Source organism: Myodes glareolus, chromosome 9, assembly GCF_982192425.1.
Source record: "Myodes glareolus chromosome 9, mMyoGla1.1, whole genome shotgun sequence".
NCBI classification, from domain to species: domain Eukaryota; kingdom Metazoa; phylum Chordata; class Mammalia; order Rodentia; family Cricetidae; genus Myodes; species Myodes glareolus.
In genome coordinates, this window is record NC_142034.1 from 12477917 (window position 1) to 12622095 (window position 144179).

Below are 144179 nucleotides of genomic sequence, written 5' to 3' on the forward strand. Positions count from 1 at the left end.
CTATTGCTAGTCTTAAAATTTTCTGTTTCACACACAGAATTCTCTCAATTGAAATTTTGTTTCATATTTAAACATCGTATCAGTTTTAATTTTTTATAAAATTATCATATAAAGTATTTGTTCATATTCTTTTCCTCTACCATAATTCATTTAATTTCATTTACTTATCCAATTTCATATTATTTCTCTTTTTAAAAAAACTCAAAATCCCTAAGATACAGGGGTTGTTCATGAGATCTCTTTTATTTCTCTTTCCTAGGGAGATCCACACATCCCTGTCCACCTTCCCCCCCCCAAAAAAAAACGAGTTAATTTATTGCTATGGTTGTTTAGCAGACTCATATAGCCTAAGGTTCTTGGCCTCATTAAGAGTGTCAGGTATGGCTTTCATCTCATGTAGCAGCCCTTAAATCCAGTTTTAAAAAGTGGTTGATTATTCCCTTATCATTTATGCCACTATTACTAGGTCAGGACAGCTCGAAAGCAGGATGCTCTTGTAACCCACAGGGTTTTAGCTGAGTGTGATATTGATCACTTTTCTACTCTTGACCATGTCTAGACCCTTCCATTAGATGCTTTCCTAAAGTATAAACGCACACAAATGGAACTTAAATGTAGTTACCACATAATTGGGGAGAGAATGCCCAACTAGGCATCATAAACTAGCAAATATAATCCCTAGAACCAGGAATGGGTTACATTGTTTTGAACTATTGGCCGATGTGGCCCTATAGATGCCCCCTCAATTAACACATTCTTGACTACTGCCAGTACTATGGATTACCTTCCACAATGTGATAAGACCCCTTTGCTGAAGAGACCACGTAGTTATAGCATCAAGCATGAAGGAAGCAAGCTGGTGCTTAGCTAGAAGGTTTGCTCCTACTAGCAAGAATCCCTTCAGCTTTCACCAGCTCTGTGCATGTTCCTTCTTCAAGGTATAACTATTATCATGTTTCTTCTGCAACCCTTCTCTGGACCACATTAAAACAAAAACAAACAGCCCTTTGTTTGTTACTTGATTTCTCCCATATTTTGCATTTCCCTCTTCACTGTTTCTTTAAGATTCATCCTTAAACAAAGGTAAAGCATGGTCCTCTCACCTATTGCAGCACTGGGGAAGGGGAGATGGGAAGATCGGTGTGGGTTTAAGGCTGAGTTAGTTAGGAAGACCCTACACTTAACAACAGCAGAAAACATACAAAGAGCCTTCTCTTGACCCAAAACTACTATTTTTTAGGTGACATACAGATCTTTCATAACCACACTGCTAGAAAAACAATAGATATTTTTCTTTTGTTTCTCTATTTAATGTTCTTCACTATACACTTAAACTCATATCACTTATTATGAGCAAATTTCATATGGAGGCTATGTGGTAAATATAACACAGATGTTCTCTTTTTCATTTATTTTCTTAAAATTTATTTTTTAAAAACTATCTTGGTGTAGGAGGGTCTTCTTTCTATGTGTTGCTTTCATTGGTCAAATAAAGAAACTGCCTAGGCCTACATGCCAAATCCATTTCCTACTTCCTCCCCTCCTCCTGCTCCCTCCACCTTCCTCCCCTAACCCCCCCATCCCACCACTACCCACTTCTCAGAGAATTCAAGGCTTTCCATAGGGAGTCAACAAAGTCTAGCACATTGCTTTGAGGCAGGACCCTCCCCTCCCCTGTATCTAGTCTGAGCAAGGTATTCCTCCAGAGAGAATGGGTTCTAAAAAGCTAGAACAAGCTGTAGGGATAAATCCTGGTTTCACTGCTAGTGGCCCCACAATATGCCCCAGTCATACAACTGTCACCCACAATCAGAGGACCTAGTTTAGTCCTATGCTGGTTCCCTCACTGTCAGGCTGGAGTTGATGAGCTTCCATTAGCTCAGGTAAACTGCTTCAGTGGGTATTCACATCATGGGTTTTTTTTTCATTTTTTTACTTTTTATTATTATTATTATTTATTTGTTTGTTTGTTTATAAAAATTTCCTCACATCATGGTTTTGACCTCATTGCTTGTATTCTTTCTATTCCCTCTCTCTGACTGAACTTTGGGAGTTCAGTCCAGTACTCCACTATGGATCTCTGTATTTGCTTCCATCAGTTACTAGATAGTAGGTTCTATGGTGACAATTAAGGCAGTCATCAATCTGACTATGGGGCAAGACCTGTTTGGGTACCCTCTCCTCTGTTGCTTAGCTGGGGTCATTCTTGTGGATTCCTGGGAATTTCTCTAGTGCCAGGTTTCTTGCTAGTCCCACAATGGCTCCCTCAATCAAGATATCTCTTTGTTCTCTGTCTCTTTCCTTCCCCCATCTCATCCATCCCATTCTCTCTAGTTCTTCCTCCTCCTTTTCTCCCCTCCTCTTCTTCTTCCACCTTCCCTTCTTTCCCCCACCCCCACTTTCCCAGTTCTCAGGAGATCTTTTTTCTCTCTTAAAAAACAATATAAGGCATTATATGTGCTGGGAACAGAACCCAGGTCCTCTGTAAGAGTGGCCAGTACCCTTAACCCATCTATCTCTTCAGCTCCCTTTATGGATTCTTTAACATCATCTGGATCTTTACACTCTGTGGGAAGAAATTAGTGTACCCAATCTATAAAGAAATGAGTTGTATACAGTGTCCATTGTAGGTCATAAGAGCACTTGGCTGTGGTATGCAACCATCAGAAGATTCATAAAGAGGCATTGTAGTTGCAAAGTGATCAATGCTGGACTCCAAAGGTCTCATTCTTTGTCATTAGGAGAGAACCTGTGAAAAGTAGGAGTGAAGTCTACTAAAGAAAATAAATAAATAAGTTGAACTTGGTACAGTCACAACCCGCTGTGGCTGGAGTTGTAGATGAGTCAGAACCAGATAACAGAAAAGCTTGTGTGCTTTCAGTGCAAGCAGGCCATCATCGAGGCATTCCTGAGAGGAAAGCAACAAAAAGTATGGCCTTGTCTGTAGGCTTCAGGATTGTTTATTTGGTGTGTAAGAGGATTGTATTCTGATTTCTAATGGGCAAACAGGCAAAAGATAGAGACGTGTAATGTGTCTCCATTATCTAATAAATTTCCAGGAAAAGATTAGAAGTGAAGCAATATTTGACAAAAGGATTTATTTGAATATTTCCCAGCACTTCAAAACCAAACTTCAAGACCTTTGTAAATGACTACCAAGTTTCATACAAGACAAAACAAAATGAACTTGTTGTGATATTTCATACAGTTGTGGTGAAAGAGAATTTTTAAAAAAATTTCCAAGTAAGAAAGACAAAATACCCTGCAAGAGGGCAAGGAGCTGAGCTTGAGTCCTCTTCAAAACCAACAAGCATTCTTAAATTTGGAGCCATCTCTCCAGCACTTATACGAACATTCTTATCATCAGTACTATAGAAAATAAGAAAAATCACATTATTTTTAATGTAGAGAAGACACTAATTATAATCAAAACTCAACAATAGAATTTAAGAGCAACATTTGATGTGACTTTCCCTTTTTTATCTTATTCCTTAAATCCCTAAGATATTTCTTACATTGTTTTTTACATTGTATGTATATGTCTGTGCACCATCTATGTGCATGTCTGTGCACCATCTATGTGCATGTCTGTGCACCATGTATGTGCCCATTTCCTGGGGTCAGAAGAGGACATTGGTTCCCCTGGCACTGGAGTTACAGATGGTTGTGAGTCACCATGTGGGTGTTGGGAATCAAATTCAGGTCCTGGGGAAGAGCAACTAATGTTCTTAACTGATAAGCCACTACTATAGTCCCAGATCCCAAAGATTAAATTTTAAAATTATTTCTATTTGGATATTATTGTGTCTGCTTTGGATCTCATAAATGAGGAGACTCAGGCTTTTAGGGAAAATTCTTTGCTCGGCACTGTAAAATAAATAGTGTACACGTGAAGGTTCAGGTTCAAATACGTTTAACCTGTAGGGAACTGGAAGGGTGAAGAAAAAAGTGAATGCAGACAGAAGTTGAATTTTTATATCACTAGATATAAATTTTTATATCACTAGAGTAGCTGAAGTTCAAATATGCTTGTTAACACTTAAAGACAATCAGTAGATCAAAGTTAATACCCAGCATTCCCTAGACAAGATATGATATAAAGGTATCCACAGGAAGGAGTAGAGAAACACAATCTGAGTGGAAATGGGGAACTGGAAAGCACAAGGGATAGTTTAAGACATGCTTAAAATAACATGAGTGGGGGAAACCGGTCCACCATTTTAAAGGCTTGTATTTCTTTGATAAAAGTGGAATTTAAAAAATCAAATTAAATAAAAGGGAAAATCCGATTAAGTTGCTTAAAAAGGAAATCTTCCATATAAAATAATGGTGCTTGATCAAAATATACCTGAGAAATAAAAGTTGAAATAGAGTGACAGATTGGATCGTTAAAAGAATATTCCACTGGAAAAGTCCATGAAACGGAATCAGGCTTAATTTGCTTAATATATGTCTATGAATATTTCCTTGTTTTCATTTTATGTGTGTGGGTGCTTTGCCTACATCACTGCTTCTCAACCTGTGGGTCACAACCCCTGGGGGTCAAATGGCCGTTTCGCAGGAATTACCTAAGGCCATGTGTATATCGGATGTTTACATTATGATTCATAACAGCAGAAAATTACAGTTATGAAGTATCAACGAAAATAATTTCTGGTTGATGACCACAACATGGGGAATTGTATTGCAGGAGGGGGTCCCAAAGTTAGTAAGGTTGAGAACCATTGGCCTAAATACATCTTTACTTCACATGCATGCAATGTCCCCAGAGACCAGAAGAGGGCATCAGATCTCTCTGGAACTGCCCTGTGAGTGCTGGGAACCAAACTGGTCCTCTGAAAGGGCAGGAAGTGATAGCTATCTCTCCAGTCCGTCACATATTGTGTTTTCTTTTTTTTTTTTTTTTTTTTTTTTTAAGGTTTGTGTATAGCTTATTCAGTGGGTTATGGAAGGAAAGGGAAGGGGGAGAGAGGGGGAGAGAGAAAACGGTGGGTGTGGGGAGAGGAGAGGAGGCTGCAGCCACCTCTTCCGAAGAGAGAACGGGATCACATATTCTGTTTTGAAGAAACTATATATATTTAAGGATGATATCAGACAAAACCTGCATGTATGTTGTTCAACTGGGTCTGAGGAAAGAGGGAATATATTCATTTCTAAGAAATACTACATTTTCTAAAAGACAAGATCTCCTGAGTAAATTGGGAGCATGGGGACCATGGGAAAGGGTTTAAGGGGAGGGAAGAGGAAGGAAGGGGAGAGGAGAAAAATATAAAGTTCAATAAAAACAACAAAAAATGAACTAGGGAAAGATTCTGGTCCCACTTCCAGGGATCCTCCAAACGGACTAAGCCACACAACTTTCACCCACGTGCAGAGGGCTTAGTTAGGTTCCATACAGCTCCCCAACTGTCAATCTAGAGTGTGTGAGCTCCCACTATCTTGGGTCCGCTTTCCCTGTGGGTTTCCCTGTCATGATCTTGGCCCCACCCATGGGAGACCCTATTCTTTCTGAGAAGGGATGAGGGGTGGGGTGGGGGGAGGTAGAGGGGAGCAGGAGGACGGTAAGGGGGGAGAACTGTGTTTGGCATGTAAAATGAATTTGAAAAAAAAAGTAAAATAAAAGAAAATAGAAAAAACTAAGAGTGCAAAAAAGAAATAAGACATTTTCTAAATTATATTCTCTGTGTACAAAATGTTGGCGGTGTTATTAAATGTGCTAGTGCGTGTCTGCGGAAGGCATCCGACGTACAGAAACAATCAGAAGGCTTGTTGTTCTCACCGATGATGAGTTCACTCTGGTTGTGCAGACTTTGCTGAGCAATTTCTGGATCTAACCTAACTAGCAAACAAGTAAATAAGCTTAAATAAATATTGAAGGAATGTTTCGTATCTGTGTGATGCTTTGTCTTCTGTGCATACAAGAAGTTCGTGATAATGTAGCCATTGCCTGCTGCAAACGTTTGACAGCACGGGACAAGGACATACTGAAAACCAGTGACTGTCTTCAGAGAAACTTGCTTCTTGGGACTGGATGTTAATGCATCAATCTCTTCCTCCCTCCTTGCCCCTCCCCCCATAAGCGCTGGCACGCAGGGAGCGGGGGTACATTGCATATGTGTCCGCACTCAGATAATTCAGATAAAGGCCAGAAGACTACCTTGGCTATCATCCTTAGAAACATTGCCCACTTCCAGACAGGCTAGCCAGCAAGCCCCATGAATACTCTTCTCTCCCCCATCCCCACCCCAGCACTGTACATTGATCCCAAGCTAACACCCCTGACATTTCTTACATGAGCTCTGGAAATCAAACTCAGTTCTTTATGCTTGCAAGGCAAACGCTTTACTAAGTGAACTTTCTCCGCAGCCTGAGAACACATCTCTCTACTCTGCTCTTCTGCCGTAAATGATGATGAAAATAGGATGGACACCATGCTACAGAAATCTAGGTGAAAGTGCAGATTTACCTTGTAACCCTGGAAACATTGCTATGCTGTCGTGTGCAGATCCAGCTTTAAAAAAAAAAAAAAATCAATGAAGGGCTTTGAGAAGTGATCTTATCCAATGTGTATGTTTATTCCTGTAATTTAGGAAATTCCTTTCTGCTCTGCTTTGAGCTGGCCTTTTTGTGATTTTGTTTAAAGTATGCTGCTGCTGAGAGTCAAGTCTCCTATTGGGGTCTAATCTGAAAGAAAGAAAAATGCTTTTTAGAAAGCCCAGCTTCTTCCTGGTTTGATAGTTGCTAACGTTCCGATATGGCCAGCCAACCATCTGCAACCACAAATTCCCTGCTGAGGAGCTGGCGGGAGGCAGAGGAAGAAAAAGCAGCTCAGGAGTCGCTATGTGAGCAGAGCTTTGGCAGTCAGGCTGAACTTCGTCAAGAATTCTCTTCAGAAACCAGAGTAAAACAGAACCGTTCCTGATAAGCAAAATTCAAAGCAAGATGTGGCAGTGATCCGAACAAAGAGATGTGAATTCTCCTCCAGGACAAAGATCTGCGGATGAACTCCTTGAAGATTCCTGCCTTAGCTTCCCCCAGTAAGTTAGCCTCTAAACGGTGGTTATTAGCACTTATGTAATGGGACAAGAAAAGGCATCAAAGTCAGGCCAAACATTTCGGTGGAAGTTACTAGTAAGTCATTTTGATTTTTTCAAACCTTTGAGTATTTCATACTGTATGGCTAAACAGCAGTTGGAAAACTAAGAATTTTCCATCTTTCTCCATGACTAAAGCATTGTTATAAATAGTCCATACACTGGACCAGGCAAGCGGGGAAGTGGAAAGGAATGTAACTTGTTTGCCTCCTGCTGTTTTCGAAGCTACTTGAACTGCTTATTCCCTTGTCGTGTGCAGCGCTTTTCAGTTTTATGGCCAGAGGCATGTAAACATCGGGGTGCAAGATTTTGTGAGCTTTGAGCTGTTTTTAACTGACTTGAGAGTTTTAATCAAGAAAACTTAGGAAATACTCTATTGGCCCTGTTTATCATACTAAATATGTAAACTGATTTGACTGGTGCGCTGCTTGTTGTCCCTGAGGAGCAGGAATACTGCCCAACTGGGAAATTACTAGTTTTTAACAACCAATGTAGTATTTTTAAACTACTCAATTTACTATTCAAAACAATTTAAGCTAATTTAATATTTTCTTCTTCTAGAGCAAATAGCGTTTCGCATGGGCATGTACAATGGAATAATTAATTCTTAACAGCCAGGAACAAATAACTTAATGCATGATGGTTAGATTATACAATTGTTCTTATTTATGAGTGTTTTCCTTCATATACATTAACTATCTAAGAAGAATTGGCACTTGAATAAAATATCTTTATGCTTTGGATACCAAGACTTGCTACAGCATTGGTTTCTAATTGAAAATGTGATTTAGTGTTAATTGGAGTTTCCAATTGTCATAGCCTATTGATGACATCATTACTTGGAATATTTGTAACTGGAAAATCCAAACACTGTAAGCAATGTGAAATTATCTAAAATGTCCATTTGTGTCCCTTGAACTTAGCTACTGTTGACCTGTGTTTTTTTTTCAGTGGTTTTGTAAGAGTTTTTCAGATATCAGTTGCAAAAGGGAAATAAAGAGCTGAGTTAATCATTGTCTTGAGTTCATGACATACAAAACGCCTGTCTTTTCTTTTTGTTTATTTCCTTTGACTCAAATGTTCCATTTCATACTTGACCTCCATCCCTATTTCCCACTGCCTAAGATAAATCTTCTAAAATTGTATTTGATAATGATCTTTTAGCTCCAGGATCTACTTAGAGATATGTATTGCTCATGCTGTAAATTCATATAAATTATATTGCTATATAAGTCAACCTTCTCTTTGTTTTAAAAAAGATTTAGTTGATACCATATTATTTAAGATTTCTTATGTTGAGCTGTGGGTACCAACCCATTGCTTCTGATTGCTACAGAGTTCTGTTTGAATAGTATGTGTGAACGTGTGTTCAGTAACATCCTGTCACGGTGATCTATATCTGGAAGAATCTGAGTACAGGTCCCTGGTGAACCCATACCTCGGCGTACAGACCCAGGAACAGAACTGACTGGTAGTGAGGTTCTGCTGAATAGTAACTAGTAATTAGTAGTAACTACTGGTAATTAGTAATAACTAACTAACTGACAGGGTAACAGGAGATCTCCACCAGCCTATATAAAGCTTGGACAGTTTCATGGGGCAGCACGTGACTTTGTTATTAGTCTCTGAAAAGTCATTCCATCGAAGAAAAGACGCCTTTATTTTTTCTTGGTAGATTTTGTCGATTTTGCCACCTCCTCTTTTCCTTCCTTTCCTCTGTCTATATTTGGTGCCCTTCTTCTGTAGGCATATAATCGGAAACAGCTGATCAAATGTTTCCTTTTAGTTTGATTGCACAATGCTTTCTGTTTCAGACTTCCACATTTGCCTCCTTTACATCCTTTAGAAAAATAAACAAGTCGAAATGAGGAAGAGACACTTGAGAGTGGGTCAGCAAACGTGGGCTCTTCTCTGCAAGAACTGGCTGAGGAAGTGCAGGCTGAGAAGAGAAACAGCGATGGTATGGCTCAGAATCTATGTGCTCTCATATTTGGAAAAGCAAACAGTATTTTCTCAGTGATAGCCACACGGTAATTAGTCAATGATTTCTTTTATATAACCCAGATGTAATTAACAGGCTAGAATTTTTCAAGTCCTGGGCTTTACTACTATTTTTTTTCAAATAAAAAGTTTAAATATGTAATATTAAATACCTTACTAGAGATATTTTTAAAAGAAGTCATATTCAGAAATGCCCTATAAAATGAAGTTACACCTTTATACAACAGAAATAATAACATCTGTTTTAATTTGGGTCTCATGAGGGCACAGATATTGAAGTTCAGGCTATCATCAAAGAAGCAAACTTCAATCTGTAATTGCTTCAGAGTGCAACCTGAAGTTTAAAAGAAATGAAAAAAGCCTTTCACAAAGAACTCCCATTGGCGCTCTCCCCATTCCCTACATCTCCACACCCAAATCAATTCTCAGAGCTATCTGTGACATCTACAGGACAAGAATAGAGATGGCTCAGTGGTTAAGAGCACTGACTATTCTTCCAGAGGTCCTGAGTTCAATTCCCAGCAACCACATGGTGACTCACAACCATCTGTAATGAGATCTGGTGCCCTCTTCGGGCCTGCAAGCATGTATATATACACTGTATATGCAATAAATAAATATTTTTTAAAAAAGAATAATTCACTTACTGAGGTTTATACCAGGACATATTCTCAAACACAGAAGGAAGCAAGCTTAATGTTTAGACGTTAACATGGATAAACATCTCATGAAAAGGTCGTTTTAAGGAAAGGATTTTAGATTAACTATATACAGAACCGCAGGAGCATGAAACACGGCGGATACTTTAGAAGTGTTAATTGTGCGTTACCATGACTATGTGAGAGAATGATGACAAATGCAAGACAAAAGACTGTGATCTTTTCTAAATAATAGCAAAGACGGGCTACAGTGCTGTAGATGGTGTGTTTAGCAAAGCGAGCACACAGTTGTGTACAATAATACACTGCTGAGTTTTCTCCAATTTGAAAAGATTCAATCCTTGTGATTTTGTTAAAAAAGTGACGTGCTAGTGATAAGTAATGAGCTTTGTTTACCCACTCTGCCATGCGCGCATGTATTGAAATATGTTGTACATGTAAACGAATATAACTTCTATCATTTAAAAATAAAACACGTGCATAATTTAAAATATCATAAAAATTTAATGGATTTTTAAAAGATGACTGTATTTTGCTGGGGGAAAAGATACTCACCACAAAGAAATTATAAAACTAGAAAGATACCTATCTTGTGCTTCTCCGCAAACACACTGTAGCTACAAGGCGCAGTGAAAGCAACAGAAGCAAAATGATATTTGGGCCTTTATTTTTATTACACTAGTACTCTTTTTGTACTCTTTTAACAGTGATAGATATTTTCTGTAGAATTCATGATAAACACAAATTAAAGTCACTCATTAAAAGAGTTAGCAAATTAATGTCCTATTCTATGAACCATGTGTGTATTCATCCAAGAAACATTTGATGAATGTTTGGATTGTCAATGAATAAAATATTCAAGAGCTTCAAGGATAAAGCAAAGGTCATATGAATATTAATATAAAAGCTAAGAACCTACTTTAAATAATTGCTACACTTCCAAACGTTCGCTCTTTTAGATTCTATGCGTACATACATGTACATACATACACATAGCTAAAATTGTGTATGATGGATGTGGTATACCATGAGAGAAGAACAAATAAATAAACTATTTTTTATAATTGACAGTTTCATGCATTTATATACTGATTTTTAGTTGCTTTTAATCATCACCTCTTTCACTAGAATCCTTCATCTCCCAGGTGCCCATTCTGCTTTCATGTTTCTCTGTGTGACAGTGTGTGAGCCACTGAGTTTAATTAGAGTTCCCTCTTTGAGTCAAACTAGGACGGCAGAATGAATTCTTTGCACTGGTCTTCACGCATGTCCTGTTATGTTTACAGTTCTAGAATGCAGTGACCATGATAAAAAAAAAACATTAAAATTCTTTTGGTGAGCATTATTTTACTGCCTCTCCCGTATGAAGACAGCTGAAAAACAAGATAACGCCTTGCTTCTGTTGAGGGAAGTACTTACCTAATTCCGTGCCACCCTCCATTCAAATACCAATGAGTGGTCCATTCTTGCGGTCACGTGGCCTCTGACGAGACTAATTAGAGGTGACAAGCGTCTGGCCTTGCATTGTTGATTGAGAAAACACTTTCAGTTATAATTGGAACTTCTGTCACAACCCTGTCTTGGTGAACAATGCTCATGTCACAAAATGTGCAGATGAAAGAGCAAATTAGGAGCTGGAGAGCTGGCTCAGCGGTTCAGAGCACCGGCTGCTCGGGCAGAGGACCTGGGTTTGGTTCCCAGCACCCAAAACCCAGTGACTCACAGTCATCTCCAGTTCCGAGGGATCTGATGCCCTTTTTTGCCCACTGGACATAAATTAAATGGATCTTTGGAGAACAAAAGTGAAATCAGTTACTTTAAAATGGAATAGAACAAATGGAACAGCAGCATTATAACAGGATGACATTGCTTCAGTTGTTCGTCATAGAAAGCCTGATGTTCTTTTCTTCTCTTCTTACTATGTAGGAATGGTTTTTCTCATTTCTTCTACTATTTCTTACATATCAATTGTCCTCCAATTTACACCAAGTTCATGATGCTCCTCAAATTCCTGAACTGGATCTAGGACGTGTTGATGATTTTAATGATTCTAATTACATTATTGCATTTGCTCCTGAGTCTACAACTGTCTACGAGATAATGACCAAAGTGGCGTCAGCTCCCTTCATGAAAGGTATGTTCTGGGGCAGTTCATAAAACCATTTCTTTACTTTTATTATTATACTCAAATTTATTTTAGGATTTTCTTGAAAAAAGTGTATTAAATGCTGGCATTTCTAAAGTTGATTAACAACATGGATGGGTATTATTTTCTGATATCAAGGAGGATATCTTACTCCAGTAATATCTTTGAGCAACTGTGCTTCAAAGGGAATTAATACTGTTTATAAAGTATATCAAAATGAGATGAGTTCTGTGTTATTTAGATGTATGGTGTAGACAGAGGTTTCTGTTCCACCCAGTCCTGCAGCCGTCCAGTCTCAAAGAAACACACAGAGGTTTTATATTAATTATAAACTGTTTGGCCTGTTAGCTCAGGCTTATTATACTAGGTTTTACATCTTAAATTAACCCATAATTCTTGCCTATGTTTAGCCATGTGGCTTGATACCATTTATCAGTGAGGCATTCTTATCTTGCCTCCTCTGTGTCTGGTTGGTGACTGCATCTCTCTGCCTTTCCTCTTCCCAGAATTCCCTTAGTCTGGTTGCCCCACCTGGACTTCCTGCCGGGCTACTGGCCAATCAGGATTTCATTAAACCAATATGAGTGACAAATCTTTACAGTGTACAGAGCATCCCATAGCTGTACCCCCCTTTTCAAAACAGAACCCTGAATCTATTCTTCTTTGATTAGCTTTTTTTCCTGGTCATTATCCATGACAGCTTGTAATCAACATGCTAAACAAAGACAAACATCCATGTTTCATTTTTTAGGACTGTGTGTATAGTTTTCAAGGCTACTTCCTGCTGATAGGTGGTACTGATAATCTTATGGGGATTCAAAGAAAATTTGGGATTATAGTCAAGACCTGACTGGAGTATTCTGTGAGGCTGGATTATCTCAGGCAGCAGCTCTGAAGCTGTTCTGGATGTAGAACTCAGAGGAAACTACCACAGAGGTGCTCTGAAATGTTGGATCATCTAGGTCATTTGTTCCCATTGGAGATTTTTCAGGGGTTTTTCTGGATCAAACCTTATTTTTCTTAACCCAGAAGGAATCCACAGCCTCCCATTTCCTGTAAACAAAAGCAAAATCTCTTCTCCAAAGTAATGCATGTTTTGACTTAAATTCTTAAATCAAGGCATTTTCAAAATACAGGTTGGATTAATCCAGCAGCATTTATAATCAAATGTCTTTTAGCAACTGTTGCTCCTTCCTCAGCAGTCAGAAAATTCAAAGACAACACAATAACATATAGTATCCAGAGTCTCTCTGTATTTTCCGTCTTTATGTGGGCTTTTAACTCTATTTTTTATTTCTATTTTTTTGTTTTTTTTTTATGACAGGGTTTCTCTCTGTATCTTTGGTTGTCCTGGAACTCACTCTGTAGACCAGACTGGCCTTGAACTCATAGAGATCCGCCTGCCTCTGCTTCCCAAGTATTGAGATTAAAGGCATGTGCCACCATTCCCAACTACTCTATTTTTTTTTTGTAATTTTATTAAATTATAAAAAGTTTCCATTTACGCCCCTCCTCCCAACGCCCTCCCACTCCCCCCTCCCTCTCCTCCTCCCTCTTTGTCCCCAAGGGAAGTCAGGGTCTCCTGCCCTGTGGGAAGTCCAAGTTCCTCCCCCCTCACTCCAGGTCCAGGAAGGTGAGCATCTAAACAGACTGGATCCCAAAAATCCAGTATATACAGAGGAAACCAGTCCCAGTGTCATTGTCAATGGCTTCTCGGAAAGACTGCAGGCCAGCCACATTCAGAAAAACCAGCCACATTCAGAGAATCTGGTTGGATCACATGCTCGTTCAGTCACGGTCCATCTGGCCTTGGTAAACTCTCATTAGATCCGACCCCTTGTATCAGTGGGTGATAGTATCCCTCGCAGTCCGTCGTCATTTTCTTCCTCCTTTTGCTCCTCGTTTGGATCTTGGGGGGCTCAGTTCGGTGCTCCAACGCGGGCCTCCATCTGTTTCGTCATCCAACGCCAGATGAGGGATCTATGGTGATAAGCAAAATATTCATCAGTATGGTCACGGGCCAAGGCCGGTTCAGGCACCCCCTCCTCTGTCCAGAGAACAATCTGGGGATCTCTCCTTGGACCTGGGATCCCATATATAATCAAGTTTCCTGTAAACTCTAATATGACTCCCTTAGTTGAAATATATTCTTCCCTGATCCCACATTCATCCTTCCTCCCTTCCCCCCATCCCGGTCAACCGAGCTTTCTCCATTTCTCCCCTACTCCCTTCTCTCTAACCCTCTCCCCTTCCAACAACCCTCCCCCCCCCCCCATGCACCCAAGATTACCTGGGACTCTTGACTATTTCCTACCTCCTGGCGGATAGGTAAATAATCTTCATCAGGTTCGTCTTCTTATTTAGCTTCTCTAGGATCACGAATAATAGGCTCAAAGACCTTTAATTATGGTTAGAATCCACTTATGAGTGAATACATACCGTGTTCCTCTTTTTGGGTCTGGCTTACCTCACTCAGTAAAGCGTTTTCTATGTCCATCCATTTGCATGCAAAATTCAAGATGTCATTATTTTTTACCGCTGAGTAAAACTCTAATGTGTATATGTTCCACACCTTTTTTAACCATTCTTCTATTGAGGGGCACCTAGGCTGTTTCCAGGTTCTGGCTATTACAAATAGTGCTGCTATGAACATAGTTGAACAAACGCTTTTGTAGTATGTTTGGGCATCTCTAGGGTATATTCCCAAGAGAGGAATTGCTGGGTCCTGAGGGAGGTTGACTCCCAGTTTCCTGAGAAACCGCCACACTGATTTCCAAAGTGGCTGCACAAGTTTGCATTCCCACCAACAATGGATGAGTGTTCCCCTCATTCCACATCCCCTCCAGCATAGGCTATCATTGGTGTTTTTAACTTTAGCTATTCTGACAGGTGTAAGATGGTATCTCAAAGTGGTTTTGATTTGCATTTCCCTGATCGCTAAGGAGGTTGAGCATGACCTTAAGTGTCTTCTGGCCATTCGAAGTTCATCTGTTGTGAATTCTCTGTTCAGGTCAGTACCCCATTTTTTAATTGGGTTAATTAGAGTTTTAGTGTCTAGTTTCTTGAGTTCTTTGTATATTCTGGAGATCAGACCTTTGTCTGATGAGGGGCTGGCGAAGATCTTCTCCCAGTCAGAAGGCAGCCTTTTTGTCTTACTGACAGTGTCCTTTGCTTTACAGAAGCTTCTCAGTATCAGGAGATCCCATTTATTCATTGTTTCTCTTATTGTCTGTGCTGCTGGGGTCCTACTTAGGAAGAGGGCTCCTGTGCCTATATCTTGTAGACTACTTCCCACTTTCTCTTCTATCAGGTTCAAAGTGGACGGATTAATGTTGATGTCTTTAATCCATTTGGACTTGATTTTTGTGCATGGTGATAGATATGGATCTACTTTCATTTTTTTACAGGATGACATCCAGTTATGCCAGCACCATTTGTTAAAGATGCTTTCCTTCTTCCATTGTATACCTTTAGCTCCCTTGTCAAAAATTAGGTGCTCATAGGTTTGTGGGTTAATATCTGGGTCTTCTATTCGATTCCAAAGGTCGATTTCTCTGTTCTTATGCCAATACCAAGCTGTTTTCAATACTGTAGCTCTATAATAGAGTTTGAAGTCAGGGATGGTAATGCCTCCTGAAGTTCCTTTATTGTATAAGATTGTTTTGGCTATCCTGGGTTTTTTGTTTTGCCATATAAACTTGATTATTGTTCTCTCAAGGTCTGTGAAGAAGTTTGATGGGATTTTGATGGGGATTGCATTGAATCTATAGATTGCTTTTGGTAGAATTGCCATTTTTACTATGTTGATTCTCCCAATCCAAGAGCAGGGGAGGTCTTTCCATTTTCTGGTATCCTCCTCAATTTCTTTCTTCAAAGACTTAAAGTTTTTGTCAAATAGGTCTTTCACTTCCTTGGTTAGAGTAACCCCAAGATATTTTATGCTATTTGTGGCTATCATGAAAGGTGATGTTTCTCTGATTTCCCTCTCTGCTTCTTTATCCTTTGTGTATAGGAAGGCCACTGATTTTTTGGAGTTGATCTTGTATCCTGCCACGTTACTAAAGGTGTTTATCAGCTGTAGGAGTTCTTTGGTAGAGTTTTTGGGGTCACTTATGTAAACTATCATATCGTCAGCAAATAACGAAAGTTTGACTTCATCCTTTCCAATACGAATCCCCTTGATCTGCTTATGTTGTCTTATTGCTATTGCTAGAACTTCAAGCACTATATTGAAGAGGTATGGAGAGAGTGGACAGCCTTGTCGCGTTCCTGATTTTAGTGGAAAGGCTTTGAGTTTCTCTCCATTCAGTTTGATGTTAGCTGTCGGCTTGCTGTATATTGCTTTTATTATATTTAGGTATGATCCTTGTATCCCCAGTCTCTCCAACACCTTTATCATAAATGGGTGTTGAATTTTGTCAAATGCTTTTTCAGCATCTAGTGAGATGATCATATGGTTTTTTTCTTTCAGTTTATTTATATGATGGATTACATTGATAGATTTCTGTATGTTGAACCAGCCCTGCATCTCTGGAATGAAGCCGACTTGATCATAATGGATAATTTTTCTAATGTGCTCTTGGATACGGTTTGCCAGTATTTTATTGAGAATTTTCGCGTCAATGTTCATGAGTGAGATTGGCCTGTAATTCTCTTTCTTGGTTGTGTCTTTGTGTGGTTTTGGTATTAGGGTAACTGTAGCTTCATAAAAGGAGTTAGGCAATGACTCTTCTGTTTCTATATTGTGGAATACGTTAAGGAGTATAGGTATTAGCTCTTCCTGGAAGTTCTGGTAGAATTCTGCATTGAAACCATCTGGTCCTGGGCTTTTTTTGGTAGGGAGATTTTTGATAACAGCTTCTAATTCTTCGCGACTAACAGGTCTATTTAGATTGTTCACCTGTTCTTGGTTCAACTTTGGTATATGGTACTTATCTAAAAAAATGTCCATTTCTTTTACATTTTCCAACTTTGTGGCATATAAACTTTCGTAGTAAGATCTAATGATTCTCTGAATTTCCTCTGTGTCTGTGGTTATGTCCCCCTTTTCATTTCTGATCCTATTAATTTGCATGTTCTCTCTCTGCCGTTTGGTTAGTTTGGATAGGGGTTTGTCAATCTTGTTGATTTTCTCCAAGAACCAGCTTTTTGATTCATTGATTCTTTGGATTGTTTTCTCTGTTTCTATTTTGTTGATTTCAGCCCTCAGTTTGATTATTTCCAGTCTTCTACTCCTCCTAGGTGAATCAGCTTCTTTTTTTTCTAGATCTTTCAAGTGTGCTGTTAGGTCTCCAATGTGTGCTTTCTCCGTTTTCTTTATTTGGGCGCCTATTGCTATGAACTTTCCTCTTAGCACTGCTTTCATAGTGTCCCATAGGTTTGAGTATGTTGTGTCTTTGTTTTCATTAAATTCAAGGAAGTCTTTAATTTCTTTCTTAATTTCGTCCTTGACCCAGGGGTGATTTAGTAGTTGACTGTTCAACTTCCATGAGTTTGTTGACTTCCTGGGGTTAGCATTGTTGTTGAATTCCAATTTTAATCCATGGTGATCTGACAAGACACAGGTGGTTACTAATATTTTTTTGTATCTGTGGAAGTTTGCTTTGTTACCGAGTATGTGGTCAATCTTCGAGAAGGTTCCATGAACTGCAGAGAAGAAGGTATATTCTTTCCTATTTGGGTGGAGTGTTCTATAGATGTCTGTTAAGTCCATTTGATTCAATACCTCCAATAAATCTCTTAATTCTCTGTTAGGTTTCTGTCTGATTGACCTGTCCATTGGTGAGAGAGGAGTGTTGAAGTCTCCTACTATTAGTGTGTGTGGTTTGATGACTGCCTTGAGTTCTAGAAGAGTTTCTTTTACATAAGTGGGTGCCTTTATATTAGGGGCATAGATATTCAGGATTGAGACTTCTTCCTGATGAGTTGTTCCTGTTATGAGTATGAAATGTCCATCTCCATCTCTTCTGATTGATTTTAGTTTGAAGTCGATTTTGTTAGATATTAGAATGGCCACACCCGCTTATTTCTTAGGTCCATTTGCTTGGAAAACCTTTTCCCAACCCTTTACTCTGAGTAGGTGTCTGTCTTTGTGGTTGAGGTGTGTTTCTTGTAAACAGCAGAATGTTGGATCCTGTTTTCGTATCCAATCTCTAAGTCTGTGCCTCTTTATAGGTGAATTGAGTCCATTGATATTAAGAGATATTAATGACCAGTGGTTGTTGACTCGAGTCATTTTTTTTTTTTTGGGTAGTAGAGTGTATGTGTTTTCCTTCTTTGGGTTGTGCTAGTGAAGGGTCGCTAGATGTCTGAGTTATTGTAGGCAGTGTTGGCAATGTTGGATTCCTTGGGATGTAATTTTCCTTCTAATATTCTCTGTAAGGCTGGATTAGTAGTTACGTATTGTTTAAATTTGTTTTTATCCTGGAATATTTTGTTTTCTCCGTTGATAGTGAATGAAAGCTTGGCTGGGTATATTAATCTGGGCTTGCATCCATGGTCCCTTAGTTTCTGCAGTACCTCTATCCAGGACCTTCTGGCTTTCATGGTTTCTATAGAGAAGTCTGGTGTAAGTCTGATAGGTTTACCTTTATAGGTTACTTGACCTTTTTCCTTTGCAGCTCTTAATATCCTTTCTTTAATCTGAATGCTTTGTGTTTTGATTATTATATGGCGAGGGGATGTTTTTTTCTGATCCAGTCTATTCGGTGTTCTGTATGCTTCTTGCACCTTCATAGGAATATCACTCTTTAGGATGGGAAAGTTTTCTTCTATAATTTTGTTGAATATATTTTCTGGACCTTTGGTCTGCAATTCTTCTCCTTCTTCTACTCCTATTATTCTTAGATTTGGTTTTTTTATTATGTCCCATATTTCCTGAATGTTTTGTGATGAGAATTTGTTGGATTTGCTGTTTTCTTTGGTCAGGGCATTTATTTTCTCTATGGTGTCTTCATAATCTGAGATTCGTTCTTCTATCTCTTGTATTCTATTGGTTATGCTTGTTCCTGAAGTCTCTGTTTGTTTACCTAGATTTTCCATATCCAGCCGGTCCTCGGTTTGTGTTTTCTTCACTGCCTCCATTTCAGTTTTCAATTCTTGAACTGATTCCATTACCTGTTTGATTGTTTTTTCTTGGTTTCCCAGGGTATCATTTATGAATTTACTTATTTCTTCAAACTTTTTGTTATATTTGTCTTCCATTTCTTTACTCATTTCTTCCATCTTTTTGGTAAATTTCTCTTCTATTTCTTTAAGTGAGTTATTCATACCCTGTTTAAGAGACTCTATTGCTTTTATAATGACACTGTTTTCCACTTCTTCCAGTATAGGGTGTTCAAGTCCTTCTGTCATAAGATCGCTGGGATCTGGTGTTTTCGTGTTGTTTTTCAGATTGTTGGAGGAATTCTTGCCTTGGCGCCTGCCCATCTCTTCCTTCAGATGCTCTCCAATGGCTCTTCCCTCCGCTGGGTCTTTTGCTACTGGATCAATGCCCCTTGCTATCCAGGAATCACTTTGCCTGCAGCCTTAGGTTGCTGCAGGCAGGCAATTAGAACAAAGGGTTTTCCGTCCTGTTGCACTCACCGCCTGTACGTCCAGCGGTGCCCACCCCGGCTGAGATGGAGGAATTTAAGCCCCGAAAAAAGGAGAGGGGAGGGTATGGGTTCCAGGCAGAAAGCTGGGATGGCGTTGCAGGAGAGAGGGATTAGCTGGGGAAGCTGCCCCTTTGGAGTAGTCAGGGAGATAAGGGTGGCGGGAGTATTGTGTGTTCCCTAACCGGCCTTGTGTGGCGGTCAGGAACAATACACTTACCCCTCCACAGGATCCGAGCCCCTCGCTGGTCAGAGGTGCCCCTGCCTGCAGTCTTGGCTTGCTGCAGGCCGGCTTTTGGAACAAAGGGACTCCAGTCCCTTTGCACTCACCGCCTAACCTGGCCCGCGGTGTCCACCCCGGCTGAGATGGAGGAATTTAAGCCCCGAAAAAAGGAGAGGGGAGGGTATGGGTTCCAGGCAGAAAGCTGGGATGGCGTTGCAGGAGAGAGGGAATAGCTGGGGAAGCTGCCCCTTTGGAGTAGTCAGGGAGATAAGGGTGGCGGGAGTATTGTGTGTTCCCTAACCGGCCTTGTGTGGCGGTCAGGAACAATACACTTACCCCTCCACAGGATCCGAGCCCCTCGCTGGTCCTCTATTTTTTTTTTTTTAGGACTTTCTCTATCTTTTTTTTTTCTTTTCTCTCCAAAGCCCACATATATTTTTTAAAAACACTGGTAAACTGGAGTTTTTTTTTTCATTCTGAATGTGTCTTCACTGTATATCTCTATTTTTTTCTGATCACATGAGTCTTTAATCTGCTAAATGATTTGACTAGGATTAAAGCCACGGCTTTGGCAGCTAGATACACCCTACTCCTTGGCTTCCTGAGAGTCTAGCTTCATGGTGGAGGTACTGGCAGGAGCCATGTTTATTACTATAACTCTGCGGAGTTTCTAGGTTCATGTCACCACCAAGTAGTATGCTGCCAGCTGCTCAAAAACACAAATTAAGTGTTTGGTGGCAGAGCCTCTTAAAAGAGCTGTGAAGTTTGGCTGCTAATCCTGAGTCAGGAAGCCTGTAGTAAAGGAGCCGTGCCTCTGCTTGCTGCCACCAAATGAAACCTCCCGGAGTAAAGACAGTTATCAAAAAGTTGCTCTTGACTATGTTCTTGTTTGTCTAGAATCCTTTTTTTTTTTTTTTAAAAAAAAAAAAAAACTTTCTCAGACTTTATGTGGAAATTCTTGCCAAACATTTGGGCGTCATTTGAAAATGGAAGTTCCTGTCCCACCCAGTCCCACAGCCATTCAGCCCCCCCAAAACACACAGAGTTTATATTATATTAATTATATATATTATTTAATAGAATTATATTATATTAATTATAAACTATTTGACCTATTAGCTCAGGTTTATTATTAACTACCTCTTACAACTTAGACTAACCCATAATTTTTATCAATGTTTAGGCACATGGCTTGGTACCTTTTCTCAATTTTCAGCATTTTCATTTTGCTTCCTCTCTGTCTGGCTAGTGATGGACTCTTCTGCCTTTCTTCTTCCCAGAATTCTCTTAAACTGGTTGCGCGGCCTATACTTCCAGCCTGGCTACCGGCCAGTCAGTATTTCACTAAACTAATGTGAGTGACAAATTTTTACAGTGTACAAAAGCCTTATCCCACAACAGTATGGTTTTGCAAGATTCTGGGGTACTTCCAAATATGCTAAACTAGAGGGAGAAAGTGAGTAGCAGTGTCAGAATCGCTAGGCAGTGTTGACAGCAAAAGCAGGTGATGGAGTGTGCTCTGTATTTCAGGAAATAATTGATGGAAGGAGAAACACTTGAAGCCTCCAGACTAGCATGGCATCTTTTCTTGGGGTTGGTACAATAGCAAAGAAGCCACGGATACCGGGAAACTCTGAGGACTCCCACTTTGAGCTCATGCATGCATAGGACAGCAACTACAACGGTTTTTAGTAATCGTACTGGTAGGAGAGTATGAAAATGCAGTTTTGAGGTTTTAGATAGGTGAAGTAGGAGAAACCCCAGAGAGCAGTCTCATTCTCTCATCCTGTGACTTTAAAACCAGCACGTCCCAGTATGACAGAAAGGAGAGACAACAGTCTAGGCTAGAAATTTTGTGGGGTTAGAGTCCGTGTCTTTCCAGATAGTTAAGAGACCACCAGAACTAACAGTTAGGTCAAAAGGACCCGACAGCCAACTTGGCATAAATTGGTCTTCTACTCATGTGATGATCCAGATCTCAACAAATAGATACTTTAGGTCCATATTTTCAGGATAAAGTGGAAAAATATTTATTAGTAGATGGTAAAAGTGAGCTCTCATAATGAAATTTTGTAACTTGAGAGGAAATAGGAGCATGAACCCTATGTGACCTATGCTATTATGCACAAGCAAAGAGACTATAGAAACTATTATTTTATTAATGTTTTCTGCTGGTAAACAAAAAAATAGAAGTAGGACATCACAGTTTTGAAACTCCCACTGAATGAGTGGAACTAGTTATTTAACCTTGATGGCAGCTAATAGTCCCCAAAAGAGACCCTCAGAAATTATGAGCTTCTAATCCAACATCACACTGCTTCCAGTAGACAGGCAAAAAGGATCATACCTGAGTCTGATTAAGCCTTTAATGCAGCTATTGAACTTAAAGAAATCTGCTGCATAACAAGGAACATGTTGAATTGCATCGAAGAATATGTGCACAGCAAAATCAAGTAAATGGTCACTTAAGTAAACGGTATTTGGTTTGGATTTAACAGCTGCATATCACCTTGTCATTTTGATTACATGGCATCATTGCCAAATGGAAATGGCATATTCCATTATCAGAGAGTTCTCTGTGTGTGTACATTAAAATGGATGTATTAGTATTGCTATTATTTAAAAATTCATCATGGTTCAATCTTTCTTTTTTTTAATTAATTACATTTTTCATTTATTTTACATCCTGACCCATCCCAACCGCAGTTTCCCCTCCCTCCTCTCCTTTCCATCCTTCCTTCCTGCTTCCCCTCTGCACCCCTCTTCCCCCACCCATCCACTCTTCCTCTGTTTCTGTTTATAAAGGAGCAGGCCTCCTATGGGTGTCAACAAAGCAAGGCATGTCAAGTTGAAATAGGACTAAGCTTCTCTCTTTGCATTAAGTCTGGGTGGGGAAACTCAGTATGGTTCCCAAAAGTCATCTTGGGCATTAGGGACAGGTCCTGATGCCACTGGTAGGAGCCCCACAAATAGAGCAAGCTACACTACTGTCGCTCGGTCCCATATGGGTTGCCTAGCTGTCGGGCCAGAGTCTGTGAGCTCCTATGAGCCCAGGTTAGCTGTTCCTGTAGGGTTCCTTACTCATCATGGCTTAAATTATTGGTTACATTCTTTGAAAAGGCATGAAATATTTTTAATAAATGTGTCTCCCAGGGGCTTGGTAGATGATAGTTCAGTGGTAAAAAGCACTTGTAGCTCCTGTAGAGAACCCGGCTTTGATTCCCAGCCACGCCAGGTGGCTCACAACCATCCATAACTCCAGTTCTAGGGACTTTGAAGCCTTCTGATTTCCTCTGGTATCAGGCATGCATATGGTACACATACACACATGCAGGCAAAACATTCATATACAAGACAAATAAATTTATATAAAAAAGAGTATTTGCCACAGAATGTTTTCAGTTTGGTCAGAATATTAGAAATATCCCACTTCATTCTAAGTGTGAGTGTATTAGGGAAGAATTAACTCAAACATAAAATGGCCTCAATGCTCTTGAGTCTGGTATACTGCCATTGAACTACATAGGAATCTTACTAAACTATTTTGTTTCTTCACATGGCAGGAAGAAGAATTGTGGCATGTCCTGATGAAAAATGTATGAGCGAACTAGATTTAAATTACTCCACAGATGCAGTGAGAGTCATCTTTAAGGATACGTTCTCATATCATTTGAAATTTTCGTGGGATCACAGGATCCCACAAGTAAAAGAACACAGAGACCATTCAGGTAACTTTGCCATTGGAAAAAATATATTAATGTAGATGTTGCTATTATGTCATGAGACCCAAGGGACAAATACAGAAGAAGTGAGATGAACACCACAACCCCCTATGATAATTTCCAATTGATTGGTCATTTTAAATGAAACCTATGTTTTAAAAAATATTTTTATTGATATATACTCCTTACATATAGTGATGGATTTATATTCAATCAAGCCTGTTGTGTACTTTGACCATTTTACCTGACCCTCTCCCTGATCTCCTCTTCCCCCTCCTATTATTCCTGTTTGGTCTTGCTTCTACAATCCTGTCGTTCATGTATATGTATATATGGTTTTATGTATTTGTATGAAGGATAGGTTTTCTAAATGAGAGGGAATGTCATAATTTGCCCTGAGTTTGACTCATTTTAATATGATGACCTCCTATTTTATTCATTTTGCTGCAAACTACATCAATTCATTTTCTTTATGGCTGATTAGAACTTCATTGTAAGTAGGTATATTCACTCATCTGTTGACAGATGTCTAGACAGGCTCTATACCTGACTAGGAGGAATACTGCTACATTAGACATAGGTGCTCAAGCATCTCTATGGTATGTAGACCCAGAGTCCTGGCCTGAACTCCAGCTTGGTAGCTTTTTAAATATAATCACAGATCCACTTTTAGTATTTTTAGGAGCCTCCATGCTTATTTGAAAATTATACTTTTAAGTTCTTTATTACACTATGAATTTAAAGCCTCCCTGTGAGCCCACGACCAGCCTGAACTACAGAATGAGATCCTGTTTCAAGAAAACCCAAAAGTTACACATGTTATTATTTCTGTTCTTTGATTTATTAAGAACTTCAAAAAATTGGCTTAAGTTATTCCCACCTATTTAAAAATAGCTCAGTGCTTTCTGTGATAGTGAGTGTACTCCTTGTTTTTCTGGCACAAACAACAGAAGGACCAAACATTTTAAAGTTGAAACAACTATAAAATAGCAGGAAAAATAATAAAGAGCTTATCTTAAAGAACGTCGACAAAGCAGTCTTGGTGTGTCCTTTTTGGTCATGTTCTACAACCCGAACCAATATGCCTTACCACATACTGTCCTATTAAAGATTTTAAACACATTTTGGAGAATTACAGATTTTTATTTACCCTATAACTAGTACTGCCTGGTGGCATAACAGTGGTTGTGTCTTCTTTTCTTGAAGCTCCTTGTGAAACAATGAATGACAAAATAACTTGTAGAAATTCAATCTTCTGGGAGAAAGGCTTTGTAGCCTTCCAAGCTGCCATTAATGCTGGCATCATAGAGGTGAGTACTAAGCTAATGGAAACTAGGTGCGTTGTACACTGAATTTTGATGGGTGGCGATATGGATTGTCTTATTTTGCAATTTATTTGCTTTTAGCCACTAAGCATAGTATGACAGGCAGCTTCTTTATCCAGACTGTAGTGTCAAGGTACTGGTGACTTGAAAATATACACAGTATGGATACTTTTAAGCAGAGATCCTGGTAATACAGAGGTAAAAATATAAGGTCATTAGGAGGGCTTTAGGGTCTGTTGTGGGATAGTAAATCGTGTGCTGCATACACAATAAAAGAGGAGATACTCTGATCAGAAGCCCCAGAGAAGATCTAGCTTGAACTGTTATTCCAGTTGGTTTTAAAAAACAATAGTAAATTTTTTTCACTGAAAGACTTAAAGTAGAATCTTGGAAACTCCACCAACTACAAGCTAATCCCTTCTTACAGACTGAAGAAAAGAGCCCAAGGCTACAATTAAATTACTGATAATAATTTGTTCATTGGTGTCTTTCTTTAGATTACAACAAATCACTCAGTGATGGAAGAGCTGATGTCAGTTATTGGCTCACACATGAAGATACCACCTTTTATTTCCCAAGGAGGAGTTGCAACTGATTTTTTAATTTTCTTCTGTGTTATATCCTTTTCTTCATTTATATACTATTTATCCATCAACATTACCCAAGAAAGGCAATACATTACAACACTGATGGCAATGATGGGACTTCGGGAGTCTGCTTTCTGGTAAATCACTTGTCTGTAATACACCAATCAGCATATTAACTATGGGGACTCCCTAGGTTTGTTTATGTCATACTTAGTCTTTTGTCTTGATACTTTACTAAGCTAGGGCACATGGACGCTTGAAATACATGGACTTACATGCCCAGTAACTGGAATTTTCTGTTTGTCTTTGACTTAAAGAAAGCCTAAGGGACTCCCATCTTCAGTACACTGATAACACATGGAGTGACTCTCAGTTACTGGCTTCTGTGTTTATGTGAACTGACATATATAAGAAGTCATGAGTCTTTTAGGGAAAATGAAATATGTTAAATGAAATATGTATTTCAGATATTATGTTAAATGAAATATGTATTTCAGATATTATGTTATGTGAAATATGTATTTCAGATACTATGTTGAAAGTGATGATGATTTGACCCCACTTTACATGGGCCATGGGAGAGAAAGCTACTATGTCCTGAGCTTCCCTTAGCAGAGACAAAGCAAGCAGTTAGGGCAGTGACCGCCCCGTGGGAAGCCAGAGACTGTCTTCATCTCAGCACTAAGTAGTTACCGCCTTGGATGTGTGACTTAAACTTTGTAAACTTCAGTTTTCTTTTCTGTGAAGCGCCAATCATAGTTCTACTTCTTGATGGCAGCAGGACAATGTAGTTACATTGTAAGTATATACAATGTACTTAGTATACACAATGTACTTAGAGTGCTTTCCACGGAAGCTAAGAGACATTAAATGCTCCATGTTAGATAGCAACTGTGGAAGTGTAGATTACAGTGCATCATGAGAGAACAAGAGATGTAATTTAGGACACTGAGGGTCCAATAGTTAGTGACAAATAAGATTAGCCAAGCAATCCGTTAGAGCTAGGCAGAGAGGTAGAAATGAATGCAGAGTCAGAAAGCAGTGATTTGAATGTCAAATTTGCCTTTCACGAACTGACCAGTATTTTCAGTATTAAAGATGGTATGGAGATTAAGCACAGTGTCCAAAGAGAAACTCTGCTGAGTAGGAAGACTACACATTTTGCTGGCTGACTTGTGCCAAATTTGTTATATTTTCCTAAGATATTGTTCACTATACTAAGGGTGGAAATAAAGAAGATAGAGGCTCGAGAGATAGGTCAAGGGTTAAGAGCACAGGCACTCTTGAGGGTTTGCTTCTCAGTTTGCTTCCCGGAATCCCAGACTGGTAGCATACAACTGTCTGTAACTGCAGGTCAGGGGACCCTACAACTGCCTATAACTGCAGATCAGGGGACCCCACAACTGCCTGTAACTGCAGGTCAGGGGACCCCACAACTGCCTGTAACTACAAGTCAGGGGACCTTACAACTCTCTGTAACTACAGGTCCAGAGGAGCTTGCAACTGTCTGTAACTACAGGTCCAGGGGAGCTTGCAGCTGATGTTTCTGGTCTCCATAGGCAAACACACATATGCACATTCTCTCCCCCCACACCCACCCACAGAGATGTACATATAAGTAATGCAAAATAAAACATATCTTTCAAAAAGGGATGGCAGGTTTGATACAATGCATTTTTTGTCCCTTTGTATACTAAAATTATGCCCATGATATTGAAGAGAATTTGTTCACCATAGTTTAAAAGGTGTTGAAATTTATGAAGAGCCAGTGGAAGATAATATATTTTAAAAAATCCTAGTGAGGAGAAATTTAAAAATATCAGGGCTTTTCTTCCTCCTTGAAGGAAAGATTTATATTTTATTTAAATGAAATTAAGAATGTAATCCATCATATAAACTGAAGGGAAAAAAACATATAATCATTTCATTAGATGCTGAAAAAGCATTTGACAAAATCCAACACCCCTTCATGATAAAGGTCTTGGAGAGATCAGGGATACAAGGAACATACCTAAATATAATGAAAGCAATATACAGCAAGCTGACAGTGAGCACCAAATTAAATGGAGAGAAATTAAGACGTCTATAGAAGGCAGGTGGATGAATAGTTTCAGGTAATTGTAGCATACTGAGAAAAGGGCATTGTTAAAATTGGTCAGGAGAAACAATGCTTCCAGAACTTGATGGGACTGTCTACTATAAATAAAAGGAAACTAGCTGTGCATTGTGGGCCTATCACCATGTGATAACCACAAAATACCCGACTAATTTAATTCTCAATCTTTCCCTAGAGAGGAAATTGAAATGTAAGGAAACTAAACAATTGCTTCTTAACATATTAAGTTGTAATGTAATAGAGAAAATTTGATGCCAAATCTGTGACATTACTGGACCCTATGTCCTTGGGCCTCCTCGGTCCTTGGCATCAAAACTAAATACGCCTCTTCATATCCACCTACCCGGCTGTATTCTCCATAGAGATGCTCTGTGTGGTTTTGCACTGGATCATCTATATCAGCAGCTGACCAAGTACTTTTACGCAAGTTGTGAGGTACAAGTGGCTTGTCTGGAAAGGAAGGAAAAAAGAACAGTGGTCACTTTTTAGGGGACATAAAAATCTATTGGAAACCCAAATGTCTATAAATATATTCTCGTTGGGATATAGCCGCATATTGGGCAGAGACTGCGTGTAATTGCTCTTGGTCTGTGAAGGCAGCAATGATGGCAATAAAGGCTACTTGGCTTGCAAAGCCTAAAATGTGGGCAGTGTGTCTCTAATGCCTACATTGTGTCCCTGACTTCCTTATGAAAGAAGGCAAACAGAACTGACAAGACAGCGCAGATTCTTCCTTAAACCCTCCCTAGAATCCTCATACTTGAGGATGATGAGTATCTTACTGTCCAGTTCATGTCCTTCTGTTTGCACCCAGCTGCTGTTTTAGTTTCATTCTGTTGCTGTGATAAGCCAAAAGCTACCCAAAGGAGGAAAGGATTTACTTGGATTATACTTCTCTGGTCAGAGACCATCGCTGAGGGAAGGCACAGTAAAAACTCAGAGGCAGGAACCGTGGAAGAATGCTACCTTGCGGGCTTGCTCTCTAATTTCTGCTTAGCTGACTTTTTTATACAGGACCAGTGCCTGAGGAATGTTACCACCCACAGAGGACTGGGCCCTTCTGCATCATTCAGTGAGCCCATGCTTCACAGACATGCCCTCAGACCAAGCTGGCCTAGGCAATTCTGCAGCTGAGACTTCTCCCTTGCCAGATGACTCTAGGTTCTACCAAACTGACAATGTTTACTAGGGCAGCGATTTGCTGTATACATTTACTTGTTTATTATTTACTTTATAGAATATGAGCTTTAAGATGAGGATGTTTTATGAATTGTTAGGAATTACCCTTTTGGAAGAAACTCTTGATAAATCACACACGTTTAAGCTAAGTGAATGAGGATTGTGACCAAGTCATACCATTTGCACTAATCCTGTGTTTCTTGGCCAGGCTTTCCTGGGGTTTGATGTATGCTGGCTTTATCCTTGTCGTGGCGACTTTGATGTCTCTTATTGTGAAATCTGCCCAAATTGTCGTCTTAACTGGTTTCATGGTGGTGTTCCTTCTTTTTCTCCTTTATGGGCTGTCTTTGGTAAGTTGGTGAATTCTCTCCCCGACCCCACTTTCTCCTTCTCTCCCTTCAATCACGCACCACTGATTGTTTCTTATCTTTTCTGTTCTGTGCAGTATTTGCACAAGGCACTTTCCATATAGAATCCAATTGAAAATTGATGAGATATACTTCCCAAATACAGTGCTGGTCAGCTCTCAGTCCCTATAACAAATGCCGGAGACATTCAGCTAACAAGAAGAGTTTGGGTTATTTTTCTCTATAATTTTGGAGCTCTTTGTCCAGGATTGGTTAACCCGGTTACTTTGGCCTGTCTCTGGCCAGCATTACCATGTTCATGGTAGATCAAAGTTGCTCACGTGACAGCCAGTATGTCAAAAAGAAGAAGAGATGGGGGTTTTCATAACCTCTTTAAAGATAAGCATCCAGTGACAGGAGAACTGCCCACATACCCCACTTCTTAAAGATTCTACTACCTCTCGATTGTGCCTCTGACTGGAGGCTTTAACATGAGTGCCTTTGGACAACCCTTATCCAAATAGGAAATTCCTTTGAGTGTGCTAGCGATGGCCCTCAGACCACCACACCAGTTCACTTTTGTTTCTCTTCTCAGATAACTTTAGCTTTCCTCATGAGTGTGTTGTTAAAGAAACCTTTTCTCACTGGTTTGGTCGTCTTCCTCCTCACCATCTTTTGGGGAAGTCTGGGATTCACAGCGCTGTACAAACACCTTCCCGCCTTTATGGAATGGACCTTGTGTTTGCTTAGCCCCTTTGCCTTTACTGCCGGAATGGCCCAGGTAAGAATGAAGAACATTTGTTTTTATCTGTTTCTATGTGTGCATGTGCCCATGCACAGGCATGCTGTGACATCGGAGGTCAGAGGACAGTGTGACAGATGTCAGTTCTCTCCTTCCACCACATGGGTTGTGGGAACCAAACTCAGGCACTTTTACCAGCTGAACTGTCCTTGCTGTCCCACATATTATTTATGTACACAATATTCTAGACACATTCCTTCTGTGAGTTATGCAATATACACCAAACACTAAAGTATTCTCCCCATCTTTATAGAGATTGAAGTTCAAGGGATAGGAGACATTTTTAGTTTTCTCTCTCATATTTTTTAATTTTTTTTGTAATTTTTAACAATATAATCACATTATTTTCCCCTTTCCCTTTCCTCCACCCACCCCGTTTCATGCCCCTCCTCTCCATCTGCATTGCTCCCCTTAAAATTTGTGGTCTCTTTTCTTTATCCTTGTTTTACACACACACACACACACACACACACACACACACACGCATACACACACACACATACACATACACACACACACACACACACACACATACACCACATGCACACAGACACAAATGCATAGACCTACAAAGAAAAACTGAATCATTTTAGTGTTACTTACATGTATGTGATTTCAGGGTTGACTACTTGATATTAGATAACTAATTAAGGGGCTCATCCTTTGGGATAACTCACTCTTCATCTGTCCTCATCCTTAGCTGCCCTGTGAGAATCCCCTCTTTCACATTAGTATATCTATTGGTGTTGCCCTCTTTCAGGTCATGTTTAGGCATATTGTTGAAGTATATTGAGTGCAGTTTCTCTGTCATTTATAGTAGATACACCTCACAGCAATTTTTCTATTCTTCTGGTTCTTAAAATCTTCCGTGTCTCTCTTCTGTCCCCTGAGACTTAGGTTCCAATTGTGTTGTAAGCGTATCCATTTCAGCAAAGAGCCCTACAATCCTGTTCTTCTCCACATTTTGACCAGTCGTAGTTTTCTATAATGCTCTCCATCTGTTGCAAAGAAAAGCTCCTTTGATGAGAAGCGAGAGCTGCCCTGAACTGTGGGTACAAGGATAGATATTTAAAATGCAGTTAGCATCTGTGTTGATTCAGTAAAGTGACAGCAGTAGGTTTTCCTCTAAGGTCAATGACCTCACCAGCCCTGGGTAGCTGGCTGGGTTTCCTGTACTAGGCACAAATTCCCTCTTGTTGAGTAAGGCTTCAGTCCAATTGCAGAGCTGTTGGCTAACATCAAGATATGGGTACCATGATTGCAACTTTAGTTACCAGACTGGCCATTGGTGTGATTAGTAGGCATCATAGCTGGGTATGACTCTTCGCTGCTTCTTTCCCTTGGCAGCTTGCATACTGCCATCCAATACAATGAGAACTAGTCTTGGGGAGGAGGCTTTCCAGTCAGAGCTGGGTCAAATCCTCCGAGTCTTGTGTATGAAGTGCATGGTGCCTTTAGTAATAAGGACTTACCTCCAACCCCTGACAGACAGCGACAATAGCCTGTGTTGTTTGGGGAGTCTATTGGACTCCCATAAATAGCAACTTGAAAGGGGTTTCTCATGATTGGTACTGAAATAATCGTTAGTTTATAGCTCTAAATGTAGAATGACATTTGATGATTGATGTGGCTCAGCTTAGACTTCTAACCTAATATTTGTCTGATTTAAGCTTGAGAAACATGAGCCTTAACAGTATCACAAATATTTGAAAATTAAAACTCATTGGACATTTCCACATGAAATTAAATCTCCTCCCCAAAAGTTAATTTGCTTGAAATCATTGTATGGTTTTGAAATTCATCTTTTCTCTGCCCAACTACTAATAAACTTTCATTTCTCCATTTTTACACTATGGAGTTCCCCACTCAAGAACACCTTCCCCCTCTTTATACCTTTTAATCCTGATGAATGTTTGCATTAGATATGTCTCAAATACCACCTTCCTGGTCCTTTCATCTCCTCTGAGCAGATTTTATCATCATCTCCAATTTGTAGTTAGATGGTGGCTGCTACGAATGGCAATAGACCTGAGCTATATAGAGACATAAGGTGTGTCTCATTGATCTTTCCCTTGATATCTAGCAAATTAAGACAATAAATATCTTTAAAATTTTATTAATCCTTTAAAAATTTGATGTATCTCTTTTTCAGCTCATTCATTTGGACTACGACGTGAATTCTGTTAATTTGGACTCTCCAAACAATTCGTACCTAATCATAGCCAACCTCTTTATGCTGATTTTGGATGCCTTTCTCTATTTGATACTGGCATTGTATTTTGACAAAATTTTACTCAGTAAGTAGTAAAATTATTGTAATTTTATACATTTCTATTACTTGCATTTAGTAAAAGTAACTGTCTATGAGAGTGGTTCTCAACTCTCCTAATACTGAGACTCTTTAATACAGGTCCTCATGTTGTGGTGACCTCCAACCATAATATTATTTTCATTGTTACTTCAGAACTATAACTTTGCTGTCATTGTTAATCATAAAGTAAATATCTGAAATTTTTGCTGGTCTTAATTGACCCCTGTGAGAGGGTAATTTGATTCCCAAAGGGGTTGTGACCCCCAGGTTTAGAACTACTCTTCTACAATATATTGACTATAAATGGTATAGCTTTTTCTTTTCTAATTTTCTGAAATTACAGATAACATTTGAGAATTTCATAATGTATGCAATGAAACAGGATCATGTCCACCCTCTGCCCCCCTTCCAAGTTACCCCATGTCCCTTGAACATGCTTTCTCTCCTTTATCTTTTTAAAATAATCCAATAATTCCATATGTGCATGGGAGTGGCTATCCATTGGAGTATGGAAAATGAATCAGTGACCATATCTCCATAAAAGATGATCCTCCTTTTCCCAGCATCTATGCGTTAACATTATCTCTTCAGCTGGGGATGGGGCCTGGAGCTCCTCTAGCCCCCCTGTGCAGACATTGTTACTAGCTTGATATTGTGTAGGTCTGATGCAGGTAATCACAGCTGCTCTTAGCTCCTGATTGCAATAGCCACATCATGTCTAGAAGACAGCATCTCATAGACCCCTCCCTACCCTTCCACCCCTTCCACACTTACAGTCTTTACACCTCTTCCTCCCCTGTGTTCCCTGAGCCTTGGTGATGGCGGTGTTAATATAGATGTCCCATGTAGGGCTGAACATTCATCCCCTCGCTCTTAGCACTGTGACCGGTCAGTCATTGACTGCTGTCCACTGTAAAAAGAAGCTTTTCTTCTGATGAAGACTGAGAGAAGCTCAGGTCTACGGGTGTGCTGGCAAGTTTTATGTCAGCTTGATATACTGAGGGCTATATTACCCTTGGGCTGACGAATCTTGGGTTATATAATAAAACAGACCGAGGATGCCATGGGAATCACGCCAGTGAGCGCCACTCTTCCACGGCTCTTGTTTCAGTTGCCATCTCCAGGTTTCTGCCTTGCTTCAGTTCTTGCCCCGACTTCCCTCAGTGGTGGATGAATGTGTTCTAAAGTGAAATAAACTCTTTCATCCATCCCCAAGTTACTTTTGTCATGGTATCACAGCAATTCAGACCCTAACTAAGAAAATGGGTATAGGCGTAAGTACTTAGAAGACTTTTTTTTTCACATCAAGCTTTTTGAGTTTTATTTTGTCCTCCAGTTGGAGATTTATTTTAACATGCACGCATTTTAAAACAGTAACAGGGGCTCGAACTGTTCAGAGCAGATATTAGATAAGCACAGGGGTGAAAATTCTTATTTAAAAAAAATGGAACTTGCAGCCGGATATGGAGAAGACAATTGAACAACATGGTCATTTAGCAAACAATACCAAGATCTTCCCTAGGGCCCATGATCTCCAAGTTATGGGTTTTTGACCAGGATTATAGTATCAGACAAGTAATTTACTCCTACCGAGCAAACCTTAAATCTAATCATAAAGCAGTTATTTACCTGCTATCGCTGGACCACTATTGCAGTAGATACATCTTGCTTGATAGTGTTGTAACACACATGGTCCAGGCTGAACCCTGCATCTTTTGGCAGTATGAAAACTTGTCAGAAGCTTACTGAGTAACTGGGCATTAATTTCTCCATGTCCTTTTGCTAAAGTGTGTGATATCTTAGGCAATAGGATCTTACTAGAGTTAAGGTGGGTATCTAAAAAAATATCAATGCCTTTGTTTTGTGGAAATCTCTGGGGATTCTCTGATCAATAACTCATAGGAAGGTGCCTTATGCCTTGTATTCCAATTTTTATTTAATAATTACCCATGTCTTCTAAAATGACATTTCCATGCATGTATGGTAATTTCATTTGAACTTCTGAAATTAGCTTACTAGCTAGTGGATTTCTATAAGGCCCTTTTATAAATTCTTAGTTTTGGTAAGCTCATTCATTACTCCCTTCTCTTCCCATTTGCCCATCCCTTTCAACCTTCAATCCCGTAGCCCTCAGAATCCCCCTCTTTCATTTAGCATGTGTTCTACCATCCTTATACTGATACTATTTTAAGTTGGGTTGTGAGATAACAGACGTCTATGTGACTTTTCTCATCCTCTTCTTTTGGGTTAGCCCCATTTCTCTCCCTCATGTCTCCCGTACTCCCAGTGACCTTCAACCCTGGTATTCCAGTCCCCTTCTCTCGTTTTACCTCAATCTACTCTGCCCCCCCTTTAATATTTCCCCGAACCCTCCCCCTCTCTAGTTTCCTGTCTTCCATTTTGCTACAAGTTAAACTCACAAAAGAAACTATTTAAAGCAAGGCTCTGCATACGAGAAAGCACATAGGGCATTTGTCTTTCTGGAGCTGAGTTACCACACTCAGTTTCATTTTTTCCAGTTCCATCTGTTTACTTGCATATTTATTTTCTCTTAGAGTTCAGTAATATTTCATGTTTATGTGTACCACATTTATCCATTCATTTTCATCTTAATAGAATACTTAAGTTCCTCTTGAAACAAGTCACTCTGGCCTAAAGACTTTTTCTTTTAGTTTATAATGCTGCATTTTTTTTCATATTCCAATGTGGGCTCAGGGTAAGAGCCATAGAGGTTGGTTTGCCATTCTGTGCTGAATGGAATGCAGCCCTCAGAGTGGTGACTGACCCAATACTTACCTGTCCATATAGGTAAGTATGGACATCGACGATCTCCATTATTTTTCCTGAAGTCATCTTACTGGTTTCAACACAGAAGAGCTAATCACATGGTCCTTGAGAATGAAATAGAATCGGATCCTCCACTGAATGACTCGTTTGAACCAGTGCCTCCAGAATTCCAGGGGAAAGAAGCCATCAGGTAACAAATAAATCACAGGGAAGTGCCATGGAGAACAGGCCCCAGAAGAGAGACCTACCAGGGCAAGACACTGATGTACAAAGATCTCCTTCTGAGCCCCTCTGGACCCACATTCTCCGAGTCTACTGTTCCTACAAAAGGATATTCTCATTGTAGATAGCACTGTATTTCACCCCGTTTCTGTCATTTACACTTACTAATATCTTTTGGTCGACAAATAAATACTTCCTCCCCATTCTCATCGTCTTCCTTGTCTAGTCTTCATATTTTGTTCTCATGTTCTCTTGGTGATAAACAGGGTATTATCATCTTCTTTCTCTATAATCTTCTTTGTCTCTTTTCAGGCCTTCTTGGCAGATAGGATGAAAACAAAATATAAGTGATGCATAAAGGGAGGTAGAGACATTCCAGATAGATGAGAAGAGATGATCAGACCATAGGGCACTAATGCCTTACATCCCCTCCCCCAGAAGCCACGAATGAACTGTGGTCAGCACTGACTTCCCAATGGCTAAACATTCCAATCACCCTTATCTTCTTGAATTTTGTCTGTAGCCCGCCTGATGCTTTGCTTTGATATTATAAGAGACTAATGCCTGTAGTCTGCACAGGATCTGGAGCATAATAGGCCTTCAACTCAGAAAGTTTCTGTATGCTTTTCTTTCTTTCTTTAAGACAGGATCTTACTTTGTAAACCAATCTGGCCTGGAACTCACAGTGTATTCCAGGGTGGCTTCAGACTCCTAAACTTCTTCCCTTGGTCCCAAGAGTGTCACCACCCTTCAATTCTACAGACTCTTAAAACCTCATCATTTTCTTCTCCTTTCCTCCTCTTTTGAAACTTCAAACATCTTGAGCTCTGCAGCTCTTGTCTTCTGTAGGCATCAACCTTATATGATAACAAGTATTGTCATCCTTGCTTTATTGCTCAAGACTTGGACTCTGAATTCTGTCTTTGTACCAGAGCTCTGCGTCAATGACACAGGCAGGAGTTCACTCAGGGGGTTTTACTCCAGAGCTCAAGACATTTTGCTCTGACGTGAGTCCCTTCACCCACATCACTGGAGCTCCTCCTACTGACCTCGTCTCCAGCTTTCTTCTCCAGGCATCTGCCTCGATCTGTATGCAGAGCTGTGTGTATTCACATGCTAGCTCCTCCCTCCTCCTCTTATGCTCTGTTGAGGTACAACTGTCAGAGATGCTGCCTCTCATGGGATGCCCAGAATGCTTCTGACTGTGCCTGTGTAAAATCAAGAACCTCCAGGTTTTATCAAGTCTCCCCCAATCTCTGCAATTTTCCCCAAAACAGTTTTTTTTTATTATTTTTTGCAGGATAAAAAATCTTAAGAAGGAATATACAGGAAAGCATGGAAAAGTAGAAGCTCTAAGAGGTAATAAATGAGATTATATTTAATATAGCTGTTTGATTTAGAGACTTGTAAAACTTCAGTAGGGAAGAAGATGAGCTATTACAGACAGCTGGACCAGTTTTAAGGTTGATTTGACTTTGAAGATTAGGACCCACACTCATCTATGCAGTGAGACATCATGAACTGTGGCTCCTGTACCGTGGCTACACATGTACTGAATGTAATCTCTTTGACATCACGCCAGGTCTGGGATTTGACATATATGAAGGCCAGATCACTGCTATTCTTGGCCACAGTGGAGCTGGGAAAACCACACTGATAAATACACTCTGTGGACTGTCACCCCCAACTGCAGGTAAGAGGTCACTTGTCAAAGACAAGCCCGAGGACAAACGGATAAATTGTGCTTTTCACTAGTTAACTTGCTGCACCATGTTACTAAGTCAAAAACATTCGGAATTTCTCTTAAATGTTGCACAGTGGATGCACGTGTTGAATTGCATATTTCCCCATTAGCAGATACTATGCTATGTTTTCATATGTCATTTTAGAAGCTAAGAAAAATTTTTGGAGTTTCTTTATTGCTACATAATTGTACAGATTTGTGAAACTATTTGTGTTCTATACAAGTGACGATAACTATTCAATTATTAATTGGTATTTCTGCTAGATTAGATGCTATTCTGAGCATTGAATCTCTCTCTGTGTGGGTAGTGTATGGATATGTGGGGGTGAGCTTGCTTGGATGAGCACATGTGGAAGCTGATGATGCAACACCTTTCTCAACCACTTCTTCACCTCTTTGTTTTAAATGATTTTCTTAGTTTAAAAATTCTTTTTAAAGTTTCATATGTGTGTACAGTGTATCTGGGTCATATCCATTCCTCACTCCCGCTCTTCAGCACCTCCCAGTCCCATCCCAACTTCATGCTTCATGTCTTTAAAATAATTATAAATCCAAGCAGAGCAGTACTGTCCATATACGCATGTGTGTGTGGTCCTCCTCTGGGGCACAGGCAGCCCACCTTCACACACAAAGTAACTCTGCCTCTCTCAGAAGTCATTAGCTCTTCAGCTTGAGGTGGGGCATTGGGAACCCCTCTCCCATCCATGCTGAAAGTTTGAAGTCTCTTCCTATTGCCTTCAGCTTATTCTTTGAAGTAAAGTTTTACACTTAAGCTTATGCTCTGTGTTTTGGCCAGGCTCGGGGCTTCAGTGAGTTCAAAGGCTCCTCCTTTCCTCGCCCATCTTTCCCCACACTAGGTCTATGGTCCATGCTGCCACACTCACACACACTCAAGTTTTACATGATTTTGAAGATCTAAACCCCAGTTTCCACATGGCATAATAAACACTTTATCCTCTCTGTGTTGCAAACAGACAAAATATGCTTGAACGAATCTTGTGATTTACATAGTTTATACCTTGCCCTGATGGTAACTCCTTATTTTCTCTGCGTAGGTTCCGTCACCATCTATAATCAGACACTTTCAGAAATGGATGACTTTGACGCTGTCGTCAAGCTCACTGGAGTGTGTCCACAGTCCAATATACAATTTGGTTTTCTCTCCGTGAGAGAAAATCTCAGACTTTTTGCTAAAATAAAGGGAATTCTGCCACATGAAGTAGAGCAAGAGGTAAATTAGCATGTCCACTGTTACACAACAATGAATGTGAAACTGATCACCTAGAAAATATTAAATGTGCTTGTGTTGTCTGTACACATTCATCATATAAAGTTAGGCACACGGGATCTTTCTGAAGACAGAAAACTGTTCTAAAAATAAGGGAGTGAGGGTGGTTCATGCCTGTCATCCCAGCATTTGGGAGGCTGAGGCAGGAGTGTTGCTGAAGTTTAAGCCAGCCTGGGTTACAGAGGGGATACTTGGTCTCAACAAAAAATAAGTACAAACATCTTAGACTTTAGACTAAATATTCTTTATTTTGTTAGGTACAGCGAGTTTTGCGGGACTTAGAAATGGAAAATATTCAAGACATTCTTGCTCAGAGTTTAAGTGGTGGACAAAAAAGGAAACTGACTTTTGGGATTGCCATTTTAGGAGACCCTCAGGTAAGGTGATCAAAAACCACTCATGAAATCAGATTGAAGATGCAGAATCTATTATATTCAATAAATTTGATAAATTTAAGAAAACTTTTAAGCACAAATGCCAATACTTTGACACCTCAATGGTTTTTTTTTTTGAATAATCTTGCCCCAAAGGGACAAATGACTCTATGGTATTTTCTACTGTCCAGGTTTTGCTACTGGATGAGCCAACTGCTGGATTGGACCCGCTTTCAAGGCATCGCATATGGAACCTCCTGAAAGAGAGGAAACTAGACAGAGTAATTGTCTTTAGTACCCAGTTCATGGATGAGGCTGATATCCTGGCTGGTAACTATGATTTTGTTTTTCATGTTTCATAGTGAGAAAGAAGGACTTAAAGATGAGTTGCAGACAAACCCCCATAGACACATCTCACTCGTAACGGCCACAGCCAATACAGGAGAATTTTTTTCACCCATTGGAATCTCTGTGTTCCAGGTGAAGGGCTTTGTCCCATGAATGCAGTCTTAACCCATCACAGAGAAGGGAAGGTTGTAAAACATACAGTGCTATCTCAAGCATGCTTTATTCCATGTGGATGGATGTCAGCGGGCTTGAAAGATGTAGATCCTTGATAACTTTCCTAACTATGCAGAGGAGAAGTAAACATTTCAGTTACTAGAGTACCTAGAAAGTTACAGAACGAGTATGTCACTATTCTACTGCAACGTGCTTCTAAAATACTATTGGTTCGTGAATTTTGATTTTCACATTTATGAATACAGAAAAATCATTCTTGGTTAAAATTTATCTTTTGGTTCTTTCCAAATAGACAGGAAGGTGTTTATATCCAATGGGAAACTGAGGTGTGCAGGGTCTTCTCTGTTCCTGAAGAAGAAATGGGGCATTGGCTATCACCTAAGGTACAGATATATGTTGAACACATAGACAGGCAACATTGGTATCTCTTTCATTTTGGATAATCACATTATTATAAATGAATCTTTAAAAAACAGTAAAAATCACATCATCCTGGGGATTCAATAGACTTCACTGTTTCTTTTTTTGATTTCTTTTTTATTTAATTTAATTTTTAAGTTCATTTTACATTCCATCCACAGTTCTCCCCACCCCTTCTCCTGTCTCCTGCCTGTCCCCAAGCCCACTCTCTACCATGCCTCCCAATATTTAAGAGCTTTCTACAGTACCAGCATTATCCATTGTTACAAGTAGAAGAAATAGTTTCCCTCGATACTCATTGGTGTCTGGGCAAGTCTCTGTGCAGGTCTTTGTATTTGTCATGTTTCTGTTTTAGGGAGGATATCTGTTACCTCCTTCTTCATCACATTCAACCATGTATAAACATTACCCATGTATATGTGTGTGTCCATGTGTGGGCATGTGCATATGTGTATGGTTGTTCACACAGACCACATTAGAGCATCAGATACCTGGAGCCAGAGTTATAGGTGCTTGTGAGTTACCAGATGGAGGTGTTCAGAACCAAGCCTATGTCTTGTGTAAGAGCAGTGTGTTCTCTTAACTCCTGAGCTGTCTCTCCAGTTCCTTTATCTGTTCTTAGAGACTGCTTCCAAACATTTTCTCCTTAATGAATATTCTCTGTGCTAGAATCCAGAAAGTACTAATTCAAATTGTTGCTTAATTAATTTCTTTGGTCGTAGTGACTTCATTTGTAAGTCAACAGTAATGATACCTAATTTTTTTGGTTAATGGTAATGGGATGAACACTTGACAGAGCACAAAGTACTTAAGTGAGTTAACACAGTTTCCCTCTCCCTCACTTTTCCTGACAACCTCTTGCTTTGAATTATTGGCCTGCTGCAAGCCATGTTAGGGAAGGGGTGGAATTTCTTCTGCTTGATATACTTGATAATGCTCTGCACAGCACTTTCAAAGCACAGACCAGGTTTGACATTAAATTTAGATTTATGTAATCAGTGACGTGTGATGTTTGCACCACCTAGTTACCTCAGTACATTTCAGTGGACATGAGTTACAATGGTGTTTCTAAAACCCCACATTTCATAAAGAACTGTGTAGACTCTTACCAAAGACTTCAGCTATTACTTGAATAAATTTTACACAAAATGATAAAACTATCTAGCATGTATTGAGAGTTTACTTCATGAAAGACCCAGCACTATCTCATAAATGCTGTTTCATTCTGCCTTTTAAGGTTGATGTAAGAACTGGGTATTATTTTATCTCATCAATAAGAATTCTCATATTCAGAGATAGCGGCCAGCTCACCTGGCCTCTGGGACCTGCATAATATAATGTCAATACCATATTCTTAATGACTACAGATTATCTCCATATTTCTTTAACTGGCTTTAAGTGTCTGCAGAGCTCATGAATAGCTGAAAAAGGAGAATTCATAGCTGGGTTTTCTTAGTAGGTGGAGACCTGATAGGTATTCTCATTTACTTTGCCCCAGTCAGGATTTCATTATCTCTTTCCTTGAAATGAAAGCCCTTGAATTATCTCAAATGAATCTCACCTTCCCTTTTACTTGTTCCTTTGCTATGCTGTACAGATTAAGTTTGGATTATATTAGTATCATTGCATCTAGTTCCTCTCTATAAATTACACAATTTTGTCTTATGAATATTCATTAAGTGACAAACATATGCAACATAAGAAGTTGTTTTTAGAGGTAGTGTTAGATAAAATAACGTTGTATAACTTTTGCTGAATATTAGTTTGCATCTGAATGAAATATGTGATCCAGAGAGTGTAACGTCACTGGTCAAAAAGCACATCCCTGACGCCAGAGTGACCACACAAAGTGAAGAAAGGCTCGTCTTTATCTTGCCCCTGGAAAGGACAAACAAATTTCCAGGTAATCCTTAACAAGTTACATTGCTCTCTGCCCTTCAGATTTCTCACTTGCGTAAAGGAAATAGCAGTCATACCTTTATGGGTCTGTTCTGACAGTTAAATTACCATGTAAAACATTTAAACATGTTGTTAAATATCTATAATGCATAAAGTGACTGTGTCAAAACAAACTTGTGGTTACTGTGGTGTTTCCCCAGTTCTAAGTTAGCAGGACTTGTGACCATCAGATGAAAAGAGTGAATGTTGTCATTTCAAATCAAGACTCATCCTCATATCAGAATATCAGAAATGGCAGCATTCTTCATTTTAAGAATCATTTCTTCTAAGGATCATTCAGTCATCACAACAGACACAATAAGAATACCACACGTAGTTAGGAGGGGATGAAGGGGAGAGCTGGTGGAGTATATGAGCAAAATATGTTGTGTTTGCATATGAGATTCTCAAAGAATAAATGAAATTTTATATACTAAAAAAGGAGGGAATGAACTCATCTTGGAAGCAGGAATGGGACTTAATCTTAGGTGTATATACAATGTGCTTGAGATGCATATCATTGTGGCTACAAACATTCTCCTTCTCCCTGGTCCCCCTGCACAGGTTTCTTCCACCTATCAGGTTCCATTCACTAGTTCACACTGCTGCTTATAAAATAACCACTCTGAGGCTTAACATTAATTACATATTCCTTCACCTGTTTGCTCAGTCTTCTTATTGACTAACTCTTACATATTAAACTAACCCATTTCTGTTGTTTTATATTTTGCCACAAGATGTTACCTCACATCTTGCTTCTTGGGTGGCTACATGACATCCCTCTGACTCTGCCTTCTTTCCTCCTCTATCTCTGCTTGAATTTCCCACCTTGCTATATTCTGCCCTGCCATAGGCCAGAGCAGATTCTTTATTAACCAATGGTAATAAAACATATTTGCAGCATTCAGAGGGGAATACCCCATCTTATCATCCTGAAGACAGAAATCTTTATGAAGGTTGAACAACATGGCTTACATGACTGTCTTTTAAAATGCATTGCAAAGTGCTGAATCATTTAGACCAGTGGTTCTCACCTTCCTAATGCTGTGACCCTTTAATACAGTTCCGCATGTTGTGGTGACCCCAACCATAGCACTATTTCCATTGCTACTTCATAACTATCATTTTGCTACTGATATAAATTGTGATGTAAATATTTAATATACAGAATATCTGATATTCAATCCCCAGGTATTGAGACCCATGGGTTAAGAACCACTGATTTAGAAAATGCTTGAATAGTAGACTTAAGAAAAGAGAGCACTTATCATTTTTAGCAAATATTTAAGATAGCTTCAATTCCCACCATCACTTAAAAGTTCTTAAAATGGCCTGTTAATCCCTCATATGGATCTACCCTGTAACATGAGGGGGAACTGGGCAGGACAGAAAACCCCAACAAACAAGCAGCCGCCGCCATATTACAGAATGGCACCCACGTGGATAACTGCATCCACAAAAAACCTGAAAAGCTTGAAAAGACTATTCTCATAGCAGGTTTAGAAGGGAAATAAAGAAGGAAGGAAATGAGGAAAGGAGAGATAAAAAGGGGGTAGGGGGAAGAGAGAGAGAGAAAGTATACAGGAGCAGAATGTCTTTCAGGGAGAACACAAAGGCACAAATGTACTTTGTCTGCTTTGTCCTGTCTTTAATTTGTACTTTTCACGAGTCCATGGAAATTACTTATCTCTGTAAGTATCAGTGCTTTCACATTCATTACTGTGACGATTGGAAAGAAAATGGCCACCAAAGGGAGTGGCACTACTGGCAGGTGTGGCTTTGTCAGAGTAGGTGTGGCCTGTTGGAGGAAGTGTGTCATTGTGGCTTTGAGGTCTCATATATGCTCAGGCAATGTCCAGTGTCGGAGACCACTTTCTGTTGTCTGCAAGCCAAGATGGAGGAAACTCAGCTACTTCTCTAGCACCATGCCTGCCTGCATGCCACCATGTCACCCCATAATGACAATGGACTAAACATCTGAAAATAGAAGCCACCCCAATTAATTTTTTTCCCTTAATAAGAGTTGCTGTGAGCTTGGTGTCTCTTTACAGCAATAGAAACTCTAACTAAGACAGTTATTATAGTTTCTTAACTAATCTTAACCTAAAATAATAACTTTCTGTTCTCCAGATACTCATCTTTAATCATAGCTTAGAATTACCCCCCACCCCATAAGAAAATTTAAAATAGGATGAAAGGGGTTGGAGAGATGGCTCAGTAGTTAAGAGTGCTTGTTATCTTCCAGGAGTTCCAAGTTCACTTCCCAGCACCCATATCAGGCAGTTCACAACTATCTATAGCTGCAGCTATAGGAGACCTTCTCTGGAATTCATGGTCACACACACACACACACACACACACACACACACACACACACACATCTAAGATACACCTGTGCACCATGTGCACACATGATGTCCCTGGAAGTCAGAAGAGGGCATCAGATCCTCCAGACCTGGGGCTGCAGGTGTCTGTGAGGTGTCATGTGGGTGCTGGGAACAGAATCTGGGGCCTCTGCAAGAGCAGCATGTACTCTTAGCCACTCAATCATCTCTTCAGCCTCTGGAATTAAAAAGTTTTAAACACATCAACTTTTGAAAACCTGAGTAATTTTCTAAGTATGGAAGCATAAGGTTTACGCTATACTTTGATGCTGAAGGAACCACGAAAACTAGTATATTCTATAGTTGTGTTTTATAAATTAAGTGAACATTGATATGTTTATGATAAAAGTCTGCATAGATTATTATCAATATTTTCTCGCTTTGAAAGTATTAACTGCTTCATTTATAATTTATACTGTAATCTACTTTGTGTCTACTTTTAGACCTTTACAGGGATCTTGATAGGTGTTCTAACCAAGGCATTGAGAATTACGGTGTTTCCATGACAACTCTGAATGAGGTGTTCCTGAAATTAGAAGGGAAGTCAATGACTGATGAATCAGGTAAGAGACGGGGAGAAGATGGAGAAAGGAAGGGAGCTTTGTTGGTACTAGCCCCAGGAAAAAGTAGAGAAGAGATACCACACTATGTCTTCATAGAATAGACAATAAATATGAGTTGTCATATTATTTGAATATAAAAGTCTGTGGGGATGGAAAATTAGAAATTATGCTGAAAATGAATTCATTCAATTTTGAGACGTTTTCACTGAGAAGCTCTGACTGCTTGGAGCTTGCTATGTAGATCAAGCTGGCTTTGAACTCACAAGATCTACTTGACTCTGCCTACCAAGTGCTGGGGAGAAAGAAAGGCACTCGTACACTCAGCCATACACTTTTATTTTTCAATATCATGCTAGGCAAGAGCTGTGCTACTGTCTTTTACCCATACTTAGCTTGTATACATTTTATACTTTTCTAGAAGTTTCATTTTTTTCCCCAGGTTTCTAACAAAAAGAAGCAAAGTTTTATCTAGGTTTTTATTTTGTGGCTGTATCAAAACTATCATATCTACCATCTTTGTGTTCTTGAAGGGAGGAGAGGCTTTTGTATGTATTAGCTTTGTTATTTTAGCCAGAAATACCAAGGTGGTAACAAGGGTGTAACAAAGTAACACAAGAGTGTAACAAAGTGTAACAAGACAAGAACACTTTTGCATGGGTTTACTTTCATGGATTTCCCAGAATATGTCTTAGAAAGCTGCATGTACCTTTTATAAAAAAATGCAATATTTTATTGCCTCAAATTATTTTGTTTCTCTCCCATTTCCTCAATATTTGCTTTAATATAGTCATGAATTTGATTGCATATTTGCTCCCAACATTAATGCTGAAACTTCCTGTTGAGCAAATGGTTGTGAGGAAGGTTAAGCAAAGCATAAATAAACTGGCATCTTCCAAATGTTTGATCTTACGTTTCAGATACTGGAACCAGTGGGCGCTTAGATAGCGAAGGGGCGGAAGCCATGGGAAACCTTGCTGAGCTGGAGCAAGCCGTGTCCTCCCTCGATTCATCGGGGGACATGAAGAGCGGCATGGCGCTGTGGAGGCAGCAGCTCTGTGCAGTCGCCAAGGTTCGCTTCCTCAAGCTCAAGAAAGAAAGGAAAAGCCTGATGACCGTGTGAGTCTCCCGTGGGTTGAGAGCACAGTGCAAAAAGTAGATAAAATAAACGCCAGCAATTGCACGTAGTCTTCTAAATGTTTCATCTAAAACACCTGCCCTTGTGGATATGTAATAAAAATAAGTAAAGTTTAGGGTGATTATGTTTGCACGCAGATTTTTGTCCTTACCAAAGACCTCATTCTCTGCTTTCCCCAGACACCAAAATCTCTTAGAATTTTTCATAGTATGAGTAGGGAGATACACAGAGGGAGAGAGGGAGATGATATTCAGATGAATAAATATACAGATAGGTAGGTAGGTAGATAGGTAGGTATGTAGATAGATAGATAGATAGATAGATAGATAGATAGATAGATAGATAGATAGATAGACAGACAGTCAGATAGATGATAGATGGATGGATAGATAGATAGATAAATAGATAGATAGATAAACTGAAATTCATAGGAGAAATCAGCAGCCCGAAAAGTCCATTACTGTTGGCGTTCCTGCCAACAGGTTGGGCACTGAGACTCTGTGCCACTCTTTTAACTTCTCAATGGCATCTAGTACCTGTTGTAAAGGCCAAACCCCTGCAACTTCCACCTAATTGGTAAGTGCTGCCTCCTGGCATCAACCAGCCTCTACTCTCAGGAGCCTTCTTTACTCAAATATCTGCAAGCACTCCTCCACGTAGTCCTGTTGTTTAGTGTTTGCACACACATTAAAATAAATCAGACGTAAGCCATTGTATTATCTTTCTATTGCTGTAATGGAATGCCCAAGATGAGGCACTTATAAAGAGGAAATCTATACTGCTTCCCAGTCAAGTAGGTTCCTATCCAAGATCAGGGTATCCCTGAATTCCCACCGTTCCATTTAAGGCCATACCCCAGTACCCCAAGTTTCATACAGGTTCACCCTATCTCCTGACTCTCGCATACTTCCACTCCCTCTGCAATGCTTCCTGAGTGTTAGAGGGGGTGCTCTCAGTGACTTGTTTGGGGCTACATTCCCATCCTCTGCTTATTTTCTGCATCTTAGGCAGTCATGAGTCTCTCCAGTCACCATTGTTCATTGTAAGAAGGGTCTTCTCTGATTAGGCTGAGAGCTGCCTTTGTCTCCAGGTATAAATGGTTACTTAGAAGGCAGTTTCCTGCTATGCCAGTTTAATTAACCAACAGGAATATGCTTTCCACGTGGACTTTCTATCTCCCCAGACCTGAGTTATTAGACAAGTTGACAGTGCTGGACATTTGTCCCCACTGCTTTTTTCTTCCATTAATTTCAGAACATCAGGTCTCACATGAGATTTTAGTATGCCTATAATCCCAGTACTCAAGAAGTGGAAGTAGGAGGATCAGAAATTCTAGAACATTCTCAGTTACATAACAAATTCAAGGCCCTTCTGAACTACACCAGGATATGTCTAAAACAAATCAAACAGAGTTGGAAGGCCCAAAGAAAATGTCAAAAGCAGGAGTAGGTACTCGGAGAAAGGTCAAAGTTGGGCCATTTCATTTTAGAAAGAAGGAGGAGGAAGCAGCAAGATTTAAATGTGCCCATGTTTTATCACTATCCATTATCTACTAAAACCTAGAGCTCCCCAAAAGTTGCTACAGATTATTAATTCTTGCTATTTAATATTTACTTTCTTTCACATAGGCTACTGCTTTTTGGCATTAGCTTTCTTCCTCAAGTTTTGGAACACCTAATCTATGAGATACAACATGAGAATTACTCATGGGGCCTGTCTCCAAGTATGTATTTCCTTGCACCAGGACAGCCCCCACAGGATCCTCTGACCCACTTACTGGTCATCAATAAAACAGGTAAGTCATAACATCCAAACACAGTTTTTCTTCGTTGGCAGATTACCTGCAAACCATAAAACATAAGGAAAAGAATTGTTTCTGTGTATTAAAAGACATTTGCTGGTGGGAATGCAAGCTGATACAGCCCCTTTGGCTGTCAGTGTGGCGATTTCTCAGAAAATTAAGAAACAACCTTCTCAAGACTCAGTAATACCACTTTTGGGTATATATCCAAAGGATACTCAATCGTGTCACAAGGACATGGGATCAACTATGTTCATGGCAGCCAGAACCTGGAAACAACATAAATGCTCCTCGACTGAAGAATGGATAAGGAAAATGTACATTTACACAATGGAGTACTACACAGCAGAAAAAAAACATCTTGAATTTTGCAGGAAAATGGATGGAGCTAGAAAACATTATTTTGAGTGAGGTAACCCAGACACAGAAAGACAGTTATCACATGTACTCACTCATAAGTGGTCTTTAAACATAAGGCAAAGAAAACCAGCCTACAAACCACAATCCCAGAGAACTTAGACAACAATGAGGACACTAAGAAAGACTTACATAGATCTAAATGTACATAGGAAGTGGAAAAAGATAAGACCTTCTGAGTAAATTGGAAGCATGGGGACCTTGGGGGAGGATTGAAGGGAGAGGGAGAGAGGCAGGGAGGGGAACAGAGAAAAAATATAGAGCTCAATAAAAATCAGTAAAAATTGTATAAGGCCAAACAGAAAAATTAATTAAAAAGTAAAAACCACAATTTAGTTTGTTTGAAAAATAATTTTTTTTTGAAGTTTACTTGACCTCTAAAGCTTTTGCCAAAACAATTAAAGAGGCCTTAGAAAACCAAATCACTTACTGGTCTTTGAGATCTTCCTGTATCATTTTGTAATTTCCTATGTTGCTGGGCGCTGTGAACAAAATGCTCCAAATTCATAAGAAAAACAAAACTCATAGCATCAAAGATCACACTACTGGTTGACTAATTGTGGTTTTGTTTTTCATTGTTAATTTGTGGTGCTGGGCACTGAACCTGGAGTCTCATGCATTCTAGGAAGTGATCTACTACTGAGTTACACTCCTAGACATTAGACAATATCAGAAATATTGATACATTTTAGGCTGTATGTAGAGGATCTTTATTATATACCTCATTTAAATAATGGATTTTTGCACTCAATTCTAACTCAGCCTACTAAGGACATCTGTAAGCAGTAATGACATGCTTTGAGTCATGTTGTTTCATTTTTTTGTTGTTGTTGCTTTCTTTGATACCTGACTCATCTTTGCTTCCTTTGATTTTGCCTTCCTGGTAGGTTCCAGCATCGATAACTTTGTCCATTCACTTAGACAGCAGAGCATAGCAGTAGATATAGACGTCCTGGGAACCAGAAATGGCACAGAAGAGGCACTATACAATGGCGCTATCACTGTGTCGGGTGATGAAAAGGTATGTTAGACTCTGATGGCTGTGTCTCACCAAAGGTGGACTGCGAGGTGCAATTTGAATAACTCAAATGAACTGACTTGATATAAACAGGATAGTTCTTGATTTTCATAGGAGAACCTGAGCAATACTTATTTGCTTGCTATCTCCAATATAGCTACCAAGGGCTTTACCAATAATTTACAAATTATATCGATTAATTTCTGCCTCATTAAGTATTTTAAATTGTATTCTTGATGGAGCTGAGAACAACTGCTCAGCTTAGATTTAGCCTTGGGTCTGCAGTCTGCTGCATCTCCATACTGCTCATTCATTTATATCACTTGCCTAAATCTTGAAGGAGGTTTTAAAACAATTTAATAATTCTTTGAGAATTTCATCCATCCATCTATCCATCCACCCACCTATCTATCTATCTATCTATCTATCTATCTATCTATCTATCTATCTATCTATCTATTTTTCAACCATCCATCAGGTTCAATGTGAACCGCCCAGCTACTCTTGGGTATAGGCCTGCCTTAAAATGTAATTTACTTACTAGACATCACATCCTTAAAGAAAACTGATTTTTCCTATCCCAGAAGCTATCAAATGCCAATAGCTCTTCAACTAGGAGTGGAACTTTGTGCCTACCTCTCTCATACCATTCTGGGATTCCTTCTGGCTTGAGTTTTCACAGACCTTGTGCATGCTGTCACAACAACTGTGAGCTCATGTGTAATCAACCTGTTGTGTTCAGAAAACACCCTTTCCTCATAGTAATCTGTAGGAGGGAGGCCACTTGTTGGTTCCTGGCCTCCCGGCTAGCTTAAACCCCAAATAATCACACAGAAACTATATTAATTAAATCACTGCTTGGCCCATTAGCTATAGCTTTTTATTAGCTCTTATATTAATTTAACCCATTTGTATTAATCTATATTTCACCACATAGCTGTGGTTTACCAAGTAAAATTCCCAGCATTGTCTCCGGTGGCTCCATGGCTTCTCTTCTCCTTCCATGCTATAAGCTAGCCAGTTTCTTTATTCATTAACCAATAAAAGTGACACATAGACAAAATGACCTCCCACACCAGTAATCTTTCACCTCTGCTCTTAAAGTCTTTCTTCCCCCTCTTCCTTGAAGATTCCTCAGCCCTTGGGGGAAGCGTATTTAATAAACATATCTCATGTACGGCCAAGAACTCCTCAGTCTCTCATTTTCTGCGCACTGACCACTTAAGGGTCTCCATTAATTTCCACCTACTGCTAGCAGCATCCCCAATGAAGGAGTAAGAGCTGCACTAATTTATGGGGATAGCGGAAAGTCATTAGGAGTCTGTTTAATACTGTGCTTGTTCATTTAGCACAGTGGTTCTCAACCTTCTGAATGCTGTGGATCTCATGTTGTGGTGACCCTTAACTGTAAAATTATTTTGTTGCCATTCCATAACTGTAATTTTGCTACTGTTATGAATTGTTATGTAAATATCTACTATGAAGGATATCTGGTCAGGCAACCCCCAAAGGGATCATGAACTACAGATTGAGAACCTCTGATTTGGCAGAATAATAATAGTAGGTTCCTTTCTAGGACCTGTTGCCTATCTAGCCACAGGTTCTTATTCCTGATAACAGTACAAGGTCAGCACTCCACCTCATGGAGTGGGCCTTAAATCCAACCAGAGTTGTTGGTAGTCCAGTAACGTTCATGCCACTATTGCTATTTAAAAATCACTTTTATTTAATTTTGTGACATTATGGGCACAAATAGTCAGGTGGCTGATGTTAGGGGGTAGTAGTGTAGAAATCCATATCCTCTAAATATATTGGGAACTTAATAATAAAGGCAGTGGGAATGTTGCTTTTCTGCCCTTGACTTGCTATGTTATCAGTGATTTCGATGATTTTCTAACAGTATGCCACTAAGCTTTACAGCTGCTTTCTGAGAATTAAGAAATATTCCTTATATTTTAGGACCTCAGATTTTCAATAGCATGTAATACCAAAAGACTAAACTGCTTTCCAGTCCTCATGGATATTATTAGCAACGGTCTGCTTGGAATCTTTAATTCTTCAGAACGTATCCAGACAGACAGAAGCACGTTTGTTGAAGTAAGTATATGAAGACTTTGGACGTTTTCAGTTAAATCCTTGTAATGCAAGAAATGACATTGTATCAATTTTTATTAACCCAATGATCTTATATTTTATACATAAATAACAACATATATTCCTGCATGACTCAGTTGTGACTATGAAACAGTACAAACAGTATGGTTTCAGGGCAGTGAGACAGCAAGAAGTGGAGCCCTCTGCAGCCATTGATAGTGGGATATAATTGATAACAGAAGTTTTCAATGTTTGACTATGCATCTTTCTTAAAAAAACAATTGATTCTTGTAGTCTTTAATACACTAATTATCAAAATGTACAGATAAAATGTTACCACGGAAATTTCTACTGAAGTAACTGTGGTAAGTGTGCAACTAGCTGACTTGGTCAAGGTAGTATAAGGACCAGCAATGAGGTATGAATATGTCAGGAATTTGCTCAATAAATTACAGTTATGATCATTATTGCTGTTAATACTATTTTGCTTAGAGATGCATTAAAAGAAGCTTTCAGTATAGAACTTTCACCTTTGACTAGATAAGTGGAAGCATGGGAATAGCTCTTGATTATTTTAGAGGTTTTGTATTATATAAAATTTCAAACACTTTAATAGAGAATTTAATAACATCCCACATTTATAAGCCAACTTCATTATTGTAAATTCATAGCCTTAACAGTATTTGAATTAAAGTTAAAATCATATCATTTTATCTATAAATATTTTATTGTATATATCTGTTAAAGGGAAGAATGTGGTTGATCAGATGGCTCAGTTGGTAAAGGTGCTTGCTGCTGAGTTCTGGTGTTGAGTTCAAGCTCCTGGGACCCACATGGCAGAGGAAGAGATCTGACTCTTGAAAGTTGTTCTCTGCATGCGCGCATGTGTGTGTGTGTGTGTGTGTGTGTGTGTGTGTGTGTGCGCACACACACACACACACAAATTTTTTTAAAAGAATCACTTATGAACAACTACAATATCTTTATCATACATCAAAGTAGCTCCTCAATGATATCAAATACCACACTTATTTGATTTTCTTATTTAAAATATGTTGTTCATGAGTACTTCCATCCTTTAACAGTATCTTGATTGGGGAAAGGGTCATAGCTGGCTCATCCATTTTACCTTGCTGTGTTGAATTTTTTTTGCCTTAGAAAATGATACTATGATCATATTTCATTGTTGTTAAAATCATCTTTTGTTATTAAGACTATGCCTGCTCTTGGACTTCCTTTCTCCCTGTTATTTGCCTTGTGCAATTTTGGTATGATGGTTTTTGTTTCATCTCATTATATTTTATTTTTCCATGCTTGGTTGTTATCTCTTATAAGCCTGTTCTTTCCTAAGGAGAGACAGAGAGGGAGTGGATCTGGGGGATGGGGTGGTGGGAGGAACTGAGAGAAGTAGAAGGAAGGGGTAACTATTATCAGAACATATTGTATGAGAAAAGGATCTATATCTTTTTTAAAACTTTTATTTAAAAGATTTTATTTTCATTTTACATACCAAGCACAGTTCCCCCTCCCCTCTTCACACTCCCCCATCTTCCCATCACCCAACCTCCCATCCACTTCTCAGAAAGGGTAAGGCCTCCCGTAGTGAGTCTACAAAGTCACCCATATCAAGTTGAGGCAGGACCAAGCGCCCCCATCCCATATCTCTACTGAACAAGGTATCCCTCCATAGGGAACCGGGCTCCAAAAAGTCAGTTCATGCACCAGGGATAAATCCTGGTCCCACTACCAGTGGCTCAACAGACTGCCCCAGTCACACAACTGTCACCCACATTCAGAGATCCTAGCTTGGTCCTATGCAGGTTCCCAGCTGTCAGTCCAGAGTCAGTGAGCTCCCACTAGCTCGGGTCGGCTGTCTCTGTGGGTTTTCCCATCATGATCTCAACCCCTTTGCTCATATAATACCCCCTCCCTCTCTTTAACTGAACTCCTGGAGCTTGACCCAGTGCTTAGCTGTGGATCTCAGCATCTGCTCCCTTCAGTTACTGGATGAAGGTTCTATGATGACAATTAGGGTGATCATCAGTCTGATTACAGGGGAAGAAGACCAGATCAGTTCAGGCACCCTCTCCACTATTGCTAGGAGTCTTAGCTGGGGTCATCCTTGTGGATTCCTGGGAATCCACAGCACCAGATTTCTACTAGATCTCATAATGGCTCACTCTACCAAGATATCTCTTTCCTTCCTCTCCCTCCCTGTTCCTCCCCCAGCTCAACCATCCTATTACCTCATGTTCTCCTCCTCCCCACTTCACCCTTTCCCACTCCCCAACCCTCCCAATTTACCCAGGAGATCTTACCTATTTCTGTTTCCCAGGGGCATCCATGCACATCTCTCCTAGGGTCGTGTATTATATGTTGGTTATCCTTTGCTTTACATCTAATATCCACTTATGAGTGAGTACATGCTGTGTTTGTCTTTCTGGGTCTAGAGTACCTGACTCAGGATGTTTTTTTCTGGTTCTATTCATTTGCCTGCAAATTTTAAGCTATCTTTTTTTTATCACTGAGTAGTACTCCATTGTGTAAATGTACCACATTTTCTTTATCAGTTCTTCAGGTGAGGGGCATCTAGGTTGTTTCCAGGTTCTGGCTATTATGAGTAATGCTGCTATGAACATAGCTGAGCAAGTGTGCTTGTGGTATGAATGTGCATCCTTTGGTATATACCCAAGAGTGGTATCACTTGGTCTTGAGGTAGATTGATTCCCAATTTTCTGAGAAACTGCCATACTGATTCATTTCCAAAGTGACTGTACAAGTTTGCACTCTCAGCAGCAGTAGAGGAATGTTCCCCTTACTCCACATCCTTTCGAGAATAAACATCAGTGTTTTTGGTCTTAGCCATTCTGACAGATGTAAGATGGTATCTCAGAGTCATTTTAGTTTGCATTTCCCCAATGGCTAAAGATGTTGAGAAATTCCTTAAATGTCTTTCAGCCATTTGAGTTTCTTATGTTGAAAATTTTCTATTTAGACCTGTACCCCATTTTTAAATTGGATTGTTTGGTATTTTGATGCCCAGTTTCTTGAGTTCTTTATATATTTTGGAGATCAGTCCTCTGTCTGATTTGGGGTTGGTGATGATCTTTTCCCATCCCGTAGGTGGCCATTTTGTCTTTTTTACCATGTCCTTTGCTTATAGAAGCTTTTCAATTTCAGGAGGTCCCATTTATTTATTGTTGCTCTCAGTGTCTGTGCTACTAGTGTTGTGTTCAGGAAGTAGTCTCTTGTGCCCATGTGTTCAAGGCTACTTCCTACTTTCTCTTCTATCAGGTTCAGTGTAACTGGATTTATGTTGAGGTCTTTGATCCACTTGGACTTGAAATATTTTGTGTATGGTCATAGATGATCTCTTGATATTCTTCTACATGTCCGCATCCAGTTATGACAGCATCATTTGTTGAAGATGCTTTCTTTTTTTCATTGTACAATTTTGGTTAAAAAAAAAAGAATCGGGTGTTCATAGGTGTGTGGATTATTGTCAGGGTCTTCAATTTGATTCCATTAATTCATGTGTCTGTTTTGTGCCAATACCAAGCTATTTTTATTACTTCAGCTCTACAGTATATATAACTCGAAGTCAGGGATGGTGATGCCTCTGGAGGTTCCTTTATTGTACAGGATTGTTTTGACTATCCTGTGTTTTTTTTTTCCATATGAAGTTGAGTATTATTCTTCTGAGGTCTGTGAAGAATTTTGATGGGTATTGCATTGAATATGTATATTGTTTTTGTTAGATTGCCATTTTTACTATGTTATTCTACATATTCAAGAACATGGGAGATCTTTCCATTTTCTGGTATCTTCTTCAATTTCTTTTTTCAGAGACTTAAAGTTCTTGTTATATAGGCCTTTCACTTGTTTGGTTAGAGTTGCCCCAAAATAATTATGTTATTTGTGGCTTTTGTAAAGGGTGATGTTTCCCTGATTTCATTTTCAGCTCGTTTATCATTGGTGTATAGGAGGGCTACTGATTTTTTGTTTTTTAGTTCCTCTTGTATCCAGCCATATTACTGAAGGCATTTATCAGCTGTAGGCATTCCCTGATAGAATTTTTGGGGCCACTTAATTTTGAGGTCACAATAAAAGAAAAAAAGGAATAATGTTGCCTTGTTAACTTGTGGTATAAGACATAGGTGAGAGATGATGGCGACTTCATTTCCTTTACAAAAGTGTGACATGTTGGATTAGAAACAGGAGAGTCGCTCAGCCCTAACCACCTGCTTTCTTTTTCCCTCTGAGATGACCATGGGCTTGTTTTTGGTTTGTTTGTTTTGAGTTTTTTTAAGTGTCTTGTTGGGCATGGTGCCACAAGCATTTAATCTCGGCACTCAGAAGGCAAATGCAGAGGTTCACTGATTTGATGTCAGTCAGGCTATACCATGAGACTTTGTCTCAAAAAGTTAATGATATAAATAAGTAGTCTTAACTACAAAAAAAATTGCTAGCTACTAGCTCAGGTGGCCTTAAATTTATACATTGATAAATTTAGAATGTGGTCAGAAATTATGCTAGCTTAGTAAAGTGGTGGTTGTAGGTTCTCCTTCAAGATCCCTGACTTAACTAACCCTGGGGAGTTGGCTAGGTTTCCTGTACCAGGAACAATTTCCCTCTTGTTGATCAGGGCCTTAAGTCCAGTTAGACAGCTGTTTGCTATCAACAAGATAAGAGTGGCACTGTTGCACCCTTAGGGATATGGTGCTATGCTGGCCATTCTTTTAGTTCAAAGGCAGCATAGCTCTGTTGTACTACCCCCCCCACCCCTCTCCTTTGGAAATTCACATGGAACTTTCTGGTACCTTGAAAGCTTGCCCTCTGGGAGGAGGCTTTCAGAGGAATTATTTTCTAATATTCATGTACTTATTACTTTCTATCTGAGAGGCCCACGAAAACATTTAAATTTGATGCTTTAACATTATCTGGAAGCAGAAGAATGACTCTGTAAAAGTGTTGGACTGAACTGCTTCGGCACAAGTTTCTAAGAGTAGGAAAAAAAACTACTCCATCAGTGGTCCAAGAATATGTATTCTTCAATACGTTTTGTGTGCGTGCGTGTGTGTAGAAAGAGATATAATTAAATATACAGATACACATGTAATTGATATGGGGAATGCTGTAATCTCTGAATCAGATCTTTGAGCTTCATGCTACAAACAGGACCTTGGGAAGGACTTTGAGGGGCTATCTCAGTTCCTTTATCCAGATGGTATGGTGAAGACCATGTAAATGAGTCAGAGGCCTGGTGTCTATCTGCTCACCATGTCTGTATCACTTTAGGAGTATATGTTTTATGAGCATGGACTCATGAGCAACGCATTCTTCTGGATACCGTTGGCCGCCAGTCTCACTCCTTACATCGCCATGAGCAGCATCAGTGACTACAAAGTAAGGAGCATGAAAGTCTTCAGATATCTCTCGTGCCCTGGAAAATTTCCTTTGACTCTTATGAACATAGATTGGCATGCAGGTGGTGAATCTAATGTTTGTGTTTGTGCCAATGTACAGTCAATCATTTCAATAATAGGTTGTCAAAATATGAATAAAATATATTTTTCTTAAACAGGAAAATGCCACGAACTAGTAGTAAGGACAACTTTTAAGTATGTATCACTTAGGCTCATTAATAGACACCTACCAACAGACATAGCCACACTCTCACTTGTTATGAAATTATTCAGTTAATTGTCAAGGTCCAATCAGTGCAGTATTTTGACTATTGTTGACCAGTGACATGGAAACCCCTCTTCGTGCCATCAGCATCAGCACCCGGTGCTTGTTACATCACCTTGAACCACATGAGTGCTCAGAAGATGTCTTTTTTGACTGGAGGTGATTTGAGTCTATTCTGATCTTAATGCTTCCATTTTCAGGCTGAATACATTTTGTAAGCTGTTTAATCACACGATTGCCTTAGTTTGTCACTGATGAATTGCATGATAGTTACAGTTGAATTAACGGTGGGTGTAACTGGAGGCTGTGCTTTCATTTCCCCCTATGTTGGGTGCCATTTGTAACTAGAGACTGAGCCACCCAGTCCCAAGAAATCACACAGAAACATATTAATCATAAACTGTTTGGCCTATTAGCTCTAGCTTATTAACTAGGTCTTACAACTTAAATTACTCCATTTTATTATTCTGTATTTTGTCATGAGGCTTGTGCCTTGTTACCACACATCTTTCTTCCCTGGTGGCTGTTCTTGTCCCTTTCTTAAGAGTGGGTTTAATGCTCTAAAAGCAATGATCCAGGCTTAAGGGGAAAGGTCTTGGATAAGTAAGAACAAATTCTGGGAGATAAGGCAGAGTCTGTCTTATCAAATAGCAAAGGATTACCAGGTGGTATAACTGCATCATTCGAGGAAGAGCAGCTGCACAATGCATTCCATTGAAGAGGTGAGCTGTGTGTCTGACTTTCCCGGCTTCTCCAGTGCTTATCTGTGTGTGCAAGGCCTTTCGGCCCTCTACCATAGAGTTTAGTCCAGAATTATCAATGTTCACATATATTACAAACCACCTGATATTTTCACAGAGATGAGAAATAGATATTTCAAATATGAACCAAAAGAAAAAAATTCCTGAGTTGATCTCTCAACTTTAACCTCTTTTTACCTCAGTGTTATTATTATCTACATTTGCTCTGGTGTAAAATTCTGGATTTATCTTTGTTTCTTTCCTTATTCCTTTTACATTCTACCTGTAATTCCTTTATGTTGTGTTTCTATTGGTCAAATGTATCACTTTCTTACTGTCACTGTTTATATCCTAGTCTGTATCATTACTCTTCCTGCCGGGACCACTGCAGTAGCTACCTGTTGGCATCCTTACTTGCAGTGAATCCTTCCACCCAACCAGAAAGAGCATTCAGAAGTTCAAACAGCAGTATCTGGTTAACTTCTCCTTGCAGCTAGGATTGTCTTAATTTTTTGCATTGCCCGTCAGAGCCGTGCACTATTCAGCTTCTGTCCAGTTCTCCTCTTTCTTTCTTTCTGCATATTTCCCTTTGCTCATCACACTTTTCAACATGGCTTTCACACTTACCATTATCAAATATCACTTGATCATTCTCTGAGACCCATTGCCTGCTCCTTTACCCTGTTCTTTTTACAGAAGACTTCTTGTTATTCATATCTCAGCCCCAAAATTATTTCAGACCAAGCCACCCCCCAGTGAGTAAGTCAGAATTGATTACCCATCATTGCCATGTGAACTCATTTAAGAAATATTTAAATGGCACTTAAAATCACAGGGCTTTTCACATTGGTTAACTGTTTTTTTCTCCCTAGGAATGAACACTATTAAAAATAGGATTATTTTTTCCTCTAAATTATACCTAGTCTATCACTTCGTATTTCAATGAACAATGGGTCAGTTTTCATTCTCCTATTCCTTACGAATTATTTTGAGTGTAGGAGTGTTTGTCTGCATGTGTGCTATGTATCACGTGCATCTGGTGCCCACAGAGGTCACTAAATTGTGCCAATTCCCTGGGACTAGAGGTACTGTCCCTGCTCAAAGTAGCCAAGCACAGAATCCAATAGCTGCCAATCCAAGAGCCATGCCCAACAGTTTATCAATTTTTATCCAAAGAAAATTAAACATGGAAAGTGTTGGATAAAGATCTATTAACATCAATATTCTTGATAGTATTAAAAAATGTTCAAGTCCTAGATAAATACCCTTATGGAAATTGAGTCAATCATTTATCTGTCTCATTTTGAAATATTACCACTTCCTCTAGGGTGTGGCTGTGGCAAATGGCAATGTCATTTGCAAAACAAAAGCAATAACTATAAAGGTATATAGTAAAACTAGTTGCCCTAATTATATATTTACAGTTACTCTTGTCTCAGCTTTTTAGAATTTTATAATGATCTTTCTGGGTTTTGTTTTTGTTTTTTGTTTTTTTATCAGAGAAAAGTTCTTTCCCAACTGTGGATCTCAGGCCTATACCCTTCTGCCTACTGGTGTGGACAGGCTCTGGTGGACATTCCCCTGTACTTTTCGATTCTCCTTCTCATGCAAATAATGGAATATGTTTTCAGCCAGGAGGAGATTATATTTATAATTGAAAACCTGTTAATTCAGGTAAGTGGTAAAAATTTAGAAACCCTTACATTTTGGAATAAAGTTTTATTGGAGCATCTTTTCCCACAAATGTTGTCACTAGGACCACAGAGTCCCCTTTGCAGGTTCTGTCTGGGTACCATTGATAAAAGAATTTAAAAATGTACTTAGAAAGGAACTTGAGAACAATTTATTAAGGTTCAAAAGAGACAATCCCAGGACATACAAGCTTGAAATATCATCAACTAACTGCCAAGAAGAGAGGGGCACTGGAACAAAAGTGAGGGAGTTAGACTTTGGTAGAGTACAAACAAGGAGATATGCCTTGGAGAAAAAGTAGAACTCTGTGAAAAGAGAAAGAACAAGATAGGCATTTTCACTGATAGAACGCAAAAAACTGTCCTTTTCCAGGCTGATAGGGGTTTTGGCACAAAATCAGCCCCAAAACAGCTCTCCACACTTTTGGATCAACAGAGTGGGAACTATTGCACATTGTTATCAATATTATTTGACTTAGTCCTGTGGTGAGCTGACAGTGCTCTGGAGTCTGAGGTCTCAGGATCTGAAAACAATAAGAAGAGGCAGTAACTAACAGCACTGGTAATTAATTGGCTTGCCTTTCTATTGTATTAACCTTGGACAAAGAACGACTAACAGACACCATCTTATATGGTCACTGTGCCCTTTAATGTTGGGCCATTTTGAAGCCCCTGCCATGAACCTAGCAGCTGGTTCCAAGCGTCCCTGGGACTACTATTGTCTCCCGAAAGGACAGAAACAGTTTATCTTAAGGTAGTTCTTTGAGAGTTTCATGCATAGCTTGATCGTATGTGTACCCCTGTCCCTCAACTCCTCCCCAGTTCACCTGCCCAACCTTTGTGGATCTCAGATATGTGAGGGAAAAAAACACTTCCACAACTAACCAAAGACACCAAACTTTATTTTAAAGGTACACCCAGGACTGGCCAGCCGTGTGTCTCTCCCTAAGTCAGAATTTTAGAGAGCAGCCCTGGGCTAGCTTTTTGAGGTCCCTTTTTATGGGGGAAGCCGTAAGGTTAAAAGAAAACAGTTACAAGGTGTTCACAGGGGCTGTTAGGAAAAAGACAGTGAAAAACACAAGAACAAAAGTAAGAATATGCATCATGTAAGTAGAGAGTTATTTGATGTGGGGTTCCCCTCTGTATGGTGTGGATACCATTGGTTAATAAAGAAACTGGCTTGGTCTCATAGGGTAGAACAGAGCAAGGTGGGGAAAACATAATTGTATGTTAGGAGAAAGGAGGCGGAGTCAGAGAGAAGCCAAGCAGTCTCCCCCAGCGACAGACACGCTGAAATTTTGCTGATGGGCCACAGCCTCATGGTGAATTAATGCAGTTTTTGTGTGGTTATTTTGGGGCTGAGCAGCCAAAGACAAACAAGCGGGCTTTTACAACAAATTGGTGCCCAATGTGGGGCTCGAACCCATGACCCTGAGATTGAGTCTCAAGCTCTACTGACTTGAGGTTAGTGGCCATGGGGGTAGATAAAGGTATCCTGAAAACACATTTTACAAGGCAAGGGATAGTCATGCATCATGTGGTCACGAGTTCAGTGTAGGTTCAAAGACAAGTTTTGCAAGGTGCATCAGGTTTAGAAAACAGAAACTTATTCCCTCTTACATTTATTTGCTTATTTTAATTGATTTATTTATTTTACATACCAACCACAGTTTCTCCTGACTCCTCTTTTTGTCTCCTCTCTCCCAGTACACCCCTTTTCCCTAGAAACCTATTCTTGTAGGGTATGGGTACTGAGCAGCAATATGGCTCCTGCTTTGACATGAAGCCATCATGGCTACTACTCTGGTTTCAAGTCTTACTTCCTTTAAAAAAAATCTTTCCAGACCAACCCATGCTGCCCAAGTAGTCTGACAAGTATGGTCTTCAACTGGAGATTATACAATTTGCCAGTGGCTACATTCTTAGAAAACACCACCTCTCCATAGCTAATACTTGCCAGTAGCTCCATGGCTTGGAGTGGAATTGTAGGTCTAACCTTTCTCTCCATACTGAGATTTGGTCTGGCTTGAGCCTGCAAGGTCTGGTGCATGAGTTCACAGGGGCAGCTGTCCTGCTGTGTCCAGATGTTTCTTTTGGTCATTTACCACCTCAGGCTCTTACATTCATGTCACCTCCTCCCTCTTCTGCAGTGACCTCTGAGCTGGTGGGGAGAGGTGAGTGGTGTTTAGGACTGTTTATGTAGTGTTATGTGGTGTTTAGTGGTGTTTATGTCTTGTTTAGGACTAAGCGTTCTGCAATCTCTTACACTCTGCACTTTGACCGGTTGTATTGATGTACTACCATCATCATGATAGTTGTATCATGTAGTTACCATCATCATGACCGGTTGTATCCATGTACTACCAATAGAAGGTTCTTCACACTGGTTTATCAAGCCATAGAAGACTAATACTCAAAAATTCATCACAAGCAGTTTATAAATGTTCCATTTGAGCACATTTAAATTAATTAAATTTGTCTACTCTTATATTTTCAAAATTCCTTATGTACCAGGTATTAGCAGTCATCAGTTAGGCCATTCGTTTGAGAGGAAGCAGACATTTAGGTACTCATGTCTCAAATGATGCCTGGAAAGGAAATGGCAGCAGGGGGTCTTTTCATTCCCCCTCTTCCTGCCTAGCCTCCCCCACCATATTATAATTGTTAAACCAAAGAATTTCAAATTGCCTCTGCTGTTATTTTGAAGAGTTGAGGAGTAATTATGAATACTCTCCGAAGTGGTAGTCACCTTTGTAACCTGAATGTTTCTGTTTTCAGACCCTGTGCAGTATTGGATATGCATCATCTCTTGTTTTCTTGACATATATAATTTCATTCATTTTTCGTAATGGTAGAAAAAATAGTGGTGTTTGGTCACTTTTCTTCTTGACTGTAAGTATGCCTGTGATGTTTCCTTCTTGTTTTATTTTTAACTTTCTTGAATAAATCTAGGAACATGTATTTTATTTTAGTTAAAATCTGTTTTGGACTTCATTATTTTCTGTTACGCATATGTGTGCTTTGCCTACTTGTATGTATGTGTAGCACATGTGTGCCTGTCCCTGTGGAGTTCAGAAGAGGACATCAGATCCCTTGGAACTGGAGTTAGAGATGGTTATGAGAGGCCACGTATGCCTGAGAAATGAACCTGGGTCCCCTTGAAGGGCAGCAGGAGCTCTTAAACACTAAGCCTCCCCAGCCTCAAGGACCATATCATTGCACTAAGCAGAATGGCAAATTAATAATTCTTTTTACAAAATCTTAACTGCTCTAAGATAATGATAAATCTATGGAAATTGAACTGTATGTGGGGGTGTATGTCTACAGAGCTTGAGGTATCTGGGAGAAAGAGATTTCTACCTCACAGCCATTCATTTCTTTCCGTTGCTATATTATACCATTGATAGATATATCCATCAATTGATTTATCCATTGCTGATGTCTACCAAATGACTTCCTGTTTGGAGCTATTATTAATAATACTGACAGGAAGTCCGTGTTGTGTATACTTGGCACATTTGTATACATGCATATATGTATTTGGGGATACAAACCTAGCAGTAGAATTCTTAGGCATTTTTATATACTTGCCTTGATATATTTTGTAAATGAGTTGTTTACAGCAACATGAACTCAAGGGATTTATTTCTTATGCAGTTTCTTCAAAACAAAAGCCAAATAAAACTCTTCGGTACACACAATAATTTTACCAGTGTTTATAACATCTTTATAAATAATTGCCCAAATATAAAGCTAACAAAAATATATCAAGATGATAATGATTAAATAAATGAAAGTATATCTATGTGATATAATTTTATTTGGTTCTAACAAGAAGTAAGCTATCAACCCCTGGAAAGACAAGAAATAAATTTAAAGACAACATGAAAATGCTACATATCATGATTTTTTTTTTGCTTTCTTTTTTTTATTAATTTATAAAAGTTTCCACTTCCGCCCCTCCTCCCAACACCCTCCCACTCCCCCCACTCCCTCTCCTCCTCCCTCTCCATCCCTAAGAGCAGTCAGGGTTTCCTGCCCTGTGGGAAGTTCAAGTTCCTCCCCCCTCCCTCCAGGTCTAGGAAGATGAGCATCCAAACAGACTAGGATCCCAAAAAGCCAGTACATGCAGAGGAAACAAGTCCCAGTGCCATTATCAATGGCTTCTCAGGCAGTCCCCGTGCCAGCCACATTCAGAGAATCCGGTTTGATCACGTGCTCATTCAGTCCCAGTCCAGCTGGCCTTGGTGAGCTCTCATTAGATCAGTCCCCTTGTATCAGTGGGTGAACACTCTCCTCATGGTCCTGCTTTTCTTGTTCATGTTCTCTCCCATTCTGCTCCTCATTTGGATCTTGGGGGCTCAGTCCAGTGCTCCAATGTGGGTCTCTGTCTCTATCTCCATCCATCGCCAAAATATTCATCAGTATGGTTATGGGCCAAGGCCAGTTCAGGCACCCTCTCCTCTGCTGTCCAGGGAACAATCTGGGGATCTCTCCTTGGACCTGAGAACCCCTCAAGAATCAAGTCTCTTGTAAACCCTAAAATGGCTCCCTTAGTTGAGATATATACTTCCCTGCTCCCATATCCATCCTTTCTCCCTCCCCCCATCCCAATCCCCCAAGCTTTCCCCAATCCTCCCCTACTCCCCTCTCTCTAACCCTCTCCCCTTCCGTCCCTCCGCCCCCCCCCCGTGCATCCAAGGTTGCCTGGCACTCTTGGCTACTTCCAATATCCAGGAGGATAACTACATGATTTTCTTCAGGTTCATCTTCTTATTTAGCTTCTCTAGGATCACGACTAATCGGCTCAAAGACCTTTAATTATGGCTAGAATCCACTTATGAGTGAGTACATGCCATATTCCTCTTTTTGTGTCTGGGTTACCTCACTCAGTAAAGCATTTTCTATTTCCATTGAATCTATAGATTGCTTTTGGTAGAATTGCCATTTTTACTATGTTGATTCTCCCAATCCAAGAATAGGGGAGATCTTTCCATTTTCTGGTATCCTCTTCAATTTCTTTCTTTAAGACTTAAAGTTCTTGTCAAATAGGTCTTTCACTTCCTTGGTTAGAGTTATCTCAAGATATTTTATGCTATTTGTGGCTATCGTGAAAGGTGAAGTTTCTCTGATTTCCCTCCCTGCTTTTTTATCCTTTGTGTATAGGAGGGCAACTGATTTTTTGGAGTTGATCTTGTACCCTGTCACATTACTAAAGGTGTTTATGAGCTGTAGGAGTTCTTTGGTAGAGTTTTTGGGGTCGCTTATGTACACTATCATATCATCTGCAAATAACGAGAGTTTAACTTCTTCCTTTCCAATTCGAATCCCCTTGATCCCCTTATGTTGTCGTATTGCTATTGCTAGAACTTCAAGCACTATATTGAAGAAGAATGGGGAGAGTGGACAGCCTTTACGTGTTCCTGATTTCAATGGAATGGCTTTGAGTTTCTTTCCATTCAGTTTGATGCTAGCTGTCGGCTTGCTGTAAATAGCTTTTATTATATTTAGGAATGATCCTTGTATCCACAATCTCTTCAATACCTTTATCATAAATGGGTGTTGAATTTTGTCAAATGCTTTTTCAGCATCTAATGAAATAATCATATGGTTTTTTTTTCTTTCAGTTTATTTATATGATGGATTACATTGATAGATTTGCGTATGTTGAACCAACCCTGCATCTCTGGGATGAAGCCTACTTGATCATAATGGATAATTTTTCTAATGTGTTCTTGGATTCGGTTTGCCAGGATTTTGTTGAGAATTTTTGCGTCGATGTTCATGCGTGATATTGGCCTGTAATTCTCTTTCTTGGTTGTATCTTTATGTGGTTTTGGTATCAGGGTAACTGTAGCTTCATAAAAAGAATTTGGCAATGACTCTTCTGTTTCTATATTGTGAAATACATTAAGAAGTATAGGTATTAGCACTCCTTGGAAGTTCTGATAGAATTCTGCATTGAAACCATCTGGTCCTGGGCTTTTTTTTGGTCGGGAGGTTTTTAATAACAGCTTCTAATTCTTCATGACTAACAGGTCTATTTAGATTGTTCACCTGGTCTTGATTTAACTTTGGTAAATGGTACTTATCTAAAAACCAGTACATTTCTTGTACATTTTCCAACTTTGTGGCATATAAGCTTTCGTAGTAGGATCTAATGATTCTCTGAATTTCCTCTGTGTCTGTTGTTATGTCCCCCTTTTCACTTCTGATCTTATTAATTTGAATGTTCTCTCTCTGCCGTTTGATTAGTTTGGCTAGGGGTTTGTCAATCTTATTGATTTTCCCCAAGAACCAACTTTTTGTTTCGTTGATTCTTTGGATTGTTTTCTGTGTTTTGTTGATTTCAGCCCTCAGTTTGATTATTTCCAGTCTTCTACTCCTCCTGGTTGAGTCTGCTTCTTTTTTTTCTAGAGCTTTCAGGTGTGCTGTTAAGTCTCCAATGTGTGCTTTCTCCATTTTCTTTAATTGGGCACTTAGTGCTATGAACTTTCCTCTTAGCACTGTTTCATTGTGTCCCATAGGTTTGAGTATGTTGTGTCTTTATTTTCGTTAAATTCAAGGAAGACTTTAATTTCTTTCTTTATTTCTCCCTTGACCCAGGGGTGATTCAGTAGTTGACTGTTCAACTTCCATGAGTTTGTAGGCTTTCTGGTGTTAGAATTGTTATTGAATTCTAACTTTATTCCATGGTGATCTGACAAGACACAGGTGGTTACTAATATTTTTTTGTATCTGTAGAAGTTTGCTTTGTTACCGAGTATGTGGTCAATTTTCAAGAAGGTTCCATGAGCTGCAGAGAAGAAGGTATATTCTTTCCTATTTGGGTGGAATGTTCTATAGATATCTGTTAAGTCCATTTGATTCATTACCTCTATTAATTCTCTTATTTCTCTGTTTGGTTTCTGTCTGATTGACCTGTCCATTGGTGAGAGAGGTGTATTGAAGTCTCCTACTATTAGTGTGTGTGGTTTGATGACTGCCTCGAGTTCTAAAAGTTTTTCTTTTACATAAGTGGGTGCTTTTATATTGGGGCATAGATATTCAGGATTGAGACTTCCTCCTGATGAATTGTTCCTGTCATGAGTATAAAATGTCTGTCTCCATCTCTTCTGATTGATTTTAGTTTGAAGTCAATTTTGTTGGAAATTAGAATGACCACACCTGCTTGTTTCTTAGGTCCGTTTGCTTGAAAAACCTTTTCCCAACCCTTAACTCTGAGTAGATGTCTGTCTTTGTTGTTGAGGGGTGTTTCTTGTAAACAGCAGAATGTTGGATCCTGTTTTCGTATCCAATCTCTTAGTCTGTGCCTTTTTATAGGTGAATTGAGTCCATTAATATTAAGTGATATTAATGACCAGTGGTTGTTGACTCTGGTTATTATTATTTTTTGTTTGTTTGTTTAATAGAGTTTGTATGTGTCCCTTCTTTGAGTTAAGCTCGTGAAGGGTCGCTAGATGTCTGAGTTATTGTAGGCAGTGTTGGCAATGTTGGATTCCTTAGGTTGCGATTTTCCTTCTATTACTTTCTGTAAGGCTGGGTTTGTGGCTACGAATTGTTTAAATTTGTTCTTATCCTGGAATATTTTGTTTTCTCCATTGATAGTGAATGATAGCTTGGCTGGGTATAATAGTCTGGGTTTGCATCCATGGTCTCTTAGTTTCTGCAGTACCTCTATCCTGGACCTTCTGGCTTTCATGGTTTCCATAGAGAAGTCCGGTGTAAGTCTGATAGGTTTACCTTTATAAGTTACTTGACCTTTTTCCTTTGCAGCTCTTAATAGTCTTTCTTTAATCTGTATGTTTGTGTTTTGATTATTATATGGCGAGGGGATTTTTTTTTATCAAGTCTATTTGGTGTTCTACATGCTTCTTGAATCTTCATAGGAATATCATTCCTTTGGTTGGGAAAGTTTTCTTCTATAATGTTGTTGAATATATTTTCTTGGCCTTTGATCTGCAATTCTTCTCCTTCTTCAATCCCTATTATTCTTAGATTTGGTTTTTTTAATTGTGTCCCAGATTTCTTGAACGTTTTGTGATGAGAATTTGTTGGATTTGCCATTTTCTTTGATCAGAGCGTTTATTTTCTCTATGGTATCTTCAGAATCTGAGATTCATTCTTCTATCTCTTGTATTCTCTTGGTTATGCTTGATTCTGTAGACTCTGTTCGTTGACCTAGATTTTCCATATCCAGTCGGCCCTCGGTTTGTGTTTTCTTCATTGCCTCCATTTCAGTTTTCAATTCTTGAACTGTTTCCATTACCTGTTTGATCGTTTTTTCTTGGTTTCCCAGGGTATCATTTATGGATTTACTCATCTTTAAAACTTTTTGTTATACTTCTCATCCATTTCTCTATTCATTTCTTCAAACTTTGTGTTATACTTCTTATCCAGTTCTTTAAGGGAGTTATTCATATCCTGTTTAAGGAACTCTATTGCTTTCATAATGGCACTTTTTTTCCACTTCTTCTGGATTAAGGTGTTCAAGTCCTTCTATTGTAGGATCGCTTGGATCTGGTGTTTTCATGTTGTTTTTCAGATTGTTGGAGGAGTTCTTGCCTTGGCATCTGCCCATCTCTTCCTTCAAATGCTCTCTATTGGATCTTCTGATACCAGGTCAGGTTCCCTTGTTGGACAGGGGCTTCACTGACAGAAGGCCTACCTTTCCTCAGGCAGGCTATTGAAACACAGGAACTGCCTCCTGCCGGGTTGCACTTACAGCCCAGGCCCAGCTCCCAAGGCAGCTGAGCTGGGGAAATTTTATGGCCCCAGGGGGAAGGGAGGAATAGAGGAAGGTGTACCTGGGTGAAAGCTGGGATAGGAGGCGGGAGAGCTTAGCAGGGTGGAGCCACCCCTGCAGGGTGACCAGGGAGTCAAGGGGGTTGGGGAAAGTCTGAACTTCTCCTTGCTGGGCTTCTGCCACAGGCCAGGAGCAAACTCACCCCTCTGATGGATGTCTGCTAGAGGATCAATGCCCCTTGCTGGCCAGGAATGTCGCTGAGTTGACACAGGGCCTACCTGTCCTCAGGCAGGCTATTGAAACACAGGAACTGCCTCCTGCCAGGTTGTGCCTCTACATATCATGATTTTAATTACATGGTATTCCAGAAAAACTATGAAAATAATAAAAAGTTTAGTTGGTGTCAAGAATTTTGGATGTAGAAAGATGTGTAGGTAAGCCTGGAGAACTTTTATGGAAATGACCTGTTTTGTATAATACAATAATGGTAAATACACGTTATTATAACTTTAACAAGACCTATAGATGGTACAGCAATAATAATAAACTCTCATACAAAATGTCCCTGGAGATTAAATAAAATTTTGAAAAAGAGATAACATATTTAAATCCTTAGACAGGTTAAAAAAAACATAAAGAGTATTGTTCTTTTTGGAAAATGATTTTAAAATTGGGAAAGATAATATTAATGGGTCTGTAGCTTAGAGATAAAGTACTTGCTTTACATGAGTAATGCTGTACTACATGTGTACCTGTGTGTGTATGTGCATGTGTGTGCGTGTGTGTGTGTGCAGATGGGAAGAGACCTATGCATGTATACATGTGCACATGTGTGCATGTCTATGAAAATTCTTGTTATATCTACTTAGACAAAGGATAGTATTCTAGATAAAAAAGACAGTAAAGCCAGCCTACAAGAACTTGTCTTCTTTTTATGGTTTTTCGAGATAGAGTTTCTCTGTGTAGCATTTGCTGTCCTGGAAATCACTCTGTAGATCAGGCTGGCCTCAAATTCACAGAGATCTGCCTGCCTCTGCATCCTGAGCTCTGGGTTTAATTAAACTTGTCTGGCTTGGAAGAAACTTAAAAGAATAATAATAATAATAATAATAATAATGAGGACACGGAGCCAGACATTGAGTATGGTACTAGAAGGAGGAGAAGGTAGTGTTGGATGCATATGATCAGTGTACAGTGTATAAATGTATGGTAGCTTGCAAAGAGTAAAAATATCTAAATATTTCAAAAAGAATAATAATGAACAATAACCAACAATGACTGACTCTAGAATGCAATGTTGATAGAGTATTAGCAACTATCAAAATAAATGTGGAAATCACATATGTTGAGGAAACATCACATGGTTTCTGAAACATGCCCGATAAAAAACAAACATGGATTCAAGAGCACAGATGTGAGATGCCAATGGCAAATCCCATATTAAATGTTAAGATTATGAATTACTCATTTGGTGTTGGCAGTTGGACAGTGATAGCTACAAGAGTTAACTAGAACACCTTGAGTGACTGAGGCATGGCATCATGCACACTCCACTCATGGCTTTTAGAGGAACAGATTGTCACAAACTTTTTGAAAATATTTTAGACAACTGCTGATTTTTAATTGCCCAAGAAGATTTTTATTTGTGGGAGGTGGACATATGGACAAATGGTTAAAAGTGTTGACTTCTCTTCCAGAGGACTTACATGGTGGCTCACAGATGTCTATAACTTTTATCCCAGGGAATCCAACATCCTCTTTTGGCCTCCCCAAGTACTAGGCATTCACATAGTATGCAGACGTACGTGTAGGCAAAAATAAAATCCTGTACACATAAAATAATAATAGGAATGGGAAACTTAATAAAAAGATTTTAATCTCTAACACTGAAAGCATCAATATGGAAAATATTAATATATACCACAATTAATATAATCAAAAAAATCCAATAACAAAATTTTGGTTTTTTTTGTTTTTTTTTCTTTTTTAAAATTTATTTATTTATTTATTAAAAATTTCCACCTCCTCCCCGCCTCAAAATTTGAAGACAAAATTATAAATTCTTACATATTCAATCAAGAAAATATCCAGCTATGAAAATTAATAGCCAGTATCCTTAGACTTAGAAATATATCCAAGATTTATGTAGAAGTAAAAAAAAATGCATAGAAGAGAATAACCAAAAAATGCCATCATCAAAATCTGCTTTTTATACATACTGTTTGAAAAGCAATGCCTGATGTGGGATTTCCCTCTGTATGCTTTGAATACAATTTGGGAATAAAGAAACTGCCTTGGCCTGTTGATAGGGCAGAACTTAGGTAAGCTGGGAAAATTAAACTGAACGCTGGGAGAAAGACGGCAGAGTCAGAGAGAAACCATGCAGCCACCACTGGAAACAGACGTGTTAAAACTTTGCTGGTAGGCCACAAAGTCATGATGATACACAGATTAATGGAGATGGGTTAAATTAAGATGTAAGAGTTAGCCAATAAGAAGCTAGAGCTAATGGGCCAAGCAGTGGTTTGAATAATATAGTTTCTGTGTGATTATTTCGGGACTGAGCAGCCAGGAATCAACAAGCGGCTCCTAACAACAAATGCCTTCCAATAAAATTATGACTTAGCTTGTAACACAAAGGGGAAAGTACATTGGCATTGCTCTATTGCATGAGGCAGAAATCTATAATAGGAACACTGATGAGATGAATTCCTGTTCTCTTTGAAAATAAGCTGTAGTTCATATCACTACACTTCAGTGACACCAGACTGTGCTTTCATTTCAGGTCACCATCTTCTCTTTAGTTGCTACTCAGATAAATGCGTACGGATTTCTAGGGCTCCTATTCGGCACCCTTTTAATTCCACCCTTCACGCTGGTTGGCTCTCTATTCATTTTTTCTGAGGTAAGTCGTCTTCTTCTTCTCCTACCATCTTCAAGTGTAAAGCCAGCGAAGGAAGTCTCGAGGATGAGAAACACAGGGCAAGTCAGCTCCTGGCATGCAGTGTTTGAAGCTGTGATTCCCAGGAAGTGATTTCTATAGAACGTACAAAGGGCACAGCCGCACTCCCTGTTAAGTCCTGCCCTGGTTCATGAAGCCCAAGGCAACTCCAGACTAGAAGCATTTCACAGTCTTCATTCCTAGGAGCCCTATAAGTCAAAAGGAAAGCTCCTCTTCTGTTCACAGTAGGATGTATTATGTGAAAAGGAGCACACAACAGCCAAGTTGCATATATTGATCTGGAGTCTAGCCTATGGGGAGACCGAGATACCTGAGATTTATCAGTTTATGGGTGTTGGTAACAACAGTATAACTTAGTAATATAGCTTACACAGCAGATAGAAGTTCAACTAAAAAGAGAGCCAGCACTTGACCTTGAACTCCAAACTTTAGAGGTTTGGAGAGAGGAAGTGTGAGTAAATCAGTGAGAGTGAATAGGAGCCAGAGAAATGGCTGACTTCAGACCACCACATCCCCTCGCCCACGCAGCTAAGTGGCCGTTTCCAGGGGTGAAATAGGAATGTTTCTATACGTAAAGACCGATTAAGCCACCGACTGCTACTGAACAGTCCAGAAGGATACTGGGAAAAGACAATTCTGTCTAAGGACATGAAGGTCACTGGTGACATTAGCGGTGTCCGTTTTGACGGAAGCATCAGCTTTACCAAATGAGCCTGGTAGAGACTGTTAGGCGAGCAAGCGCTGGCGGCGTCTCTCGGCAAGTATGCCTATGCATTTTCTGTCAAGATAGCAGAAGTGACGAACAGGTGAATCAGGAAGATGGCCAATGTTTTTAATTCATTTTTTTCCTAAGCAATGTCATACTGCGCTGATGTGAAATAGGAAATTTCTCATAGTAATGGAGAGGAACATTATCCAGGGAGTAAACTCTGAAAAGCCGGGTGAAAACCATCAGCATGAGTGTACAAGTGGAGAGGTTGCTGTCGACAGTCATTGCCTGTGTGTGACATGTTTGAGGCAGGATTAGCATTTTGATACCAGAAGAAAATGCATGAATGTGGTGATATTCTGTTTGTGATCTTACAAATAAAGCTCACAGAGAGGGTTAGCTTCAGAAAGGCTTGCCTGTGTCTTCAGGGCCCTGCCTGCACTGTCCACAGTCTTGCTCACTCCCGGTGTGGCACAGAACAATATCCTGCCTCCTGGTCTGGGGACAAGCTCAAGTTCATGGAAACACTGAGGAACAAGAACAAACTACCATAGTCAGAAACAGACTCCACCCAGTACCCAGGTTACATAGATTCATTGTAGAAAGGATGAATTATGAATAGGAGCATTCATGTCAACATGTCTTCTCATTTTGCAGATTTCTTATGACTCTATGGATTACATAGGAGCCTCAGAATCTCAAGTTGTGTTTCTGGCATTGCTCATAGTAAGATGGCATTTCCTTTTTAATGGTTTTGCACTAGGAGACACATTTGTACATTTTCTTACTTTCTCTTTATTTATCCTCTGTCCTTTACGGTGTTCATCTTGATCTCATCCATTTCCCAGTCCCTTCTCACCTACGCTCTGCCTCCCCCAATATAAAACAAAATTTAAGAGAGAAAAAAGGGGGAGATTAGAAATCTTGTTGTGGAAGCTGCAATGTGACACATTAAGTCACGTAGTAAACCCCTTTATTCATGTATCTTTACTTGAAAGTATTCATTGCAAAGAGTCATTGGTCTGCTTGGAGCCCTCTGGTTTCAATGACACTGTTGATGCTGGGTCCTCACGAGGACCCAGCAGCTGCCCAGGCCCAGAACCAGGGTTATGACTTGGTGTGTCCTAACATTCACCCCATTTGCAACCTGCTGAAGCACATGCAGGGGCTTGACCCACAGACCAAACCTTCAGGACCTCCACAACACAGGACAGCATTTGTGTAGAGGGAGCGGCGGGCTGTGTCCCGCCACCTGGCTCCTGGCTAGCTTTATCCGAAATAATTACACGGAAACTGTATTCATTTAAACATTGCTTGGCCAATTATCTGTAGCCTCTTATTGGCTAACTCTTACATATTGATCTAACCCATTTCTAATAATCTGTGTAGCACCACGAGGTGGTGGCTTCCCAGGACGATTCTAACATGTGGCTGTCTTGGAGAGGAGAGTCATGGCATCTGCGTCACTGCCTTCTTCCTCCCAGCATTCTGTTCTGTCTACTCCACCTACCTAAGCTGCTGTCCTATCAAAAGCCAAGGCAGTTTCTTTATTAACCAATGAAAGTAACACATAGACAGTTAACCCTCCTCCATCACATTTGTACATTTTAAATGTTTCTTTGAGTTTCAACAAATTAAAAAATTATGTGGACATTTTGGGCATAAGAAGTGACACACACACCACACATATGCAACATGACCGTGATCATTTGATGACAACTCTGAACAGCATTAGTAGGACTTGTATTCACTCATTACTACTGTGTTGGCATTTTTATATTTATTTATTTTTCTATTTGCTTGGGGGAGAGTGCATGCTATGGCATGCATGTGGAAGTCAGAGAACACCTTGTGGGAGTCATTTTCCCTTCCACCATATGGGTCCTGGGTACTGAACTTAGGTCATCAGCCTTGGCGACAAGCGTCTTTATGAACTGCACTTTCTCCCTGGCCTACTATTATTATGTTCATATTAGTCCTTTTATTGAGTAACAAAAGTGCTAACTTTGGCAGCTTCAGACAATATCAAATAGATTGTGTTCAGGTTTGTGAGAATGTTATCAAACCTCATTTTATAGATGATCAGTCTCATTAAATTAACTCCCATATGAAAGCAATTGGTTTTATTATGATGAAGCTAATTTTGTCTTTCTTTCTCTGTCCCTAGCCTTACTTCCATTTTCTCCTTTTCTTTTTTGTTCTGCGCTGTCTGGAAAGGTACTCCAGGAAGAAATCGCTGAGAATGGACCCTGTGTTCAGGTTGAAAGCATTCAAATAGAATTTTATGTCTCATTTAATTTTCATTCTTTAGACATTTTAACATGCCTAAATTAATTAGTCGAGGTGGGGGAAACAACTGATGATTGTTTTTAAGGGCCTGAGTTATTGGCAAAATTATAATAGCAGGAAAGGTGACATTAGCATACACAAGACCCTGACACTGGAGTCATATACAAGAGGTGGTATCTTTAAAAGAATGGACAAATACAGATAAGCAATTGGATATATGTTGGCAGTCCAAGAGGGAAATACATTGAGCAATAAGTCAATGGTTGAAAGTCAGGATGCAGGCCCTTCCCCATAGACTTGAGGAGAGAGCTGGGACACATTTAAAGGCTTGTGTTGGAGGATAGCAGGAAATAAAAGTGAAGCTGGATATTGGAAGACACTGAAATAGGGAAGTATGGGGAAAGTATTGAAAATAGTTGAATGAGCAACTGACCATGTGAGTGCATTTTGCACACTTAGTTACTATTCTGTTTCTTTGAAGAGACACAATAACTAAGGCAACTCTTATAAAAAGAAAGCACCTGATTGGAGGCTTTACTTAAAGATTTAGAGGTTTAGTACATGATGAACAAGGTGGGAAGCATATGGGTGTGGTGCTGGGGCACTAATTGAGATGCTTACATCCTAATGCACAGGCAGCAGGCAGAGACATAGAGAGGGAGACTGAACTTGGCTTGGGTTTTTGAGACATAAAGCCTACCCTAGTGATACAGCTACTCTAGCCAGACCACGCCTCCTAGTCCTACCAAAACAGTTTCACTACCTGATGACTAAGCATTCAAGTATCTAGGTCTATAAAGGACATTCTCATTCAAACCACTATACACACCTAGCTTTTTCCATAAAATAAAAGTCAAACTCAAATCTACATTTGATTAAAAATTTTTAGAAAAAAAAAGTGACTAGATGACAACATGCTTTAGGGAAACCAACCAATAGTAATTAAGATGACCTGAGGGGTTAAGAATCAGCCAACTCTGTTATAATTGATTAAAGGTCTTGTTTGACAGCAGCAGGAAGGTCTGACTGACACATTCTTAAGAGATAGCACTCCAGGTAACTGAGTGGACATTGGGATGCTGATCAGGCATCCTGGACTGACTGGGCTATGTTCCTAATTTCAAGGGCTCTGGTCCTTTGTTATTAAACTTGAAAGTCATAAAACATACCCCAACTTCATTCTAGAGATCTTTTTCCTCAAGGAAAGATGCCTTCCCATCCCTGACAGTGAAGGTGTGCTGCTTTGCAAATTGAAGGGGGAAATGTCATTAATGATTATGAGAACTATATTTATGTAACTAGCAAGACTGGATAGGAGAAGAATCGTTTGACTCATTGGTAGAAAGAATGAAGGTATTTGAAAGGTACACATTAGCGTATAAAAGGAGTCCAGTCCATCGATTTCAACAACGGATAAGTTTAGCCTGCTGTTTGGGTTTCAGAATTTCCCCAAGAAGCTGTAATGCTTTCCCAAACCCAGAAGAACCCGGAGAAGAGGATGAAGATGTTCAGGCGGAAAGAATGAGAACAGCAGGTGCTGTGACTGCGCTACAGATGAACGAGGTGGTGCTCATAAAAACAACCTTCCTTTCTTCCGCAAACAATTCTGCCAGCTTGGCGAGAAACATTCCAATCTTAATTCTCTTAAAAGTCTGGTGGGGGAGGAGGGCTCTTCTGCTCGTCTGTTTATTACATGATGTCAGAAGGTATGTAGTGCCCATGAGCTATAAAAGCATAGGGAACACACACACACACACACACATACACACACCACAACACAGTAATTTATTAATTTGTTTTTCAGAGTCATAGTTTGATACATATAGTCAAACATTAGAAAACTGAAGACCTTAATGAGTTTCTTTGAAAGAACTGTTTTGTATTTTATGTGTACATGTATTGCCTGAGTGTATATATGGACATCATTTTACATAGCCCACAAATGCTAATAGTCAAATCAGGGCATCAGATTTCCCTAGAACTGGAGTTACAGGCAGTTCTGAGCCACCTTGTATGGGGATCAGAAACCAAACTCAAGAACTCTGCAAGTGCAGCAAGTGCTTTTAACCACTGAGCATCTCTCCAGCCCCAACTTTTATAAGTTTTATAATCCAAGTTAAGCTAGTTGCAAACAATTCAGAAGAGAGTTCTCAAGTTCCAGCATCTGTGTCTGTGTGTGCTTGTGTGTATTTATGTGTGTATGCCTGTTTCTCTGTGTGTCTGTGTGCCTGTTTCTCTGTATGTGTATTTGTATATGTATGTACCTGTTTATGTGTGTGTGTGTTTATGTCTCTGTGTGTGAATGTTTCTGTGCCTGTGTCTGTGTGTTTGTAGGTATTTATGTGTGTGTGTGCCTATTTCTCTCTCTGTGTGTATGTTTGTGTGTGTTAAATCACTTTTTATGCGAGTGGCCCCATTCCAGTTCTCTGCAGAATAGCAAGCACAAATCACACACGGCACTGCAAAGCAAATGTCCACAGAGGAACTTGGCAGAATCCACTTGAAAACAGCAGCTTGTATCAGGAGTGGTTTCACTCATGATTCTATGCAAGGAAAGCCCTGGTGGAAGGGGTGTGAAGAAGTCTCTCGGTCGCAAATGAGACTACTACACTAATGCTCACCTCTCTTTACAGAAGCCGGCCATCATTGCTAGCTGTCTGCGGAAGGAGTATGCAGGCAAAAAGAAAAAATGCTTCTCCAAAACAAAGAAAAAGATCGCCACAAGGAACGTCTCCTTCTGTGTTAAAAAAGGTTGGGAACCACAGTTCTGTCAGTAGAGCTGTTGTGGGCACTGAAGCCTGGGTCTTTCTAAGGGGCAATGAGTGTGAGACTGGAATCCTCTGTTGGTGAGCACTGAAAGGCAGCTGGCTCACCAGGAGTTATTATAACTGTTTTAGTAATAACGGGTTTCCTTTGCAAAGGAAGAGAGTGTTACAGCCTTTCTCTTTAAAACCCACTGCAAGAGGTCAAAGGGATAGTACAGATTTAATTTAGTTATTAAGTATTTCAAATGATTTTTTTTTTAGTATTGAGGATAAATCCAGGGCCTCATGAATGCTATGCAAACATTCTACCAATGAGATACATTCTAAGCCCTGGCATAGGGATAAATTGAAATCTTTCATAATACATAGGATTAACTGAGTCACAGTAGTGCCTATTTCATTCTTAACAAATAGTTTATGATAACTAGGCATAACAATTCATGCCTATAATGCCAGAACTTGGGAGTCTAAAGCAAGAATATTGTATTAAGTTCAAGGCATGTAGAACTCAAGTCTACATGAGTTCCAGGGCCATCGGAACTGCGTAGGAAGAACCTGTCTGGAGAAGGAAAGTAGTGCTTGCTGTGGACGTGGCTGCAACAAGCGCTCTTCGAAATTCCAACTTGGTCTCTTAGCAACCTATCTTCAGCAAGTTATCTGCATTCTTTAAGACTCAGATTTCTCCCCTGTATGATGAAACTAGTAATGACATCGTGTGTGTGTGTGTGTGTGTGTGTGTGAGAGAGAGAGAGAGAGAGAGAGAGAGAGAGAGAGAGAGAGAGCATAATACATTTTGTGTAGTACTTCTCTACACAGAGAGTCCACAAATTGTATTTAGTTTTATTTTGTGAAAGTATTTGCCTGTTCTTGAGTATTCCCGTTTCTTTCAGGTGAAGTTCTGGGGCTCTTAGGACACAATGGAGCTGGTAAAAGTACAACAATTAGTATGATAACCGGAGACACAAAACCATCTGCAGGGCAGGTCAGTAATGCACAAAGAAATATGTTCCATAATGTTGGCTAGAAGGAGCATTTTGCAGTGATTATTCATGTCAATCTAAAAATACATAGTTTGTCCTTAATCAATTATAGTGATATGCATTGAAGATGATTAAGTTCTTTCTACTTGATACAAAAAGTAGTTTTTAAGAAGGGCTAATCTTATCAGTACAGTGCCCTTGAGTAGAGAATATTAATGAAAAATACTTTATATACACCATAAACATACATACACAAACTCATGAATACCTTCATGAAGACATCATTGCTTTGTTATTTATCCCAAGAACTTGGTAAACTGAGCTTTCTTGCCCAGCATTATACTAAAGACCTCTGTTAAAACCCAAGCAAGCCTTGGTAATGTGGTTACAGTCAAGAAGCCCTATATTTAGTAACTATTCTCTGCTTCCTTGATGTAATTAAAGGCTACTTGCCTCTTGTGTAGCCAGAGGCCACGGATGTCTGAGCAAAGAAGACAATCAGCAACACTTTCTGATCATAACTGAGATAAATCTGGCCAGAGGGTGGATGATGTCTCCAGTGGCAGGGGAAATGCTGGCAGTGTCAGAGGCTATTGGAGTCGTACTGACGTTCTCAAAGCACCACCCTCGAGCTGGGTGGGAAATCTCAATCCCTAAGATGACAGCTTTTAGAGACAAGCAACCCAGTTGTCCACAGTCTCAGATCAAACCCTAGATTGTATATAAATTGCACTTTTCTAGGCCAAATGAGATAAATGCTGGACAGAAACCAGAGTCACGGCTTCAGAGGAACATGCTGTTGCCCTGTGATCTGAGGTTAAGAGCAGAGGGAAGGTTAATGAAGGATTGTTGTACATGGTACTGACGCTAGAGCTATTTCATGAACTGGCCTATTATTTCCACTCTTGCCTGATGCAGCTACTGGAGCAGTCCTTTGAAAATGCAAACAAAAGCATGCCACTCTCCTGATTACAAACTCTTACCGTAGTGGTCCATACGCTACCATGGCTGCAGACAGCTTCGCACAGTGTGGACTGTGCCAATACAAACTCTTACTGTAGTGGTCTAATTTCTATCATGGCTGCAGATGGCTTAACATGGTGTGGGTTGCACCAACTGCCTTTCTCTCTCTCTCTGCCTCTTGGATTGGCCCTTGCTCTTCTCACTGTAGGATATGCAGGTTTGAGTTCCCAGTGGATACAGCAATCTCCAGAAGCTTGGCTATCCCCTTCCTATTGCTCTAAATCTCACTTGCTCAAAGAACTTTTGAGTGCCTAATTTATTTATTTATTTACTACTTTATGAATTTCTATATTAGATACATATAATTTCATGAAAGCATTAAGCAGAGGCTGTCATCACCCCACTTATTTATTTTCTGGTTTCTCTCTAGAATGCAAGTTCTTCAAAGCCAAGTTAATTTGTTTTTCTTCTTCTTCTTTTGTACCAGAGAGATAGTAACAGAGAATCAAGGTCAAGGCCTTAGGTTCTAAAAGTCAATCCTAGTTTCAGTCCCCAAGTTTACCTTCTGTGACCCTTGTGCAAACTTCTTAACTCTTGAATGCATTAGGTTCACATATCTAATAGGGATACAGCTAACTCCAGGAACTTTTGAGGATAACATAACTTAAGATCTATTAAATGCTTAGGTTCAGATACATAGGATCACTGAGTACACACTAGCTATCATGCACAGCACAGTGCTAGGCTCATCAGAATAATAAATATCATCATTTTATTGGTTTTATTGGTTCTCAAGTAGTAGATACATTGCTAAAGGATTTTTTTCTGTATTAGTTGCTTCAGGATTGCTCGACTTTAGAACTATTGGCATTGTGGGCTGAATAAATATTGTGTATAGACTATTTACCAGCAACTATGGTTTTTACCCACTAGATGCCAGTAGTACCCTTTCCAGTACAGAAACGAATACAGTTGTGACAAGTAACCCTCTGTGTCTCTAGATAGTATGATATGTACCCTGAGAAGAGGACTTCTCTTCACTGAAAACCTCTGGGGAACAGAACACTTACCATGTATCCATTGCTGTGAACAATGGATCAGTGAAGGAACCCAAGTAATAAGTCACCAACTAAATAATCTTAACTTCGACTGTGGTGGTGGGTTTAGTCATAAAATCTAAACTATGATACTAAGATATAATAGCGTGGAATATTTGCCTTTAAATTACTGAGAGATTCATCACTTCCCCAGAACTAAATGATTACTCAGCTCTTGTTGGAGGAGGTCACTTGTTTGTTCCTGACTGCTCAGTCCCAAAATAATCACACAGAAACTGTATTAATTAAATCACTGCTTGGCCTGTTAGCTGTAGCTTCTTATTGGCTAACTCTTACATCTTAATTTAACCAATCTCCATTAATCTGTGCATCACCACGAGGTTATGGTCTACCAGCAAAGTCTCAGCATGTCTGTCTCTGGCGGTAGCTCCATGGCTTCTTCCTGACTCTGCCTCCTTGCTCCCAGCATTCAGTTTAGTTTCCCTGCCAAGCTAAGTCCTGCCCTATCAGGGGCTCAGGACAGTTTCTTTATCAACCAATGATATTCACAGCATACAGCAGGGAATCCCACTTCAAACTCTAAACATTTCATGATTTTTTTTGTGTGAACTTCACACACGAGTATGTACATCATTCTTGCCCCTTTTACCTCTCCAACTTCTCCCATGTTCCAGCCCTACCTCTCAAACTCATGATCTCTTCTTTAATTATCGTTGCTACATGTACGTCCACAAATATATGTAATTAGATAGATAGATGTATAATATATATGTGCTTATAATATATATTACATATATATAATATATATAAAATAGTGTTGCTCACATGAATATGTATGTGTCCAAACCTGACCACTTATGACCACTTAGGTTTAGACAAAATTTGCAGCATCTCATTCCTGGAGAAAACTGATTTTTCCTGTTGAAGCAGTTGTATTTTTTACTGTTAGGCTCTTAGTACCCAGGTGCATGAAGAAAACATCATTTAGTATCACTTACACACACACACACACACACACACACACACACACAGTTGAACAGAACCTGAGAAAGGTTTTCTTCTGTGTAGGTATTTTTGAAAGGGTGCAGTGAAGGTTCCACCCTCGGCTTCTTGGGGTACTGTCCTCAGGAGAACGTGCTGTGGCCCGTCCTGACAGTGAAGGAGCACCTGGAGGTGTACGCCGCTGTGAAAGGGCTGAAGAAAAAGGATGCCTCGGTCGCTATTACACGGTACGTGGAGAAGCCATTCACTCCCTGCTTAGGAGGGTGGCATATTATTAATATTGTTCACACTAAATTAAAGAGGGGACTTCTAGCTAGGGACCACGTGTTTATGGGAGACTTGGTCACCCCAAACTGGCGTGTGAGCTGGGAATCCAGTTCACTATTGTTACTTTCTCTTACTTTAAGCCTAGAGAGAAAGTTTACCAATTTTTTTTCATATGGAATAGGAAATGCAATATGAATGCATTGAGCAAAATGGGCTATAACATATCAGTATTAACCAGCTTCATGTTACTGTAATGGAATCCATGGGCCTGACTACATTTGAGGAAAAGAGATTTATCCATTTAACTCAGTTTTGGAGGTGAAATTTTGAGATGTCAGCCTCGATCAAGATGCTAGTGGGGCCAAATAGCATTGAGATCAGTACAGGATTGTTTATGAGTGGGAGAGGATACGGTCAGACAGGAAGCCAGAGAGAGATAAAGACTCTATAGCCCTTCTGAAAACAGAGCCCTGTTGTTCTAGGCTTTCCCTCCTCTCTATAGGTTTTAAGGGTCCACGCTGTTTCCTAACATCGCCAGCTAGGAATAAGTGCACAAACCCTTGGTGTGCAAACTATAGCTAAACAGTAGTAGTAGCCCGAGTGATATCAAAGTTGTGACCATTCTGATGACTTTTAAACTTTTTACTATTGTAGTATTGTTTATGTTTGCTTGCTGCATTCCTTCCTGCTCATGCCTAATGAAGAGTGACTCGCTGTTTTTCTCAGACTGGTGAATGCCCTCAAACTGCAGGACCAGTTGAAGGCTCCAGTGAAGACCCTATCAGAGGGAGTGAAGAGAAAGGTAGGTACAGGGAGGGCTCAGTATCCCACTCTGCAACCTGTTGGCTGATGACAGACAGGCTGTCCTACTGCAGCCCCAAAGAACCAGCCTCTGGGCTGCAGGCAGGGCTCAGAGGAAAACTCCACACAGTCGCGAATTTAGGATTTTTTTAATCTGAGGGGTTTCCGAGTAAAGAAGGGCTCAAGTGTACACTTTTTTGTTGATGGCAACACTCCTTAGTTTCTCATGATGGATTCTGCCAGTTTATGTCATATTGAATTCTGTCAGGGTCTCTTAATTTCTGCCCCTTCTCTTTGTTCTACACTGCTTAGAAAGACCCACAAAAATCTTGCAGGCATGACATCTGAAGGTCACATACCATTTCTTAGGTAAATGATAAGAAATGGAGTCCTCTCCATAGTCCTGAGCAATAAATCCATATTAATTATCACGTGGCAAAGAGTAGCACTTTCGTTCAGTTAACTCCTAATTAGTGGCCTGCGAACCGCAGCTACAGGGGGAGGGGGCTTTCTGTCTTCTAATCTATAGAGGTAGCCCTATAAAGCTAAACTACCAAGGAGGCTAAAAGAATTAAGGAAATTGGGTGCTATGTTCTATTCTTCTGAGTGTATAAAATATCTTAAACATTTTGTGGTTAGCGGTCATAAAGGCCAGATTTTCCTGTACTGTAGACTGTTTACAAATGTGTCTTCAGAGAAAGTGTAGCAGCGCCCCAAGCTGCAGGGGTAAAGGGTGAGGGCACCGCAGAGGAGCCCACTCAGAATTCTCTGAGGCACATTGTTGTTAAAAGCATTTTAAAACTTAAGATAGATTTTTCTGTCCTGCATGTAACCCTTGACCATAAAAGAAACAGACTTGTAACTCTTTCTTGGGGCTGTGAAGTTAGTTTCTATTTTGTAACTAGCCCTGGCCAATCAGGGAATCTTATCCGGTGGTGTCTGAACAAAGGCCATAAAACTGAGGCTAGGAATCCCTGAGAAGAGTTAATGACAGTCCCTGGGCCACAGTTAGGTTACTTTGCACTGTTTACCTTGGCTCAACAAATCACACAGCTGGCTACATATCCTTGTAAATAAGCTTGTATTTTTCTGCTAATAGTTTACCTTAAAATCCATTAGCTGGACCCCTGATCTGGTCTGAGGCTATTTTGAAATTTTCTATCAGTTGCTGGTATAGGGCTATCTTGGCAGCTGGGGAAATTGCAGCTGGGTTTTTTTTTTCTTTTTTAAAAATAATTTACTTATTTATATTTTATGTATGTTGGTCTTTTGCCTGCATGTATGTCTGTGTGAGGGTGTCAGGGTCCCTGGAATAGGAGTTATAGACAGTTGTGAACTACCATGTGGGTGCTGGGAACTGAACTCAGGTCCTCTAAAAGAGTAGCTAATGCTCTTAACCCCTATGCCATCTCTCCAACCCCTACAGCTGTTTTCTTAAGCTGTGCTCTAAGACGGTTCTGAATGGAAACTTGTAACACCCGATTTGGGCAGCATCTCTTTGTATATATTTTATTCATCAAAACTGTGTGTAGGCTAGCAATATTAAAATTAAACAGACAACGCAGCTACGGAAGAGCCACCTTCGAGATAATCCACAGATAAAAATGCCCAGAAGATTGAAGTGTGTATTTCTGCGATAGTCACACATTATATCCAGACTGTGGGGAGCCACCGCCACTAGGGAAGGAATGCAATTAGCACATTTAACGTTATAGGCAGAAGCAGCAGATATTCTGGGGTCTGTACATCTCGTAGACTCTGCAAAATGAGCTTCTCTTCACCAGAAATTATTTTTTGGGAGGTTGACACCTTGAGTATCAATTGCTATCTCCTGTAATAAATGATAAAGACTCTCAGCCCTGTCCCTTTTGTTTCAGCTCTGTTTCGTGCTGAGCATCCTGGGGAACCCATCTGTGGTGCTTCTGGATGAGCCATCGACCGGGATGGACCCTGAGGGGCAGCAGCAGATGTGGTGAGATCTCAGGAGCAACACTTATGTGGATTTATGTAGCTTTCCAAAACTGAGTTTCAGCATAGTTTACCTAAAAGCAGAAAGATATTCATCCTTTAGCAGGAAAAGCAACACTAATAGAAAAGGTACACGGTTTCATACTCTGGCCAACGCTTGTAACACAAAAACGAGAGACCTATTCCCTCCATCTAACACGTACTGTAAGAATCTTTTTTATTTCCCTTAGATCTCAGTATGCATAGGACACAGTCCACTCGGTTGATTATTAAACTTCAAATCCTCTGCCATAGCCGCATGACAATGGTCACGGAGATGGAAATAAAAACCCCAAGTCCTCAGTATGTTAATTACTTTGTGAAATTGTTAAAAATCGATCATGTTATGTCCTTGTAGAATATATCATGATCATCACGTTGTCTAGGATGTCCTCACCTCCTCCCCTGCCTTCTCTCATTAATTCTCCTGCTGTTCAGCCCTTTTGAGAGCAACTTTTTCTTCAGTATCAACCTCCGTGTCCAGCCCCAAGCCGTTTCTAAATTATATACCCCAACCAAAAGTGAGGTTATTTATCTGTCAGTCCTACAAAAGATATCTTGGTTTTGGTTCCTCTTGGATGCCCTTCTTGTTTCGCATGTGTGCTAATAGAAACATATTTAGAAGGTTCTGTGATACCTTGAGAATTCTCTTTTATCAGCTGCTTCCCCTGACCTAACTCCAGGCAGGCGATCCGGGCCACCTTTACTAACACAGAGAGGGGTGCCCTCCTGACCACACATTACATGGCAGAGGCGGAGGCTGTGTGTGACCGCGTGGCCATCATGGTGTCTGGGAGGCTGAGGTGAGTACCGGTCAGGCCTGCCTTTGACTCTGGATTGCCTTCTGTGATAAAAAAAAAAAAACAACACTGCCAACTGTGACAAGCTGGAGAATCTGTGTCGGTCTCTACCTGGCCCTGCCCCAGACACCCAGATACTGAATTGCAATGACCAGAGATAGTTCTCTTGCCTTGCTATACCTTAGCCTCCTCCTATCTATCTCCAGGTGTATTGGCTCTATCCAACATCTGAAAAGCAAATTTGGCAAAGATTACCTGCTGGAGATGAAGGTGAAGACCCTCACCCAAGTGGAGTCCCTCAACACGGAGATCATGAAGATTTTCCCCCAGGCTGCTCGGCAGGAAAGGTAATACGTCTGCATTATTTTAATCTTTGTTTTGGGTGGTATTTGCTTTATAGAAAGATGAGAAGTGAAAGTTCTATCTTCTCATTGTTTTTAACTTTAGTCAGTGTGAGTACCTTCATTACTAAGAGAAGCCCTCTGTTCCCAGGGCTGCACAGGAAATAACCAAGACAATAAATTGTTCATTGGAGGCTGGCTCTTGCGAGGGAATTAGTATTCGTGGGGCTTTGAAATAAGCTACGTACTATTGTATGCTGACGCTTATATTATCTCAGTTGCTCTTGGCAGAGGGTGAAACCACCATGTTAAAGGAGGTGCCCTGAGAGAGCCCAGTGGTGGTAGTAGACACCCATCAGAATCCACGGATGGCTTTTCTCAGCATTTGTATCAGCGGTGGTTCTCGAGGCACAAGTAGATGAGGTGAAACCAAATAGCAGTTTCTGCTTAGATACTCTCTTTTTCCTACGATGGAAGGACAATCCTCTTTCCTCCCTTCTTAAGGCATCTTGCTACTGATTTCCTCTCTTGTGTCCCAGTCTTTTCTTCCCCGCAGACTGACTTCTTGCTGAACAAAGAGCCCTGGAACTGCAGCCATCTCCAAGTTATAAGATAGATCTATGCTGGGCAGTAGTGCACATCTTTAATCCCAACCCTTGGGAGGCAGAGGCAGGCGGTTCTCTGTGAGTCTGAGGCCAGCCTGGTGACAAAGTGAGTTCCAGGACAACCAGGGCTACACAGGGAAACCATGTCTTGAAAAACCAAAAAGAAGGAAAAAGACATTCATTTACACAAATAGTTGACAGGATTGTTTATTGTATTCGGACATGCACGCATCAGAGGGTACAACCGTGAATCCCAGTGTCCATCCTCCTTCTCTTCACAGATACTCCTCTCTGATGGTCTATAAGTTGCCTGTTGAGGATGTACGGCCTTTATCACAGGCTTTCTTCAAATTGGAGAGATGTAAGTGAATGTTTAAACCATGAACACTCGTAAATGGAAACTGTTTGTTCGTTTCGGCAGGCCAGAACCAAATAATCACACAGAAACTGTATTAATTATGGCACTATTTGACCTGTTAGCTCAGGCTTCTTACTAACCAACTCTCACATCTTAACCCATTTCTATTAATCTGTGTATCACCACGTAAGTGGCCTACCGGTAAAATTCCAGTGTGTCTCTTTGGCTCCGCCTACGTTCTCTTTATATCTCTATTTGGATTTCCAGCCTGGCTTTCCTCTGCTAAGCCACTGGCCAAAACAGCTCTATTCATCAGCCAGTAAAAGCAACCCATATACAGAAGGACATCCCACATTAAAAAAAAAAACCTTTAAAAATTATAGAATGTTCATGACATATAATTAATAAATTGTAGGACATCTATTTAATCCAGTGATTCTCAACAAGAAATAATTTAGCATGTCCATCTCATAATGCAAAAGGCGTTCAGTCTAACATCAAAAGTCCACATAATTCTTAAAAGTTCCTATACTGTTCAAAAGTCTTTTATCAGACTCAAGGCAAACTCCAATATGTGATCCATGGTAAAATAATAAAAAAGAACACTACATCCATCCATCAAATAATGGCTCAGAGAAGATATTCTTATTTAAAGGAGTAACCAAAGGATAGCAAGCATAGGTTACAGAAAAGCAAGCCCAAAACACACAGGGTAAGTCACATTAACTCTTGCAGCCTCAAGTCAGAATCCAGTGCATGTTTTGCTGTGAGATGACCACCTACAGAATTTTGTATCCCCCTCCTACGTGCCTGCCACTTTTAGCACACACGACCTCCTTCTTGGGCCTGTTCTACTCAATAGCTGAGCATTTCCTTAGTAGACTTCTTCATCTCTGACATCTCCAACGTTCAAGGTCTTTACTGCAACCTTGACTTTACACTTTAAAGCTTCATGATGTCTTGCCCCAGAATCTGACTTCCCTACACAGTGCCTGGTCTCCCAAGCTTTTCTTGGGAACTTTGGTGCAAGATCCAGTTACTCCAAAACTATTTCATTATGAATGCATGCAAAAATTGCACCATGTGCATGATTTCAAGTTCTGCTGTCAGCCTGAGAAATACCCAGATGTCCTTTCGCCAAGGCTGCAGCAGCCTTTGAATGCCTGGATAGCTGAAACCAGGAAGTTCTGTGCTCAGGTACTCTCCCTGCTCAGCCACTTACTTTTCAACTGAGCTTACATTTCTAGACATTGAGGTCTTTTGTGGAAGAAGTCTGACCCTCAAGACAATGTTTCTATTTTTCCGTTATTTTTTTAATTGCACTAATGACTTTAATAGCTGTAACCACTCTCTCTGCATCTACTTTGTCTACAGTCACTTTAAAGGCACCCACAATACACACTTTTTCAAAATGTTTTTCCACTTGTTCCTCTCTCTCTCTCTCTCTCTCATTGTAAAACTGGCTTAAAGCAACAAACAATAGTTATGCTATGCTGTTTTGTCTCATAATTTCCTTCACCCAACTAATCAGTCTATTGAGTAAATATAGCCTCACTCAAATTCTCAGGACACAAACTGTAGCAGACATCATTTCCGGAAGTCATACAAATGACTTCAAGGCTAACTCCCATTGGACGGCTTGTTTGCATCTGAGACCTCATGAGTGCAGTGTTTACCAACTGTGTTTCTACTGGCATCTGGGTCTTCCACCAGAAGGCTCTGCTTGTAGAAATCTAGGACTCTTCTAGCCCTTTCCACAACCCTTTCCACATCCCTCCCATAAGCTAGTTTTAAAGGTTTGAGAACCAAATGGTCATGTTTTGTCACAGAAGTGACCCCACTTCTGGTACAAATTTCTGTATCACCGCAGTGTTCTTGTGACCAAATATCTACCAGAAACAACTTATGGTAGAAGAACTAAATTTGGCACCTGATTTCAGATAGTTTTAGTTCATAGTAGCAAGAAAAGCATGATGGGACATCTCTGTCCATTGGGAGCACATTACTGGGGCTCCTCACATCATTGTGTCAGACCAGAAGCAAAGCAAACAGACCAGAGCAAAGAGAATGTGCAGTCTTTCAAGACTCATCCGTAGTGACGTACACCAGTCAGGTCCTATCTCTTAAAGGCTCCATAGCTTTCAAGTTAGTTTCACAAACTGAGAACTATTTGGGTAGCTTGTGAAGGACATTCAAGATCACACTGATTTATTCCTCTTCTTGTGTTGTGCTTTCAGTCTTGCCAACTGCCTTCTGTTGAGGGCTAACGCTTTCCAGCTCGTGCCTTCTTGATCAACGGTTAGGGCCACTCCAATAGATTGTTCTTTTTTCATCTTACTGTACACTCTTACGCTATGGCTCGTTTTGGCCTGGTTGCTAGGTTTGCATCATTATGATAAGAAGGATTCCATGGAGATCTTATAAACAGGATGTATTTTGAAAGAGATAAGTATCAGCAGAATCGATGTTCCGGGAAGGCTGACTCCCTGGAACACTGTAAAGCTTTTCTTTCCATGCCTTCTGATATTTCTGCTTTCATCAGTTCCTTTTCTAACTTGTATTCCTTTCTTTTTATTTAATTTGCTAGCATTGAGATTCACATTTGGGGATATTTTAAAAACAATCTTTAATGCCAATTTGCTACCTTATTCTGGGAAGATAATGCAAGGTGTCAAATGTCGGCATGTAATTAACATTTCCTCGAGTGTCATTAGATATCATTATGTTTTCAGCTTCAATACATTTATTGAAGGAACTAGACTCAGAATTTTTCACCATGCACACTCCATGATCATCCATATAGATTTATTTTTTCATACCAACAGAACAAATGTGGATAATGAAAGCCCTAGCACAACTCTAGGATCTTATCTCTCTCGGGCCACACTTGCCTTGGGCGCATACTTTTATTGAATCTCTCTTTTTCTGTTCCCTCCTTGTCTTATAAGCTGATATTAGGAGCCCACCCATGGTAGAGTGGAAAGGGAAGAGAAGTAACACAGCAACAAGAATGGCTGACCATGGGCACTGTAGTTATCACTTCTGTATAGGAACACAGTACACCATCTTGAGACTATAAATACGCACAATGGTTATCATTGTCATTAGATCCAAAGAGACAGAATGACGCAGCCTGGGGCAAAGTATGGAAAATTTATCACCTTGAGACCCAGTGCCAGGGAGGGAGTGAAAGAAGAAATACCACGGCCCCTCTTTTTTTTTTCCCTCCTGTTGAAACCCCATTGGGACATGCCACTTAGCGCTAGCGTCTGGGGCAGGAAGAAGGACAGATGGAAGAGGCACATGGGAATTTTCTAGCAGAAAGAAAATCATGTTTTAACTTTATTTCAGATCGGTGTTCTAGAATTTCTTATTCTTCTTTTTCATCTTCTACTGCCTTGGCCAAAACTCTAAAAAAATAGGACAGTATTTCTATCTTTTTATGTGACTACATGATGTATTTAATTTCCAGTAGTTAACTCAAAATAGTTATTATCTTATATTTTCATTATTCGCTTGTTCTTTGGAACAATTTGGTGAAATTCCTTGAGAAAAAAAAAATGAGCTTCTAATGGGCGTTCATCCTTACATAGTGAAAGAGAACTTTGACTTGGAAGAATACAGCCTCTCACAGTCCACTCTGGAGCAGGTGAGTCAATTTTAGTGGTTGCCTATCATCCTAAAAATGTTAATAGCTGAGGAGATGGATCATTGGATAAAGCACTTTCTGAATAAGTGTGGGGACCATAGTTTGAATCCCTAGAATCCACACAAAAACCAAGGGGGCACGGCTGACTCCTGTAATCCTAGCACCAGGGATGCAGAGGTGGAATCCTTAATCAGGGCAAGCTGGCTAGATGGACTAGCTGATCTGAGGCCTCTAGGTTTCAATTGAGTGTTCGTACCTCTGTAAATAAAGTGTGGAGAGCAACTGAGGAAGACACGCGACATCCACTCCAGGCCTTCAGAGATACCTGAACACACACATCCCAACATCCATGTGGACATGAATGCATATATGTCACATACAAGTACAAAATAGAAGAAATAAGCTTAGGAGGAACACACAAATCCTCGCATCGTTTGCAGAGCTAGAAGGTAGGATGGGACGCCTCTCATTTCTTTCTTCATTCACCCTCTTTTCCAGGTCTTCCTGGAGCTCTCCAAGGAGCAGGAGCTGGATGATTTGGATGAGGAACTAGATTCCTCGGTGAAGTGGAAGCTCCTCCCACAGGAAGAGCCTTAGAGTTTAAAATGTTCTGTTTGTCTCCAAGCTCATGTCCTTTTTAAAGGCGGCATTCAAAAGCATCGATGCGTCTTACTTATCTCAGATGTGGTGTTAAGTATTTTTGAAACTCATGTCAGAATTTCCCTGAATAATATTTCTGACAGCGGTGACCAAAGTAAGAACAAGTTAGAACACACAGCCAGGGCCCCCTCAACCAGGTCATGGTTCACACAGTATGGAGTTTTTAAATACATTTATAATAATAATGATGTTTCTGAGACAGCTGCAGAGAATGATTGACTTTCTCCCCTCTACCCCCGAATTTCAAAACATTGACTGTTTTCTTTCCTTATTGATTAGGTAAGATATAGTTTAAACAATATTGATTATAGGGAGAAAGGGATCGTCGACTTCCCAACAGCACGGTATTTGTTTTTCGTGACCCACTTTGACAGTGTGTAGACTTTGGGTTACAGAGAAGGGCTTTGTCCATTGTGACTACAAAAACAGACTTTAAACTTGTGGGAGTAAATCCCTGCAATCATTAAATGACCGAGTGCATATTTACATACACATCTGAACCATTTCTGAAATTTAGACTTTCTTTAATGATGCAAATGTGTATTCTTCGGCCAAAGGACCAACTTTGCACGTCTTTATTTACCAAGTTTGTGTATACTAAAATCTATCTACTGTAACCTCAGGACAGCGGCCATAAACTCTCATTTATGAGATTTTTGCTGTTACTACTTTTATTTTTATCAGTTATCCAAACATTTACAGGCAGTTATGAGAAAAAGTCGACCTTGATTCTAGGGTTGTGTGTTGTGCATGTGAACACGAACTGCCCTCATCTCATGAGAAGTTGCGCCCTAGATCTTGAGCAAAGGCTCCAAGTCTTTAATTCTTAAAAAAAAAAAAAAAGACATTCATGCTGGCCCTACTGAGTTACCTGGCCTTGGAAAGGACAAATTAATTGATACAAGTCAATACCTAAATGCACTTTTCTCGGAGCCAGAAAAACAGCTTAACAGTGAAAGCTAATGACCTTTTAAGCCTGGTGAACAGAGTTTAATCCTGGGGATTGTAGAAGAACCATCCCTCAAGTTGTTTTCTGACTGCCACACACAAATGGCATCAAGCATATGTCTACATACTCAGCGCATACAAAAAAATGAAATAAAAATATAATGAACTTTATTGTGGTGTTTCCATATGTATTTTGTTTTTGTTGATCCTTCTTTATTGCAACCCTCCCTTACCCCTGCACTACTCTCTATAGCTCCCCCCTTACCCCTGCACTACTCTCTCTATAGTTCCCCCCTTACCCCTGCACTACTCTCCATTACTCCCCTCCCTTACCCCTGCATGACTCTCTATAGCTCCCCTCTCTTACCCCTGCATGACTCTCTATGCCTCCTCTCTTTTACCCCTGCACTTTTCCTGATGGTCATATTCCTCACCCATTAGTCCTCCTCTATTTTTTTTAAAGTAATTTTATTAAATTATAAAAGTTTCCATTTCCGCCCCTCTTCCCAACACCCTCCCACTCCCCCCACTCCCTCTCCTCCTCCCTCTTCGTCCCTTAGGGCAGTCAGGGTTTTCTGCCCTGTGGGAAGTTCAAGTTCCTCCCCCCTCCCTCCAGGTCCAGGAAGGTGAGTATTCAAACAGACTGGATCCCCAAAATCCAGTATATGCAGAGGAAACAAGTCCCAGTGTCATAGTCAATGGCTTTTCAGAAGACTTCAGGTCAGCCACATTCAGAGAATCCGGCCAAATTCAGAAAATCTGGTTGGATCACATGCTCGTTCAGTCCCAGTCCAACTGGCCTTGGTGAACTCTCATTAGATCAGTCCCCTTGTATCAGTGGGTGATCGCACCCCTCGCGGTCCTGAGTTTCTTTCATGTTCTTCCTTCTTCTGCCCCTCATTTGGACCATGGGGGGCTCAGTCCGGTGCTCCAATGTGGGTCTCCATCTGTATCGCCATCCATCGTCGGATGAAGGATCTATGGTGATAAGCAAAATCTTCATCAGTATGGTTATAGGCCAAGGCCGGTTCAGGCACCTTCTCCTCTGTCTAGAGAACAGTCTGGGGATCTCTCCTTGGACCTGGGATCCCATTTATAATCAAGTCTCCTGTAAACCCTAAAATGACTCCCTTATTTGAGATATATTCTTCCCTAATCTCATATCCATCCTTCCTCCCTCCCCCCATCCCAGTCCACCTAGCTTTCCCCATTCCTCCACTACTCCCTTCTCTCTAACCCTCTCCCCTTCCAACAACCCTCCCACCCCCCCATGCACCCGAGGTTACCTGGGACTCTTGTCTATTTCCAATCTCCAGGCAGATAGCTACATGATTTTCAACAGGTTCACCTTCTTATTTAGCTTCTCTAGGATCACGAATAATAGGCTCAAAGACCTTTAATTATGGTTAGAAACCACATATGAGTGAATACATACCATATTCCTCTTTTTGGGTCTGGCTTACCTCACTCAGTAAGGCGTTTTCTATTTCCATCCATTTGCATGCAAAATTCAAGATGTCATTGTTTTTTACCGCTGAGTAGAACTCTAATGTGTATATGTTCCACACCTTTATTAACCATTCTTCTATTGAGGGGCACCTAGGTTGTTTCCAGGTTCTGGCTATTACAAATAGTGCTGCTATGAACATAGTTGAACAAATGCTTTTGTGATATGATAGGGCATCTCTTGGGTATTCATTCCTAAGCCTTCTTTTATGTTTCCCTCCTAAATTGTGCTCACTAGTCTCTTTTAGCTTGACACAGATCAAAATTTCTTGGAATAAGGGAACCTCAGTTGCAGAACTGTTGACATGTTTGTGAGGCATATTCTTCACATTTTATTTTTATTTTATGTGTTTTTCAAATGCATGTCTGTCTATGCTTCCCAAGTATTCAGTGCCAATGGAGGCCAGAGGAGGGGATCAGATCACCAAAGACTGGAAATAGATACAGATGTACTAGAGCTTCCACGTGCTGGGAATTGAACCCAAGTCCTCCAGCAGAGCAGCCATATCTCTTAGGATTGAGATATCTCTCCAGCTGTGACATTTTCTTGATTGTCAACTTATGGAAGAGTTTCCAGCCCACTCTAAATGGTACCATCTTTAGGCAAGTGAACCTGGGATGTGTAAGGAAAGTAGCCTAGCAAACCAGAGCAAGCCAGTTAGCAACATTCCTCTATGATCAGTTCCTTCAGTTTCTGACTCTAGGTTCCTGCCTTGAGTCCCCGCCTTGTCTTGAAGATGGACTGTAACCTGTAAGCTAAAATAAAATCTTCCCTCCCCAGATGACTTTATTCATGGTGTTTGTTATACGAAAAAGCAACTAGGACTCCAATTCTAAGACCCTCTTTTCCTATTCTTTGATCCTCCTTTTAATTTAATAATCTATACTCTATGTGTACACACACACACACACACACACACACAAGTCTGAATCTAGGATCTACTTATAAGCATAAATAAGGGGCTTTTGTCCTAGTCTGGGAGACTTCAAATAACATAATACCGGTTCCATCCATTTTCCTGCAAATGTCATGCTTTCATTTTTCTTCACGACTGAATAAAATTTCACCACTTGTATGCACCACATTTTCCTTATGCATTCATCTGTTGTCAGAGCACCAAGCTACTTCTGTTTCTTAGTTATCAGGAATTGTGCAAGAGTAAATACAGATATGCAAATATGGGGAGACTTCTAGTCTTTTAAGCATGACCCCAAGTGTGATCACTTTTCCTGCTAGGGTTAGAATAAGTGTTTCTTGCCATAAATCAAAAACCCAAGCAGAGTCATTATCCTCACATTGCACTGCTCACCTTTACCAGGCCTTCAAGACTCTCTTCATTCACACTATGAGCATCCTTGTAGGGAAACACACTAATGAGAATGTTGTTGGCCTATATCATGGGAACCACCCAAGAAAGGCATCTATCATGTTAGCATCCCGATAGGATTATTATTTCCAGGATAAGAAAGAAGATAGAACAGTTAGAATGTCTCAAGAAGACTTACAGCTAATAGTTCTATGAAAGAAAACAAGATGACAGACCTGAGCCACACAGAATTTCAGAACTATGTTCATTTCAAAGGCATAGAACAGTAATGGCAACATCATCACCGACATTTAGATAACTAAGAATCCAATACTCTATGTTCGTTTCTGTGAACAAATTGTCTTAGAAAATACTCCTAACAATATTGCAATACATTGCTTTTTGCATTTGGCACTGTAAAATGCAGGCTTCCAAAAAAGGCCCACAACTTCCTGAGCAGTTAATGGTTGTTGCGGGAGAAGGCACCATTTTTCTCAGTGGTATAGCTACTGAGAAGTCATGCTTGCTTCAGAAAATAACCTTTCACTACACTTGGGCAAAAATAATTAGTTAAACTCCGTGATCAAACATAAAACAAAGGTATGGAAGCCGGAGGCCCAGTTTTTGGAAAGAAGGCTTTCAGTGAGAGAGTGTGGGTACAGAGATGACGGGGAAATAGGGGCTGTCAATCACTTACATTCATTATATAAATATATGAAACCATTGAAAAATAGAATTAAAAATTCAATAGCTTAAGTAAGTAAATATTAAAACAGCCCACAAAAGACTTCTCTTTCTAATCTCTAGAGACTAAGGCTAGTATGTGATTATTCCATTGTGTCTGTTCATTGCATGGCACCCTTGATACTGATGTCATCTCTGTGGGGACAGAGGGTCTAATCACCTGACTCCAGAGCTCTTTCTGACCAGTGGAAAGAGGAAGCTGCAGGCATTCAGAAGAGGGGAATGATGCTCTCTGTCTTTGAAAACTACAGAGCCAGGAGACACGGAATGTAGATATCCTACCATGGAGTAGTGGAGAGGAACAATAAAACCAAACATCTACAAAATACTCTGTGATCTCAAAATAATTGAAGTTTTAGAATTGCTCATTATAACAATTACTTGGGATTGCATTGACCATAATAGTAATTCAGGCCAAGGAAAGGCTGTGTTAAAAACCTGAAATGTGCGTTTCTCACTCAGGGAACTGACAAACAGTTAAAAACCTTTGAGCTAAGCCAAGTCCTCTGTCAAGCCAACAGTTTAACAATCTTACCATCTTCATACAAAACAAAACAAAACAAAACAACAAAAGAAAACAACAATAAAAAACAAACACCCACACACAAAATAAAAAACAAAACGAAAATCCCAGTAGATTTTCTTCTATAGGAGTTTTGGGTTTTTGCTCTCAGAGCACTTGGTCAATCTACGAAAACAATGACATCAACGTCAAAATGGTTTTAGAACAAATTAGAGAATTAGTCTGAAAATGGATTAGTATGAAATATTGTAGAGCAGATGTCACAACAACAGTTTGTTTAGTGTTCATGGCTCGTTCTATGTTTACAAGGCGGCAGAACTCCCAGTGGTGTGCTGCACAATAAAGTAAATCATGTCTGTGAGGGATAAAAACAAACAAAAAACTTAACAAAGCAGGGCTAGCTCAGTGAAACCTTTGAAGAAGCAAATGTAGCAGACTGCTGGAAGTAAAGGCTCTTCTCAGGCATGACAGCAGCAATTATAGAAGAAAAGGCTGATTCTTTGAGTGTCTTGGCAGAGAAGCTTAAAATCAGAACAAAAACGTAGACATGAATTCTTACTGAACAACAATCCCCCACCGTCAGGAGCTTGTGAGTATATTTCAGTCAGCAATACAAAATGATCTCAGAATTCTGACTAAGTAAAGACTTCAGAAAATCAACTGTATTTATTTGTTTTATAAGTTAAAATCTAACAGGATTCATTGTGTAATCTTAAAGAATATCTGCAGTTACAAGTAATTTTTGTAGGCTTGTATTTGGAAATATTGTGTACTGATGCATGAGTTTTCATTATGTCTAGCTATATAAGTAAAACAGAACTTTCTACATATTAGTTGAGCAGTGGCTTATGCTTCCCTCCTTACTCATAACTCTGTATTAAAGTAAGGTTGGTTTTACCAAGAGAAAAGGCCCTTTTATGGTTGCCTTAATTCAGATTTTTAATCTCCTGTGTACAGCTCAATGTTGTTCTGAGCCATATTTCCCAAGTCTCATTATGAGCACATTTTAGAGGTTGAGGCCACTGATTGATGCTGCTAAGACCATGAACTGATGAAATAGTTAGGATGGATGATGTGACATAGAAAGAAAAAAAAAACAAGATATGATTTCTATGCCGTTCAAAACCTGATTAGATTATCTGATTCAACATTGGAAAGTAAGTTCAGAACTCTGAGATTGTTGCATTTTACCATTTGAAACACAGTATTTTATTCTTTGAAATCTTCCAATTTCTTTTTTTGAGGGGTGTAGACAAGTTACATATTTGGATTCCCTCTGCAACAGGTACTTTTATGGTATTATAACTAGTCAGGTAGGTAGGGCTAACAATTCTTTGCTGTGGGAACTAGCTGGGAGTCAATGAGAAAGACGTGTCCAAGGGCGGTCATGTGAATACACTGCTTAGCAGGTCAAGAAAACCTACAACCACAATCTTCTTCCAGATGCAGTCACGCTGACTGGGAACCCCCAAAACAGGCAAATAAACTGAGCACAATACAGACGTGATTGAGACCTGGAAGAAATAGAAACCATTTTCTTGAAGCAGGGAAACACAGGGATCAACCAAGTCTCTAGGACACTTCAGACACCCCAAAAGTAAATTCATTTTTGCTTCTGTTTTGTTTGTATTATGTAATTCTAAATGAGATTTCATGTCCTCAATGACCAATTTGTAGGGGAAAAATATCTTTGAGAACAGTGACTTTAGTGTTTTTGGATTCCATGGTCTCCAGGAAAAGGAATGGTTAGTTTTAAAGACATTGCCATATTTTGTCATTTTAAGTAAAAATGTTTGAATGTACCAGGGATGTGTTAGTGATTGTGAGGGATGTAAGAAGGTCTTCTGGAAGCATTTATGGTATGAATCTGAACATGGAACTGCTGTGGGGCTGCAGCTAATCACGCATGTGGTTTAATTGCACAATACTTCTCAGGCATTTCCAGTACACTTTCTCTAATCCTGAGACTTGCTTAGAATGACATTTAAAGAAATGCTCATGTATTTCAGCTTGTCCTTCTCAAGCTTACAGCTCTTTAAGATGTAAGATCCTTTTCCTGCACACTGTTATTGGTTGGGTCTGAGGTACTGGATCCTATTGAGTCACGTGTCACTTCATTGCAATGGCATTTCCAATGTCCTGTCCTTTGCTGTCTGCAGGAGTTTGTAGTAAACGGGGTTTTGTTGACTGGTGCAGAGAGTCAGTCAGTGACATTCACTCATGCTGAAACAAAGTCTTCATTTTTATTTGCAAATGGGCTAGCGAGCATCTAGCAATCAGAGACGGAAGGAAAAGCAAGCAAGACGGATGCTTTAATGAGATTTTTTATACTGCACGACTGATTTACAATGAAACTCTAGGCTTGGGAATTAGACTCAGTTCCTCTGGCTACAAAGGGCTGTGCCTGCTTCTTTAGCGGGTTCAAGATTTCCCATCTCCTTAAGAATGTTTAGGTTACCAGGAACCATTCTTGGGACTCCTGGGCACTCTGACCTAAAATATTTTTATTTTTTATTTTGCTCGTTCTACATTCCCTCCTCCACAGGGAGGAGTCCACAGTCCACAGGCTTTCTAATATCTTTTCTCTGTAGTAGGAAGGCTGCTTGTTTGTTCTCAGCCGCCCAGACTCCCAGAATAACCACACAGAAACTGTATTAATTAAATCACTGCTTGGCCTATTACCTCTAGGTTCTTATTGGCTAACTTTTACATATTAATTTAACCCATGTCTTTTGATCTGTGTATTGCCACATGGCAGTGGCTTACTGGCAAAGTTTCAGCATGTCTATGGCAGTGGCTCCATGGCTTCTCCTTGACTCCACCTCCTTTGTCCCAGCATTCAGTTTAGTTTTTCCCTGCCTACCTTTGTTCTGCCCTGATCTGCTATAAGCTCAGAACAGTTTCTTTGTTAGCCAGTGGTATTCACAGCATACAAAGGGGAATCCCACACCATTTCTCCATCCTTTTGTAGCAAGACTTGTCTCTAAGCCTTACTTAATTTCCACATATTGCTTTCTTTTCTGGAAATAGCCCTGTGAGCATGTTGTGGCTACTGTGCCCCCCACCATGGGGTTGTCCTCTGAAAACTTCACCTGGACTTCCATGCAGAGATAGGCAGCTCTCTCTCTGCTCTTGTCTCATGAATGGGATGAGAGCTTCATGCAGGGAAACTTCTATTCTTTATCTATATGGCAATATTCCATCACAACCTTCTGGACCATTTTTAGGCAACATGGTTGTAAAAAAGATTACTTCTACCTGTTACAAGTACCCAAGAGACAATTGACACAGGCTAGCATAGAGCACAGCAATAGAAGCAATGGCCCTGGCATGCCTCCCACAAAACTGATGTGTATCATTTCCCTACTTAACAGTGAGGGGACTGTGGCTTGGGGTATAGTGACCAAGTGGCAACCTGAGTATGCTCATAGGTACCCTTACCACATTTGTCTCATTCCCTCATAACTCCTGTTCCTGCTCTAGATGTATTGGATCTATCCAGCAAATCTAAAGAGCAAATTTGGAAAAGATTACCTGCTAGAGCTGAAGGTGGAGGCGCTCAGCACAGAGATCATATCCCCCAGACTGCGTGGCAGGAAAGGTAAACACAGTTTCTGAGGTGTGTGTGCATGCGCGTGTGTCCATACATGCGTGTGCACTATAGACTAGAAGTCATTGTCCTTTCCTTTCTGTTATCACTGTCTGTACCGACTTGCCAGCAAGTTCTAGGGATCAGCCTGTTTTCCACCCAGCTCTCCTATCTTCAGCCAGCGGTGGGGATTACAGACACTCTCAGTCACATGCAGTTTTCCTGCGTTCTGAGTTCTGAGCTTAGGTCCTCATGCTGACATGGCAAGCACTTTCCTGAGTCATCCCTGGGTCCACAGTTCCTGTCTTTGATCTGGCAAAATATACCCACTCCCCCCTGGAATGTTTGTTTGGCTTGGTAGACATTGTGGGTCATATTTACACTCTAAGAAAACCACAAAGAGATCACTGAATTGTGGGTACTGCTAGAAGTGTACTGTGGAGAGCTGCGTGGAGCCGCACCGCCCTCCTCCCCATCCCGAAAGCGAGTGCTCTCTGCGGTAAACAACTCCATATTTGGAGAAGGCCAGGCTCTTGCAAGTTACTCACCCGATGATTGCAAGATGCCTCGTGTGAGTGGACCTATGGACAGTACCTACGTGGCAATCCAGGGTTGGCAGCCCAGGCCTACTTAAGGGCTAGGAGTGGCTTGCCCCAGGGAGGAAAGCGATTGTAGGAGAGAAGAAGAGAAGCCATTGTAAAAGGTCCTGAATAAAACTGCGTGCAAGAAGAGCTCCGGTGTTGCGTCATCCTTGCAGGTCGAGGTGGCAGCAACAAGTGGTGGCCCATTTGGGGAACTTCGTCCACTTTCTCTCTGTGGAGCCCAGAACTTGCAACAGTCAAGGGGTGCACCGGAAAAGTCCTCAGGTAAGATTGGGGATCCGCGTCAAGAGCCGGTTATTTGCTCTCACCTGTCAAAAGGGAGAGCAGGACAGTAGAGCTGCGACCACAGCGGACGGGTTCAAAGTAAAACTGAAAGGTTAGTCATGGGTGCTTCATCTTCGCATCCAATTTTCTTAGCTCTCAATGAGCTGCTACGCTCCAAGAATTTAAAACTGAAAAGGAGCACCCTTGAACAATTTTTAGGGGAGGTAGATGTGGCTGCTCCTTGGTTTGCAGCCTCAGGACATCTCAACCTACCGTCATGGGATAAGTTAGGTAGGGATCTCGATTTTGCGTTCGAGCAGGGAACATTGAAAGGCGGGGTTAGACGGGTTTGGAAGCTGGTACGAAGCTGCCTGAGTGATCAGAGATGCAGTGCAGTGGTGGAAAATGGCCAGTCGGCATTGGAAGTGCTGCAAGAGGAAAGATCTGAAAAGGCAACAATCTGAAAAACCACATTCAGGCAGAGATCCTGGAAAAGGGAGAGCAAAATTATATCCCAGCCTTTCCGAATTAGATGAATCTGATAGCCCTAGTGTCAGTCAGTCCGAGAGAAGTAGTGAGAGTGAGGATGATCGAGAGGCCATAGAGGCAGCTCAAAAAGCCTTTGAAAGGGTAAAACTGTGCCGTAAAAGGAGAATAAGGAAAGGCTATAAACATAATACTGAAAGGGATCCCACTCCCACAGCTCCTCCTCCCTATGTGGAGGTTAGAGGGGCTGCGGCAGGAGGCCCTCTTACACCCACTGGAGGGAGTTCCTTCAACCCCGCAATATGGAGGGAGGTCAGAACTGAAATGATAACTCAAGGAGGGGCAAGAATGATGGCGGCTTTTCCAGTCTTCCAGGATCAGCAGGGAAATAGGTACCATGAATTACTGGATTTTAAAACGGTCAAAAATTTAGCTGAGTCTGTCCAGACATATGGTATTACAGCCTCTTTTACAGTGGCCCAGGTGGAATCCTTTACAAGATTTGCTATGACACCATCTGATTGGGCAAACGTTCCAAAGGCTTGTTTGTCCCCTGGACAGTATTTAGAATGGAAGGCTTTCCTATTTGAATTTGTGCATGCACAGGCCGCTAGAAGGAGCCTGTGCTGCAGGAAGCTTATGCTGTCCTAGCGGATAACCTAAAGAAAAGGGGATTATCTATAGCCCCTGAAAAGGTACAACATGGTGAAATAGTAAGCTATTTGGGCTCGAAAATAACACATGACCACGTTGTACCACAAAAGGTAGAACTAAGAAAAGATCATTTGCATACATTAAATGATTTTCAAAAATTATTGGGAGATATAAATTGGATCAGGGGCAGTTTGGGCATGGCATATTACGAGTTAAAACCGTTGTATGACATTTTAATTGGCGATGTAGCTCTCGATTCTCCCAGACAATTAACCAGTGAAGCACGACAAATACTCTCTCTTGTAGAGGGAAAATTATCTAAAGCCTTTTTAAAATGGGTGCAAGCTGAAAAAGATACTGCTTTATGCATTTTACCCACTAGTCTACAACCCACGGGTATTCTGTGGCAGGAAGGACCATTACTTTGGATTCATTCCAAGATTTCCCCCGCGAAATCCATAGAATACTATCCTATTGCTGTCACTTTGCTTGCTCAGCAAGGCATTCAAAATTGCCTGCAACATTTTGGAGTTGTACCAGGTGTAATAGTCACCCCTTATGATACTAATCAAGTTAATATTTTATGTGCCACTATTGATGATTGGGCTATTTTACGGTACTCCTATTCTGGGCGCATCGCTTGTCATTTTCCTAAGCATCCACTGTTAACCTTTTTTAAAGAACATCCGGTAGTCTTTCCAAAAATCACTGCCTTACGGCCCATTCCAGGAGCCAGCGTTATATTTACAGATGGATCTAAAACTGGCTGTGGTGCTTACATGGTGGATTCCGCAGAACCTGTTAAATATCAGTTTTCTCCTGGAGCTCCTCAGCATGTGGAGCTAGCAATCATGGTGGAGATGTTTAAATCCTGTCCATTTACATTTAATTTGTTTTCAGATTCATGTTATGTTGTTAATGCCTTAAAATACCTTGAGTGCGCTGGACCTATTAAATCCTCCAGCCCTGTACATAGGCTATTTACACAATTACAGCTGTTACTCTGGCAGCGTAAGAATCCTTTCTTTGTACAGCACATTCGTGCACATACAGGCTTGCCAGGCCCTCTGGCTGCTGGCAATGACAAGGTTGATCAGTGTACCAGACAAGAATGGATGTTTCTTGCCTCTGCCCTGCAGAGGGCTCATGATTTTCATAAAGAATTTCATGTTAACAACAAAACCCTACAACAAAAATTTGCCATTTCCCCTGCTGATGCATGCAAGGTGGTTGTGGATTGTCCACAATGTGTCATACACCATCACCCTCAAACTTTAGGGGTCAATCCGTGTGGATTGCTCCCCCTTACACTTTGGCAGATGGATGTTACCCATATCTCTGCGTTTGGCGAGGTAAAATATGTACATTTCTCTGTGGATACATGCTCTGGCATTATCCATGCCACACCTGTGACTGGGGAAAAGGCCAACCATGTTATTGCCTACTGCCTAGAGGCTTGGGCAGCATGGGGAAAACCTTCCCAACTTAAAACAGATAATGGACCCGCCTATACGAGACAAAAGTTTACATCGTTCTGTCAACGGATGGGTATATAACTCGTACATGGCCTACCCTACAATCCACAAGGACAGGGCATCGTAAAGCATGCCCATCGGTCCATCAAAGAGATGCTTTTAAACAAAAAGGGGGAATAGCACATGCACAATGCCCTAAGAATAGACTTTCCCTAACCCTATTTACCTTAAATTTTTTAAATTTGGATTGCTCCACCCAATCAGCTGTGGACAGGCATTCCAATTGGTCTGGTCCCTCCAAAGGCTTGGTGCATTGGAAGGATGCTCTGACAGGGGTCTGGCATGGCCCTGATCCCATGCTAGCATGGGCACGAGGTTCTGTCTGTGTTTTTCCACAGGATCATTTGAACCCAATTTGGGTACCGGAGCACCTGGTGAGAAAAGTACGAGTGCAGAGGAACGACAAGCAAGATGAAGCCTCCGACTGGGATCCTACTGATGATTGGCAGAGAATTTTACAAAGAACGGTAACCTGAGCCGGCAGCTGAGCGTATACCGCCAGGGAAAGTGGAGCAAGGAGTTTGAGAACCTGACGGACACCTTGACCAACCAGATCATTTCCCTGAATGCCACACGGCTGGAATTACCTACTGCTAATGCTTTTCTTAATATGCTGAAATGGACTTTTAGTTATATTAAGGAGTGAGTGGGAATAGGAGCCCTGACAGGCCTAATGGTGCTTGCCTCCCTGGTATGTCTGTGGTGCATTTGTCGCATGAGAACCTCACAACGTCGCAATGCAGCCCTGATCATACAAGCCTTCGCGGCTATTGACGCAGAACAGTCCCCTCGAGCTTGGTTAACTACTTTAAAAGATAGGTAAGCACAAGATGCGAGGCTTGTGCACTGTACTTGAGAGTAATTACATCTACCTCAAGGGGAGCAAGTCTGATTGCACGTGGGTCGGTGCCTATGTCCCACCTCTGTAAAAAGGGCACCAAGCGGGTCTAGTGTTTTCTGGTGGAGGACACCTGGATAGACAATAGTACATGCTTCATTTTTAACAGAGATCAGACCTCTACTCTCGCCTGCTGCTTTGCAAAACAAAAAGGGGGAGCTTTGGAGAGCTGCGTGGAGCCGCACCTTGAAAATGGCGCTGGCTTCCACCCCCCCCATCCCGAAAGTGAGTGCTCTCTGGGGTAAACAACTCCATATTTGGAGAAGGCCAGCTTCTGGCATTACTCACCCGATGATCGCAAGATGCTTGTGTGTGAAGTGGACCTATGGACAGTGCCTATGTGGCAATCCAGGGTTGGCGGCCCAGGCCTACTTAAGGGCTGGGAGGGGCTTGCCTGGGGAGGAAAGCGATTGTAGGAGAGAAGAAGAGAAGCCATTGTAAAAGGTTCTGAATAAAACTGCGTGCAAGAAGAGCTCCGGTGTCGCGTCATCCTTGCGGGTCGAGGTGGCAGCGACAGTGTACCAGAGAACAGAGGGCTGATTGTGAGTCTGAGGTCACATGTGTGTGACCCTACTATATACCAGGTTCTGTCCTACTTAGTTTCCAACTATCACCCTGACCTTTGAAAGTAGGCACTGTTTTAAGCAAATCAACACTCATGGGTAGGAGTTGGAGTTGTCACTTCCCTACTTAATAGTGACAAGATTCTGGTTTCTGTGTGATGATGGCCTGGCGCCCTAATGTGTTCACAGGTACACCTTCCACATTTGTCTTGTGCCTTTGTGATTTCTACTACTGCTCCAGATACGTTGGATCAATTCAACAACTAAAGAGCAAATGTGGCAAAGACTATCTGCTGGATTAATTACTTAGGTAAAGACCCTGTAATTATAGAAATGCACTAATTGCATTTCATTGGTGCCTTTATTGATAGAAGTAATAGAATCTTCATACAGACTCAAGTGAGATCATAATGACAGAATTGACTGATAACAAAACAAGGTATAACTCTTATTTTTATTACGCGTTGGTAAGAGTCCCAATTCTGTATAAACTATTGCACACAGACATAGTAAATAAATACTGTTGGTGAAATAGAATGCTCTTTAGATAAAAGAAAATCAATCCTTTGAAATCAATCTGTTCTGATTATGTGTTGACAATTGCTTACATGCTTGAGCAACAATTGATGAGCTCTGGGCCCTTCTGAAGAAAACTTGGTTTTATTTCCTGAGGACTTTCACCTGACTTTTGGAATCCTTTTCACATGAGAATTGCACTGAAAGTTGAAGAAGGAGGTGCCTGAAAGTGGGCTCTGTACTAAACAGGCCTGGATTCCTACCCAGTTTGGAAATTCTAGGAAGCTGTGAGGTAGAATAAGGAGCTTGCGTTCCCAGTTGAGAATGGTCGGGAAGGACCAGTTTCCATATGCTGCTTAGACTTGCCCTACACATGTCCTCACAAGGAGTCCAAGACACTGAACCAATTCTCATCCTGTTTTCCCTACCTTCCTTCTTATCAACTGGCCTGCCTCAGTGGGCTCACTCCCAAAAGTTCACTTGTGTCAAATAGTCTTATTACGAAAAGAAGCAGTGAATGCCATACACGTTGACCTTCGTGCTTAGAGACCATCTTAGCCCTCCTTTCTCCTGAGGTACTCTCTCTGATGGTCTATAAACTGCCCAGGGAAGACGTGCAACCTTTATCCCAAGATTTCTTCAAATTAGAGACAGGTAAGAGGATAGTTAGAGATGAGAGTCTGAGAGCAAATAATTCCAGAACTGAGCTCACAGTTGTGAGAAGTTGAGTTAGAGCATTCTGGGATAAATGTGAGTGTTCAAAGTTCATTTCAAAATACAGAAGCAGAAAACTAAGGAGGTGAGGTTGTCCTGTATGGGTGTGGACATGGCAAGGGGTTGGTTTTACTCTTGTTTAGTATTTTTATTTTGTTTCTTTTACTTTACACATAAAGCTCACTATACTTTGAAGCTTACATTATTTTGGATGTAAATCTTTTTTGTTTTAGAGACCATATTAAAAGTGGATAATTTTAAAGTAAATTTTATTTTATTGGCTCAGATCAATAATGATCTATAATTTCCTATATAAGTGTGACTAATCCGGTATCCATTGGTGGGCTTCAGTGTAAATTTGAACACGCTGTATTCATCCCTCCGGCAGAGCTTTCTGTTGTTCACCTTTTGGTTTTCATTGTCTGCTTGCGTTACTTATCCCAGCAGCCCTTTCTGTATAAGGCTCAATGACATCTCTCATGCCTGTTACCTGCCCTACTAAGGAAGAGTCCTCTCCTGTCCACTACATATCTTCTGGTTTCTACTGGCGACATCCAAAGCTGCCTTTCATGTATCTTGTTCCCATTGTTTAAATTTAGCACCTAAACTTTCTGTGACATGTGATCCTTCATCGTATTCCAAGATAAACAATAGTGCTAGGATTCTCCTGGGATTTTTTTTTTGGTGGCCTCTTTCCACTAAAAACCTGTATACCATTTATTATAACTTGAACTGTCCTTCTGTACAGATTGGTTAGGCAGAGAGTCTTCAGTGTTGTGGTAGCTTATTAGATAACCTTTGAGGCTATCTCTGTGTCTTTTCTTTGTTCCAAAGTATCTTCCCCCACAACCTGCTTCTGTGGCAAGTCTACTGAATCAATGATCACATCCGGGGAAGAAAGTCTTCTATAGGCATCATTGTATCCCATGATACAGATCTTGAAAACTGTGAAGTGTGCGCATGAAGCTCTAGCTCCTAAATCTAAGCAAATGTCATACATAGTTTTAGTTCAGTTCTGTGATTTGGTCAGGGGGAAAAAAAAGATGTTTAAATCACTTCATTTAATGGTTCCCTGCAATTTGCTGCTTTTTGCACCTTGTGGTGATTTAGTAAGCGTACAACACTTAACATACTAGAGTCTTGACATGTGGTCATCTTTTGTACAGTTAAACAGAACTTTGACTTGGAGGAGTACAGCCTCTCACAGTCCACTCTAGGGCAGGTGGGTCAATTTCAGAGACTTTGGTTTACAAAGATTAAATGCATGGTCTTTGAATTCAGAGTTATAAGAAGCAATATGATCTTAGCTCTCCCTTCCTTTCTCCCCCCCCCTTTCCCCTTCTCTCCCTAGGTTCTTCCTGGAGCTCTCCAAGGAGCAGGAGCTGGATCCTTTTGAAGAACTTGATCCCTCAGTGAGGTGGAAGCTCCTCCCACAGGAAAAAGCTTAATCCTGAAATTATTATGTAACTGGAGAGTGCTTATTTGTTTCTCCACTTCCCAGACCTAAATAATCACACAGAAGTATATTAATTACAATACTGCTTAGCCTATTAGCTCAGTCTTCTTACTAATTAACTCTTACATCTTAAATTAACCCATTCCTATTATTTTGTGTATCAACACGAGGCTGTAGCTTACCAGAAAGATTCTGCAGGGGCATCTTTCTTCTTTGGTAGCTACATGGCATTTCTCTAATTCTGCCTTCTATCTATCTATCTATCTATCTATCTATCTATCTATCTATCTATCTATCATCTATCTATCTATCTATCTATCTATCTATCTATCTATCTATCCAGATTTCCCACCTGACTTTACTCTGCTAAGCCATTGGCCAAAACAGCTTCTTTATTAACTAATGGTAATAAAACATATTCACAGCATACAGAGGGGCATTCCACATCATTATTAGCTATAGGTGTTTTCTTCTCTGGTAACTTAAAGTAATTTTGTCTTTAATGCTGCATATCCATTGTTGATGAATAAATCATTTGACCATGGAGCTAGACACTGCTGATTAGGTCGTGAGTATGAAGCTCTTATGAACGGGACTAGTGACCACAAAAAGAGCCATTGAGTTACCTCGTTCTTTACAAGTTTTCTTTATATGGCCATCGTTTGAGCACACATGAATTGTTTGCATTAATGAGTTTCACTTTGACATTTCAGGACATGTAATATATTGTGTGTAAAGGACGCCCATCCTCTTTTCTGTCCTTTCCCACTGTCCTTCCCTCAGCCCCCTTCATAGTCCTCTATGTCCTTTCTGCTTTCTGATACCTTGTTTTGTGTCTGCCTACCTGCAGGAGAAAGCATGCACTCCTGCACTTTGTGTCTGCCATACTTTGCTCAACATGATGCACTCCAACTCCATGTATTGTCTTTCAGATAACAGGATTTCCTTCTTCATTGCAGGTCAATGACACTTCATTGTATACAGATATTGTTACTTTATACCTTCATTTGTGGATGGGTCTCTAGGCCGATTCTCTATCTTATATATTGTGAATAGTACCACAATAAACATAAATATGCACACAATTCTTTTTTCATGTTGACTCACTTATTTTAGACATACATGTAAGATTAGAAAAAGTAGATTCTATGATAGGGATATTTTTGGTTTCAGGTAATTTCTCTGTTACTTTTCAGAGTGGCTATGTTATAAATATACACTTCCACCAATGCTGTATAATCATTGCTTTTTCTCTACATTTTCATCAGCAACTTTAAAAAATTTAATAATTACTATTCTAACTAGGATGGAATAGATCCTCATGATAGCTTTGATTTTTATTTCCCGTAAGACAAGAATTGATTTTTTATGTTTATTGCTACTTGTACTTTTTCTCTTGAAAAATGGCTATGCCGATTCTTTGCTTATCTGATTGGATTACTTTTAGTCTGAGTGTACTTTTCAGTCTTTTATATATCAAGAATATTAACCTTACAGCTGATGAAGAGCTGGCAAATCCTTTCTCCCAGTCTGTTTTGATGACTGATTACTTTGTATAAAACCCCGTGCTGGTAGGTTTTTGTCAGCTTGGCACAAATCTAGATGCATCTGGGAACAATACCGTATGGAACTGTGGGACGAGAACAGGCAGAGGCCCTTTTACCTCAGGGGCATTTTGTTCTCTGGATTGTTCTTGGACATGATTCCATGCCTCTTATGACAGACATTCACATTCAGTTTACAAGACATATTTATTCTTGTTGGATGTCAGAACATAGCTATAGAACTCAATCTGGTAAAAGGATATGCTAAGTGCCGTCCTCATTGTGACCTGTATCTGGATATGGCCTTCTGCCTTGATTTCATGCTTTCCCAGATATAAACTACAGTACGTGACAGGTGATTGTGTTTAAATTGGCCTGCCCTGGGAAAGTTCTGGAAAGGGGATGCTCTGTTACTATTTAGTATGTACTTCCTGGTATTTATTTACATGGTTCTCTGATCTTAAACAACCTTCCTTGGATCATTGATTTCTCTGTTACATTCATATATAAAACTACACTGAAACAGTAGTAAGGCTGTCTACAGCATTAGATGATAGTCTACCCCATTCTTTCAGGACCTCAGACCCCAGGTCCCACAGGAACAGAGCTGCATAGGTCATCAGAAAGTCAACACCAACTCTATGGCATTTTCTTGATTAGTGATTAAGGTAGGAGGACCCATCTACCAGGAAATAGTATCATGCCTGGGAAGGTAGTCTTGGGTAGTATAAGAAAAAGAGTTGAGCAAGACATGAGGGGCAAACTAGCCAGCAGCATTCCTCCATGGCTTCTCCTTTAGTTCTTGTCTTCAGGTTCCTGCTCTGACTTCCCCTCAGTGATGGAGTCTGACCTATGACCTAAGAGTTACAAGATGAAATAAACCCTTTCCTACCCACGTTGTTTGTAGTCATGGTGCTTACCACAGTGATAGAAATTCATGCCAGGACCTGAGCTATTGCTGTGACAGAAGAGACCATGTTGTATTGGGGAGAACTGTGGAGTTTAGAACCTTGAGCTAGAAAATCCATTGATTTTTATGGGTTATTATGGGAATGTGAAAGACAGCGCCAAGAGCAGTGAAAGTAACGGATACCTGCCTTGCCAAATTTTAGAGAAAAGTTTAGGATTTCCTTAAAGACTACCAGGACTGATCAGAATCTTTCTCTAGTTTTTTAGCTCTCATTTCTTATTCTTTATATTTAAAATAGGGTGGTTTTTTCATTTTATTTATTTATCCTTTCTGTTGCCACTGAAAACAATTGTTTATAGCATTCCTTCCTAAAATTAATTCTATGAATCAACCTTGTGATTAGAGAACTTGAATTACTTATAGCTAATATAATAATGATTATAATAGTCATTGAAGTGGTTGAAGAGACCTACCGTGCATGTTTTTCACTTCCCATATTCTTACTCTTCCTTGTTTCTCTTTTGGACTAGTTGCATATTTCATTTCATGTATACCATGGGCTTTTAGCTTCATTGCTTTTATTTCTATATTTATATTTTGTGGTAGTCTAGGGCTAAAGTAATATTGTCAGTATTTCCTGTGTGACAAATTCTCTCAGCTGTGTTTGTTTTTCCAAAATATATTTTACTTTGTCTTGAGTTTAGATTTACTGTTGCTTAGTGAGAGGCCTACACTGACTAAATTCTTTGTATATGCTGAAGAGCTTATTCTGTTATCTGTTTGCTATCGTTCCTGATAAGACTGGTCTGGTTTTTATATAACTGCTACAGAAACAGTAATCTAAAACTGGGAGGTAGCTCAGTTAGTATAGTGTTTGACATGCAAGCTTGTGAACATTAACTCTGATGCCCAGAACCTATGTGTAAAAGGAAAGTATACTAATGCATGCTTATAATCTCAGTGTAGGAAGGAGACACAGACAGATCTCTGGGACTTGCTCATCATCCAATTTAGTCTACTTGAGAAACTCCAGGCTAGTGAGAGATCCTGTCTCAAGAAGTGAACAACACACAAGATTGACCTCTGCCCTACACACACACACACACACACACACACACACACACACAAATCAATGATCTAAATCAATCTGCTATATCCTATCCAAAGTCTCGGATACCAGTCAGCTTCTATTTGAAGTTCATGGGTCTGTTGAACATTTGCAAAAGGATGAGATGCAAAGCCAAGTTGCTCAATCCCCTGTAAATCATCTATACAGAGAAAAACAAAGAATAAAAAAAATGAGGTAGCATGATATCAGTGAATAAAATTTACTTCGGCTGTTGCAAAGATTATTAAAATTGGAGAGAGGCCATCTGATTAGGTGAGGCTGTTCCTTGAATTGATCCAAGGGCTCTCCAGGGAGACATCACCAAAAGCAATAATTATCAACATTCAGTGTGTATTGAAAAGGCTTCTTGCTTCAGCACTGTCTAAACAGCAGCTCTTGCTGGAAGATAGGAAGCCTGAGTTGTGATATAACCATAGTATATAGAATTAATGTTGACTACAGAGATCAAACTGTCCTTTAGTTACTGTCTTAGTTAGAGTTTCTATTGTTTTAATGAAACACCATGACTGAAAAGAAAAGGAGGAAAGGGTTTATTCATCTTTACCTCCACATTGCTGTTCATGACTTAAGGAATCCAGGAAAGGAACTCAAACAGGGCAGGAACCTGGAGGCCATGGGGGGGGGTGCTGCTTATTGCCTTTTCCTCCTGGGTTGCTCAACCTCTTTTCTTATAGAACCTAAGACCACTAGCCCAGGGACGGCACCACCCACAATGGGCTGGACTCTTCCCCCATTGATCACTAATTGAGGAAAGGCCTTACAACTGGATCTCATGGAGGTAGTTCTTCAACTGAAGCACCTTCTTCTCTGATGACTCTAACTTGTGTCCAGTTGACACAATACCAGCCAGTACAATTACTTTATAAGAAATCTACCTGAACATATGGGAGGAAAAGTTGTAAATACAATATAATAATTGATCATCAATTAGTGGAACCCACTCCATCATGGTAACTGTAATCAACTTTGTTAGTTGTCTGGGATGCTGATTAGCATCCACCTGATAGACCAATTTATAGCAACTCATAACCACTGTGGTCAAGCGAATAGCCATTTTTGTGTAGATTTTTTTCTAGAGTCTCTATTTTTTCAAGCTATTAACAGATCCTCATTTCAAATCTGGATGCCAATTCTTTCTCTGAGAGTTCTATTTCTCCAACGAAAATCCGAGGGTACATTTTGGCTAGGGGAGCAGAGGCAAGCTAGGAAAGGAATGAGGTGAAAATATACACGCCACTCAAGGCAAGTCTGTACTGCTCTCTTTACTATTCATCTTCAGCCGTGGAAGTCGGTGTCCTGACTCTGTTGAGCCTTGTTACGCAGCTCACCTTGCTCAAGCATCTTGGGTTTCTACAGTGTCCTCAAATTTTCTTGGAAAGTGTCTAGAGGTGTTTGTCTAGATCAGAGATTTTTAATTTGTGGGTCCTGACCCCTTTGGCAAACTCCTATCTCCAAAAATATTTATATTATGATTCATAGCAGTAGCAAAATTATAGTTATGAAGTAGCAGTGAAAATAATTTTATCATTGGGGGTCATCACAGCGTGAAGAACTGTGGTGAAAGGGTCACGGCATCAGGAAGGTTGAGAACCATCCCTCCAGATTGCGTACTGGAAGGCTAACAAGTATACTGTCCTATCTGTTTGATTATCACCACTGATAGAAGATTATGTCCTTTCTTACCTCTAGGTCTATGTTGCTTGATAATAAACCACCTCCCAACACCTTCATGAGTCACCATGGCTTACATGACCTTCTCTGGTAGGCTGACATTCTGGGTCCTCATAATGTAATCCCATTTGTACTTCTCTATCCCCCACCCCTGGCACAAGTTGTTAGGTCCTACATATTCTTTGTTTTATAGCTATTTTTACCCATGATTAGGTCCAGAGTGTCCCTGGCTGTTTTACACTTCAATTTAAACCTAGTTATAGAACCATTGGCCAAAATAGGAAGTAGAAACAACAGTTCCTGGGGGGGAATCAATTGTGTTCCAAGGAAAAGTATTCTGAGTTGTCTTTCATTTGTGGGGAAAATTGTGAAATGAATAGGGTAGGGTGTGTCACTTTGAAAATTCATAATGGTCACAGGATTTGAAGAGTGGACTTATTTGAATAATTCTAATCCCAAAGTCCATATGTGTTAGGGTTTCAGGCTTGCCCAACCAGGACCAGGATGACATAACATATCCATAGTTAACAATCTTAGGAGTTTCTGTAAATTTGATATCAATAGTGCAAGTCTTAGCACTGGCTAATGAATGGCAGTCAAGCATCTTACAAGTTCATCCCTCCAACTATCATGTTGTGGTTTTCTGTTCTATCAGGGTTTTGTAACAAAAGCAAAGAATCTCTGTGGCTTTTACCTCTGGTGACCTGTTGTTTGTCTCGGGGATTCTGCCACATCCAGTGTTTAGCCAGTGTTACCTACTGACTTCATACTTATACCAACTTATTCCTCTGCAAGTTTCAAGACTTTATATTTTTGTACATGTTAGTACATTCTTTCTGTTCTCCAGTACTGTAGGGTGTTGTGGGATATTAGTTGAAGATATGTTACATTTGTTTACAGTATGGAATATTTGTTTAATAATGCAAAGATATGCTGCATTCTTTTATGTTGCATTTGTTTAACTCTTTGAAGCTGTGTTACTTTGCCTGCCTAAAACTCCTGATTGGTCTAATAAATAGCTAAACAGTCAATAACTAGGCAGGAAAGGGACAGATGGAGCTGCCAATCAGAGAGGATAAATAAAAGGAGAAAAAGAGACGAGGGAGGAACAAGAAAAGGAGGAGAGGAGGACACAAAGGGCCGCCACTCAGTCACACTGCTAGGCACAGAATAAGAAATAAAGAAAGAAATATATAGAATAGAGAAAGGTAAAACCCCAGAGACAAAAGATAGATGGGATAATTTAAGAAAAGTTGGCTAGAAACAGGTCAAAATAAGGCCAGACATTTCAAAGTAAGAATAAGTCTCAGTGTATTTATTTTGGAGCTGGGTGACAGGCCCCCAAAGAGAAAACGGTTAAAACAAATCAGCTACAATAGGGTTCTGCAATCAACATACCACTGCATTCTGTAGGTCCCATGCAGTCCTGTCATGACAAAGATTTCAGCCCCGATTTCAAATTCCCATCTCAGCACTTGCTTTCTCTATTCGTTTCTTTTTCTTTGCTATTTTCCTTTTAAACAGTGTCTCTCTACGTAGGTGAGGCTGACCTGAAACTCATGATCCACTTGCTTCTGTCTCAGAAATGTTTGGATTACAGGATCACAGCCTTCTTGGACCATTTCTGATACTAAATATTGGTTTCTATGGTATGAAACACAAAACTGAACTATTGAGACAAGGAGAATTGGTAGTCATCAGCATGTGTTAAAAGGAAGAATGATGGGTAAGAGACAGAGGAAAACTTGTGAGAGTTGCTTCTCTCTTTCCAATAGGTAGGTACTGGGAATTGAACCCAGGTCATCAGTACCTCTACCATCTGAGACATTCCACTAGCCCTATTTAAGATTATTTTAAAGCAATTTAACTATTTTAGACTTCCCCTGCCTGATCCTTCTGTCTATTAGTATGGTTGTTTATTTCCTTACACAACATGACAGATGTCTACAACAGATTTGGCATAGAACAGAAAAGGACAGGAGCCCCTGAAGCCCAGAGGTAGAGAATAGCTTTTATTTTAAAGTTATACATGCGATACATTTGCTTACTATGTGTGATATGTTTCTATATGGATTAAAATTGCACAATAAATCTGTTGTCTTAAAGTTTGTATGTCAAAGTCAGGATGGGCCCTTTTAAGGTTTTTTTCTCTGTGTTTTTAAAAATTAATTTATTCTTTGAAACTTTAATACATGAATACAATGTATTTTGATTATACTCAACCCCTACTCTCCCCCTTCAACTCACCCCAAAAATCTCTTGCAACATACCTCCTTCCCAACTTCATGCCCTCATTTTAATTATATCATCATTATCATCATCATCACATTATTATTATCCCACTGAGCCTAATTATTGACACCTGCATGACCCATGTGCACATGAGCACACCATATGAAGCACCACCAACTTCCCTGTCTTGGGCCACCCACGCCATCCCGAAACCTCCCGCACTAGGTTTGCTTGCTTTCAACTCTCACCAGAGAAACTTATTGCAGTGAGTAGTGCCTAATAAAGAGACTCGTAGCTGTTGAAAGTGCTGAGAACAAGGAAAATAAACAACTGTTAAAACTCAATCCAACATGGGGCATTGTTCTTAACTAGAGATCCGTGGCTCACTCCTCTCTTCGAAATGGTGCAGTGAATAAATGGTGCCTCTGGAGTCCTTGCCTCTCATTTCCTCAGAGTTTCTGTGAATTTTCTGTTCTCCTTAGTAGGGTTGTTTGTTTGGGCTTCAGGATTATTGTTGTTGCTATAATAAAACCAGACAGTTTTACGAGTTGAAGGCTAACCATCAGTGCCAAAATTATTCTAAAATTCAATGGGCTATTTTGAAATGTTTCGGTGTTTGGTATTTTACTATGAAACAGAGCAAGGTATTGAGTTAAAATGTATGTCTTTAACGTATGCAGTTACGATACAATGTTAAACCTTAAAATGAGTATGCTTATGCTCTGAAACTGGCCAACAGACCAACTGAGAAGAATAGAGACTTCTGGATGGATTGGAAGGCCTGTACTGTTTCTGAAGTTGCAGTTATTTGCTTTGATGATGTAATTTGACAGATTGGATTGCAGCTTTACTGACTTTGAGACTGCTCCTCAAGAGCAGTAATAAGAATTCTTTCAGTGTTCCTTTCCCTTTACTCTATGCAAAGAAGAAATTTAGCGGTCTGTGTCTATTCTAGGATCTTTGACTCTTTGAACAACATGAATGGAATCAGGATGTGAAATGTGTAGCTTTTCCTTCCCACAGTCTAACTTTCTAACTCTGAATGCTCATTGTAGACCGCAGAAGTGTTGGGTTCCCGCAGCATAAGCATTCCAGTCTGAACAACTGGGGAGAAAAAAAAATTAGTCACATGTGAGCACACACACACACACACACACACACACACACACGAGTCAGGCATATACAAGCCATGTATATTATTTACTCCATGTATGAGGAAGATTTGTGTCCGTCTTCCTACAGGCCGCAGAACACAGCAGTGGTGGAGCAAGCGACAAGGAAGCATTGGTGATTTACAAATAAAATCAAAGAAGTTGCAGGCAGATTGCAGTGGCCATGTTCTGTGGTGCTATGGCTGATTCTGTATTGAGATCTCTCCCACCCCAACAGCCTGCACAGCCCTCTCAACAGTGGTTTTCTCTGAATTATCTAGACTGAGAACAATCTGTGGGGTCCCTTTGCTGCAAGCGGCAACACTATACAATAATTGTTCAGCCATCTTTTGATGAGCGACTTAAAGGTTTTTAAACCAAAAGACCAGACTTTTTGGAGTTATTGCTTTGTGAATTAACTGGCTGCCCTTTGCTGTAGACTTTTCCCCTGTAGCTGACTTCCTTTCTGTTACATATTTGGGGATTAATTCCCACAGTTCAGAACTGTTTCTCCCTAGCTACATGTGAAAACGGTTTCTCACTTCATTCCCTCCTCTAGGTAAATGCAGAGGTCTGCCTTCCTGCAAGTATCTTATTCAGCAGGCATTCGGTCAGCACTTAGGGTCCAAGAAAGAACATTTCATTTAAGATATTCACAGATATCCAAGGACATAGAATTACTACTTGCCCAAGCTGCTGCTCTGGTTTTACCCCACTTGAAAGATTCTTAACTCCTTGCGCTCACTTTCACCTCAGTTTACTGATGATTTTAACTCAGGAAGCCTACTGCTTGTGTTTTGCTCTCAAGGACAGCAGAAGAGACCCAGGCCAAAGACTCACAATGCCCATGGTCAGAACAGCTGATAACAGCAATCCACAGAACCGATAATTTAGAGGCCTGGGTCTCTCCTTTGTTTCTACCACCTAAAATGTAGCATAGCACCTCCCCCTCTAGAATTCCCTGATGATTTAATTCCTTTCTTAACTAAATTTCTGTAAAAGGAACGAGCGGCGGGCTCCTGGCTAGCTTTACCCAAAATAATTACACGGAAACTGTATTCTTTTAAACACTGCTTAACCCATTATCTGTAGCCTCTTGTTGGCTAACTCTGACATATTGATCTAACCCATTTCTAATAATCTGTATATCACCACGAGGTCGTGGCTTACCGGGAAGATTCTAACCTGGATCTGTCTCGGAGAGGAGAGTCATGGTGGCTGCCCGCCTCTGCTTTCTTTCTCCCACAATTCTGTTCTGTCTACTCCACCCACCTAAGGGCTGGCCTATCAAAAAGGCCAAGGCAGTTTCTTTATTAACCAATGAAAGTAGCACATAGACAGTTAACCCTCCTCCATCAACTTTCTCCATGAGGGAGCTCATGGGATGTGCGCTAGCCACTCCCACATTTGAGTTGGGGTGTGTGTGTGTGTGTGTGTGTGTGTGTGTGTGTGTACCCTTACCTGATTTTTATGGGGCACAGGAATTCCAGTCCTGGAACCTGCTAGGGTTTGAGAACTGCTGGTTTTAAGAATATATGACTGGAAACATTGGTAGTGGGTAGAACAAGAAACAAGAGAAAAAAAAAGGAAGAATAAGAATTGAAAAAGAATAAAGAAACATGGACAGATAGAACCTGTTGTGTGTAGACTTCTTTACCCTCAGATTTTTAGCCCCTATTTCGCATATCTTGGCATCTTTAATTGAATGATGAAAGGAAGTCTCAAAGGCTGGAACTTTAAGGCTCCCGTTACTTCTTAACTCCCCCTCACTGGGCGCTCAAATAAGATACAGGACCACTTTTGGTGTTCTGGCTGTCCTTCTTTCTTTCAACGGATTGTCTCATTTCTTTCCTCCATCCATCAGATTTGCCTCTGAGCCTCATTAAACAGCCCCATGCAGGTTCCTCCTCTCGCAATTCCCCCAAGCCTGCTTTGGCCATTGTGTCTCCCATTAGCCTGATCCATGGTCTTATCCTGAGCTTTGACTCTAGGAAATACAGCTCTGTGTTTATGAACACAACTAGGTCTTCTGGTGAGGACCCGCCCACTCTTTATTACTGTGGATCACCATGTGGTATCCATACCTAACACTTGATTTAGAAGGCAGAACTTAGAACCAAATTTACAGTATTTACAAGGGAGTTACTGACTGTGTCAAAAAGCCTGACCCAATCACAACTCCCTGGCATGTTTTCGAGAAAACGGATGAGCACCAGATTCTAAGGAATCTTCCCTCCAGTGATTCATCTTAGGTATCCTATTTCCTGCCACGGGATAAGCCAGTTAAGAGCATTTACATCCCACAGTTCTGGGAAGAGGTCAGCAGACCGTATTTGCATAGTATTGATTGTTGAAGCTACAGAAGGTGATGTTATCCCCTGGAGCATCTTCTGCAAGACATTTTACACTCCTCTTTAACGATTTACATGTGCAAATTCCCTTACCAGTTACCAACTGATACACACAGGCACACACGAGAGAGAGAGAGAGAGAGAGAGAGAGAGAGAGAGAGAGAGAGAGAGAGAGGAAGAAGAAAAGAAGAAGAAGAGGAGGAGAAGGAGGAGGAGGAGGAGGAGGAGGAGGAGGAGGAGGAGGAGGAGTGGGAGAGAACAGCCTGCACTCTCATATACATGGTCTTTGCTCAGTGTTAAACTGGTTAAAGCTGTGTGATTTGCTGTTTCTGCTGTGGATGGGAAAGCCTGTTCTGCTAATATAGTCTCTACAGGAGCATAATGCTGCTCTCTTCAGCTATTTCAGGGCAAAGTCCATGGGATACTTTTCAGTGTACTGGCTCACACACAGGGCTCACACACAGGACAAAGTATCAAAGGTTCCCGATCCAGATGATGCCAGTCCAAATGCTCTGCAGGCGGAGTTCCTATGCACAGAAATTGCTGTCCACTGGGAAACTAATAAACTGGTACTGGTAGACATACATCTGTTTGTGCTTACTTCAGATTACACGTCGAGTCATGATTCTGTATAATTACCCAATTAGTTGGAATTCATCAGAGAGCTCAAATATGTGGACAGTATTTATAAAACTAAAACATAATAAAAGGCATTCAAGTTACATGAAATAAAATAAAATAGAGTTCCTTGAGAAAATTAAGAGAAACCATTAAAGATGTAAGAAGGCATTTTTTCCTGTGGACAAGACATGAAACTAAGGAAAGGGAGAAAAATTGGCAAGAATATAAAAAGTAGGATGAGAATAGACGGCAGAACAGGGATGTGGTCTTCTTAAGACAGCGTCTGCCTATGCTGTGTGAGTGTCAGCACCGTCCTGAGGACAGCTTCTGTACTACTCCCTATGCCTGAAAACTGTTGATGAGCCTGCTGAGAAACAAACGTGGGGCTGCAGTACTCGCTGACAGTCCTCCCGAATCTATCTTCTGCCTGTCTTTTCTTAATCCTCACTCCCTGCTCAGGTACTGTTGTAACCATGCTGGCAGGTCCCGGCATAGTGTCAGTAGAATTTCTGTAAAAATGAGCAATTACTGATACACGTAATGTGCAATGCTAACTGCAAGCTAGAAACACACAACTATTCAGTAAGTCTCCTGCACAGAATCAGAAAAGTATGGCATATCACTAGGGAATATATCCTGTAACTGGAAAACAGCTCCACATAAAAGGAAACTTAGCAATGTAAAATTTTAACTTTCCTTGATTCAATTAGTAAATTTAGGGTCGTTGCAATTAGTCCTTTCTTCCTTCCTTCCCTTCCTTCCTTCCCTTCCTTCCTTCCTTCCTTCTGAACCTTAAAAAAACAGCCTCTTGTGCCTAAGCTAGACAGAACATGTAAACTGGTTGATGGGATAAAAGAACAAGCCTACTACAGCCTCTTCAAGAGTTTTATTTATATGTTCTTTCCGTCCCCATCCCTATCCCTTTTGTGGTAATTTGAATGTAATTGGCCCCCTACGCTCATAGGGAATGGCACTACTAGAATGTGGAGTGGATATGGCCTTGTTGGAGGAAGTGTGTCACTGTGTGGGTGGGTTTTGAGGTTTACTATGCTCAAGATACTGCCCAGTGATACAGTTCACTTCCTGTTGCCTTCTGATCAAGATACAGGCAGCACCATGTCTGCCTGCATGCCACCATACTCCCCGCCATGAGGATAGTGAACTAAACCTCTGAAAATGAAACCCAACTCAATTAAATGTTTTCCTTTAGAGTTGCCATGATCATGGTGTCCCTTCACCTAACTAAGACACCTTCCCAACATAGCTGATCATAAAAACTATTTTCTAAAATAAGCACGCATCATTGCTAATGGGCTGGTGAGAGTTTAGATATACTGACATTCAGACTCATATTTGGGATATCATCTGCTAAGTATACTAATTTAAACAAATTCCTCTGTTCCCAACATGTTTATCACCATAAATTCTGCCAATTAATGAAGAAGGCATTATCTCTTGTTTTTATTTTCCTATGACTAAATTTGCATACCCAACTTGCCTTTTACATTACCTAGAATGATGTGGTAATTTAGAATGCCTAGGAATGCAGGGCACGATGGTACCTTTCTAAGTATATGTTTAGGAATAGGCTCTACAATCTCATCAAGCTTTAATGGACTGCATTGCTATAATAGAAACCCAGATACTAAACTCGACTCCCTCCCTGTTTATGCAAATCAATATTCAAAGATCAGTAACTTAACCAAAATCATGGGACATTTAAGAGCCCTTCTGGTGTCCTACTGTCTCATGCACTTCTTGTCATCTCTGGCTGCCTCAAGTCCCTGCTAATTATTTGATTTGGAAGACAGCAGGTATAGAAACTCCGGGTACCCCAAACCGTGTTAAAAATAAATCAAATGTGAAATTATACAAATGTGGTATGAAGCAAAAAGGTAACAAAGTAATATATAATCCAACGTCAAATTGTTTGCTATAAACAGAGGTGTTCAGTAAAAACTTTAAGACGGGACTGCAGAGACAGTTCATTTGTTTTCTGAGAGGACCACGGTTCTGTTCCCAGCACCCACTTTGGGTGGCTCATGACTGCCTCTAATTCCAGTTCCAGGGGATCAGACTTTCTCTTCTGCCCTTCATATGCATGAATTCATAGGCACACATGTGTAAAGAAAAATAAAAGAAGTCTTTTTAAATTTTTTTTAAAGAGAAGCCGGGCAGTGGTGGTGTACACCTTTAATCCCAGCACTCAGGAGGCAGAGGCAGGCGGATCTCTGTGAGTTCGAGGCCAGCCAGGTCTACAAAAGCTAGTTCTAGGACAGGCTCCAAAAGCTACAGAGAAACCCTGTCTTTAGATAAACCCCAGGGCAGGAAACCCTGGCTGCCCTTAGGGACGAAGAGGGAGGAGGAGAGGGAGTGGGGGGAGTGGGAGGGTGTTGGGAGGTGGGGCGGAAATGGAAACTTTTATAATTTAATAAAATTACTTTAAAAAAAAAACAAAAACAAAAACAAAAAAAATCTTTTTTTTTTTAAGAGAAAGAGATTCCTTGTGGCCTTAGTCTGTCTAATGACTTCAAGCTGAAAGACATTTAGCCTTGAATTTGAAGAAAACATTGGACGATTATGGGTGGAAGCAGTGCAGAATTACTGGAAAGCAATTGAAAGGTTGTCAAAGACAAATTGTTCTTGCTTCACAATAGGGCACACAGCTAAAAGTGACCTGTTTGAACAAGAGTCTGCAGACATTTCTGCAGTGGTGATGACTCACTGGCCTTCTAGTTACAGTCTGAGGGTTTCCGGGACTCAAAGAAAACTGACCAAGTCAACCTCAAATGGAATGGCATCAACATCAACAACTAGGAAGACAGATCAAATCGAGGGAGGAGTTTAATTGTACTGTGATTTTGAGAAGGCCAAGAGCAGTAACCCACAAGGTGATAGTTCAAACTGTGCAGAGAGCCTGCAAAGAGAGAATAAGGAAGGAGAAACTAGAAAAATTCCTAGTCACTCATTTTCAGACCAGTATCATCCTGAACCAACGGCCATCTTACTCTTCTTTGTTTTTGTTTTGTTTGGTTTGCTTGGGGTTTTCTGTTGGTTTCTTTCTTTCTTTCTTTCTTTCTTGGTTTTTGTTTTTTTTTGGTTTTTTTTATTAAATTATAAAAGTTTCCATTTTCGCCCCTCCTCCCAACACCCTCCCACTCCCCCCACTCCCTCTCCTCCTCCCTCTCCATCCCTAAGAGCAGTCAGGGTTTCCTGCCCTGTGGGAAGTTCAAGTTCCTCCCCCCTCCCTCCAGGTCCAGGGAAGGTGAGAATCCAAACAGACTGGATCACCAAAATCCAGTATATGCAGAGGAAGCAAGTCCCAGTGTCATTGTCAATGGCTTTTCAGAAAGGCTCCGGGCCAGCCACATTCAGAGAATCTGGTTGGATCACGTCCTCGTTCAGTCCCAGTCCAACTGGCCTTGGTGAACTCTCATTATATCAGTCCCCTTGTATCAGTGGGTGCTCGCATCCCTCGTGGTCCTGATTTCTTTTTTCATTTTCTTCATCCTTCTGCTCCTCATTTGGACCGTGGAGGGCTCAGTCCGGTGCTCCAATATGGGTCTCCGTCTGTATCGCCATACAACGTCGGATGAAGGTTTCTTCTGCTCTTGCCTTCTTTGCTCACGTTCTCTTTCCTTCTGCCTCTCGTTTGGACCTAGGGAGCTAGGTCCAGTGTTTCAACATGGGTCTCCGCCTCCATCTCCATCCATCGCCAGATGAGGGTTCTATGGTGATATGCAAAATGTTCACCAGTATGGTTGTGGGCCAAGGTCAGTTCAGGCACCCTCTCCTCTGTCCAGAGAACAATCTGGGGATCTCTCCTTGGACCTGGGATCCCCTTTATAATCAAGTCTCTTGTAAACCCTAAAATGACTCCCTTAGTTGAGGTATATATTTCCCTGATCCCATATCCATCCTTCCTCCCTCCCCCCCATCCCAGTCCCCCAATCTTTCCCCATTCCTCCCCTACTCCCTTCTCTCTAACCCTCTCCCCTTCCAACAGCCCCCCCACCCCCCCATGCACCCGAGGTTACCTGGCACTCTTGTCTATTTCCAATCTCCAGAAGGATAGCTACATGATTTTCATCAGGTTCACCTTCTTATTTAGCTTCTCTAGGATCACGAATAATAGGCTCAAAGACCTTTAATTATGGTTAGAATCCACTTATGAGTGAATACATACCATATTCCTCTTTTTGGGTCTGGCTTACCTCAATCAGTAAAGCGTTTTCTATTTCCATCCATTTGCATGCAAAATTCAAGATGTCATTGTTTTTTACCGCTGAGTAGAACTCTAATGTGTATATGTTCCACACCTTTTTTAACCATTCTTCTATTGAGGGGCACCTAGGTTGTTTCCAGGTTCTGGCTATTACAAATAGTGCTGCTATGAACATAGTTGAACAAATGCTTTTGTAGTATGTTAGGGCATCTCTTGGGTATATTCCAAAGAGTGGAATTGCTGGGTCCTGAGGAAGGTTGACTCCCAGTTTCCTGAGAAACCGCCACACTGATTTCCACAGTGGCTGCACAAGTTTGCATTCCCACCAACAATGGATGAGTGTTCCCCTCATTCCACATCCTCTCCAGCATAGGCTATCATTGGTGTTTTTGAGTTTGGCTATTCTGACAGGTGTAAGATGATATCTCAAAGTTGTTTTGATTTGCATTTTCCTGATTGCTAAGGAGGTTGAGCATGACCTTAAATGCTTTTTAGCCATTCGAAGTTCATCTGTTGTGAATTCTCTGTTCAGTTCAGTACCCCCATTTTTTAATTGGGTTAATTAGAGTTTTAGTGTCTAGTTTCTTGAGTTCTTTGTATATTTTGGAGATCAGACCTTTGTCTGTTGAGGGGTTTGTAAAGATCTTCTCCCAGTCAGAAGGTAGCCCTTTTGTCTTACTGACAGTGTCCTTTGCTTTACAGAAGCTTCTGAGTTTCAGTAGGTCCCATTTATTTATTGTTTCTCTTATTGTCTGTGCTCCTGGGGTTCTGCTTAGGAAGTGGTCTCCTGTGCCTATATCTTGTAGACTACTTCCCACTTTCTCTTCTATCAGGTTCAAAGTGGTCAGATTAATGTTGAGGTCTTTAATCCATTTGGACCTGAGTTTTGTGCATGGTGATAGATATGGATCTATTTTCATTCTTCTACAGGTTGACATCCAGTTATGCCAGCACCATTTGTTAAAGATGCTATCCTTCTTCCATTGTATAGCTTTAGCTCCCTTGTCAAAAATCAGGTGTTCATAAGTTTGTGGGTTAATACCCGGGTCTTCTATTCGATTCCATAGGTCGACTTCTCTGTTCTTATGCCAATACCAAGCTGTTTTCAATACTGTTGCTCTGTAATAGAGTTTGAAGTCAGAGATGGTAATGCCTCCAGAAGTTCCTTTATTGTATAAGATTGTTTTGGATATCCTGGGTTTTTTGTTTTTCCATATAAACCTGATTATTGTTCTCTCAAGGTCTGTGAAGAAGTTTGATGGGATTTTGATGGGAATTGCATTGAATCTATAGATTGCTTTTGGTAGAATTGCCATTTTTACTATGTTGATTCTCCCAATCCAAGAGCAGGGAAGGTCTTTCCATTTTCTGGTATCCTCCTCAATTTCTTTCTTCAAGGACTTAAAGTTCTTGTCAAATAGATTTGCTTTGTTTTGCTTTGGTTTTTTTTTTTTTTTTTTTTTTTGATTTTTCGAGACAGGGTTTCTCTGTAGCTTTGGAGCCTGTCCTGAAACTTGCTCTGTAGTCCAGGCTGGGCTTGAACTCACAGAAATCCACCTGCCTCTGCCTCCCGATTGCTAGGATTAAAGGCGTACCACATCACCACCTGGCCTACCCTTCTTTGCATAGTGGCCATAACCACAGTTTTTGACCATCCAATATCAGATTTTATTGAAGGTTTTTCATAGTGGCATTTTATTTGTATTTTAATAACTAAAGCTTGCCTGAAGATCAGAGAATAAAACAGCCACCCTGGTTAGCCTTACAGACCAGGCAGTGGTAACATACACCTTTAATCCCAGTAGCCATACTAGTTGACATAAATACTGGGCAGTGCATGCCTTTAATCCCAGTCCTAGAGAGAATTATAGAACAGGAGGAGACAGATTTCAGATATAGTCTCATTCTGAGATTCCTGGAGGCAGGATCACCATTTTGGACTGAAGTAGAGGTCAGAGCCAGTGGCTGGCTGTTCTGTTTTTCTCGCTTTCAGATTGAACCCCAATATCCGTCTCTGAGCTTTTATTAATTGTGATTTAGGTTTGTTTGTTTGTTTGTTTTTAAAATACAGGTCACAGATGTTGAGCATTTGACTGCAGCCATCTGGACAATGACTTCCAGTCTGTCATTGATATAAACTTGATATAAACTCTGTGTGTTCCTTTAGGAATGGCCACTTCCTTTGCTTTCTCTGTTGAGGGTTTTGTATAGCAATGATGATTACAGGGAGATTGTTACACAAGTAGACATAGATTTCTGAAATAATCTGCTGTGTATCTGCTTTCTCAAACATGGAAATTTAGAAAGGGGTGCGTTCTGTGGTTCAGAAAGTTCAAGAGCCTGGACTCCAGATCTCTTAAGAAAGCCCAGCAAGGCAGAGTGTTGGCAAAGAAATCAGTGGGAAAAAAAGAGAAAGACAAGGTCTAGGAGGAGAGCAATGACTTCTGGGGGCTAAAATGAATGAAGGAGATGGATCTGCCACCATTTGAATTATAATAAACTTGATGGAACTCTAGAAGGTGAAATATTGAGACAGTGAGATCAAAGGAAGAAAGGGAGTTTGGTAAGCTCCCAGAACCTCTGAGACTAGTGAAGGGGATTCAATTAGCACAAATACACACAACTATCACAAATATCTAAATTCAATTTAAAACTCAGACAGCATTGATGTTTCTCTACCCAAAACCCCATACAAGCTACTTCTACTTCTACCAAGAAGTCAAAGACAATGCTGATGGTTTTCTGTTTCTATCAAATCTTGTGCCCTGCTTTGATTTTCTATTGTTGTAGAATACTGACCAAGCCCAGTTGAACAAGCAAAGGGCTTGTTTCATCTTACAGGTTACAGACTTTAATAGAGGGGTATCAAGACAGGAACCTGGAGGCAGGAACTGAAGCAAAAACCGTAGAGGAATGATGCTTATTGTCTTGCTCATGTCTTGCTCAGCTCGCTCTCCTCCACAGTCCAGGCATTTGTGTTTAAGCCTGGCACCACCCAGAGTGGACTGGGACCCTCCTAAATTAACTCACAATTGAGAAAACACTTCACAGACATAGACACAGGCCGATATGATCTGACCAATTCTTAGTTGAGGTTCACTCTTCCTATGTGACTCTGGGTTCACCAGGTTGACATCTGAAGCTAACTTTCACATTCCTCCTCTTGTCAACTTTCTCAACCAACAAAGCTTTAAACTATAACCTCCCTTTCATATTTGTCCCTAAGATCTCATGCGTGTTAATATCATAGTATAGAATGTAGTATAACTTTTCAAGTCCAATAATCTTTTTTTAAAATTGCAAGTTTTGTTTCAAATTTTTGTTTTTTACTTACTTCTATTATTTTTGAGATTAAAATTACATAATTTCCTCCTTCTCTCCACACCCTCTAATATACTCCTCTTTACTCTCTTTCAAATTCATGGCCTCTTTTTTATTAATTATTGTTTTATGTGTATATATGTATTGCTTGTTTGTGTTTTTCTGTCCTGCTTGGTACCCTCCAGCCGGCAGGCCCCAGAGAAAATCAACCACACAGAGATTTCCATAAGTTATAAAGCTGATTGGCCTTTTAGGTCAGGCTACTTATTAGCTAACTCTTACATCTTGATTAACCCATTTTTCTGATCTATGTTAGCCATGTGGCTCAGTACCTTTTTCAGTGGGGCAGCTCACATCCTGCTGCTTCTGTGATCTGGGCAGGAGTGTGAGAAATCAACTTCCTCCTCCCTAGAATTCTCCTGCTCTCCTTGCATCATTTCCACTTCCTGTCTGGTTTTCCTGCCTACACCTCCTGCCTGGCCAATCAGCGTTTTATTTAAAACATGATTGACAGAATACAGACAATTCTCCTGCACCATTTCCCCCTCTTTTTTTTAAAACAAACAAACAAACGAAAGAAAATATCCATAGTCCATTTTTTGGGAATGTGGGCGTAGTATTCCAGGCTACTTCCTGCTGGTTGGGGGAGCTGATAATCTTATGGGGACCTAAAGAAAATTTAGAGTTGTGATCAAGTCCTGACTGAAGTATCCTGTGAGTCCTGATCATCTCAGGCAGCAGTCTTGAATCTGTTCTGGATGAAGAACTCAGACATCTGGGCCATCTTCTCCTACCGGAGATTGCTCAGGTGGTCTCCCTTGGTCAAAGATGATTTTTCTTAACTCTGAATAAATCCAGAGCCTCTCATTTTCTGTGGAAACAAAAGCAAAATCTCTTCTCCAAAGCAACATACCTTTTGACTTCAATTCTGAAGCCAAGGTATTTACAAAATACCTATTTTGGGTTAATTCTGCACCATTTATAAGCAAATATCTTTTAGTAGTTGTTGCTCCTTCCTCAGCATTTAAACAATTAAAAGAGAGCATAATAGCATACAGTATCAAGATTCTCTGTGTATTTTCCATCTTTATGTGGCTTTATTTTAACCTCTATTTTTTTATTTTTATTTTTAACTTTTGGCTTTTTGAGACAGGTTCTCTGCATATCTTTGTCCTGGAACTCTCTCTGTAGACCAGGCTATCTTTGAACTCCCAGAGATCCGTCTGTCTCTGCCTCCCCAGTGCTGGGATTAAAGGTGTGTTCCACCACACCCAACTACTCTCTTTCTTTCTTTTTTATTTTAAAGCTTTAAACATTTTTTTCAAGCCTTCATATATTTTTAACACACTGTAAACCATTTAGAGGTTTCTTTACTCTTTGAATCTCTCTTTACTGTATATCTCTCTTTTTCTGACCACACCTAAATACATAAATACAACCTGCTCATTCTGTATGTGATTTGTATGTACGTTTTAAGGTCTAACCATTTAGCAGTGGATAGTCAAAATTCTCTTTCATGGGGAGGACTACTTTTCATTGTAGAATATTATTTTAACTAGACAAAGATGTGTTATATTTCTATATACTGCAGAATATTGCTTTAACTATGTAAAGGTGTATAGCTTTCATTATGTTGTATTTGTTTAATTATGAAAAGTTGTTTTACCTTGCCTGCCTAAAGCACCTGATTGGTCTAATAAGGGCTGAACGGCCAGTAGCTGAGCAGAGAAAGGATAGCCAAGGCTTGTAGACAGAGAATAAATAGGAGGCGGCGTCTAGGCACAATAAAGAAAAGAAAACTGGAGAAAAAGGAGGAGAGAATAAGGGACACACCCAGGGCAAGAAGCCAGGCAGATGCCAGCCAACCAGACATGGAAAAGTAGTGAAAGTAAGTCATACAGAAGTAAGAAAGGTAACAAACCTCAAGTAAAAGGTTGATAAAGAGAAACAGGTCAATTTAAGTCAAATGAACTAGCCAAAAAGGAGCCTAAACTAGGCCTAGCATTCAAAACTAATAATAATAATAGCTTACTCATGGTTTTTGGTCTCTAACAGTCTTGGAAAGTCCCAATTCTCTTGCTCTGCCATCTACAATACACACAGCTTGTCTCTAAGACTCAGGCCAGCTCCACTCCACACCTGCTTCTATCCTTGGGGCTCATCCCATGACCCTGGCATCTCCAATATCCTATGGTCTCCTCAGCAACTGAGGTTGAGCTTCCAATAGAGGCTTATCTTGGCCTTTGAAGATGCCAAACATCAGCTTCTCCCCATGACACCTCAATCCTAGGGTCTCCATTGCAACTGAGACAGAACCTTTATCAGTTGCCTCTCTTGGCCTCTCTTCTAACTTGCCACTCAGTGCCAAAGCTCAGCTGCTCTCCACGACCCTTTCATGCCTTTAAAGCAGGAACCATGTAGGAGGCGATTCAGCATTGCAAAGTTCAGGTGCCAGCTTAAGGTACAGCCTTAGCTCCCTCTGCAACATAATTTCTGTGTGTTGACCCTGAGGAAATACTTCTCAGAAGATCGCATCTCAATAATGCTGGTCTCTTACTGATCACTGATCTCTTGCTGATTAGCTGAATTTTCAGTCCCCTCTGGCCAGCATCCTTTATCCCAGCAATCTTTTCAGGTTTAACTTCTGAAGACTGTTCTTTCAAGTATGTCATACAAACAGCCTTGATAGAATCTTTTAGGGAGGGATGCTTGAACTTTCTGCTGAAACTTCACAAGTCAGGCCTTATAATCCTCATTTCTCTCAGCATCTTTATCACCCAACTTCCCACACAATGCCCAGTGGACTCTCAGTACCCAGTGGCTTTTCCATCCCAAAGCTCCACAATCCTTCCCTAAATAACACAACAAGGTTCTATCATAGCAAGACCCTATTCACCAGTTTCTGTCCTGGTTTGTTTTCTGTTGGTGTGAGAAAACACTGACAAAAATAAACTTGGGGATAAAGGGAGTTTATTTCATCTTACAGGTTATAGTCTGTCATCAGCTGAGGTCAAGACCAGAACTCAATGTGTGAGCTTGGAGGCTAGAACTGAAGCAGAGGCCATGGAGAAATGCTGTTGGCTGGCTGGCCTCCCAATCCTTCTTACATAACCCTGGCCTGCCTGCCTAGGAATGGTATTGCCCACAATGGTCTGGGCCCTCCTTCATTACCTAAAATTAAAAAAAAAATGCCTCACAGACTTTGCCAAAGACCAATCTGAGCAAGAAAATTCTTCAGTTGAATTTCCCCTCTTCTCAGGTGTCCCAAGGTCTGTGTCAAACTGACAGCTGGCCCTAACTATGACATCATGACAACTCAGATGTATCCTCCAGAAGTTTCAGGACAAGAAATAGGCAAAGGCTTCATTTATACTGTCCCCTTAATTTTGGCTGAACTAATTGCCAAACTATAGAGCTAATAATCATTTAATAAGTCTCTTGAGAAGGCAGAGATATGCACTCTCAGCCTTAACAATACATCAGCGTAGAATCTGGACTCTTAATGGTAATAGGCTTTCTGCCTCCCAATAATAAGTTTCTCCACTGATGCAATAAGCCAGATCAAGCCAAACTGAAGCAGTATAACAGGTGTATTAAGCAAAGCAACTCCCTGACTGGTTCTCATGTTTCAGAGATTGAAGTCAAAAGAGCTGCACCCCAAACTAAAGCAGGGAGATTTTATAGGCTGTAGGTGAGGAGTGATGATATGTCCACCACAAACTGGGTTGGTACCCACGTATGGTCAAAAGCTGAGCGCTTAGGCAGAAACTTGAGTGGCTGCCAACTCCAGGGGAGGATGTAATAGCCATCAAGACTGCAGAACTGGGCTTTTCATCAGACTCTGAGTGAGTGGGGTTTGGAAAGAAAGAAAGAAATAAAGAAAGAAAGAAAGAAAGAAAGAAAGGAAGAAAGAAAGGAAGGAAAGAAAGAGACGGGAATGGGACTTTCAGATCATGCAGGGGTGATCTGGAGGCTCCAACCAAACAAATGATATTTAAGTTCTATTACCAGCTTTATCTGAGGGCAACCAATTGCATTAATATACTAAAATATCTCAATGGGTGCTGGAGCGCTATCATCCCGCTCTGCTGGGGCTCTGTCTTAGTCATTTTCCATTGCTCTGATAGAACACCATGATGAGGCAACAGAAGGAAGGCTTTGTTTGGGTTACAGTTCCATAGGGTGAGATTTCCACCACCAACAGGCAGGGAGCATGGCAGCAGGCATGGCAGGCATGACACCGGAGCAGCAGCTGAGAACTCACATTTGAACCCACAAAAAGGAAACTGAGAGCACACTTGGAATGGCATGAGTCTTTTGAAACCCCAAACCCCACCCCCAGTGGCACACCTCCTCCAATAAGGCCATATTTCTTGATCCTTCCCAAACAGTTCCACCAAGTAGGAACCACATATTGGAGAACATATGAGCCTATACAGGCCAGTGTCATTGAAACCACCACAGGCCCCAAGCTCTTAAACTGAGAGACCAAATTGCCTTGAATTTGTGGAAGTTTTATTACACATTTTCCATAATATCACTAGTAGGACAAGAGGACTTTTATCATTTAAAGGGACCTAGGTTTTTAAAAGACTGAGAAATTGCAGCCAAAAGCTTGGTTTTTTTTTTTTTGTTTTGTTTTATGTTGCTGCTTTTTCTCAGCTGTTTGTTCTCTTGAAATGTTATGAAATGTTGACAAGGATGAGTACAGAAAGCATGGGAATTACTTAGTAGCTGTGTGTTACCCCATATAAAAACCTCTCTCTTAGATAAAACTGATATAGGAGGGTCTTCTTTCTATGTGTTGCTTTCGTTGGTCAAATAAAGAAACTGCCTTGGCTTTTTGATAGGTGGAGTAGACTGAACAGAATGCTGGGAGAAAGAAAGCAAAGTCAGGCAGATGCCATGGCGGATGGACACTGGGTTAGACTCATACCAGTAAGCCACAGTCAAGTGGCAATACAGATTATTAGAAATGGGTTAAACTAATATGTGAGAGTTAGCCAATAAGAGGCTAGAAATAATGGGCTAGGCCGTGTTTAAATGAATACAGTTTCCATGTAATTATTTCGGGTGCAAGCTAGCCAGGAACCGGGCGGCAGGAACGCAGCCCGCCACTCCTATTTACAACATAAAACATGTGAGTATTTTTTTTAAAAAAAAAAATTACAGAATTATAGCATAACATTCTCGTGTGTGTGCCTGTGTGTTTGTTTCATGTATGTGTCCATGTCTGTGACATAGGTATATCTTCATATAGATATGTGCATTTCTGAATGCACGTTGGTAGCCGAGGTTGAGGTCCAGGGTTCTTCCTTGAGCATTCTTGGCTTAATTTTTGAGATATTTTCTGTCATTTATCCTAGAGCTCATTGATTCAGCTGGGGCTGGCGGCCAGTGAGCTCTGCTCCCCAGCACTGGGGGCTACAGAGGCACACAACCACATCAGGCTTTTTAAATGGTTAATGGGAATCTAAACCCAAATACTTGTGTTCGCAAGGCAGGCTTTTTACTCATTAAACCATATTCCCAACCCCTAACATTCTCATTTTTTCATTTATGCATTCTTGTATTGCAATAAAGGAGCTAAGCTGGCTTATACCAAATATAAACATGACTACATTTGTATAGGGGTAAAAGAACAGAAAAAAAAAACAAAGCAATTATATGTGAGAAACACATAATGAGAAGAAAAACTGATGGATAAAAAATTAGGCACATGGAAAGTTATTATTCCATTTCCATTTCCACAAATGGTTTTGAAAGAGATACTACAATTTCTCAGCATCAGAAGTGGCTACAGCTGTATCTCTAAGGAATTAAGCTCATCTGTTCGGCACATATCACAATCAATGAGCACTTGAAGACGCTGCAGCTGCTGAAGACCCCTGGAACGGAAGACTGCATCTGTGAGGAAGATTCCACAACCCAGAAAGGAAATGAAAAACACTCTTTGTAGATGGATTAGGAAATAACTCTATAACGCTGGCATTGTATCAAGACAAGCATAATTTTTCAGTTAAAAAAAGAATAGGCATGCTTGCCCATGAGACCCTTAAATTCATTTGTCTTGTTTCCCAGAACAATCATGAAGAAGGCTTCTGCTAAAAGCAGAGCCTTCTGGGAGCCTTACCTAGGGAAAGAGCCTTAACACTCAGTTTGGAGCTGGCAGCAAAGCCCCATAGCTCGGCCACTGAAGGTAGGGGACTCAGAGGCCAGTGAGAAAAAGAGGCGGAAATCTAATAGAGTCTAGACATTGAGAGGTCACAGAAAGACAGAGAAACCATAATCTTTTCCCACACAAAACTGTGATTATGTTTGACTCTTAAATGCCCTCCATGGGCTGATATTTTGAGCCCTTGGTCCCCAAAATAGTTTACATAGCTATTTTGAAGTCTGTGTGTCTCGTTTAAGAAGTGTGGGCTACCCAGTGGAAGCATGTTACCAAAGGTGAACGATTAGTTATTCATGGTTCTAGATTGTTTTCTGTCCACATGTGTAGGTAGAGTCTGGTAAAGCCTTTCTCTGCTATCCTGCCATCCCCGCATGATGGACTGACTGAACTCTGCTCCAATCCCATGCGTCAAAATAAACATGTCTTCCCTGGCATTGTTCCTGTCAAATATTACACTCTTAGAACAAACATAGCTCAAAGTCCAGTCTACAAACATGTGAATTCATGGGATGCATCCACCACAGCTGGAAAATACGGACATTGAGGGACCTGAGAGCTGAACCCTTCCTCAGCTTACACATGGGCCAGGCAACAGTTGAAGAAGCATACCTGAAGCATCTGGAATATAATCTCTCTTCATGTTGAAAAAAATGCTGGGGGAACCTGTAAGGAGTCAATCTCAAATTTTACACCTGCTCTGCCTACCCAGAGAGCCACTGTCACTCAATCGTGGTTTCCATGTGATTCAGGGGCACTTGGAGACAAGGGAAAGAAACACATAAACCAGGTTGCAAAGCATCGGGAGCTTAAAGACAGGGTAGTGATGGCCAGGCATCACAACGCAAATGCCCCATGCAGACATGGAATAAGGTAAGACAAGGTTCTCATTCCATGGGGAGCAAACTCTGGCAGTATGCAGAGTGAAAATGTACCCACATTAAAGAGAAAGGCACAGAAGTATTAAACTAAATGGTTCCTCATGGGAGACGGACACAGCAAGAAACAGTGGGTGCCTATGGCCCCTCTGCCTCCCTGACTGGCTTTTAACTAAAACAGTGCTATTCCTAGAAAAAGGACCTGGATCAAACTAATTTACCCAGTTATAGTTGATATCTTTTTCTCTCTTCCAGCTTTTTGATGAGATGAACCAGCACATCCATATAATGACCCATGAATTTTCACATGCATACATTTGTGCTACCACCAGCATTTCAAGGGGGTCTCCACCCCCAACCCAATGCCTCCTGGGACTGCTCTATTGACACTTTAAACATTTTTATGGAAATCAAAGAAGTCACATCTATATAGAGGTGTTCATAGAACACCTATATATTAAGGGGAGTTCATAGAAATTCTACAAGAGCTAAAGAATCGGTCTTGAAAACCAGAAGAGAGGTAGTAGTAGACTACGGTTGCCCTCCTAGACAATCTGAGGGTCACAATGTCACCACCACTACGACAAAATCATGGATGACAACAGCACCAGTCACAGCCACCGAATTCTCAGTATGGTTGGTCAACACTGCTGAATCAGTTTGTCTCTTCTTTCCATTTATCTTCGATTGCCGTCCCTAGGTCCAAAGGCTTAAGCAGGAACATCAGGGCTGAGTTTGCAGGGGGAGCACAAGAGGGAACATTTGGTTTCTGTAGTGTACAACCTACTCTACTTCCTACAAGCCTTCAAATGAATACACTGCTCGATGGCAGTGCTAAAAGATTGTGTTCAATTTTAAAAAGCTTGTTTTTGGCCCCGCCTCAACATAAGGGGAGGAGCTTGGTCCTGTCTCAACTTGGTACACACCATGCTTTGCGCAAGTTCATGGGAGGCCTGTTTCTTTCTGAACAGAAATGAAGAGGAGTGGAGGGGGAACAGGGTAGATGGGAAAAGGGAGGGAGGAAAGGAAGGAAGGGAAAATGGGAAATGGTTGGTATGTAAAATAAATAAAAAACGTTATTTAAATAAAATAAAATTTAAAACCAACAAACAAGAAAAGAAGACCTGCATGATAGTTCGGGGTGGGAGGAAGGCCCTTGTTTGGAGCACAGAAAACTTCAGAGAATGAGAAAGATGACTCATAGTGAAAGAGAGACAGTCCCTTAAAAGACAACTTCTTAGGAGAGAACATCTGGCTAAGAGTAGTTCTGGAAGGGTTTGTCAGAGAAGACGGTCTCTCAACAACAAAGAGTACATCAGATTTAATAGTGTTTTTTGTTTCACACATTGGTGATAGAACACTTGGGAGGCTGATTATTAGAGATCCTTATGCATGTCTTGATGCTCATCAGTTATTATACTTCTTAAATATTTGAAATAGTCAGCCTTTGTGCAAGATTGTTTTTGCGTACCTGAATAAAACATTCTAGACCAAAATAAAGCCACCTAGATGCTAGCTCTTTATGCAGAGACTCTACTAATTTAATAATCCTTGTGTTTCCCCAGGATAGCCCACATCCATGAACTGACCGATTGGAAATTAGTTGGCCATATCTACTTGTAATGGTTTTGATCAATTTGCTGGTTACTTTTGAAGCACCCCAGCACTTCAAGCTTCTTCCTGTACATTGGCCTGGCTGGTGGCCCACCTTCTTCTCATCCCCGGTGACTTCCTTCAAGATGGCAGTCTCTGGAATCACCAACACTTCTGTTGGTACCCAGGTTCCCTTCGAGCCATACTCTAGGGGCTTCCCTCGTCTTTTTCCTCAAATATAAACTGGTCATATCCAAATGGATTTTTTCAAAACATCAAATATTTGCTTCAGTAAAAAATATTTTGCAACTTGGTTAATTTGCCAAATGATACTTTCAAAGTCGAGAGAGAAACCTGAAGTATCACAAGCAGGACCAATATTAGAGACAAATGAGATAAAATATTCATAATACCCTTGTTTGGGACTTTGGAGTTGAGGCCATGAGAAACCACACACACTTTATTTTGTGTCTTTTACAAATCAGGAAGGGAAAAGCCCAATTCTAAAGAACTACAAGTTTTGATAAATGCTGGGCTCTTACATAAACCACCATAGAAAAGGTAATTAAAACAAATAGCTATTTTTCTTTTTGCTTATTGTAGGAACTTTGGCCTGTGAAGAACAGTTTTCAGCCCCCTGTCCTGGGATGCCCTTGAGAAGCTCTCCTAAATATACTCAAGATTTTAATTGAGCAGGAGAATAATAAAGCCACACAATGTTTTCACTGTTACCCTAATTACTCAATTAAAGTCTTTATGTAGAATCTTCAGAGAATAAAGAGAAGGAAAATAATAATCATGCAAGCTTGCATCCCACCCAAAGATCTCACCAATGAAATTTGTTATGAGGAAGCCATGATGCAAGGCAGACTCTAAACCAGGTAGAGCAGCAAAGCCATCTTGGTCTTTGGATTATAAATATTTAAAGAGTTCCTCCTTTTCCCCCTTTGAAGTGGTAAAGCATTTTTCCCCAGCATGATGTATGGGACAGGCAGCGCTTGCTTTTTCTCAGCACCTCTCTCATCTTTATTCATAGTGGAAATCCATCTTAACATATCTTTCTTTCCAAATAATCTCGATTATGACTCAAAAAGGGGAAGACCAGGGAAGCTTGATACTTAATTCGTGAAAGTAGCATCTTATATATTACACAAGTAAATATGTATATATGTGTGCATATGAGTGTATGTATAATATATTCTTACATATGTAAAATATAAATATATAGAGAGAAAAGAATAGAGAAAAATTAATAAATTAATAATGTATACCCATTTCAGTGGGTATACATGCTTGTGTGTGCAGCTGCCCCCACAAGTGTGAGAGCATGTAAGTGGAGGCTAAAGGCTGGCATGATTATCTTCCTCAGTGGCTCTCCACTTTGTTTTTCTTGAGGTCTAGCACTGAACTTGAAGCTCACCTATTGGGCTAAACCAACTGGCCGGGAAGCCTCAGTCCTTCCCTTACCTCCCCAAGCACCGCTAGCACACACTAGAATACAGGTGCTCACTACCCACCCAGCTTCTTTCATATGGCTGCTATGAATCTGAACACAAATTCTCATGCACTTTACTGACTAAGTCATGTTCCCTGCCCTTTTAGTCTGTGTGTACGGGTGTGGGTGTGTCAGGGAAGACAGGGCATACACGTTCCTGTGTGCACAGGTACTTTTTTGAGCATGTATATAATAAAAATAAAATTTAGAGAACTTTATACTTTATGAAGAATTTTACTCTTTTACTCCAATACCATTCTCCTCCAAAGAAAGTGAACTGATTAATTAGCTGACAGCAGAATTATCAACGAAGAACTGTTAAATGGGCCAAATAACTCTCAAAATGAGATTGACTTAGAGCATAATACTCAATCAAGACTACGTATACTCCACTTGTCACACACTGCCTGGGCAATTAGAGTAAGGCAGATATTTTAAATAATGGTAAATGATTAACATAATCTTAAGTAAGAACTCCAGGGGTTGTGAAAAAAAGAATCACAGGTAGAGTCTGAATCTGTGGAGGAAATGCCCTTGCAAGTTTCTCCTTGAATTTGTTTTTTGGTTTTTCTGCCTGGTTTAGGTAAAGGAGGAGAAGCTCAGTAACCTTACACAAGAAGGGAGACTAACGTTTCAGAGCACAGGGTCCCTCAACTCAGGGACCCATCCAATGGGAAAGCAGCTGACAAACCACCAAACAGTTATCATTCACCTTCCGTTGCTGAGCGTCTGAACCTTTCCAGCAGTTCTTGAATTACTAGAAAATAAAGTGAAAATGATTATTTTCTTCCTTTTGAAATATTCTTATAACAGCAATTTTGCACACAATTTCAAAATTCTCATTCTACCAGTCTGCAAAGGCACACATCAGGTTTTCTCACATCTGCCGGGAGGGTTTTGGGTTCTTTACTTTTTAAAAATTAATTACATAAATCCCCAAATTTTGTCTCCCGGAGCTTCATCTGACCATTATTAGTGAGTCCAAAGTTAAGAAGCATTTAAACCAAATAAATAAATGCAAACCAGAAAAGGGCTCCTTTGAAGAAATTGGGGCTCAGCTATTTAAAATGTTCATTAAATTTCATAATAATTATCCCAGATAATTGAGGTTATTCAAAAACACGCACAAATTGTTAACTCACCATATGGTAAGTGAGTTCATTGTGGTACCTGCATAATAAGTGGGCACAGAATGACAGCAGGCTAACAATCATTTGGCATCCTTGGTGTGCACTGCGGTGAGTGAGGGCTGAGATCCCAGGTAATGCTGCAGATTTTAGGAGGGTCTTAGCAGATCCAAGAGTGGGAAGCTATACTGTACAAAGAAATCTTGGTTGTTACCCCATATGCAAATGCCAGTTATGTCTCTGTGTGTGGGGATGGGTGTGTGTGTGTGTGTGTGTGTGTGTGTATCAAACCCAAGGCTTTGCATATGGCTTGCAGATGTTTTACCCATAAGCCAAATTCCCCAGCTTTCAATTATGCCTAATTTTAAAAGCTGTAGCACTGTACTAAAAGTTAACTATAACACATGAAAGAATTTTTCAATGAGATTCTTAATCCACAAAGCTTTGACTATTTCATTTTAGAATAGTATATGTGTATGTCGCTGTTCACACCTCTCCATTGACTAGACCACATATTCATTCACTAACTGAAGCTTTATTGCATCATTACTACATGGCATATTCTAAGCACACAGAGATGGATGTATGTATTTTCTACTTTGAAGAAGCACAACTAAACAGAAGAGATGGAAACAAATTGGATGATTCCAGTAAAATATTATAAGTCCCTGAATGTGAATTGTGTATTAGAGAATCAAAGAAAAGGGAATTAAGAGAACTTTTGGGGAATTTTCTCCACAATGGCTGCTATTATCTTTATCTCCTAGCTGACCATGATATCAAAGGGAAGTATAGACATTAATAGATGTTATTAAATGGATGGATAAGTAGTTTGGCTAATAAAGAGCTTGCCACACAAGCAAGAGGACCTGAGTTTGAGACCCAAAACCCATGTAAGAAAGCTGGGCATGATGGTATGTGTTTATAACCCCAGCAACAGGGAAGTGGAGTCAATCTTTGGGACTCGGTGACCAGTCAGCCTAGGTAAATAGGTGAGTTATAGGCTAATGAAGAGACCTGTCTTATAAATAAATAAGGTGATGGTGTGTCAAAGAACAAAACACAAGAACATAACTATATGTACACCCACTCCTAAACAAAAGCAAACATGCACAAAGGTGTGTGTGTGTGTGTGTATATATATATGTGTGTGTGTGTGTGTGTGTATATGTGTGTGTGTATACCATTAATGTGATATCATAGCTCCTAACCTAAATTTTAAAAATTCATATAAAAGCTTTACTTTCAATTTTTTTAAGAGAAATAGCTCAGGATAAAAGTATCAAGACAAGATTTTAGACTCTGGTAAAGTAGTATTACTGCCATTGCATTTTCTCGCTGGGTTTGCAAAGTTACCTACTAGCTCCAACACTGTGTGGTTACTTCCATTATTGTGAATTGATGGATTCACATCTGACTAACTTTCTCCTTAGTTTATTCTCTCTCTCTCTCTCTCTCTCTCTCTCTCTCTCTCTCTCTCTCTCTCTCTCTCTCTCTCGGATCTCCAGGCTAGTACTCCCTTGTACTCGGTTCACAGAAGACACCTATTGCTCCTTCGACTTGTAACCCAGCTACACGTGAGATGTGGATTGTAATTCATGAAGGAAGAGAAATGTGGAACACTTGCAATTTTATGGCTTTCTTTTTGGACTCAGAAGTCAATTACGGCTAAATATTATCTCTGTCCCACAAGAAAGTCATGAGCTACTTAGCCCCTGACTCCTAAACGACAATAGTAAGCAACTATCATCTTGGGACTGAGCCCTGATTTTCTGGACCAGCTTGAAAGGGAGGAGGAGGCTGGTGATTGCCTTGAATCATGCTGCTTGAGTTAATATTTTGGTTGTCTCTTTATTAATGTGGGAACTTACAGTTGTGGTCACTCTCAATAGATTAGATATCAGCACTGTTTCTTATTAAGTTGTTGATTCCTTGCAGCTGTTGAAAATTTTCAAATTAACATCAGAGAAACCCAAGCTCCCCCAGTAATATTTTTCTTCTTGAGTACCGCACATAAATAATAAATCAACTCACATCCGCAGACAATTTGGCGAGGTGGAAATTATCAAGATCAACTTGATGTCATTCTCACTAAAGGGGTTGGCTGGACAAGAGATCATGCTATCTTCCTTCAAAATTAACATTAAGAATGTTTTGCTTTGTATGGCACAGTGGCGCCCTGCCTGTGATCCCAGCAGGTGGGAGTCTGAGATGGGGGGGGGAACAGAAGTTAGAAGCCAGGGAAGGCTATGTATCAAGTTCAAGGCCAGGCTGAACTGCACACTGAGTAGTGAGATCTTGTCTCAAAAAGACAGAAAAGAAACAGGAACAGCAAAGAAATATTTTTATTTTGTGGTGAGAGGATGTGGATCACGGTGCAGAGAGAAATGGCACAGCCAAAGGGGTGCTGTTGTTTGTCATGTTCTATAGACTGCAGAAACAAGAAAATGGAGTTAAAATGTGCTGCAGGCAAGAGCTGACAAAATGGGGCAAGTAACATTCCATCATGGATTAAAGAGGCACTCATGGGATTAGATTGTAGGTAATGGCTTCTGGTGGAGAGGAGGGGGGGTTATTTTTATTCCCAGTGGGCATAACCACTGGTAGTTTGGCCTTGCTACAGTAAATAACTCCCCGGCCACGTTCAGGTAAATAACAATGATTAAAGTCAATGGGTCACAAAAATACAAAAATCAAGCCAAAACACGTGAAAGTAGGAATGGAAACTCATTGGAAGAAGAGGGGTTCAGAGGAATGAGGGCGAGGTGAGAAGGAGCAGTAAATGAGAAAATGACCAAGACACATTATATAGGTGTTAGATCAAAGTCTCTCCCTCTCTCTCTCTCTCTCTCTCTCTCTCTCTCTCTCTCTCTCTCTCTCTCTCTGACAAAGTGCTGGTGAGAAAACAAGCTGGGCCTTGCAGCTGCAAGATAAGTGTATGGTCCCACCTGGTGCCTCTGTGCACATCTGTCCTGGGCTGAATTACACGGCGTGAATCTTCCCTCTGCCTTCTGGAAACTTACAAAGTCAGGCATCCCCTACAAATGGAGGTGAGTACTGGTAGACTTTTCTTCAGACAGCCCCACCATCACTGGGCTACTATCTCTCCTAATGTAGCTTCATGTGGGAGCCAGAACCTTAATCTCCTCTTCAGGGAACCCTCTCCCGATAAAGCTCCCTTTGAGGCAGCTTTGTGTCAGCTCCTTTCCCGAACCAACTTCTTGGTTTTATTTTTTTATTTCTAGCAATGTATCCATGAAACTGTCAATGACCAGTTTTTAAATTACTATGAATTTTGAAAAATACTTCGGGATGCAACATAATTAAATATAAATTTTTATAATTAGGTCAGTTGACCAAGGTTCCCTGCAAAACCTTTAAGGGAACATATCTATTATGTGCTGCTTCCTTTTGCTCCAAAAATAGTATGTGGTGGCCATTCTGGTATCAATATTCTCCGAGTTAATTGCCATGTTCCCTCTGTGGTTTGGACTTCTTCCATGGGTAGCAATTATGAATGTCCCAGTTATGACCCTCATGCACATACAGCAATGATGAATGGCTCAATAACTGTCACCATCCGTGTGTCACAATCATGAATGTCTGAATAATGAGCCTCATTCAGATGTGGCAATCCCGAATGGCTCAATAATTATGCTAATCTGCATGGACAGGTTAATCATAATCCTTGTCTACTGTGTCTGTGCCTATACAACTCTAGTGTATGAGTAGCCCTGCTCTTGAGGCATACCTCAGAATATCAGTGCAGCTGTGATGTCAACAATAAGGTTGAACAGTTCCAACTCTAAGAGTGCCAAGATAACTGTTCATGGAAGTTCTTCCTGTGAAGCCTTGAGAGAGACGATGCACCAAACATCTTAGAACAAAGTTCTCATAATTCTTCTTTACAACCCGTCTATTGCCTTCTGTTTTCTTCCTCCATCCTACAACCATAGCCAGTGGCACATTCTAGATGTCATTATTCTCAGACGACATCTGCTGGTGTTCCAAAGCACCATGGACAATTTAACTAGATGTCCCTGCTTCATACAACAAAGACCACTGTCCACCCAGTCCATAATCAGTACAAAAAAGGACAAGGTGAGAAGCAACACAAGGTTCACAGTTGCCACCAGAGTTTTTTCCATGAGTGGTAACTGTCCTAGTTAGGGTTATCATTGCTGTGATGAAAGGTCCTGGCCAAATCTACTAATGGAATAAGAGGTTTATTTGGCTTATGCTGACTAAGGATTTCGTTTCACCCAGTCCCACAGTTGTTCTGTCCCAAAGAAACACACAGAGGTCTACATCAATCATAAACTGGTTCACTTATTAGCTCAGGCTTCTTATTAACTCTTTCTTACATCTTAAATTAACCCATAATTCCTGTCTGTGTTAGCCATGTGAATTGGTACCTTTATCAGTGAGGCATTCTCATCTTTCTTCCTTTGCATCTGGGTGATAGCTGCAGACTGACCTTTCCTCTTCCCAGAATTCTCCTCTTCTGGTTGCCCCGCCTCTGCTTCCTGCCTGGTCACCCTGCCTATACTTCCTGCCTGGGTTACTGGCCAATCAGTATCTTATTAAAACAATACAATATAAGTGAGAGGATAAATGTCCATTGTCCCACAGCAAGCTTATGCCTCCAAATCTCTGTTCATCATTTAAGGAAGTCAGGACAGAAATTTGAAACTGGACAGAAACACGCAGATAGGAGCTGCTGCAGAGGCTATGGAGGCGTGCTGCCTACTTGCTTGTTCAGTGCATGAGGCTAGATGTCTCAGCTGGTCTTCAGTATATGCCAGAACAGCAAAGAAGTAGACTCTAATGCCAGTGAAGGAATGGACTTGCTATCAAGAGCAAGCAGGCAAGGAGAACAAGCTTCCCTTTTCCATACCCCTTGTATAGATTGCCAGAAAATGACATGGTCCAGATAAAAGTGGATCTTGTCTCAAAAGATCTGAGTTAAAGGTTTATCTTCCCACCTCAAAGATCTGGATTAGAAGTGGGTCTTCCCACTTCAAACGATTTAATTAAGAAAAATAATCGCAGGTATGCCCAGCCATTTGGGTTTTAGTTAATTCCAGATGTAGTCAAGTTGACAACCAAGAATAAATATTATGATAACACAATGGGGGTCCCAGATTTGTAGCTCCTTTGCTGTTATATCTAAGCAAATGTTTTCATCAATAATTATAATGGAAGGTCTGGCATGGTAGCTTACATTTGTAACCCCAGCACTTGGAAAATTGAAGCAAAAAGATCACAAAGAGTTTGAGGCCAGCTTGAACTATATAGTGAGTTCCAGACCAACCTGTGCTTCAGACTAAAACCTGTCTCAAAAATCAATAAAATAAGAAATAAATATAACTATAAGAGAAGTCATTAAGAAAATAAGGCAGCCATAGTTCTTTTGAAGCTGGAGCACTGAGAAGAAACTGAGGTAAAGAAAGCCTACAAAATAATTGATTTTCTTTAAGGCACCAAAACTACCTTAAAGAAACAACTCTCATCCCACCATATTGCTGTCATGGGTATTGCATTTTATCTCTGGAATGTTCTAAGAACAAACTATCTCTCATAAGAAAGCTACAATCAAGAGATAGACTTTTAGGGACTGGAGAGATGTCTCCGTGGTTAAGAGCACTTGGCTGCTCTTTTAGAGGACCTGGATTCAGTTCCCAGCACCCACATGGAGGCTCACAGCCATTGGTAAATCTAGCTCCAGAGGATCGGACACCCTCTTCTGGACTTCTCAGGGACCATGCACATGCTTCATGTACAGACATACATGTCAAAACACTCACACACATAAAATATTTTTTAAAAAATAGATTTCACATATCAAAAATGTATTTATATAACAGGATTAGGATTACCTCTTATGGACTATTCTTTCCCTTCTTCACCTGGATTAAAACATCGTTACCAGGAGTCAGCAGGCGCATCAGTTAAGATCACTTGCTGCTCTCCCAACAGAGCAAAATTCAGTTTCTATCATCTGTGTCACAAATACCTGTAACTCTAGCTCCAAAACATCTGACCCTTCTTCTGGTTTCCCTGGGCATCTGTACTCACAGGCACATGCACACATACACATAATCAATCAATACTAAAATGAAATCTAAAAATAAACAGTGCTTGCTACTTCACCAAAGGACCTGTGTTCACTTCTTAGCTGTTATGTTGGGTGGCTCACAACAGATTTTAACTCCAGTCCAAGGGAATCCAATGTCCTCTTTTGACCTCTCAAAGAGGAGGCACCTGCACATGAGTTGTGCACATATGTGTGTGTAGGCACATTCAAAATAAAAATAAATTTCAAAAGAATCTCATTAACATAGAACTGTGTGTCCTTCTTTAATGTTGTTGTAGACTCGGAGAAAATATTGTTAAATACTACTGCAGAATTTCTCCCAGATTGTACTAAATTACATTCTTCTTCAATATACTGTTCTGTGAGTGACTAGTATTTGGGTTTGACTTTGTCTTAGTTAATTCATTACTGCTGTAATGAGACACCAGTAGCAACTTATGAAAGAAAGAGTTTACTTGGGGCTAGAGTTTCAGAGGGTTAAATCCATGATGACCGTGGTGGGGAGCAAGGGAACAGACTGACTATGGGGGCCATTCTCATTCAAACCACCAAGGACTTGTATGTCTAACTATCCATAGAATATTTCAACAGCTATCCCTCTGAAAAAAACTGACTTTCTCTCACGTAACCGCAATCAAATAATAATAGTCAATTTTCAACAAATAGTGTGACATATAGTATCAGCCTCACTCCAGGACAAGGTCTATACCCAGAAGCCTGTCAACACAAACTAGATTCCACACGTTTGTTTGTTTGTTTGACTCTTGGTTGGTTGTTTGTTTTAAGAAAGAGAGAATGGAATATTGAGTGGGTATGGAGGTAGGGGAAGTGTGAACATTCAGATATTCCCACTAACTGCCCTCAGGGTCTGAGTGACAGCAGAACACATCATCATCAGCCACCAAGATGCAACGCTATTCCAAGTCACACATTCTCCCTATGTACAAGTGATACATCCTCTTAATAAAAAAAAAAGTGACTTCTCTCCCCACTCTCTTGTCCTCTCCACTCTCACTCAGAGACAGCCTCTGCACCCCTCCCCCCAGAAACCTCTCACGGGAGATCTGTAGCGCAGTGTGATTTTGTAGTGCCCCTTGGCTCCAATCAGCCAAGGTATCTTCCGCCACTTCATTATTATGGGAGGATCTGGGAAGAGTTTAAGGAAGAAGTGAATATATGTGATTAAAATTTATTGCATGACATTCTCAAAGTATAAATAACTACATTATCTTCTTAAGTTTCACCAGAATTCCGTATTTCACAATAAAGTACCCTCCCTTCAGTGAAGTACTTGCTAGTAGTAGTTAATGGAATCTCTAACTGTACGCCCTTGCTGATCTTGTTAATGATTTGCACTGAATATCTATAGTTTCCTTCTTGGTTGAATTGTGAAGAAATCGAAGAGAGTGGGTTTTTATCCCGGTCTGTCTGATGAGTTCTGCGGCAGAAGGAGAAGTAGAAA

At 40.3% G+C, this 144179-nt stretch overlaps 1 protein-coding gene across 5 annotated transcripts; it reads left to right on the top strand.

Moving 5' to 3' along the window:
* The first annotated feature begins 6598 nt into the window (after window positions 1-6598).
* Abca9 (ATP binding cassette subfamily A member 9) lies at window positions 6599-91014 on the top strand. Of its 5 annotated transcripts, none has more exons than XM_048446105.3 (39): window positions 6601-7131; window positions 8909-9054; window positions 11681-11888; window positions 23279-23443; window positions 24644-24747; window positions 25260-25486; window positions 28853-28994; window positions 29587-29772; window positions 31946-32090; window positions 34913-35081; window positions 36414-36472; window positions 36696-36806; window positions 37913-38088; window positions 38403-38522; window positions 38711-38849; window positions 39334-39424; window positions 41225-41364; window positions 44227-44346; window positions 45264-45462; window positions 47110-47276; window positions 48587-48720; window positions 50677-50814; window positions 56110-56217; window positions 58743-58916; window positions 61712-61825; window positions 70465-70584; window positions 72008-72076; window positions 73518-73609; window positions 75082-75202; window positions 76273-76390; window positions 77295-77386; window positions 80474-80634; window positions 81401-81476; window positions 83353-83447; window positions 84166-84285; window positions 84489-84629; window positions 85510-85589; window positions 89180-89235; window positions 89734-91014. In XM_048446105.3, exons 2-39 carry the CDS (start codon window positions 8959-8961, stop codon window positions 89830-89832), a joined length of 4872 nt encoding a protein of 1623 aa, XP_048302062.3. In that variant the 5' UTR covers window positions 6601-7131; window positions 8909-8958; the 3' UTR covers window positions 89833-91014. The 5 variants fall into 5 exon arrangements, with proteins under 5 accessions (XP_087765962.1, XP_048302062.3, XP_048302061.3 ...); XM_048446104.3 differs by having other exon boundaries at window positions 6601-7037; XM_048446107.3 differs by having other exon boundaries at window positions 6601-7037; window positions 8941-9054.
* Window positions 91015-144179: the final 53165 nt, after the last annotated feature.

What these genes read in the sequence shown, in the direction of transcription:
- Abca9 (XM_048446105.3), top strand. Translation starts at nt 8,959, where the DNA reads ATGAGGAAGAGACACTTGAGAGTGGGTCAGCAAACGTGGGCTCTTCTC. An exon ending in TTTTGACAAAATTTTACTCA is followed by an intron (nt 32,091 to 34,912) that starts GTAAGTAGTAAA and finishes CTGTCCATATAG; the next exon opens with GTAAGTATGGACATCGACGA. An exon ending in AGAATGGACCCTGTGTTCAG is followed by an intron (nt 73,610 to 75,081) that starts GTTGAAAGCATT and finishes TTTGGGTTTCAG; the next exon opens with AATTTCCCCAAGAAGCTGTA.